Below are 120,837 nucleotides of genomic sequence, written 5' to 3'. Positions count from 1 at the left end.
GAACAGGAATTTCCTTCTTTGGGTGTGTCTGAAATTACTCCTTTGTTTATTTATTAACTGCTCTCTATTTAATAAACACTAAGTAGTTTACTCTGTAGTGAGCAGTAAACTGAGATTCCAGACACTAATGAATCATCACTGACAGGTGGTCTATCACATGACTGTAATTCTTCTTCATTCATCTATTAAATGTGACATATTGCATTGTGGGATTGTTACAGAAAGTGAAAACTACACATTTTTTAGGGATTCTACATAGACCACAAATTTTACACAAAAAAAAAATGGCGGACAGTAAATTTAGAGCACAATAAAGTAAATAGGGAATGACTGCAGATACTGCTATGGCTTTCAACCACCTCACAAAGTTAATATTATTTGGCTAGATGGGGAGCACTAAATCAGTTAGAAACTAAGGAGAAGAAGAAATAAGAAGCCTTCTGTTGTCTGCTTGCTGTTTCAATAATAAATATTACACCATTATCATTTTAAATTGCGTATATGTGCTGTGGTAGAACGCAAAATTTGGCAAGTGTAGCGACAGTAACAAAGTTGGGAGGACTTGGCAAACGGTTAATTAAGGAAGATTTCCTGTGGTTACAAGTTAAAATAGATAAAACAGGACACTTCAATGCACTAAATGTGGGTTAAGTATCAATCACAGTTACATTGGATATATATGTACTTCTTAAAAGTCCAGTCTGTATTGTTCTTATAAAACAAATTGACAGGACGTTCATTTTACATTCATATGCAACATACTATTGTGTTTTTTATTTCCCTCATTTCATTCTTGTGTAACACCTCATTAAATCGATATCAAATTAAATCAGACCTACTGGTTGACAGCTGTCAACACAGGAAATTCTTTCTTTGTCTATTCCACATAATAGTAAAGGTAGAGGTGTTTCCGTTGTTCCAGTAAAAGTAAAGAATGAGGATCTGACATTTTTAGAGGAATCCTTGCTGTAAATAAACCGGGAAGGGAAGGGGGTTAGACGGGAGGTGGTGAGCTGTGCGGGGAGGGGAGGGAGGCTCTTTTATTGCAACAGTTGATTGTTCTCAGAGTCAAAACAACGCACGCTCAAGCCACTGTGGACTGGCATTGTAATAACAAACAATCCTTATTTTCTGCCATCGAGGTTTACACAATCTGAATTGTCAGGCGGTGGAAAAGGCGAGAGCTCGGCTGCAGCCAAAGTGGGTGCAAGTATCTGCCTGCACAACGCGGGATCGCAATAACAGGAACCACAGAGTGGCTCCTGCAGCGCTGCAGATAAGAGCCACGCTGAATGAGGACCTGAGGCTGTTTAAGCTGCCTCATAAAAAGTTCCAGTAATGAATAATGCTGGTAATATTCTACTACTATTCAAGACAAAACATTGCTTGGAATCTGAGAGGACAAACCCAAAACGTTCCGTACATGACGCATCAAAACGTCAACCTCTGACAACCGTTCTGAGTGCATCATGGAATGACTTCTTTTTCTTAAACAGACAACGTCAGCGCTGATGGTGACATGTGTTTGTCTCAGTAATTGACAGCGATTTTCTCCCCTTTATGCCTTTCAGACAGCTCTGATGTCATGGAAAACATAGAATGACAACAACTTCAGGAATGCCGCTCGCTTTAAATCCTCATGTGTACTCCTCTATGCCCTCACAAACCATAAACTCAGCAGGACGTCGCCATTGAATGTAAAGGTGAAATAATAAACTCTGCCACGCCAGTTTCCATTTCCTGTGTCTGCACGCTGATTGACTGTGATTTTCTGTCCGATGTTTTGGACAAGATTCCCGGGCAACTACCAATTAATGTCAAACGTCTTGGCTGTTGGTCTCTTAAAGTGAAAATATTATGAAATTACTAACCAGTATCTCAAAAACAAACACGCTTATCTGCCTTTATCATCAGTGAACAGAGGTTGCCCGAGGAAAAGACCTTCCACCGTGTTATGTAATTCTAATTGAGACTTTTTTTGCAGTAAAACGAGGTCAGGTTGAATTTGTTTAATGTGTTGTTTAACCTATAATACAAGTTGGCATGTTGTGTGTGCGTGCTCCTGCTGACAAACTGCAGTGCTGAATGTAGACACCACACGCTGTGATTACAAAACGCTAAATGAATGTGCTCCTCCGAAGGGTATACTTGTCCATAAACAAACCTGTGGTTTGCACTGACTTGCATTTCAAGGTCTTGTAATCATTACAAACTTAGATTAATCATTTTAAATATAGATAACAGCTCTTGCATAAAAGCCTCCTCATGATGCAGGCTTACAAAAATAACACCAAAGAAGAGGAGGATACAGCAGGTATATCTGGCAAATGCTAAAATTGGAACGTAAACATAAATTAAAATATAATTTCAGCTGAATTTGAGATGTATGGCCTACATAAAATTGTGGAGATATGGATTAAATCCTAGAAATTACATTTATATGCTACTAAAGAGTTTTGCAACACACATTTTGAGGGAAATATAATTGCTCCCTGGATTATGTTCACTGGCAAAGTGTTTTCCAATATAGAAACGTTTATTTACCACACACAACTCATAGAGAGGCGGTCGAGGTGGAGAGTGGTTGCAAATGCATGAGGTGTTGTCAACAAAAGCACTCTTTGAGTTAGAAATCTACATAAACAGTCACTTTATTACACAATCCTCATCCTAGTAGTGTTCATCGCAGCAGAAGTTATTTGCATTTTTTCCTGAGGAAATCCAGTAATTATGTATTACCAGTATTATCTTAACACTGCAGCAGACCGTTGGTCACCCTGTAAAATCACCACTGGTCATTTTTAGATTTCTGTTTGTGGATTAAAATAGACTGCAACCTATGATTAATTTGTATTAATGATAATATGATTAATAAATGCCTGTTATTATTTCCCAGTCTTTAAATGTCAAAACAACAGTCCAAAACTCAAAGATATTCAGTTTCTATCATGTATGATGAAGAAAATAATTAAATCATCACATCTGAGAAGCTAAATATATTGGCATATTTGCTTAAAAAAATGACAATTATTCAATTATCAAAACAGTTGGCGATTGAGTTTCAGTCAGTTGACTAATTGATTAGTTGATTGACTAATCGTTACAGCACAAGATTAAAAAAAGCTTTAGAGGTGTTGGTGGGTCTTGAACTTTAGAGAGAGTCGGGGTCGCTGTTTAGTCCTTATGCCAATTTTTATGTTATGCTTGGCTAATTGCCTCCTGGCTTCAGCTACATATCCTTCTGCAGCGCACAGACATGAGAGCGGTATTGATCTTCTCATCTAACTCTCAGCAAGAAAATGTCCCAAAATGTCAAACTATTCCTTTAACATAACCATAAAAATGTTTGCAAAAATTCAAGAGATGCATACTTTTGTGCTAAACAATGTCAGTCGACAACTTAATTAATTTAATATTCAATTAATAAGTAATTCCAATTAATTTTGAGCATCGTGGCCTAGATTCTAAACCCATGGTGATATAAAAACACAGAAGTGTGGCAGAAATCTCTCTGAACTATGGATACCCCTGAGGCATACGAGCCAAAGCCACATTCTTACCACTCCTCATGAGGAGTTCCCAAACAGTCAAAACAACAAACGCGTTCAGGGGAAGTGAAAAGATGGTGGGCTTCAAATCAAGGGTTTCTTAAGAATTTCGGTAAAACATAACAAAGAGAGCGAGAGAGAGCTGCTCAGCAACGCGGTGATTCAGAGTAACACAGAGTTCAACAAACAACAATGACCATCTAAACTACTTTCCCCTTTGGCTGTGCTGGTGTTTGCTGTTTGCTTGTTATTCAGGTTAAACTGGAACACGCACATGTGTTCCTCCTCATCATGGACTCTGCATTAAGGACAAGGAAGTGCGCCAGGTTATTATGAAAGGCAGACAGGTTCAGTTATGTTGGAGGTTTGCAGTTATACTGACTTTGATCTGAGTTTTACTGTATTTCTCATTTGATAAAAAAATGTTGCTATGGGCGAAAAGGCTTTCACAACAAAACACTCCCTCTAAGTGTTGTAGCTGAGTCACCAAATCTTCAGTACAAGTTCAGTCTTTAATGTTCAAATCAAAGACACCAAGTCAAGTTTTAAAGGGAGAAATACACCAATTTTTACACATCAAAGTCTGTTTACGGATGTTGTGGAGTACTACTGCATATGTGAAAAAAGTATCCGCCTTTTGTGGCTCCTGAGGGAGCTGCGCAAAGTCTGATAAATTGCCTCAAGCAATGTCTTGAATCAGTGTCGGCTGGGGTTGATGACTACTGGTTGGTATGGAGCTAGAAAGAAGTGAAGTTACCAGACTTCTGTAGCCCGCTCTTCATCTCTGCTTGAAGCTAGCTGCTCGAGGCAACGTTAGCCACTACTAGCTTACCATACTTGAGTGTCCAACTGAACGGTCTGTGGTCCAGATGCATTGTGGGCATTGAATAAAAAAAGATAATATTCTCTGGTTCTGCGGCATCAATTGTCATCTTTTTTTAAACTGTCCATTGTGAATGCTAAATCAGTAGTGCTCCTTTAAGTCCACATAACTCAAGTTCACGTGTGATTGAACAGTTAGCTCAAACATTACTTGATTAAGTTAAACTTCAAAGCAATAATGTAGTTTTCATGGTGCATAACACAAATACAAACGGGGTAGAAAATCTAATGGAGAAGCACGACTAACGCATGTGCTTCCATACATGCCTGGATGCATGACTACAGAGAAGGTGTCCAGTGGTTGTGTTATGCATTGATGTGCATTGTGCACAACTATTCTGATGGTAGTGGTTTCTTCCGGGATTATATCGCCCCCCATAACTGGAGCACGAGTGATTACTGAGTGATTTGATGAGTCTGAGGAGTCTGTGTGCTACAGCTTTCAAAACATAATCACAACACATCAAAACCAAATGAAAGAATGATGGTTATTGGAAAAACGCCGTTCATCTCTCCAGTAGAGTTCAGAGACTTCATGTTGTTTTTTCCTTAAATTTGTCACTCATCTTTAGGTTAAAGGTGCACTGACTTGCTGCATTATTACATTATTATTATTATTCACTGCAATAATGCATGTATTGCATGCCACAGCTGGCACCCTTATGTGTGTCAGTTTGCTTTACAGTAAACATTCATGAAAACTTCTATGAGAGTAAAAAGTGATTTTATAAACTCATGTCGGACACTGTTGACAGAAACAGAAGTATATGTTCAGTGGAGAAACAAGCAAGTATGAAACTAAAACACAATAACAAGTTATGAGGACATGTGAGAAGAAGCCTTTTAATGACTTTGGATCCTCCTTCAAATTACTGGGTTATATAAGTAATTAGGGATGGGCTCTGATAGCTGGCTGCATTTAAGTGAAATAAATCTTTCATTTTCTATTATGGCAAAGACCAATGTGCTAAACACGCAAGTAGCCATTTACTGGAATAACAAATGTGTAATCTGTCTGCCACAATTAATGTTTTAGATCTCTGAGTGTCGATATTTTGACTTTGGTTATTTAAAAATGAATGAAAACTGAGCCTAAATATAACTGATAAATGATTTTAAATGACTCAAATTCAATAAAATGCCTCAAACCCAAAACGCATCTAAATAAATCTGTTAAATTGAAATGTGTTTTTTGATTAGTGTTGAGAATTTAGTTAATTACAGAGAATTAAATGTCTAATCTAATTTCTGATGGCAGATTACCTTTACCTTTTCATAGCCCTATTTAATTATACACTACATAATAGAAAAATATTAGTAAAAATAGTAAAAATTTATGAAACTGACTTAAAATGCCAACATGTCCTGGGTGATGAGTTCACTGTCCTGCTGCTCACTGATAAACCTTTCAGACCTTGATTAGAATTTGGAACCATGTGCATCCCTGTTCTCTTTGATCTGAGGGATGTTTACGAGCATGTTTGACATTTGGGACACAACGCACATATAGTTAATGTAAAATCAATTTGAACAAAGCTCACAATAAGTGGCAGAGCCATCTTCATCAAAGTTATCACCTGACAAGCAGCTGTTATCAGAAACAATCTCATCTGGTACTCTGTGTCAACACGTAATCTTGATGTTGGCCAAGAGACTATGCACACTTTCCAATTCAAAACACTGATAATATGTGTAGTCATGTGAATATTGATTGAGACTCAAGTGTAATTTCAAGCTCAGAGTCTGTAAGACTTAATGAGAAAAGTACTTCACTGAGGTTATATTAGCGTCCTGGTAAAGGGCTCAAGAACAGCTGGGAAGGTTTGCCCAAGATCCTTTGGTAATCAGAACAGTAACAACCTTTAAGGGGACATATTAGGTACATTTCCAGGTCCATATTTTTATTCTTGGGCTCTACTGGAATACCGTTGCATGACTTACAGTTAAAAAACTTCTTACTTAACATGATGTTTTACTCTCCGGGAAAGTAAAAAAACAAACAAAGCATCCAGAGCAGGCTGAAACCTGGGCTTTTGTCTTACAGGGAGCATTTTTACATACGTTCACCTCCAGTTTTGGACCTTCAACCATGTTTAACATGGACCTCGGACATCAACAGTGTATAAATGACAAAGCATAATATGTCTCTTTTAACACTGGTGTTTTATTTTGGTCAAATTTAACTCATTAAAAAAATATTATTGTTTGCGTGTTTTATAGAGTATAGTATATAGACCATACAGTCAGGGATGTCCACTTACAGCACACTGAGTTTAACAAGTGAAGATTTCATTAAGAGTTCCTACATATGCTTCTTAATCTTCACATCTGTACTTCTGATAAAATACCTTTGGGGGTTCTGATTAGACCAATCTGTCCCACGCAATGTCTGTTCCTCAGGTTTTCCCTGCAGACACACACACCCACACATACACATACACACACACTTCACACGCGCACAAGCACATCACACTATTAATAACATCGCGTGCCGGCAGTTTCTCTTTCCCGGCTCTCACGCCATGACATCACGGGGTTTAACATATTCGCAGTGTTACAGGGCGGCTCGCGTTAAGTCGGACTGACAGCGAGCTGACATTAAGCAGCATTCCATACATGCTGCCCTGTTGGGGAAAGCAGTTAGAAGATCATAACATATTTGAGTGAAGTTTGATGAGCGTGCAGAGCTGAGGGGACGAGGCTTAAAGAGGATTTCGTTGATCATGTTAGAAGCCAATAAACTGTGTCGCTCAGTTCAGAGTGGAGCACATTTAAAGAATGACGGCAGAATTGAAAACATTCATAGATTTCACGTGTTTCAACATGTCAAATGTTAAGATTCGCAGACTGGAACCTGGTGTTCAGATCTGTGTGTTCTTCTGACATAATACCATCTAATTTTACAGCTGTTTGAGTCATGTCTAATTGCTGAAACTGAAGGCAATTATACTTCTGACTACAATGGTTGCATGCCAGAAATGTCTTCCATTGTGGCTGGTATGCATAATGCTTCTAAGAAACGGTCCTGAAAATGAGCCTTAACTTTAACTTATAGGAAAAAATTTTTTTTAGTAAAAAGTAGGAATGAAGAAATGAAGATTAAAGTAACTTTTAGCATCTGATCCTTACAGTAAGTGCTGCAGTGACTTCTAAGTCTTAAAAAATAAGGACTACAGTTATGTCTGCCCAAAATGCCCTCCCTCAAGCATCTGATCAGCCAATAGCAAACCAGTTGTGAACAGGGATTTTTTTAAACGTAGCCTGTAACCCCACAAAGTTATATAGTTACTTTATTACAGGGGACCTATCATGCACGTTTCCAGGTCTACATTTATATTCTTATATCACTGGAATATCTTTGTATGATTTACGGTTTTAAAAAAAATCCTTATTTATCTTAAACTGGCACATTATGCAGCCCGTCAATTAAGCCTCCTTCTGAAACTCTTTTAGCTCCGGTCACTTTAAGGCCCTGCTCCTGATGAGCACGCTCTGTTCTGATTGGTTAGCTTCTGGAAGCTGCATCACAGCTGACTTCTGCTGGCTCCAGAGGCTACGTAACCAAACAATAGTAGTCAGATGTCACGTCCTTTTCTTGTTCTTTACTTAAAATGTTCTCAAATGCATCCGTGCAGGTTCAAGTCCGAATCTGATTTGAAATATATGAGCGGACAATGTGAACAACTCGTGGAACAACCTTAGCAACAAAAACTACGTAACGGACGGCTGTTTGTGGATGTGCGCAAACAACCAGATGTCAGTTCGATGAGGAAGTAGAAGTAACTTTGCAAACGAAACAGTCAGAGCAGGCTGAAGACCTGGCTTTTGACTTCAAGGGAACATTTTACATATATTCACCTCAAGCTTTGGAACTTTGACCATGTTTAACATAGACATCTGACATTGTAACAGTGTATAAACGACATAAAATCACAAAAAGCACATTATTGCCCCTTTAAATACTCCTCACTCTTGGAAGTAACACTCGGTTACAACTGTAGGCAGTAAGCTAGTTAGCCAGATATGCTAACAATTACAGCTTATGTAAATAAACAAGAAGGACAGCATCCTCCAGATTCTTTAGAGTACCACTCTTACCACAGTCTCATGCTTACCGCCTCAACGAGTAAAGAAATCCAAAGTTTGACCTGTTTTAACTCTCACAAATGTTTAAGCGTGGACTTTTATTCTTCATTCTAAAAATAAGAGCAAAATTACATCATACCTAAAATGATGAGCGGCTTCATACATACCTGCCCTGGACACAGTCTGAGAGACCGTCATAGTCAATATGATTGGGAGTGCCAAAGAGATTTCAGCACCATCTAAGATAAGAGATCACCTCCAATGATTGTCTACCTCCATAACTTTATATGATACTGATACATCATGATGACGTAGGTAAAGAGGAGGAAAGACAGGGTACCGTTTAAGTTTTTTTTTTTTAACCCAAGACCCTAAATATGTCCCATAAAGAAAATACATAACATCCGTACATTCCTGTTGCTGCATTAAAATGTTGTTTGTGTATGTTTGGGATCGGTTGTGTAGGGGTATCTCATGAAAACAACCTGATCTCAAGAATATCCTCAAGGTAACTGCATCCTTGTCGAGACGCATGCATCCGGTATGCCATCTGATACGCCTAATCCAAAAGGCGTGAAAACTCCTCAGCATGACATGATACGGGATGAATCGTGAGGAAAAGTGTACAGTCACGAATACCCTCATTACCTTCACGTTACTGCTTTGGCCACCGGATGTCAAAATCTCTTTGACTCAACTGTCAGCAGCATCGTGACACAATATAACAATTAACTGGATGATTTAGGAAAACATAGGGGAGGAAAATATTCCAACGCACTGTAAAAGGGAAAGTTTGAGCTCATTCCAGCCAGATCCTATCCCAGCTGTCTGGATGATAAAAACAAACCTAAACAGAGTCTGAACATTCCTGCACTAATACACAGAGAGGCGGTGTCAGCCACCATGTTTACCAGCAGCAGATGGAGGTGGGGTGTGCAGTCTGCTGGCAAACAGGTCGACTCCCTAACAGAGGCGAGGCGGTATCACCTTCCTGACGCATGATGTCATGGGCTGCCACCTCTCTGTCTGCCATCTCTGTCCATTCCAAGTGTCTGCTCATCCTTATCCCATCAGGGTATGAGGGTTTGTAACATCACTCCTCTGCTTACAAAGCTGGCGCTGAGTTACAGGTAGGTTGCAGGTGGGGTTCACGTGGTGTGACAGTTAAAAATAAGCCAAATAAGTTAAATCAGACTTTAAAAAACACTTATTCTCCATTGTGAAAAAACGTCCAAATCATTGGACCTCTTTAACATCTCTTTAAAACGGGCCTGCTGCCAGTCTGACTTCCTCTAGCTTGTGGACTCTTGGAAAGACGCAGCGGTGCAGGAAGCAGAATTGAATGCATCCCTCCAGGGTTAGTATATACCCAGGAGAGCCTGCTTGCTTTCCGTCTTTCACTCTCTGACAAAGCAGCATGAAAGTTTGGCCAGGACTGCCGTGCTGGAAGCTGACAAATGAACACCGAGCTGGCAGCAAGTATGTGGTTATGAAACAAACCAAACTTAATTTAGCACTCATCCAAAAAGCAAATATACAAGGTCAAAAAACAAGATTTAATGAAAATGAGCGAGCCATAGTATTTTATTTTTCCTCTCCCGAGTTCACTGCTTTCAGTTCAGCATCCAAACAAGGACTTTCTCGGTCGATGCACACTCTAGCCTGCACTGTTCGTTTCATAACCAAAGACTCTGCAGAAGGGATATACAGAGCCAGTGCACAAATAAAACTACAGAACGTGAGTCAACACATATATAGAAGTATACAGTATGCACAGTCACACTATACACATTTACGTGCTCAAGACTACTGAAAATTATACATTAAATTTTGAAAATCAGGCTGCACAGATCCTTTCTCAAACAGGATTTTGATATGACGCACATCGGAACACCTGCACCCATTGTTTTATATGTGACGCTGCACATCTGCAGCCTTTTTGTCACTGCAGGTCGACAAATGCCAACAGGTCAAAATATGTCAACTCTCAAGAGAAGCAGCAGTTTTATGACATTTGCTGCCTGAATCGCCACATCCCAGCTCCTGTACCATGACAGACTACTTCTTCTGTCTGTATGACGTGTCCGATGTTTGCTACAGGTGTCAAATGATGGATCCTGGCAAAATATGCATTATCGCATTTTTTGAATAAATGTGAATTCAAATGGAATTGTGGCTTCAGTGCATTAAAATGAAGTTGTGAGACCTGACTTTCATGTATTTATATGTACCACACTGTGACTTCCTGCTTCAGGCTGCCTGAATTTCCAGTTTACCATCTTAAACCCTGTTCACCTGCTGGTAGGAAGTCATTATAAACTCATGCTGTTCAGGGAAACACTGTAAAACTTAATTTAAAATTCTACTTCCCTAAAATACTTCCCTAAAATACTAAATATGTCCGGTTGGATTTTGGGGAAATGTGTATAAAATGATGCACACAACATCCAGAATATTTCCATTTGATGGAACTGTGCAGCTATAAAAACATGAAGTTTTGGGTTTGAATATTTCACTCAGTGTAAACATCACATATCCTAAATGAAGGCTGATACAGAATATATACATGATATTGTCAGACATTGTAGAATAAGATGATTTTCCAGCCTAAAAGAAAACAAAAACTGGATGCCAAGAGGCTGAAAACCAACCAGAACCACTATTAGTGCTCTGAAGCTTTGTTATCATGCCAATATGCACCTTACTTAGACTTTAGATGGAGGTTTTGAAAGTGCACAAACACAGCCAACTGATGCCAGCATTTCACTGTGAGACTCCAGCCAGATCTCTCACTCATCGCTCTACGATCATCCAAGCGTTTACCTGTTAGTGTGCCTATTAAGCATGAGCACAGTGTTTTCCAGTGGCCATGGCAACGAGGAAGACTGATTGAGCTGCATGAGCAGGAAGTGCTGCGAGGACAACAGGATGTGCCCTGGCTCCGCCGTCGAGGGTCTAAGAATTCTAGGAAGTTATTGTACTTTGTGGAATGGGCTGAGGAATGCAAGATGTCTGCCGTTTTTTTTTTTTTTTTTTTTTAGGTCTGAGTCGTATCACATGTTGGAGGCGACAGGCTTTGAAGATAATGTGACCCTGTTTGATGCATGTGTGGCACCGCTTTGGCACACGGATGTTTGCGGTCACCCACCTCTACATTCTCCTCTGACAGCCTGAAGGTCTCGCAGACATGAATAAAAACCGCCCTCAGCAGTTATTCAGCCCATGGGTGCAAACGTTTGGGCACATCAGCAAGGTGGATGGCAAAACATGTCACCTGAAAAAATAAGATGACAAATATGGAACTTATGACCACAATGGAAGGCAGCTATCAGCAAAAAACAGTGATAAATTCTCTGAGCCCTCAAAATCTGATGGATGACAAGTTCCAGATAAAATAAACAGCAAAATAGATGCAGGAACCTTGACCACTCAAACCACAATGTTCCCCTTAAGTTTCCCCTGAAGTAGGTTGAGCTTTGGATTAAACATTCTTTCCAAACTGTAAGACAATGTCCCATATAGGTTGTGCCACTGATGCTGAGTGTTTTTTTCATGCTGTGCTGAAAACAATGGTCACGTTGCTGTTAAAGTGAGGTGAAGTGATATGGAGTCTGTAGGCATGTGCTCAAAATAAACACTGAACCTGCAATGTTTCCTCAAAACAGTTGAAAAGGGCAGGACTCCGGTGCTATAAAAGTTAAAATAAGCATCTCTTGTCTTAGATATTGGACCACTGGTTGGCAAAAACAAGCAACATGAAGAAGTCACTTTGGGCTCTAGCAGAGTGTAATGAGCATGTCTGTATTTTCTGACATTATCAAGTTATTATCAACTAATTGCCAAAATAATTGATAGATAAATCATGAAAATAATGTTGCAGACCTAAAATATTACATCTGATACATTATTTTTATGGCTGTATCATAACTTCAAATGAGAAATTTTATATATATACTGTGCATGTTTTTATCTCCAGACATTTTGTGTATTCACTGATGCTACGTAAAACTGATGCTTATTATGTTGTTTCTCAGCTCTAAGTTGATTCAAGATTTTAGTGTAAAAATGAAGGATTGCTTTTCTGCAGTTGTAAACATTGAAAGGTTTTTGTATCCAGCCACTGACCCACTGATGTTTGAGTATCTTCACTACTAATAACACTGCAAGTTTAATCTGTCATTTAACTTGCTCACTGCACAAATCAGTTGGTCCAAGAAGCCAAGCTCTTAATCCGCACTCTCCTCTTCCGCCTGTGGCATCTATTCACACTTTTCCTGCAGACAGATTATGTATCCGGTAGCCTGACATTCTTAACTCGCGCGGTGTTTTTGATCTTGCGTTAGCCACACCGCTCTAATTGTCCCTGCCTCGCCATCGGCCCCTCCCCAGCAGTCCTCCCTGTGTGCTGGATGTTTCCGTTGTGACAGCCCTTCTCCCTGACGCGTGGATGGAGCTGTCCCCCTCAGGGTCAAGGGGCAGCAGGGTCATGGGTTAACACCACAGGCTGCGCTCCAACAACAAACAAGTTGTCCTGAAATCCCAAAACAGGGGCTGAAAGGCTTAATTTTCTGGTCCTATAAATCCCATCACACCCTAAATACACAGCTAATGTCTTACTCTTTTTCTACAATGAAGTCGCCACCGTGAATGTTTCTTTTGAAGCTGCTCGGTGATGGGTTATAGCTGTTTATACGTGTTGCCATCAGCTCTATTGCATCTGTTCAATCTGTAAACGGTAAAAAACAAGCAATGGAGTGAAACACGTCGAGCTAATGGGGGATGAGGGTTAGTGCGCTGATCCCCTGTCGGATCAAATGTTTGCTCGGTGATGAAAGCTACGTTCTGCCTGTGGGATCAGGGTGTCTGTTTGTGTGCCTAAAGGTGTAGCGAACAGCACATCGACCCCCCCTGATGATGTGTTCTTCAGTGGAAAGGTTAACAGGTTTGACCCCCCCGAGTCCCCACCAGGCATGATGGTCAACGACAGACAGGTTGGCCGACAAACTGACAAACATACAGGAAGACATGAGGTAGAGACTGGAGAAACTTTAGCTACAATGAAAGCCAAGCTAAAACTGAGCCTCTTCTATAGCTGCATGTTAGACCATGGACCCCCATTTGATCTCCTTTTATATAGTACAGTGTACTTTTTAGGGCTGCAACTAGCAATTATTTTCATTATCAATTAATTGTTGGGTGTATAAAATGTCAGAAAATGGTGAAAATTGTTAATTACTGTTTCCAAAAGCCCAATGTGATGTCCTCAAATGTCTTGTTTTGTCCTGACCAACCCAGAGATGTTCAATTTACTAAAGAAACCATAAAAAATTCATTTCAGAGACTGGAATCAGAGAATTTTCACTTTTTTTTTCTTAAAAAATTAAGAACAATGATTTGACTAATCGATCAATCAATCAATCTTTGCAGCTCTAGTATTTTTCATATCACAGATCATCCTAAAAACAATAAACAATGATTTCCATAAATGATAATCCTGTCAATCAATCAATAAATAAAAAGAAAAAAGAAATTGGTCAATAAAATGTCCATCACAGTTTCACAGAGCCCAAGGTAACAACTGCACCTTACCCAAAAATACTCAGTTTACAATTATTCAAAATAAAGAAAAGCAAACAATCCTCACTTCTGAGAAGCTGGAACAATGGATGTTTGACATTTGTGCTCAATAGATGACTTAAAAGGAGTAGTTACACTTTTTTGGGAAATACGTTGTTTTGCTTTCTTGCTGAGTTTGATGAGAAAATTGATACCACTTTCATGTTTGTATGGTAAATTAAGTCCAGCAGCCGGTTAGCTTAGCTTAGCACAAAGACTGCAAACAAATGGAAACAGCTAGCCTGGCTCTGTCCAAAAGGTAAAAATGCATCGACCAGCACCTCTTAAGTTCACTAATTATCATGTTATATCTCATTTCTTTAACCCAAAAACATAACATTGTGGTTTTAAGTGAGATTAGTTGCTGATTATTTCTTGTCATCTCCTTCTACTAATCTATTAACTGACTAATTGTTTGGGTTCTATTAAGGACTATCTGATAAAATTGATTATTTAATGTGAAATTATAAAACAGTTCACTCTAAGAGATAATAATGCAGCCAAACATGACTCAAATGTGTTTCTAAAAAATTCTTGTTAATCATTATAAGAATAAACTATTTGTCTTGTTGGTGGGGGGTCCTCATGAGTTCACCCAAAGGCCCCTCAAGCTTCCTGGATCCTAGTTTAGTTCCACTGCATTAACATAATAGTCACATCAGTCAATCATCTGCCAGGATTTGTGGTAATGTATGTACATGAACTTTGCCGGGGAGCATTTCTGATAGCAACAGTAATATGCAGGGTTGATAAAAGCAGAGAAGCTGGCAAAATAGGCCAACAATTAATTTGGGATAATGGATTACTGAGCCTTACTACTGCTGCCAAGCCCAGTGCTTCTATAAAAAGCATTCAGTGTCTTGCCAGTACAGGTTAGGTTAGTTCCAGGCTAAACTGGCACCGGAGGCTTTAAAAGATAGGTTCAAAAGTTTTCATGTCTGTCAACAGTGAGGTGTCCAAATCAACAGTCAAAAGTTGATCTGAAGCTTATGTGAGGCTTCAGCAGTCTGAGTCAGTCATATCAAGTGGATATCTGCCATATTTAAAGTCTTTTTAGCATCAAATTCCCTCTTTGTGTTCCCTCGGACACTGTTTTCCTGTTGAGCTGCGGAAGTATAGGAACAATAAGAGGGACTCTGGCACTAAAAAGACTGTAACGTTGAAAGATATCTACTTGATTTGACTCATTTGGACGGCTGAAGCTTCATATTAGCTTCAGATAAACTTTTAAATACATTTTTTCACAGAAGGAGGACTGTGGATTTTGGCACCCATCACTTACATTGTCAGTGCATTATGAAGGGATCCTCTAATGGTCAGTATGAACAGGAGGAATAATTACGGCAAGAAAAACATGTTTCAGTGTTCATTTGGGCACCTGACTATTGTTTTAAGAGAGACTTGAAGACAGAAATTGTGAACCAGTCCTTTAACACTAATCAATGTAAAGAGCAACAAATGCAAGCAGCCAGTAGAAGACAACATGACCACATGTATCTAGTGCCCTCTACTGGGAAGTTCTGTCAATTCAGATGCAACATACAAAGTGAGCATAGAGGCAAAACCAAGCACAACATTTCATAGTGCTTCAGCTTTATCAAGTCTTTCTGAATCTGAGCTGCTACCACTGAATTTCCCTGGTATGAAACCCATTTTACATAGTTTATTCATTTAAGTGTTAATTTATATTGTCTGTTACTTATTTCCAAACATGGAGGTCCAGATCTCTCTCCACAGAAATACAACTGTGCTGGGGAAAATACTAGAGCTACAACGACTAGTCGATTAATCGATTCGTTGCCAACTATTAAATTAATCGCCAACTATCTTAATAATTGGTTGATCCTTTTGAGACATTTTTCAAGAAAAAAAAGTCCCAATTCTCTGATTCCAGCATCTCAGATGTGAATATTTTCTGGTTTCTTTAGTCCTTTTTGACAGTGAACTGAATGTCTTTGGGTTGTGGACTGTAGGTCAGGACAAACAAGACATGTTGGGGTTGTGTCTTGTGTTTTGGGAAACACTGATCAACATTTTTCACAATTTTCTCACATTCTATAGACCAAACAACCAGTCGATTAATCAAGAAAATAATAGACAGATTAATGAAAATAATAGTTGCAGCCCTAGAAAATACATCCTCTATTTATTTATTAGCCTAAAAGTAGTAAAAAAATAAATAAATATATTGTGTCTAGAAAATATCTACCAAGTGTTGACTGAAATCCCCAAAGTAAAATAAAAAATGGAAATGGAAAAATAGGAGGACATGACCTCAGTTTCCTCGATTGTAGCCACAGCCCTGTTTGAGATATTTTATTATGAACAACACCCCAACAGAATGTTCCTATTAATATTTGGAAGATATCAACACATTTAAATGCAGTTTTGGTTATATAGGTGTACATTAATTTGATGTGAACTTGTGTACAGTGCCAGTACAGGTATATAAGCAAAAGACCTACAGCGCAGAGGTACAGTAACTAGTATAAGAGGTTCAGAGGTGCTGCACTACTGTTAACATCCCCAGCATCCCAACTACATCACAATGCCATGAATTAAATAGTGAATGATAGGAAACTGAGTTTGTAAAGGTGAATTTTGCATAAAGCACATTTGAAAGGTTCAAAAGTACTAATGAATACACACTTGCCACTGTGCCTGCACTCTGCAGTACTTTTCAAAAGGCTTTTTAGGAGTCATAACTGATATAAAGTGAAAATGAAACTGCATTGATTTGAGGAGCCAGCACTAAAAATAGTTTACCTAAACAAAAGCTAATGACGCTAGCAAACATGAAGTAGCTGAGGTTATTATCTTACCTGGTGGCTCTTCCTCCTGCTGGGAACAGGCGGATACTAGGAACATACAGCTAAATCTTGAAACTCTTCAGTCGTTTTAATCTGGGGTTATTTTGAATAATAAGTAGGCTAATTATTTTCACACCTGTGTGTTGCTTTGTTTGTTTGTTTAACAGTTAAGGCCGCACGTTAGCTTGAAATACGTCACAGGGCACGCCCATTCCCTTCTAGTTTAACGCATGATTTAACGGTCCATTTTAACGGTTTTTAACGGTTTTACTAAACGCCTTTTTCCCATCAAAATGCAACAAAATTCATCCAAACGTCATCAAATGTAATAAATAATGAGCCCAACAATTTACTGATTTGTTTTAGACAAGGATAAAATGTAAGTGGTTGCCAAATTATTTTAGGAAAACAAACCTCGTTATGCAGTAAGCGACCAAATTTAACATGTGTGCTGTAAATAAATGCGCTTTTAAAAATTAAAAAAAAACTTTTTATTTATTGTCTCCTTAGAGGGAAAGGTCACTGCAAATCAATATCCTGATGGGAGTACATGGTCTCTTCCAGGAAGACAATGCCCCAATTCACAGCCCTGTGACTGTGTCACTGGATGGTTTGATGGGTATGAAAATGATGTGAATCTTATGCTATGGCTTTCGCAGTCACCAGATCTCAACCCACTTGAACACCTATGGGAGATTTTGGACACTCCCATGGGGAGGTGGTGGTGTGTCTTCCTCAAGCTCAGGTCCTCTACCAGAGGCCTGGGAGTTTGAGGGTTCTGTGCAGTATCTTAGCTGTTCCTAGGACTGCGCTCTTCTGGACAGAGACTTCAGATGTTGTACCCGGGATCTGCTGGAGCCACTCTCCCAGTTTGTGAGTCACAGCCCCCAGTGCTCCAATTACTACTGGCACCATTGTTGCCTTCACTCCCCACATCCTTTCTAGCTCCTCCTGTTGTTTGTCGATCAACACGATGTCCAGTTGCTTAGCCATCACCAGCTTGTCAGTCTGGATCTGGAAGTCCCACAGGATCTTGGCTTGGTCATTCTCAACCACCTTAGGAGGTGTCTTCCATTGTGACCTTGGGTTCTCCAACCCATACTCAGTGCAGATGTTCCTGTACACTATGCCAGCCACTTGGTTATGGTGTTCCATGTACGCTGTTCCTGCCTTCATCTTACACCCTGCTATTATGTGCTGAACTGTCTCAGGAGCATCTTTGCACAGCCTGCACCTGGGGTCCTGTGTCTGGGTATATATATATATATATATATATATATATATATATATATATATATAGGAAACATATAGTGATGATGAAATTATGTCTGGTTTGATTGTTAAATGATGTCATTCATGTTCTGTGTGACATGTTCTCAATAAAATATGAAGAAAAAACATATGTCCTGTAAAATTTAAGTGCTTTCAGTTCAAATGGTGATAACTGCAGTGATGACCAGACTTACTTGAATTTTTGGATAATTAACACTTGTGCATTTTTTCTGGATATGGTTACCTATTCTAAAAATGATGCATCAAAATAGACATTGTGGTAGAGAATCAATGCTTATTGGCTAAAAGCATGAAACATTATTAACATGAACTAGATGTTTGCTCAGAGCTGTACAAAACCATACGTTTATGCATTTTGACAATGGTCACCACAGTTTAAAGTGCCTGTCATTACCTGTTAGTCAATAGAGCTTCATCACAGTTTAACAAATTAATTTGTAATTTGGACTTTTAGTGCTGAATAACTCCAATAAAACTAACTTCCTTAGCCCAAACTCTGGATCTGGGTCAGACAATATATTTCTGAAATTGACTTAAATTGTCCACTAGAGTGCAGTATTACGACATGTATGCAGAACATTGGCCCAGTTTCTGAAACCCTTTAATTCATTCAGCCAGTCATGTATACAATCCTATATCATTCATAAATGTGTGCTTGATTCAAGTTATAATCTTAGGTTTATAAGCTTGTACAGTTAAGGTTGTAGCCTACTTGTAAAAGAATGCATATTCCATCAAGTTTAATTGTGATGAAAACACATTTTCAAATGACTCCTTATTTAATGAACATTCCTGCATCTGAACTCACGAACAAAACTGTGATCAGAGAGAAATGCCACAAGTCTTTTTAATACATGTAATTTAGATTTGATTGTTTCCATGTTGAAAAAAATTACAGCTGCAAATGTCTGTTTCATCCAACAATCATGCACAATCAACAATCACTCTTTTAGATTGAGTGGTATGTTTGCAGGAGATACTTTCAGACACAAAAAAAACAAAAACACAGGCTGTGACCTCCAACATGTCAGCAGTGGACAATAGTAGGGCAGCACGGTGGCTCGGTGGCTGGCAGTGTTGCCTCACAGTAAAAAGGCACAGGGTTCAAATCCTGGCTGACCCAGGTTTGCATGCTTCCTCCCACCATCAAAGACATGTACATTAGGATTAGTACTCGAATCAGTGCCCTTGACTACTGGCACTGGCAAAAAGAACTGGAGTTAGTCCCTTGGTGCTGCACCGTGGCTGCCTGCTGCTCCTATAGGATGGGTGAAATGCAGAGGATGTTTAATAACATAACATAATAAGCGTGTCATGTCTTTTGTCTGTGCTGTCTGCTGCTCTGTGCAGGTCTTTAAGAGGGAGATTAGTGAGTCTGGTGAGTCAGACGGCCAGATGTGTCATCAGGTGAACCTGTCTGACTCCAACAGCCACCACAGCCGAGCTTATTGTCCCTCTCTGCCCGTCTGTGCCCTCGTTCTGCAGCACCCATTATTCTCTCTTCCCCCTTTTGTTCTCCTTTTCCTCATCATTTCTCTCCTCTCTGCATCTCACCCTGTTCCCTTCTGTCTGTGTCCTCTTTTTATGCCTCTTCACCCACTCCTTTCTGTGAAGTCACTGCCCTGGTTTCCTTTCATGTCTGATGTCTCCATCACTTCTGCTTTTTCTCTTGTTCTCATTTTGATGCTTTTCTTTCTTTTTCACGCTGTTCGTCATTTTGTTTTGATTGTGGCTTCCTTTGTTTCCTTCTTTCCAAGAGCTGTGAATGGGATAATTTTCCAGGTGACTGACTGAACCCAAATCACCTGAAAGTCAAAATGAAAAGAGACAACAGCACTCAGGCAAGCTATCAAGTGACAGAGTATTCAATTTAGGGAAAACAGAACAGATAAATAACACTTTAAGCTGTATTACATCAGCTTCTGTATAAGTAAAACAAGCCAGAAAGCCATAATTACACCAAAAACATGAAATAAGACAGCAGAGGTAACGGTAGCCCCTGTTGGTACAAAAAAACTAATTTTGGTTTCATTTCAGTGCATTCATGCTGCTACATTAAACAAAATGAAATCAGTGGGTGTGTGACAGAAAGGCGAGACGGATCCACTGTGCATTTGGATCTGGATGAAAGTGACTGAGATGAGACGAGAAAAATACAGCTGCTGGGCCTCATTTGTAACAGACGCCCTGGTGCAAAAAAAAAAAAAAGAAGAAGAAGAGGAAGAAAAAAGGAAAAAAAAAAGCAGGAAACACTTTGTTTTATCGGATGCAGCAGTCTTTTTCTCTTGCTGCAAAATGTGGGATATGACAGTGCAAATCAATTACACAATTACATAATCTAACTGGGTCAGACAGCAGCAAATGATATTAAAAAAGATTTCTAAGCCAAAATTAGGAATGTAAAAGAAGTACAAACCAGTGAAGCTTCATGGATAAACCACAATTTAAGAATATCTAGGGCAACTTTTTTTGAAAGATAACAATTATGAAAAGCTTTAATAGCAGTTTACTCAGAATAACAAATGGTTGGACATAGTTTCGTGCCATTCATCCACATTTAATCTCAGGATTTGAAACATAAAATGTCAAAAAGGGGGATTAGGATGGGAAGTCTGACACCAGCAACAGCCATCGCAAGTCTGTCCTCGTGTCTGTTAGTGCTGTAAAGTGGTGAAACGTGTGTGTTCTTCATCAGTGGACAACAACAGCTCTTTTCATGGCTGTCAGTGTATCCGGGTCAGCTGTGCAGGAGATGCTGAGAGTCCTGCAGCTGTTGGAGGGAGCGAGAGGGAAAGAACAGCAGAGAAAATGAGGATAGAGAGAGAAAAGAGCGTAGTGTGGTGTGTATTGAACGAGGAGACCTCCCCTATAGAGCTCAACTATGATCCAGTTCACAGTGACATAAAACCAGAGGAGAGAAAAAACAAAGATGGGTTTATGCCAGAAGAGGACTGCTTCTGATTGTTTTGTCTGCATCTCAGGAGTGAATGAGTCATTCTGTATTTTATTTGGGTTTCTACATGTGATTTCATGTCTCTTAAAGACATGTGCACAGTAGGGGAGTTTTGTCTTTGTGTGCAATGAAATTAAGGTTTCACTTATCTGGAGGATGACTCAGTGATAAATGCAGTGAACAGCTGCGAGTTTGACAGCTTATTTGAGATGCTGCCAAACAAGCTTTTAGACATATCCTGCAAGGTTATAAACTGATTTATGAGCAATCACATGAGTGGTTTTAAAGGATATGGCTGGTGATTTTCTATATTTTTCTTACTGTCAACAAATCTCATGTGCAGAGCCAAACCAACAATGAACTCATCATACTTACTTATGAGTATTGTGTGTGTATCCAAAGCCTGATATATCTTATTCCTCTGTGCCTCAGGCCTCTGTTGTTATCCAAAAAAAATATTAAAAACATGTCAGTTAGCCATACCATTGCACTGGGTGACATTTTCCCTCATTATGAAGATTGCGGTCACGTTAGTTTGTTTAGAAATGGCTCCAAGGACTAAAAGTGATCACGTTTTCAGTCTCCAGAGAGTAATTCTGTGTAAGGCAGACACGGCTGAGCATGTGCAGGAATGCAGTTCTGTTTACAGTTTCGGTAGCTTGTTGTGCTACATATCACATCCTCTTGATTTTGTACTACATTGCACATTGTAAATAAATTTAGTATAAAGTCAAGAGGTCGTGATATGTAGCACAACAAGATAGCCTCACACGGAACCACTCTCTGGAGACTGAAAACGTGATTGCTGTTATTCCTCTTTGGAGGCGTTTCTAAACAAATGACGATAACCATTGTCCTCAGGGATGAAGGATGTCATGTCACCCAGTACAACATTGTGACTTGCTGACCTGTCTTTAATCTTTTTTGGACATCAACAGGGGTATTTGACAGAGGAATTAAATATATCAGATTTTGGATACACACACAATACTTGTGCGTTGATTGATTCGTTGTCAGTTTGGCTCTGCACATGAGATTTGTTGACAATAAGAAAAAATATAGAAAATATCCAGCCTTATCCTTCAACCAACAAGCTTCAGATAGAGAAACTCTTGGGAGGTGTTTTGTTATGGTTTTCTTATTCACTGTTATGATTGTGTTGTATTAAGCTTAGGAAAAGATTAAGATTCCCATTTAGTCTTTTAGAGTTTACTAGTGTTTACTTTAAACCTGTTTCGAAGAAAGATCTGTATTATACCTGTATTAAAGTGTCACACTAATGCTCTATGACAGGTTTAAAGGTGTCATGGTGGTCTAAGGGTTTTTTTTTTTTGGTCCAGTGTCTTCTCAGAAAGGCTAATTACAAACCCAAGATTCTGCATGGAGCTTTAGCCTCAAGAGGGTATCTACAGTCGCACACTGGGGACTGACCTTTTGTATATACAGAGAGGCAGACTCCTATGTATTTGCACAGTGTTACATGCTTGGAGGGCTGTTGCCACTTTTAGAGGGATTATACCATGGTCTAAGGCTATTTTTATTGAAGTTGTTTATTTTTGGACCTAAGCACAGTGCGAAGAAAAGGCTTCTCTGTGTGCTGATTAACTTGCTTAAACAGATCAACAGTCGAGAGTCAATTGACCCAGAGTCAATGTTGGTTTATCTGCTTGTGGTCCAGATTAGGCTACAATAATTATTTTAAACACTTGGGATACTTCATACACTAGTGCCAGACAGTATGTTTTAATGTTTGATTCACTTTTTTGGTGTCTGAGTTGATTATGGTTGAGTACTCACAATAAAAGGGACTTTTTAAAATTCAGAAGAATCTCTCTCTTGTCTTTTCTTCTCTTCCTATAAATTCTGTCTATGCCTGCTTCTTGCTACTACCCTTCTTATCTCATCTGTCCACTATCATTTGTTTAGTCTTTTTTTCTCTGGCTTCCTACAAGTCCTCACTCCTAGGGAATCAAGTTTACATTTCCTCCTCATTTCCCAGACAGTCCTCAGCCATCCCTTGATGTCAAAGTGCCAAGGAGGGCCATGAAGCCTTCTCCATGAGGAGTTCACAAATTACTAAAACATTTTAATAATTGTTGACGCTGGAAACAGCAGATGACATAACAGTCTAACCACACCACATATCACATAGTTTTCCTCTTCAGATGGTTTAGTTAGCTGCTGTTTCCATGCTCAAGACAACGTGTACAAAAAGTCCTTAAACTACTCGGAAAAATCAACATTTGGTGAAGATGACACATTAAAAGCTGCAGAACTGCTACCATCACTTGTAGTGGGGTTGATTTTTCTCAATTTGAATTATTGAGCAAAAAAATAATTGCTTTGGTTTCACAACACATATGCTTATTGAGTACTGTAGAAGGCCAGGACCCTGAAAAGACTCTGCAGGATATAATACACAATATTGTCCAAACAAGTGAAATTCTAGTTTCGGTTCATCCCTTTCAGAATACGTATTATAAACAGATGCTGTAGTAGAAGCAATGATTAGTTCATTGATATTTTATTGCCCTTCCTTACGCACAATGTATCTGATCCTCTTATACTCGTCAGTTCAGACAGCTCCATGACCTACAATACAGGATGGACTCATGAAGACAGTTACATAATCAGACCTGACCATGTGAGGGAGGCTTATTCACTCTAACCGACAGTAAACCCACTCAGGTGTGTGTCACAACTACTTCCTGTCATCTCATTGTTATATGATATTTCACGTTCAATTAAACAAGCTTTATTTGGCCCCGAGGGGAGCAAATATTCAGCCAGCACGAGGACAGAGAGGAGAAGACATATGAGGATTATTACGACAACGAGGACTGACACAGAAGGGTTACAGCAGTAGCAAACACGATGTAAGCTTTCTCTAAAATGAAATAAAAAAAACTAACAGTGGCACAGTGACAGCACAACAATAATAAATATAAGATTTTAAGGAGGACACGAGCCGTTGCTGGCAGTTCAGAGTTTCATGGAGCCGAGGTGGAGTCAGTTCAATTCAAGTCAAGTCAATTTCATTTATCTCAGGGCACCCTTCACATAGAGCAGGTCTAGATTGTACTCTTTGATTTAAAGAGACCCAACATTCCCCCAAGCACTTGGAGACAGCGGCAAGGGAAATCTCCCCTTTTACAGGAAGAAACCTCAAGCAGGACCAGGTTCTAGGTGGGTGGACATCTGCCTTGACCAGTTGGGTTGAGAGAGAAGAGAGAGGGGGAGAGGGGAGAGAGACACAGAGACGCACAGCAACAACAACAATAATAGCAATAGCAATAACAACAATAATAATAATAATAGAGATATGAACAATAATAATAATAATGGTAGTAATAATAATAGCAGCAGCGGTGGGCGTCACGCTGGACATCCGTCGGTCCGCAGCCGAAGGTCACCTGCGAGATGAGAAAGCACAAAACTCTGGAGAAGATACCAAGTTAGTAACATGCATTAATGGTACATGAATGGATGGAGAGCAAGAGGAAGAGAGAGGAGCTCAGTGCATCATGGGAAGTCCCCCCGGCAGTCTACGCCTATAGCAGCATAACTAGGGGCTGGTCTATGGCAAGCCTTATTTAATGCACGGAGATTATTTAATGCAACATTTGTCAGTTAATGTTTCTATAAATCAATATGGAGCTATAATTTTACCTCCCTGTGTTTGACATTTATATCTACAGGCCTCTTAGGGACTATTGTATAACGTTCAAGTCATTACGCCTTTATTGGACTGCATGAATTCTGCACCATTTGCAGTTTATGTTGCAGAGTGTATTTATTGGACAACCTCATTCTTTAGCAAGTGAAGTGCTGCTTTGTGCAGAGCTGGTAAACAGATATGTACAAATTTTACTTGAACTAATGAAGGACAACTTTAAACAAACAAGTAGTACTGCTGCCACTGCACTACTACTACTACTGCTGTTAAATATAGCAATGCTGTGCTGTGTTACTGTTACTTTACTCATCTTGTTAATTATTCAGTATTATTCAGTCTTATTTAGTTTTCTCTCATTTTTCTCTCATCGCCATAACGTCTATTTAGTAGGTGATCTGCAGCTTTTGATCGTTTCATTTGATCTTCATCAGCAGACGAGAAAAGGAAAGTCCCATGAGAAGTCCTTAAAATGGTATTTAATAGTATTTATAGTATCTATGATTAAGTGGGAAAACTCCATCTGTACTAATGAAGCTCATGTGACATGACTGAAAAGATCTGGAAGAGCTACTACATGGACCCAATATTGTTTTCTCAAAAGTGTTATTTAATTCATAATTTAATTTAATTTTCTAGAACATTGTGGTAATTTTATTTAATTTGATATTAATTTTTTCATTTTTTATTTTATTTTTTTTATGTCATATTGTTGTATTATTAAGCTGTTATTTACTTTTTAAATTTAGTTTAGTACATTTAATACATTTTTCATTGGATTCAATTGAATTAGATGAATTATATTATTTTATTTTCCTAAAGTTAATTTAATAATATTTTCATTTATTTTTCTTAATTTTTATTTTTTTACATTATTTTATTTTATTTACCTTAAATAATCACATTTTTATTTTACTTTTTTTTTTTCTTAGTTTCTATATACATATAAGTTAATCTTATTATGGGCTCATCTCTAAAAATACAACTACCACTACTGACTACTAATAGCTGTACTACTAGCTGTACCTACTGCTACTGCTGTATGTTAATAGCATAAAATAGTAATTAACTGTGTTTGAAGATAATGATGATGAATGTAGTTTATGTGTGATCTGTTGGTTGTAGTTTACTGAGGTTGTGTGTGTGTGTGTGTGTGTGTGTGTGTGTGTGTGTGTGTGTGTGTGTATGTGTGTGCTCTGTAGCAGCTGAGCCCCCGTTAGGAGGAGTTTGTGTCGGTGGGAGGCGGTGCGTTGAGCCGCTCTGTGCGCTCACTGGCTGCTCAGCCTAATGTCTGAGAGCCCGTTCAGAGGTCGGACTGTCGGGACCGATGAGCGGTCAGTAGGCGTCTGAATCTCAGTGTGCGGACTTTGAGCAGCACCAGAGAACCGGACAGCACCCGGAGAAGAAGTCCAAAGGAGACTTTTACGCACGGATCGGTGTCGGTGAAGAGATGGAGTGCATTGAAAGGACTCAGACACTGTGAAACTTTTGCATTTCGCCTTCAAACATGGAGACACAAATGAAAAGACAATTAATCACACTAATGTCAAACATCAGTCTCGCCTGGGTTTGAGGTGCAGCGGAGGATGACACCTGCACCCCTTCCTTGGCGAGGACCGACGCGTTGTTCCAGACTTTGCATCTTTGAACAGTAGGTCAAAGCTTCTACAAGAGTGACTTTCTGCCTCTAATTCTGCATCCTGCTCGCTGTCATCGCCTGTTATCTCCTGCATAAACAGTGCATCCTTTATTGCGCTTCTTCGCACCATCGCTGACTGCGACAAAGAAAAACAATATTCGTCTCGTACCCTGACACCTCGTACACACAGGTGAGCATCAGAGCAGCTATGAGGAGGACAGCGAAGCAGATTAAATGTTGACATTTGTAGTGATGCCACTGTTGTAATCATTTTAAACTAACAGGATGTTTAAAATATAAATACTCTGTTTTTAACGAAGGGAATTCATGTGTAAACATCATAAAGTAGCCTGTTCTGTACACAGCGTTCAATACATTCAGCGTCTTGGCTCATGTTCATCTTCATTAAGTAAGAGATAGAAGGAGGTTCTTTTAATAGGGTAATATCCAGGAATCTTCACAGGGTTCACAGAATATAATCAGGCTGATAATTAACCTGTTTATATCTATTTTCCTCTCATATTTCTCATTTAAGGTCGGAAGATTTTATCTTATCTTTCTCCACAGTGTTTGATAGTATGGCATATACAGTATATTCTATATCAGTATGTTCCAGCTCTCCAATTAAGCTACATGATGTTTCCAATGAGTGAAATATTCAACCCTTAAGACCTCATGTTTTTAGGCTGCATCGTTCCGTCAAATGACATCAAACATTAGAGCCTTGTGTTTCATTTAATGCACATTTCTACAATATTCAGCCTGGCATATTTGGTATCTTTGGACAAGTTGGGGTCTTCACTAGAATTAAAGACAAAGGTTTTGTGGGTTTGAACGGGCAGTGTGGTGAAGAGGTTAATGTCAACCACAAGGTGCGGATTACAGTTTATAATCTGAACACATTTACAGTGAAATGTGGTTAGATGTCATTAACCGTTTTATTGTCCATTTAAACTGTCCATTTGTTTAAATTCTGTCTTCCTTTGTGTTTTGATGTTGCAGGTAATGTCTCTGCTGCCAGAGACGTTTAAATTGTGTCCACCGTTCAGCTCACCTTGACATGTCTGCACTGCTCATCTCTTCATGCTGTTTCTCTGTTGAGAGTTCACATCCTCTGGATATTAAGAAATAAAAGAGCAGAGGGAGCTCGGCTTCAAACGCCTCCACTCACTACAACACCAGTAAGGCTTTATAATCCTTGGAGCACTGACTCACCATGGGCACTGTACTATCACTGTCACCCGGCTCTCGCAAGTCAGGGTACTATGACAACCGGCCGGGCTCACTCAGCCACTACCCGAGCCTCAGCAGCCGCTCTCTCAACAGCCAGAAAGACCGCGGGCTGAAGAGGGGCCAGTCCATCTTCCTCCCGGCACTCACATGGAAGCGACTCGTGGCCTCCACCAAGAAGAAAGGCAACTCTAAAAAAGGCTCCAGTGGTCTGGCGGCCCTCAGTGACCCACTCAATAACAACAACAACATCAACATCTACCAAAAGGACCCCGTCCTGCACCTCAACCGTGAGAATGTGAAGAAGTCACTGTCATGTGCCAACCTGTCCAGCTATGAGGGCCCAGCAGGACTGGGTCTGGGGCTCGGCTATGGCCTGGGGATGGGCCAGGGGCACGGATACGGCTACAGCAAGTCCCAGCAGCTTTCCTCTGTGAAAAAAGTTCCCCAGGGGACAGTGACCTCATCCCCCAAGCGTGTCATCGTCCAGGCCTCCACCAGCGAGCTCCTCCGCTGCTTGGGGGAGTTCCTGTGTTGTCGCTGCTACCGCCTGAAGCATCTGTCTCCAGCCGACCCGGTGCTCTGGCTGCGAGCTGTGGACCGCTCGCTGCTGCTGCAGGGCTGGCAGGACCAGGCCTTCGTTACACCGGCCAACGTGGTCTTCGTCTACATGCTGTGCCGAGACGTTGTGGACGGCGATCTGGTGGCGTCGGAGCACGAGCTACAGGCCATCCTCCTCACCTGTCTCTACTTGTCCTACTCCTACATGGGCAACGAGATCTCCTATCCGCTCAAACCCTTCCTGGTTGAGGCAGGTAAAGAGGCCTTCTGGGACCGTTGCCTCGCCATCATCGACGCCACCAGCTCCAAGATGCTGCGCATCAACGCAGACCCGCACTTTTTCACACAAGTATTTGCTGAACTCAAGAGTGAAGGTGGCTGTGGTCCTCAGGACTATAGTCGGGTGCTGGATCGGTGAGAGGAGGTTTGAACCCAGCTGCTTGCTGACCGCATGCCTTTTTGTACGCTCATGCACACAGACACACGCATTTTGTCTCATACTGATTCTCCTCCACTTTGTCTGCTTTTGCTGCAGAGGCAATGACGGCCTATCTTGAGTTATTTAATCATTCCATCTGTGTTTGTTGCCATTGTCCCGTCCATCCACAGATAGAAAGTAGGAATTAAAACATTTGCCCCCAAAAGTTCTCTGCTAATTGGCTAACAGAGACACATTTGTTTTTGTTTTTTCTCCTGGAAAATCTGCCTGAGTTTACTTGAATGGAGAAACCATTTGTTCCACCTGTCCCATTTGACCTCCCACCCCATGTGTCCCAGTCATCCCAGCTGCCTCTCTGGATCTGCACAGCCAGGCATCCCAGCATCCTCACCCACCTATCTGAATGTGATCAATCAGTGTGCACGGGTCACAGAAGATGGCATCAGCACTCACAAAGCACCATATAGGATATTTCACCGGTCATGTTCTAAGCATTAAAGTGGATTAAAAAGACATTTTCATTTATGACTGAAGAGTAAAATGTGGCACAGACAATATAATCCACCTAAGTTATATTTTCCTGGACAACACAAGGAGACATCCTGACATCCATCCGCTGGCTAAGCCTCATGTATCAGCAGTGAAAAGTGACTCAGACTGATGGGAGCAGCTGAGAAGTCCATGTCAGGTCCTGCTGGTCCTGCTGTGCGCTGTGTAATCAGTAAAGCAAGACGAACAGGCAGTGTTTTCGCGGAGCCTTTTGAGGGTCATCCGGCCTGAGGGGACAGTTGCCAGTTTTTATCTTTACTCACTCAAACCTGCCAGTGGACTCCTTTGTGTTTCTATCTCATCTCATCTAAGGAGAGTTTCCTGGAGAAAGCTGAACACATCCTGATTTAGTGTGAGTGCATGTGAGTGTGTAGTGTGTGCATGACTGTGCGCGCCTGTGTGTGTTTATGTGTGCGAAGGCATTGTGCTGTGGACAGCAGCCAGGGTCATCAGCTGTTTACCCCGTCCTTTGTTCCCTGCGTCTTGTTGACAGGGCACCCACAGCCATGGTATTAATGAGATTAGCAGATTACTGCTGCCCCTCCCCTCTCTCAACCTCTGCCCCTTCTTGTCCACTCTGCAACCCTGCAGAGATCGGCGGCTAATCCAGACCGGGCTGGACCAGGTTGGACTGTAAACACACACACACACACATGCAACAATACACACGTTTAAATTCCTTGTCGTGTGCACTTTATTCTTCTCGGTGCATGAATAAAACCACTGTGTGGACACACGTGTGCAGCTCAGGGTGCAACATAGAGGCTCTCCAGGAGGTATCCAGGCAGGAATGACTGTTGTCGTTACTTCTGAATTTGTCCCACTTTCTCATCAGTCACCTGCGCATCCTCATCTGCCATCAAGAGGGACCAGGGACGGGGAGTTCTCCTGTCCCCTGTTAAATTATTCCCTCGAACGAACCGTGGCATTTGTGCTTCAGTGGCTTTAATCTCTATTTCCCCATGTGTTTAAATACGTGTTCATCATGCATGTCAGAGGTGGGTTACAGATTTTCACTGCAAAATATACAGATTTTTTGAAAGCGGATCAGTTTGAACATATTTCTAGCAGGATTTAATGTCCCCAGACATCCAAAAGTTTGATAGCTTCCTGCTTTAAGAGGTCACGGATCACTGCAGTTTACAAAGAAGTAGGTAATTTTGTAACGCTGGGGGAAAGCACAAATTAGCCATTTATCCATCAGAGTGGCTTTCAGTATATAAAAAAGGCAATAGTTAAACTACAAAGGTTATACATTGCAATTATATATTTATATGTTTTTGTATTATAGAGTATTTTTCTGTTTTGAATCAAAACCGATTATGTTTTTTGTGGGTGAGTTGGGGATAAAAAACAACAATAATGAGCCCTACCTGTGGTAAAGAACAGTGGTTTCCAACCTTTTTGACATGTGACCCCTTAAAAAACAAACAATATCTACCTTCGACCCCTCATTGTTGGTTTCATATGTCTACTAGTTGAGACCAGTTCAACCAAAGAGTGGTTTCTTCCTTGTTTATCTGAATTCCTCATAAAGAAGTAAAATTTTCCAGTGATTTTCAAGACAAATATGAAAGAAATCAGCATAACTTTGTGATGCAAAAATATTTTCCGCTTTTTCTGCTTTCCTCCTCTGTTAATCATCTCAAATTTATCTTGCAACCTCCTGTGTCAGGTTGGGACACACGGGTATAGCATACTGTTGGTTCAGGAAGCTGCTTCAAATTTAAACACATTTCCACCATGATGCAGAACCCACAACAGCATGTGGCAAATCCTTAATCTTATTGTGGTCAGGCATCTGGAGGTTTCTGTGAGGTTTCTGTGCGCCACCTCCCTCCTCCATGTGCTCTTGCACACTTTGCTGCGCCGCTATATACTCACCCACAAAGTCATATGATAAACGACATGACCTTTACACACATGTGGGTACACATACAAACAAACACACTCTCTGGTACGCATACCCTCCTTGGGTAATCCAGTCCTAATCCTCCCACCCAATCAAATAGAGAGAGGGGGTGAGGGATGAAAACATGGGGAAATAAGTAAACGGTTCAGAATCCGATGAGATTTGGTGTCACACTTCCCGTACAGTTTTGGCCCTTGGCTCAGCCTTCAAATCCTGCTCTAACAAACCGGAGGCTTCGGAGACCCACAGCTCAGTTCTGCTGCCTATTCCAGCTCACCCAGGCTTATTGGAGTCAAGCCTGCCTTCCTGCCCGCCTGGGGGATCTCGCATGAGCTCACACCAGTCAACCAGAGAGGAGCGGCAGCAGTGATTCACGCTCAGAGAGTAGAGCTGTCTCTTTTTCTGGAGCTTTAACTGGCAGCCATTTTGGTGCTCGTTGTTGCGGTCACTGCTGCTCTCTCTCTGGCCTGGACTCAGCTTTGACAAGGACACTTGTGTCTTGACTCAACCCTCTCCCTCCTCCTCCCCCCTCCAACCCCATTTCCACACACACTCAGCTGTTGTTCCCTGCCTGTTTCATTAGATTTGACACCCCACACCCGCCAGCCATTGTCAGGACGAGGAAGGGCAGAATGGAACTGTTTGTTGGCATTGGGTTCGTTGTGCTTGTGTGTGTTTGTCTTGGAGTGAATGTGGGTCAAAGTTAAGGGCAACATCTGCTTCCACCACTCATCTCCTGTAGACCTGGATGTTAATTAAATCAGAAGATACAGTGCAGCATGTTAGAGTGATGATGCTGATATTTACGTGCGGCCTGACATTAGTGACAAACAAGGAATAATCTGCTGCAGGTTTCTTTTAGCCGCACGTTGATAAAAACAACTCTTGCTAACATTTGGTTCTTTCTTCAAGCTCATCAATGGCTCAGACGCAGAGGAACCATGTTCATTTAAATCTAATTGAGCATTAACGCAATTTGTGACGCAATTTGGTCCTGATCAAAAAGGCAACTGTCCCCTCTTTCAGTACCTCTGTCCAATCAGTCGCCAAGCTGGATCACATAACTGCTCCTCGCAATCGTTTCACAGAGCAGAGCGGCTTCCAAGTCAATTAACTCACATCTTAACTGGAGCTCTAATTGTCTTCAACCAATCAAACCCCTCGGCATGACTCCTGAACTCGACACATGATGCCTGTGACATCTCTGTGGATAATTTATGACTCTTGTTACATAGATTGGTTTGAAATATTTAAAACAGGATTAAAAAACGTGACATTACAGTGCAAACTGGACCTTTTTCTGTGGATGGGACTTTGGCAACTCTGCTTTACAGAATATTTCAGAAGGGCCTGTGACCGGCTCTGTTTTGGACACATTTGTTTGTGTGAACAATGTGATAAAAGATTTAAAGAATAAGTCTGGTGTTACTTGATGTTTTTCTTACTGTTGTCAAATCCCACGAAAAGACCAAAACCAACAGTGTGTTAGTCTGAAATACTAAATACTGCTTAAGATGTAAATCCTTAAAAACTGGTCACAAACATAACAAGTTTAATTTTTAAAAAAGGCTCAGTAATTTCCTTAAACAGCTGAGCACTGTAGTTTTTAGGAAACACTACTCAAACATGAGGAAATAGTGCATTTGTTGGGAACTACTTTCAGCTGCGGATCAATACACATTTGGTGCTGTAGTGAGTATTTCTGGGAGCAGGATGGTGTTTGTGGGATTGACTCAAAATAAACTACAGTGCCCATGTTCACTGTAATGAAGGAATATGTTAGCCAGTGCAACAGTGTGGCTTATTGATGTTTTTAATTGTTTCTGGATTATTTTTGAGTATTCAAAGCTAATTTTGGATAGCTGTGGATGCACAGACAATACTTCTTAGTAGATAAATTAATTGTAGGTTTTGGTCTTTTCATGGGATTCGTTAGCAATAAGAAAAGTATATAATGGTGCCACATTTATCCTTTAAGTTGCCACAGCTCTGTGAGTTGTGTTAAGTTATTTCAGTGTGCTGCTGCTGCTGCTGCTGCTGCTGCTGTAGGTTGGTGTGAAATTTCAATGGCACACCTTAGACTGGTGAGTTTGATGTAAATAAGTTGGTGTGTTACAAAAGGAGCTGTCAAGAATGAAAAAAAAAAAGAACAAAAAGAAATTGTCTTGCTGTGTAGTAGCATGCATGCCAGCCGGGTAGTTTAGAAATGTTTCTTCGTTTTGTTTTTTTTGTTTTTTACCTTTTGCTTTTGTTTGATTCGCTTTTTATATGTGATGGTTTAAATGAAAGATTATGTCTTTGGTAACTTAAAACTGGATCTTATTGGAAACATGATGTCAACAGTATTAAAGTCTCTCATGACTGCAGGTGTAACTATCATCATTACGTTTCATGTTTAGAAACAATACAGACAAAAAAAAAAAAAGATCAACGCTCATTTTCTCACACTCTGTCCCGAAATAGCAAAGCATGTGAATTCATATGACAGAATTATAAATTAACATCTTTTTTTCATAGACTCAGCTATCTTACCACCATCTCACACATGACTTCAGTGGTCACTTTGCTAAGTTAGATGTGGTCAGTTTTTTAAAATCCTGAGCTGTTTTTTTTTTTAGCTAAAGTGTCATTTACAGCAACAAGAAGCCTGTTAAATCTCACTGGCCCGGTATACATATAGAAGTGATCAAGTTATCAAAAGCTTTTCTCATCAGTGCACCAGATAGCGACACAAAGGCGGCCATTGTGCATGTGGCGTTCGTCTCAGGCAGCTCCAGCTCGGCCTGCGTCCTCAGTGATTGTGGCTTTGATGCAAAAAAAAAAAAAAAAGGCTTCGGCTTTTTCCTCAGAGAGCTTTCTAAATTTCACAACTTCACATCCATCAACACCTCACCTGTGCCGTGTCAACACTGGACAGATGTTAATACAGAGATAAATATATAACTTGTCTAGTGCCCCCCACCCCCCACCCTTTCCTCCTCTGCCCGGGTTCCCTTGAGTTTCCATGGTTACCCTCCTCAGCCATCAATGTAACTGTCACACCAAAATGAAGCAGCACATCACCTTGAATGACTTTTGTAAAGCCACTACAAGCGTGTGTAGCTCTGAAAGTCAAATACTGTTGATGGGCAAAACTTGAAGAAAAACAAATGTGACTGTTTCATTTTTTCAATTTTTTTTTTTGTTTGTTGTTTTCCTTTTTTCATGATGATGACGATGTTTACTATGTTGATTATTTAATAAAGTATTTGAGCTGAAATACAACACTGGTGTCGATGCATCACATCCTGCACAGCTTTCACACTTTTGCATCTGCGAGGCTCACACACTTAACTAAAACTGCCTTTGTTCTCTCCACAGTACACATGGTATACTCTCTGCCTGCAATCCAGCTAACTTAAGGCTGGCAGTAAATTCATGTGGGACATAAAATAGCTTAATGCACCGCCACACAATAGCTCGGCAGTGCAGATGGCCTTTTGGCTTCCTGTCGGCTGTTGGAAGGAGGGAGGGGGGGGCTGCGCTCCATCTGAGCATGTCTCTGCAGTCAATCACCACCCTCTGCTCCAACCACAGGTGGAAATACTGTGATGCCGCCTCTGCAAGCTCACAGCGACAGCCTCCTCCCGCTATGATATGAAAAATTGTGCAGCTCAGAAAACATGAAAGAACAGAGGCAGTGCTGCAGAGTTCAGAGTGCTTTGTTCTGTGAGGGTTTAAAATGAAAACCGAAGAGAGGAAAGCAGGTTTTCTTTGCACATTTACTAGCAGTGGTCAGCAGTGCGTCTGCCTCAGGCTGCCCTCCTCTGTCACTGTGTGTTATCACTGATCTGCGCCGTTCACATTTATACACATACAAAGCTGGGTGTGTCAACTGTGCGCCTAAAATCTTTGCTTTGGCAAAATCCTCAAAACACTATGAAATTTTCAAATCCATTGTTTTTTTTCCTCACAACAGTTTATGTATTTCAAGCACAACAACAAAATATATCTTCAAATGATTCAGTGATGCATTGATTTAAGAGCTGCAGTGATTTAACAGAAAATTAATCAGTGCAACTATTTTGATAATTGATTTATAATTTAAGAAATTTTCCGAGCAAAAATTCAAAATATTCACTACTTCAAGGCTCTAAAATGTGCAAATTTGTTGCTTTTCTTGGTCTTACATGACAGTAAATGTAATACTTTGGAGTTCTGGACTGTTAGTTAGACAAGACAAGACGTTGAATAACATCATCTTTGACTGCATGATGTTGTGATGGACATTTTTCACTGTTTTCTGATTTTATAAACCAAATGATCAATAAAAAAAATAATTGGAAGGTTAATCCATAATGAAAATAATTGTTAGACAGCATTTCCTGTGAGTAGATATACAAGATAAACACTAATATAGAGATAGCTGTGAATGCCTTTAAAAAAAAAGAAAAGGCTTTGGTTTAATTTGCATCCTCTCATTTAGCATTTATAAGTATACAAACTACCTCAGTAAATATGAAGCTGGAGCCAGCACCCCTGTTAGCTTAGCTTAGCATAAAGACTGGACACAGTAGGAAACAGCTAGCTTGACTCTGTCCAAAAGTAACAACCTACCAGAACCTCACTACTTCACAATATATCTTGTTATTTTAATAAAAATATGGCCGGGCGCATTAACTGGAGTCTCTATTGGTTGCTTGGCAACCTCAAGGTGACAAAAAGACTCCAGGTCAATTTTACACTTTGGTCTTTGTTCAAACAAGATCTAACTTTTTTAAATTTGTGAGTGTTATAGGTGCAAAATACCACAATAAACCTAGAATCGAAATGGTTTTTCAGTTTTAACAAACACATTTAGCTTTTATCACATAGCAGATGTCTGCCGTAAAACTAAGACTCAAAAATGACTTTTCAGTCAAAGCAGCTTACTTAGTGAGGCGTGATGCTTCTGTCGGGTCTCTCTGTCTGATGGTATTGGAAAATGATTATTTAAATGCCATTTGTAATCTGTTCACAATGCCTGAGTGAGAGAGCAGTGGGGGAAAAACCATATGGTGCTGGTCAGAGATGGGGTCAGTGGCCGAGGCTGGGGACACCTCAGAGGGCAGATTGGTGAGGGAGGTGAGGCCAGGATGCTTTGATAAAACATTAAAAAAAAAAAAGAGGACAGATGAGATGAAGTGAAGAGGCATCGCTGCAGATGGCTGCCACAGCCTGAGTGAGCCCTTTCCAGCTTTCTCATGTCCTCCGAGGACACAAATCACCCAGCTCTCTGCCTCCCAGTGTCACACTTTTATAGTGTTTGTGTGTGTTCCCAGTGGCTTTTTGAAAGCCTCGGCTGCTGCTCGCTGGCTTTTATCAGCCCTCTGGGATCGAACATGTTCCAACAACCCCCCCGTCAATGCTTCCTATAGATGGTATCCAGAGACATTATGTATTCAAGCTGTGTTGTAAAACCAGTATCACTTTTCTAGTTCAGTCTCACCACAAATGATAGATATACATATAATTGTGGTAGAATTTATGGCAGAGCTATTGTATTGGATTGCATTCGATCGCACAGGTGTTCCAAATAAAGTGCTCAGTGAGTGTATATATATTTACATATATTCTTTTGAATAAATCTTTTCTTTTCTAATTTGCAACAATATTTTATGGCACAAGCAGGCACAACAATTGACTTTAATGAGCTCCCCACGAGGATTTGATTAACTGTAACTAGGAACAGTGAACAGCATGACAATGTGCATGCGGCTGTATAAAAACAATACACTACGTTGCTTTTTAAGAGTTTGGCAATCTGGATTTGTTTTATCTTCCCACAACCAAAAACATAAAAGCAACAGTGGAAGGAATGATTTAAACATTTTGTTTGCTGCTCTAATGTGAGCTGCAATCGTTAGCATGTCTGGCTAACTAGCTTACTTTTTTCCCAACTTTATTGGCCAAATATTAAAATACACAACACACACAGATAATATACGAATACAGAGAAACCATCAAACAAAACAGTCAAACAGTTTAAACTCCAGCAATCCTAAAGGGCATTTTTCTTTTAACGTTAAAAGTTAAAACCTATTTTTTGAAAATACAAGTTTGTAAGCTAATAGCAACCAAAGCCAAACTATGTTAGAAGTTATGTTAGAAGTATTTATAAAATAGCTCACTGCAATCCAAGAATAATGTTCTTTCTTTATTTCCCAATCTGATGGATCAACAATGGGAGTGAGATGCTGACTCGCTGACTTTTTATTCACCTTGAATAAAAGGTATTATTATTAATTTTTGCCTGGGACACACAGCTTTAACATCATTTAGCACAATATGCATCCATGATTAAGATCCCCTCTTGTGCAAGATTGAAAATGAGTCACCTGAAACATTAAAAAAGTCAACCTGATAGTGTTTTTAACCAACTAATGGAGCTAACATTGGCTAATGGAGCTTCAAGGCTAAAGAAACATTCTAAAACATCTAATCAACACTTAAGCTAGCTAGTTACAGCTAATAAAATCTGCTAGCAACAGCTGTCTTAGCCTACAAAATCAACGGTCTCCAACTGAAACTTCCAATATGTGAAATAAACGAGCCATTGTTTCAAAAACGACTCTGGATTTTGAGCAGTAAATCTGCCATGTTATCATTATAAACTGCATATGAAAACTTGAGGAGCAACATGTGGAGTGGGGCTTCATGAAGAGCCACTTCTCAAATTACAGTAACTACACTAGATGCCCTGTGATCCATAAATGCATATTTGAAATGTAAATTTAATCACTTAATCTGTGGTTCTGGCACAGCTCCAATCATCAAAACAAGTTAGGAAAAAAGCATTTCACCAAACCATAATGGGAGAAAAAAGATCACTGCACTGCAGCTTTAAAGAGAATAATATAATTTGATATCGGGGTCAGTCTCCACTGTGAGATTCTTTACAGATCGTGGTACAGTTTTGGGACCTTGGAGGGCAGCAGCCTGCTGGTACATCCTGACTGAGTGAACAGATTGTTCACTTAGCCATGCACCCATAAGTCGTGGGTGACGGACACCACCGGAGGGGATTGCAGAAGATTCTGCAGGGACGCCAAATTCATGAGTCATCAGAAAACCTTCATAAAGTGCTTAAAACTAAACAAACTGTTGCAGTGGTGGAAGTAACTAAGTTCATTTACATAAGTGGTGTTTTCTGTAGTATTTTTTAGCATGGTATGCTACTTTTACTCAAGTAAATAAACTTTATATGTCTTATATCACTACTAACTAACCACAGAAAATCGAATAGCCAAAGCATCATTTGACTGACATGCTGTAAAGTGGTTTTACATGCTGCAGTTTAGTTATATCAATGAAAAACTCAAGTTTGAGTGATCTTGTTTCTCAAATATTTCCTGATTAGGAAGCATTCAGGCTGATGGCATGTTGATTCAGAGCGAGCCAAGCAAAAACCAATCTCCCCCCTCATGTTACTGTAATCTCCCGCATGTGACCTCCCCTTGGGCTGATGACGGAGAGATGCTGGAAAACCTGCAGCGCTCACCAAACCAGTGGCCGGTCCGCCCTGAGAGGATTTGGAGAGAAAAACACAGCAGTTCTGGGACACATATTATATTCCCACTGGTAAATCCTCTCCAACTCATTACCAAATCCTCGCTGCAGGGCTGCTAATCTCTAAAAAGAGACGGACCAGGTGCCAGTCTTTCTGTAATGGAATTGCACGCTGCTTTAAGTGATTGCATCAACAATTGCCAGTCCTGATAAATTAGATTAGAACTAGAAGAATCCCATTTGTACAGCACGATGGGAAGAAACCAAGAAACGTCATCATAACCCAAAACAAACATCGGATGAAAACCTGTTAGAATTGATTTACATCTGCATCTGTTTACGTCCACAACCATGCATTATGGTTTTGTCTAGCCAGTCACTCTGCAAAATGGAACAGCAAGTCTGCTTTCCATTCACCAGGCGAGGATGGATGTGATTGGAGCTGTCAGAGAAGAAAATGATTGGAAAAATTATGCGGAAGAAAAGCTTGGCGGCAGCGGCTGTGAGTGTGATGAGGAAACAATTGGAGAAATAATTGTTGCACTTGTGCGGATGGAAAAGCTGCCATCAAACTAAACCTTTCACAGTTTGACAAAACCCAGAAAAACAAGAAGAATAAATCTTCTGCGTTTGTGAAAAAGATCCTGCTTTGGTGATTCCAAATGTCCTCGTTTGATCTGGTGATTAACTGTTCATCTGTTTAGGAAATGTCTATATGAGTATGTATCACACACACACACACACACACACACACATAAAATGCTCTTATTAATCAGTGATGAAGAAGATATGCTTGAATTTGCATTTTCAAAGGCTTTCACACTTAATTTATAAATCATGGCTTTTACATCAATGATTAAAGGATTACACCAAAAAAAAAAAACCCGACAATCTGTTTCTTATTGAATATGACGCACTAACACATAGGGTCAGTGAATGATTCATCTGATTGGTGGAGCTGTAACTGGGAGAAGAGCTGTGGTGTCCATTTTATCATCCAGCTAGCTGATGGTACTCTGCAGAGGAGTGACAACAGATTAACTCGCAGAATCTGGAGGACTTCATTTGGCCAGAAACACAGAGCCTCCGCAGCAACAGATATCAGTCCAAGGCGGAGGATGAGACGTTTGTGTCAATAAACAAATCTTGTTCATTTGCTTGAGCACGAGTTCAGCACACAGCTGTAGTGAGCTCTCAATGAGACGCTGGCTCATGAAAGATGCGAGCTGTCTGACCAAATCAGATTTTAAATTAGATTCACAATTAACTTTGTTTTGCCACTAAACTTAATCAAGTGTCAAAATAGGGCACGAGGGCAAAGGGATGAAATGTGTGGAGGACAGTTATTTCTGCCGTTTGTTTACTTGCTCTTTACTCTGACTAATGAGATCTCAAAATAACTAAGCACACCAAAAGAGCAGGAAAATAAATGTGTTGCTGCACAGCTGCTGACTCAGGTCACCTAGTTTATCAGACCTGAAGGCAAAGAGCATTGTGGGTAATGCTGGGCACTGTTCATAAGCATAAAGAGGTTCATAGCAGAAGAAACAAAGTCACATAATCACCTTGCATGCTACAATAATTCATAGTAAAATAATATAGTTGTTGTTGACACTGTTGAGAGTTGTCTCCACTGACATGACTGAATGCTAATAGTGTTTATATTAGATTTTACTAATGTAGCAACACACAGAACATCAATATTACAAGACATAGCGTATTAAACTGAAAGGGGACGTATCATGCACATTTCCAGGTCTATATTCATATTCTGGGGCTCTCTAATATCTTTGCATGGTTCAGAGTTCAGAAAACTCTGTATTTATCTCATACTGGCCCTTTATGCAGCAACTCAGTTCAGCCTTGGTCTGAAACAGGCCGTTTTAGCTCCTGTCTCTTTACGGCGGGTTTGATGAACCCAGTCTGCTCTGATTGGTTCCTTCGGTTCTGGAGGCTACGAAAACAAACATTATTAGTAGGATTTCACTTCTTTTTCTTGGTGCTTTACTTGAAACTTCTCACATACATCCATACGTATCTGAGCCTGAATCTGGCTACAGAACAGACGGCCGTTTGTGGGCATGTACAAACAATCTGATGTCATCACGAGGAGGAAGTAGAGGAAACTCTGCAAACTAAGTGTTCAGAGCAGGCTTAAGACCTGGCTTTTGACTTTCAGGGAGCATCTTACATACGTTCACCTCAAGGTTTGGACCTTTGACTGTGTTTAACATCTGATATCCAACATTATAACGGTATAAAAATAACAGAAAATCACAAAGAGCCTGGTCTATCCCCTTTAAATTAAAATTAGATACACAAGCTCTGTTTCACTGTAACTGATTGCCTTGTTGTCAACATGTGAGGAAAAGCCAAAGAACAACAGTTAGGGTAATGAAAATATTCCTTTATTTTCTATGCTATTGTTAACCACCAATACATGTGTTGATTATTGCAACAAATAGTGTCCATAGCAAAAACCAGGTACCCCTGTAAACCACTGTCCTCCTGCTTGATGTTATCAGAGAAACTACAGACTTAAGACTAAGATTTCCAATTCACAACAAGGTTTCCCAGTAGAAGAAAACATGTAGGTGGGGACTGGTGGATTATTTTCCACTGAGCGCATTCATTTCTTTTTTGGGACACCATAGAATATCTCAAAGTACATAAACACTAAAATAGCTAATTGTGAAAATGCCTGTATACACGCCCCGCTGTTGCAGTCCAGCCAAAAAAAAAGAAAAAATGATGCAATTTTAAATTTAGCCGGCTTAGTGTTGACGGCAGATCAAAGGCAAGCGGTTTTGCTGTTTTATTCTTGAAGACATTTCACTTATAAAACAAGAAGTGTTGTCCTGACAGGCAGAGAGTCTGAGGCGTTTTAACCTAACCAGGGTCGTTCACACATTGATGCCACCTGAGGGTCGTTAAGGTCACATGTGAGTCATCAGGTTACATCGCAGTCATGTGAGAGTCGTTGGAGCTACAAGAATCAAGGTGTGAATTGGTGTCAAAGTGTCTGAGAAGGGATGTCAGGATGGCATCGCAGGTAACTGATAAGTCGTGTCTCAGGCTTTGACCTGGATGACGTAAACGACACCATGAATGCGTTATTGTGCTCGTACTGTACCATGGCTACTTCAAAGGAGAAATGAGAGGCTGTGTTCAAATTGCCATCAATTAAAACTTTGGTTTTAGCCAGTTTGAAACTATTTTTAAATCAGTTAGGTTGCATTAATGAACTAATAAATATGAAGCATGAATTGTTGCTGCAGTAACTTCAGCTCAAAATAACGTTACATTTATTTTGCAGACACTTTTATCCAACAGTGAGTCAAAAATTGTAAGTTGTAACTTTTAAATTCATGCCTCAAGTCCATATTTAGAATGGATGAACCAATCAGAAACAAGTATTTTCTGTAGCGATGGTAAAAACATGAAAAATACAAGTAAGTGCAGCACAAAGACATGATAATATCCAGTTTTTGCACAGATGTATATTTACAGTCTAAATACCAAGATGCACATTTGTTTTTGCAGTCACAGTTATTTTAAGTTGAGTGTTGATTGAGGAGGTGCGAGTCTCCTCAGAAGTGTCAAATTGACTCTTACAGGTGTGAATGTACTGTACATAAACACGGCATAGTTCAGATTTTCACAGTCTCAGAGTTAAACTAACACAGAGGATGGTGTAAATTATACAGATACCGTACAGTTCATTCCACAGTATGCACAAATAAATACACAAACCAGCATACACAAACATCTACACACACACACACACATGCACTCACAGATTATTACGGAGCTGGATGACCGTGAGATTGGGGGAATCACAGCAGGAAGTACATCAGAGAGCGGTGAAAGCCAAGTCACAGTGAGGGCAGGCTGTCATTAAGTCATACTATCAGGTCACTGTGGTGAGAGACGGGATGAAAACTGGCAGCGGACGACAGATTTAAACTCTCACACTAAACTGTTAACTGAGATATGAAGAGTTTCACTCTAAACTGAAATAATCACCATCTGAAGAAACATGACATTAAAGCTGAATCGGTGATTGGCAGTTAACTATATTCAAAGCTTCTCCAATTAAAATAATTACATAACATTTATCATCTGTATTTAAGGTTGGTTAGGCAATCAGCAGCTCACTGTGCTCCATTTAAAATTGACCTTTTGCAATGAAACATTTAATTTAGCTATTAAGGGAGACTATGCGACAACACGTTTACACGGTTTATTTAGGAAAAACATATTTGTAACTCTTGTTTCATAACTCTAACACAACCTCTTGTAGAGCAGCTAATAAAGGGCTGAAGTTTAAGTGTCACCTCTGGCTTCTGTAAGTGAATGCAATCTCTCTCGAAATGCATTTTTTTTCTTTCCTATAGTCTTCCTTCCTTAAGTTAAAGTTTGTTTGTCAGTCAACTACACATGAATTCACACATACAGTCGAATGAAGCATCGTCTCTTCAGGGTTCAGTGTAAGTCAAACACACATAGCGGCAAAAATAACACACAATAAATACAATTCTAAAAAAAATGAATACAGAACTCTGTGTCCCTGAGTGGTATAATATTGTTTCTTGGGTTTAGGCATATGCATTTACTACAGTACCCACTGTTAGAAACCTTTAATTAGTCAGAGTTAAACAGGGATTTATACAAAAAAATGCATCTCCCATGAGAGTTTACCAGCATTTCAGCACAACGTGGTTTTGTCCATATTCATAATCTACACCGACTCTTCTTCTTAGTTGTTTTCTCTGCTGTCTAAAATGATCTAAACCATTCTGTCTTCTCTGTCCTGCTTTTTATTTGTATTTTTTTGCAAAGATACTTTAATCTGTCAGCGAATGTTTGTGGCAATAATTGAAATTAATTGATTTCACCATGAAACTTTGACATTTTAAATGCTGCTGTGGCTGGACCTCAACTCATTTTTATCAGAGAAATAGTCCAGATGACAACTGCTTATGTGAAGTTTATGGATTCAGTGAAGTAATGGGGACACTGTTTCTGGAAAAAAAAACAAAAAAACATTGCTTTTATCATTTTGTAAATAATTTCTCAATGCTGTGAGCACAACAACCGAAATATTATTCACTTCCATTGTATTGTGGTGGAGGCAGAAATCTTACAGAAAGATAACTCAAAACCTGGACATTACTGAAACATTTGGACTCTTTAAAACGTCTTTGACATTCTGTTGAACTGAAACTGCACTGCCACATCTTTGCACGTTATCTGCCCTGAAAGACAGACAGAGGTTTTGAAGTTCTTTCTCAGAAATCCTGTCCCGTAATGACTGCAGCATCCTTGTGTTTATCAAATCAGCTGATCTGACCCAGAGGACACCAAAGGGACAAGAAAGGAAATGGCTCTGGCGTCACTGAGTCCAGTTTTCTGTAGAAGGAAAGCTCGATTATGTCTGTTCAGCAGACAGTTTGGATTGAGCATCTTTCACTTCCTGCTCAAAGTTAAGCTGAAACTGTAAATTGAGTGTATTTATATGGGAAAACTGTCAATCAACAACACATCACACTGTATAATATCATGTAGATCTTCAGTGTATTTCTCAGGTGAAGGCGTACATGAGCAGTAAAAACAAAAATAGACTTTTTTAATTCATATTTTCATGTCTTCTGTCTTCTTCTTTCAGAACCACAAAACACATCGGAGAATAACGTTTTAATCACTGAATAATGTAGACTTTTTTTGGAGTCTACAGACACAGTGAAGCTTTGCTGTCTGTTCATGTGGCAAAGCATTAGGGAGAAATTAACACACACAGAATTCGTTCAAGTACATTTTTAATAATTTATTATCTTCCACTGTCTCGCTTTTCCTTTCCCTCTTTTTTTTTTAATCATTTCTACTATGAAATCATTTCCACAGTTTGCTTTCAACAGACAGCAGTTTGAGACAATGCACGAAAAAAGATCAAATTGCATAACATAATTCTACTGAATGTACAAAAATATATCTGAAATGAGTGGTATTCACTGCGATATACAATTCGTCATTAAAAAAGTGCATTTATTCATGTTTTTGTTCAATCCTGCCATAAAAAAAATGTCTTCTGATACTCAATGTATTAGCACAATATGAAGTAAAAGCAAACAACAGCATGTATGTATTGCGACTGGTCCAAGTCGTGAGTTTTTATACCAGCAAAACAGCCTCTTCATTTCTCCAATTCACTTCCAAAAACTTTCGTCATTGTCCAGTGAACTTTGTGTCCCTGCAGCTGAGGATTAAGAAAACAGATTCTGCCAGAAACTCAGCTCCGGGTTAATAGTTTAAAACCTTAATTTGTGAAAAAACAATTAAAAAATTCCAGCAAGTAAACACTTGCTTTAGGCAAAGTCCTGCCTGTTGCCTGAGACGGACACAGATTGTTGTATAAATTAAACTGCGGTTCCCCGAACACGCTGGTCCTGAGGTCAGGTTGTTGCTGGTTTGGATGGACGGACTTTCTCAGTTAGCAGGGACCAGCAGGATGAAACCATCTTTGCTCTTCTTGAAATCTGCGTTGGTCTGGCCCGGTTTGGTTTCCACGGTGACGCTCTTGGGTTTTCCCCGCATGTGTAACTGCACGGCTGAACGGCAAACCTTCACAGGAAAGTGGACTTTTCTTATGCTGCGTGACAAAAAGACAAACACATTTTGTATGAATATACTTGTGAGGTTTTTCACTGAGTATTCAGTCCCACATCCTCTAAACATGACTTTCTCCACTAAATGCACTTTATTTACCTCATCATAAACCAACATTATGGCCCCATTCACATGAGAATTTGTCATGTATGTTGATGACACAAACACATTATGATGGAGGACAACACAAAAATACTTTCCTACTTATTTTTTATTCACTAACACTAACACAGTTTCCCATTGGCTACATTGAAATAGAGGAAAGAGCCAGAGAAGATTTAATTTACATTCAAATTTGACTATTTTATGACAAAAACAAAAAAATATATTCATAAACAAAATAAGAAAAAGATTACAGATACAAGCCGGTCACATAAAACCAACAGACCAACAACACTTACATGGACTATGACAAGCACTTTTCTTTCCATGTTGTACTGTGTATGTATTTAATATGTAGAAATGGAGACAAAGAAAACAATATCTGAGTGCAGTGGCTACAAGCAGCGTCGCGAAAGTCCTGCCCTCATGGTAAAGTTTTCACCTTCAAACATGTTAAAACTCCAGTCTTTTCTCCTAAGCGAGGCTAAACGTGTCATGGAGTTACTGCTGAACTGAATGAAACTGACAATCTCATCTAATTTTTTGGTATAACAACACTGTCATTAGACAAGATTAACTGCAAAGGAAGAACTGCAACCCGAACCCAGCTGAAGCCCACTGGTACCGGTACATGTGCCAGGAAAGCACAGCGTGCAGCGTGTGTGTGTTTTGTTTCCAGAAAATAAGTCAAATGAGAAAAGAGACAGTGTGGAGAAAGCTGTCACTTCAGGCCTTTACACTAAATGTGAAATGGTGATAACTCCCACCATGACAGACGTACCTGTCCCTAAAACTGGCAGATATGTGGTGAACACCTGAATCTAAATAAGTGATAGCTCTAAACCTATGAAATGAAGAATTTGTCTCATTCCTCGTGAAGATATTTGTTCCTCTTGAGCATTTCTGAACCGGGTTGACAGAAAAATACAAAGCAAAATGATGAGTTTGTTATTGATCACCTAACACTTCACACTGCCTGATCTGATGACTCAGAGCGATCGCCGTGTCGCACACCCGATCCCTCTGCTGACAGCTGGGATGAGGAAGTGTGCTTTGCTTTGCTTTGCTGCACAGTCAGCTGAAGATGATCCGCTGTGAAGTCGCACAACTTCCTCTCAGCCGCAGCGACCCCACAGCTCCACCAAACACAAGCTGGCCCGGCACATGGCTCAGCCTCTGCAGCGTCCCTACAAAGAGCCTTGATACTGTATCCACCTACGTCATACTCAGACGCCCGCGGGGGGGGGGGAATCTGAGTCCATGGATGACTTTCTTGCTTGTGAGGATATTTCTCTCATGTATGTATTCAAATTAGCTTGTTGTTTTTCTGTCAGCACACGCACTTTGTATGAACCCCAAGGTGGAGGCTCTAAAAAGCAGATGCAAAACAATATTTGCCAAACGGCTATTTGTGGACGCCTTTGAATGTTGGTATTGTGACTGATGAGCAGGGCTGGCTCATGCATGTAGGCCAACTTGGCAACTGTTTTCCATACTTTGGCAAAAACAACCTAATGTATCGCTTCAAACTGTTCGTCTCCCGTTCTCCTGAGACTGACTGTCCCCTTCACAAACACAGCAGATGAAAGGTAAACTTTAAAAAAACCAAACAAACACGATTACATAATTTCTACCTGTTATGAAATAGAGTTCTGGTTTACAACAATAGATACAGACCACAGGTGAGTGCATTGGACCAACAAAAATCTGAGCAGACAACACTAAAATCTGATAATGACCATAATCTAAACTCTATAGATGTATTAAATAAACTGTGTATGATGATGCTGCCCGTTAATTAACAGTATATTAGTAGTGAAAGTCATGAGTGTGTGTGTGTGTGTGTGTTGTTGCCTGTGAAACTGCATCACTGTGACATTTGCATTTATTTTGTCTGAGTAAATAAATGCAGTACATGAGTATAAACTGTACTGTCTTTTTGGGATGATTATGCGGAAGTAACAGTAAAAAAAGCTTTTAAGAGTCTTTTTAAGTCACTTTTGACCGAGCTAAGCTAATATTTTCTTCCTGCTTTCAGTCTTTGTGTTAAGCTAGGTCAAACAGGTCACTAAACTACCTTTGTATTGTAACAGAGAGAGAAGTTATCTGACTCTAAACATAAAATACTGTAGGTGAATTTCCCTAAATCTGACAATCCATTTAACTGGTTTTGAAGTTTTTATCACCACCAGTTAAAAGACTGGAGGGCAGAGGGAAGTGGCAGTTTTCTTTCCACATTGTACTGGATGTATGTGTTTACTGTACTATAACGTGAGACAATAATGTTTAACGAGCAGCTCGTTAAACACATGCAAAACAGTCGGGTGAAGCAGCACGAGGCAGCGTCTCATACATACAAATCCTGAAGGACCAGAGATTAAACTGACATCTCATTGAAATTTTTGATTGAGTTGTTTTACCAAATTCCCAAAACCGACCTAAATCACATCAAAACTCCCTGAAGTCAATACTCTGTCAGCAGTCAGGAAGCAGAAGTTTACTCATGATACTGGAACTGTTGGTGGATTTGCGAGGTCGACAAAATCCAAGATGAGGCTCAAGTTTCCAGTCAATTTTCTTGTGAAATTATATGATAATCTGACACCAGTTCGTGCAGGAAGCGGAGATATTTCTCCAGCTTAACATTCAGAGCCGATCATGTTGTCACACTATTTGCTTTCCAGGTGCTAAAAAATTTGAACTCTGTGACTGCATATTTCCAAAGCTGTGTCTCTGCTCATCATAAGTCACTCCGACAGGTGCGGCCTTGCTCTCTGCTCTCCAAAGCCCGACTCGGCCCCTCGTCAAAATCAAAACCCTTTCCGCTGAACCCCCCAAAACCAGCTGTCCTTTTCTTGCTGGGGTCAGCGACCAACCCGACACAGAAACCCACTGACCTCCGGAGAAGTTCGATTCGTGTGTGTGATGCTGATCTCATCACGCTGGCTACCACAAGTGGAACCCAACACCAACGGAGCGTGTTGAGAAAAGCCTCTGGCTCTGCCTGAGGACAGTAGATAATAGGCTGTGAAGGTCTGTGGTGCAGCAATGTGCAGCTCTCTCTGAGACTGTCTATGGCTACTCTTAAACACAGCCGGCCAAATATGGTTGTCACTCCTCACAGCTGGGATATGAACAAGTATGATTATAATCTACAACTGGAACCACTGTGTATGTACAATTGGCAAACACTTTTTGGACTGTAATGAGTTCTTCAGAGTCTTCTCTCACCTCTCAGAACCAAAGCTGGAAGTGGTCTAACATTGTAGGTAGATACTGGAGGAGGTTGAGGTGGATTGTCTGGGGTTTGCATCTCATCTACAACCAACAATCAACATTTGTTTCTTTTAACTATGACTATAATATGTGTCCCAAAGTTTAACCAAGTGGTTTTAGTTGCCTTATCTTCAGGTGAATCCTTTTTGTACTGGTTCTTTTGGAAGGCACTTGCAAATTACTTGTTTTGTCATTTAGATATGAGAACTTGTTGGTTTTTCCATTTAGGAGATAAGTAACAATAAAGAGAGAAAGGGAAGAAATGTGTGATTTGACCTTCTGTCCCTCACAGGTGCTTCCACCATTTCTAAGGTTTAGGGCGACTTGTTTGGGTCAAACTATAATCAGCTCTGAGGTTTAATTCTTTTACTCCCGTTGGAGATTTAAAAACCTCATTATCAGATGTCTGTGTGTGACCCTTGTAAAAAGTTTTCTATTTGGTTTGTGATGAAAAAGAGATGTTGATGATTAAAGAATCTAGAAATGTCGTCTTGACACTGACGGCTTTGCTTACCAGCAACTTTTTTTGTTTTTGGTTGATCAGTCTGACATTAAATTTACACTTTTGGTTGTTATGAACAGTGAAAAAGCATTTTCTGAGGCTAAAACAGACATCTTTGTTGAACACTATCCGCATAGTTACAGGTGTTGCTCTCAGCATTCACTAGATGAGCTGACTTCACTCTGCGGTAGCATGTAACATAAGACACATTATAACCAATGGCTCAATAGGTCTTATTCCCATTTCAAACTCTGCGGTGCTGTTGTGTATTAAGATGCACTGATTTCACTAACAAGCAACTATACAAACTTCCCTGCAAAGCTCAAACTGTCACTGAGGTTTTTTCATGTGACAGCTTGTTTTATAGTTGTTTGTTGACTATTTAAAGTTCTCTTCTCGGGAGTAATGTAAGTTCAAAATGGCCTCCACAGGAACACTGTCAGTGTCACACAACCTGCTCATGTCTGACTTCTTGTTTGTGTGGTGTCTGTGCGTTTCTGTGAACGTAGCGGGATTCAGTATGTAAACATGGCCCACGGTCTGCTGTCTGCCAACCAGTCCTCATGCTGCAGTCGAATAATTTATCGCCGTGGAGACGACGCCGCAGACAGAACTGGGGCGCAGCAGCAGCAGCTCCTGGAGGAGCCCTTGGACCCCCTGCTTCCTTCCCTCCACCAGTGCTCCCCTCTTCATCTCATCTTCCTTTTTCAGCCTCCAAACAGTCCTCGTCTGTCTTTCTCCCTGTCACCCCCTCTATGATGCTGGATGCTGCTAATCCGATGTGAATACATGCCTCTGGTGTCTCCATTACGGAGAAGGACGGGCCATTTTATTTGCAGCTGAGCTGCTGTATGTGTGGTGAGGCGTAGCCGGTGAGTGAGTTCCTGATGCTGTTGGTCCCATTGTGGGAAAATCGGATCAACACCAGGTCTGTGCAGAGTGGCTCCGAGGGAAAAATGTGCCATCACAGATAAAAGATGTTTCAACTGACAACAGCTTTTTCCTACATTTTTTCTTATTTTCTTCTTTTTTTTCCTGCCGGAGGACTGTGCTCAGAATTATCCTGCAATAAACTGGAAATGGCCACATATTCCTCTGACTTACTACTTCAGGGTAATATCAACAGAAACAACACAAGGTTTCCTTTAGCATTAACCAAAAAAAAAGATGCCTTCGTGCAAAGTTGTGACACAATGAACATGTGCATCCTTATTTATAAAGTAACCCACCATGAGTTATATTGACTTTGGATTTGTGGCTGTTTTTTAATGTTTAACAGTGAAATTACTTATTATTTTAGAGATGCATCAAGGTTTGGCTAATTGCAACATTAATTTTACTGTGTTCCTATTTAGGGACGCGAATTAAATTATGGGAGATGGGAACGAAAATAAAAGCTGCTGAGCTTCATTTAACATCCTCCAATGCAGCAGAGAAAATTGCATCTTAAATTTAACATCTATTTAGGAACATCTGCTTACAGGAAACAGCTCATCTTACAGAGTTTTAAGAGCTACCAAAAAATCATCCATAATATTTTTGGATGACTCTTTAATTTAATCACTGGTATTTTTATTGACCTGACAAAATTATTTACAGTAATTAATATTTCCTCACATAAAAAAGTACATGATTGCAGTTCCAAAAGTGTTTTCTCTTCAGCCAATATTTTAAGTTAAGAAGGTCGAGAATCTTATTTAGTTGCCTCAATAGAAAAAAAAATGTGATAAAGCAAAATTTTGCAGCAGTAAGATTAGTTAATAACATCAAATGTGTTTGGATTTAACTTCATGAAGCTGCGAGAGACTCTTAAATCAAAGACAGACTCGCCGAACCACAACACAGGCACAGATTACCCATAAGGCATCTCTCTCTCTCTCTCTCTCAAAGGTGCAGGTGCAGCCTGAAACGTTAGCTTAGCTCGTAGGATGGAAGCAAAGGGAACGCTGACCTTGTTCAATCAATATCGGAAAATATAGCTTCCAATTATCTCGAAGCCGCCTTATTTCAGGGTTGACAACTCTCACGCTCTGTCTCGCACCCTCATGTCATCCAAACAAATACAGGTTATAACACACATGTGTGAATGATGAACTTGTCTCCACATTTACAAGATTCTGATGGTGTTTAAACAAAGCAACACTTCCCAGTAAATCTTTTGTTATTATTACTGAGGCTGATCAAAAAGCTTTAATCTCCTGGATCATCTCACTGTCACAATCGTGCAGTTTTGAGTTCATCCACAAATCTTTGAAATGGTTTTAACAACTCAAGAAGTCAGGGAATTCTCTCAAACCATAAAGACACACGTGTTACAACATCAAACGTGGACTTGCAAGATTTTTTTTTTCCAGTGTAATGTTGGCATGAAGGAGAAACATGAGTGAGCGTGAGTATCTGTTAACTCTCAGATGTGAACACTGTATCAGAGGGCTGTCAGATTGGTTAACAAAGCAAAGACGTGATGATGTTTTCTGCTAATGATCCCACAGACTGACGGGACAAATCTCACTTTCTGTTTTTACCACACAAACACACAACCTTCAGATAACACTTGTGTTGTCTCTGAAGGAACAAGAGAGAAAGGAAACAGCACCTTCTATCACACTCTGGTAATGAGAGTGAAAAGCACTTTGCACTGCGGGAAACGTCAGGGAGGTGGACCTTTTTTTATTCTCTATGATTCTTTGGCGCCTCCTACTTCGATCTCGCTCTTGCCTCCTTCCTGTCATCCGCCCTCCTTCTTCTCCACCGTTTCTCTCTCTCTGTGAGTGTCACAGGGTCCAGGTATAATTGGGTCTCAGGAGGGGGATAAAACGGCAGAGGTTGTCAAAAGCCTGACAGAGCAGAGCAACATCTGAGGCAGGTCAGGATCTCTGAGCAGACGCCGGACGCCAACATGAGGCGGAGCGACGAAACGAAGGAGTAGTTGAGAACATGTTCATTTTGGTACCAGATTTTAATGTAGTTTTAGAGAATGTACTGAATATTAGTTACTGTAACATTTTATTTATTTAAAACTAGTTTTCGGCAGCTGATCATTCAGATGCTGGAGTCACTCGTCTGTTCACTAAAATACTGTTCACCGTCTGGTTTTAGCTTCAGATGAGCAGCTGTGACGTCAGAATTACATTAACACAGCGATATTCCTTCAGCAAACATCTAGATGAAGATATAGATGGTTAACGTTAATCCTGCACTCGTGGCTACCAAGTGAAACGGCTCCTGATAATGTCACATTAACTCTTTTCTAAATGTTCAAGCTGTTTTGTTTAATTCTCAGTGGGTCTGTAGATTAATTTAGTCCATTAATCTGTTAATTTGTTCCCTCCGTGAACCGGTTACGTAAAGATAAAATTACTAGCAGAGACATAATGTTAATGAATGCAAGATGCTGCTTATTAGAGCAAAAGGTCAAGCGGCAAAATAAACTTCAGAAGAGGAGATGATTCAGGGAGGCGGAGGATACGGTTTTACTAGTCAGGAGGATAAAATGTGTGGTTTCACAGATGCATGTAGGTCACTGAATAAGACTTTGTATTAAAACTAAATAGTTAAAGTCCAGATGAATCAGCATTTCTAGAGTATCTAACTTCCGTATTGTGATGTATTTCCGAGTGAAACAGGATAGACAGGCGGGACGTAACGTGGTCGTGTCATAATGAATCTCAGCTCTGTGCTGCTAAAAGTTGAAGGTTGATTGATCGGTGGATTTCATGATATTATTGGTTGAAACTGGCTGGTTCAAGCCTACGTAAGCACACATCATGTTTTGTTTTACAGGAAGAAAACATGATAGGATTTTGATATAAGAATACAAAGAAATTGAATTTTTCTTTGTATTTTTTGGCATTATATTGTTAAATAGGTGCACGATATGACCGGGGATGTGATCTAAAGGGGGCAGTTAATTTGTCCTTTTGTCCATCTTTCACATTATCATTTAGTTTTTATTTGTTGACTAAAAATGTCATAAATTTCCTCATGATTCTCATTTACCAAGGATACTTTTATATTTAGCATTAGTCTTGTTTTCGTCATGAAAAAGGTCATTAACAAATATTGATCGATAGTTGAGATGATGGACAATTATTAGAAGAGTCTTTGTTAGACAGCTGACAGTCTAATGGTTATTAACTGGATCAGAGAATAAGTGGACAACAAGAAGTCATCGTCTCACCTGTAGTTTTTTATCTGTTGGAGCGCCTCCCCTCCTTCCAACAATCCCCCTTTCCTCCATCCCACCCGCTTCTCTCCAACCAAATTGACACCCCCTCATCGACACAAGCCTGCTATTTCCCCTTGCAAACTTAATTAGCACTCTCTCAGCTGCCAGGCAACCATCGCTGGGGCAACGGCAGCATCTGGGGCCCCGACAGCGGGGGTAACGTGGGCCGAGGCCCTCTCGAGCCCCTCGGGTGTGAGGCCGTCCGGGCGGGGGAGCAGACCGCCCCGCAGGGTTCATGTTGGCGTCATTGCACTGATCATCACCGATCATCATCTATTATAATTACCGTCACCGTCATCAGAAACAGTGGGCTTATCTCAACCAGCTGCACCCTGCGTCTTGAGTCTCCTCAGGGGGCATTCTGGGAGAAAAAAATGAGTCATACTACAACAACAGCGGAGCGAACACATGTAGAGTGTTTGTGCGTATTTCTATAAACGGTGGAAATATTATTTAAGATGCAAAACCAACACGCTGCGGTCTTATACACGCACTTGGCTTGAATCACAAACGTGTGTATCATCGAGTGTGATGTACTGAAATAGCACCGACTTCAATCATTTCCTTGGCGCTGATTAATCCTCAAGACCACCGACATGTTTCCGAGATAAGAGCAAATCAGTTTAGTAGTGGAACATGCAGAAGAAGAGCGGAGCGTCTCATCAAATCGATTATCAATAGGAAAGTCGGTCGAACGCTATCAGGGGTTTTTATGCAGCAGGATCATTTGTTCTGCCTCGGGGCAAGTCATCGGACAGGCAGCTGTTAGTAGTGATGTTATTGAACCGGTTCAAACATCTTCAGCTGTGTGACAAGAAGAAAAAAAACAGCCAAATGTGTGCATTGTTGAGATGAACACAAAATTTACTGTTTTTTTGTTTTTGTTTGTTTTTTTAACTGATGAACTGCTGCGTAGTACTCCGAAACACAGTGAGACTGTTGTGAAGGATGAAGATGCTGCTGAGGAATCCATTTGTTGCAGTCTGAGGTCGATTCGGAGGCAGCACGTGTGCGCCGTTCACATCCACAAAGAGGCCTTTTGATGCCAATGATGCAGTTTTGAGGTCAGTAGTCGAGTCTGAGAGTGCGCCCAGGAGGGTTTGAGATGCTCGAACAGAAAGTCCCTGAGATTTAACAACCGAGCAGGAGACACAGTCGGGGTGTCTTTATAAAAACCCTGCCCCTCCACAGCTGAGGTCTTTGATGTAAATGAGCGAGAATGAGCTCATCGTGAGAATATGATGTAGTATTCGCTGTCTCTGAGTCCTTCATAACATTCTCTCAATGTTTCCCACCGATCTCATCATCCTGTAAGATCCTACTTCACATCACATCTCTTGCACCGTTCTTATCTTTCAGAACTTTTTGGGGAAATTTGTTCCACCGAGGAAATGATTTCTTATTCGAGAGCATTAACATAATGAATGAATAAAATGCACATAGATAATGTACAAACAAATATTACACATACAGTGTAGTCAGAAGTTTTTTCTCATCTGTGAAGGGTTGGTGGATACAGGAGAAAATCCATGTAAGATTATTTATCAGTATCTTTTTTTGGCATGTTTTTTAAGATCATCCTACTTGTTTTCATTATATTTTATGTATAGAATCAGGTTGTGTGTTAACTGACTTTCTATAAATCTCAGTAAGAAGTACTTTGAGTCGTTATATTCTTCCAAAAAGGTTGAATTTGTCTTTAATCTTACTGTTTAAGCTTTCAAAAATACATTTCTCTCAACATTTGGCTTCTGCTAATTGATTGAATCACATATATACACGTCTTAGTTTATAAATACACTTACTTTTGGTGATCTACTGCAGGAATTTCAAATTATTTCACAATTGTAACTAAAATGTACATGAAAATGGACAAATTGAGCCTTGCACTAGTTCAGGTAAGCGTTTTATAGATACATGTTCAATATATCGTCCAATTATATTGTATATATGTCCTCGTTCTATCTTTAAAACTAACATTTGCTGCTCATTTTATCTGAATACACTATAATCAGTGTATATGCTATACCACTGCCTGCTTTCAATAATTTAACTCCCTCCACCTCTCCAGTCTCCTCATTTATTATCATTTCTATGTGAATGGTGTGTTTCTTTAAATACGTTCCTTAAATGTTGTGTATCTCAGGTCCTGATGGGGTTTCGTTAACTCAGAGATTCTGTGTCAGTTTGTTCTGGAGCGTCACATGAGCGGAGCCACGCTGCCAAACTAAATAGTTGTCGCAATAAATTTTAAAAACTCGAGTGTCCTCGCTGAACTTTCACAGAAAGAGTTTGCAGATCCCGCAGGATGAGTGAAATTAGGACCAATATACTTCTTCTACTTCATTAGAAGGTCCACATGGCGGAGAAGGAGGAACGTGTCTATAAAGTGCGGCGCTGAGTTAATTTAGTCAAGACTGACCTGAAGTTTTGACCTGAAAGAAGTGCTGCATTCACAATGAGGGGCAGTTTCCTACAATCCAGAGTTTCTACAATAGAGAGACTAAAAAATTGATCCGTACTGTATTTTTGTGACAATTCATTCATGTTTTTGTGCAGGACAAGATTTGATACATACTGTGACAGTATGACACGCAGGATAACTATAGAAGAGCTGCTGTGTTACTAAACATTGAATGGAGCTGAGTTAATATAAAGTCTTTCAGTTAAACACATTTCTATAATTACTAAATATATAAGTTCTTAAGTGTGTAAGATCTCACTATGTGACAGATTTGGTTCAAATTCAACTTGTTATTTATTTACACATGAAAAATGTGAACCGTGATGTTTTGATACGAGTAATCGGTCTTGCTATGAAAGACGGGACAGAAAAGCTCTGATATTTGATTCTTGCACGCTCATGCCTATACTGTACGCCATGAAAATGTGTGTTGGGATGAAGACTTTCTTTGCACAGAGGTTATATTATTCACACACATACACACATACACTGCTGATAGGAGTCAGTCACACGCTGCAGATGATAACAAGCCTGTCTGATACAAACTGACTGTAATCAACAGCTAGATTCAAGCTGGACTTTGTGGCTAAACGGGGAAAATCACTGAACCACATGACCTGCCGGCTCTCTGGGAACTGTGAAGGAAATAGGTCAGTGTTAATATACACTATTTACGTCCACCTGAGTGAAAAGCTGTTGCCCTAGTTACGCTCAATATGATCACAACTGCACTGCCGCTGACTCTGTGCCGTGTATCGAACCAAAACTAGACACCGGCGCAGAAACTGTGGGGTGAAAAAAAAAAAACATAAAAAAAAGACAAAGTCAGCAGAGGAGGCGAGCTGACCGACGAGAGCTCGCAGCACAAGCCGCCGCTTCTCCTGTTGCTCCATCGGACGAGGCCCCGGACCGACTGAGAGACGAACACATTGAGGACAGCCACTGAGGGAGAGAAAAGAGAGAGAGAGAGAGAGGAGGCAGAGAAACAGAGGAGGCTATTTCAGGCGTATGATGACGCCTTTCACGACCTAAAAAGTGAATTTAGAATAGAGAGAGCGATGATTTTGCCAACGCCTGCACTAACTGACTGCACATGGACTGTTGACGTCCAACGAGGTCAAACGACAAAGTCAACAAGTCTTCTGCCGACAGTAACGGGTCAATGTGTGGCTGCTTCTCTTTGGTCAATTAAAGCCGCATCACAAGATCACTCACAGATGCTCTGAGGTTAATGAAATAAAAAAAAAATAAAAAAAAAATTTATGCAACGCTGGAAGGGGAGGGGTGACCCAGAAGATTGCTATTAATGCAACATCGTCCCAGGTCTTTCCATATTCATAAACGAAAATGCTGATATAGAAGATTGGAGAAGATGCAGGAGAAGGAAAGAGGCTATAATGAAAACAAATAAAAGGCAGAAGAAGGGAGTAGAACTGAAAGAAAAGGTAGAACGTGAAAGAGAAAGTGAGACGTAATAAATTAAAAGACCATAAGAACCTGAGCGTATTGATCACACGCTCTCTTCGGGATATACAAAAACGTCAGACGGCGTTAGATTTAAGTTGTAGTTCGCCTGATAAACTGTTGTAAAAAGCAATAGGAAGTAGGACTGCTGCAAATGGTTTGTTTCACTATTGATTAATTGATCTATTTCTGTGATTAAGTTTAACAGTTTGATCTATAAACTGTCAGAAAATAAGAACAACTGCTGATTGCGGTTTCCTCGAGCCCCAGGTGTCTCAAGAGATTCACAGTAGAAGAGATGAAAATCCTCACACTGGAGAAGTTACAAATTATTAAGCATTTTTATTTGATAAATGATTAATCAAGCATCATAATTGTTGTTGATTAATTTCCTGTTGATTGACTACTCAGTTAATCAGCTAATTGTTTTGGAAATTGCATTTTTTTTATTTTTTTTTTTACATGTTTTCATTTTCAATTAATCTCCTGATTAATACACTTCTGTCTATAGAACTGTAAGCAATTAATTGAGTAATTATTTCAACTCTAATTACATGTCTTTTCTACTTTAGAGCATCATTAGCTTCTATAATGTGACGTATTTCTGTGAAGTGAAAGGAAATATGTGGGTGGGGTATAATTTTGAGAGGGATCTGACATCATCCACACGACTACATCATGATAACTGATATTCAGATTCAGATCCGTCCACTACAGCAGCAACTACGATCCATTAAACAAGTTTATGTTTTGTATCAGCTGGTTGAGACAAATCCCATTAGATTGAATATATTTATGTATACGGCCTTGAAATATTTTAATGCTTTACAGGAAGATAAAAGAGGAATTTTGATCTCTATCATAGAGCTTTCCCTTTTAACTACTGTTTGAACATGGCAAAAAATGATTTACTTCATCTGTAATGAACTACTGACAATGAAGAACTTTGTTTGTTCACTTGTACTTCAGCTCGGTTGCCCTCTCAGTAAACTGAAGAAATCTAGTGAGCTGTTCTGAACACTAAAATAATCTGAATCAACACCATAGATGGAAAAATCCTGAATACAGATAAGATAAGATACAATGTTGTTTTAATTACCAGAATTTGATTGTAATTTACTGTGTGTACATCGGGTGTCGCTGTGCTGGTGTCTAGTACTCAGGTATAAAGGTCACTGTTGTCGTCAGGTGTTTGACCTTGGAAGGTCGAAGGGTTTTTGACTGCTGTGGTGCTAAAAGTTTGTCATGCTGTAAGTTGTGTGTTTTGTTTATCGATGCAAACTGGAAAATTGACTGTTATGCATGGCGGAAACAATAAGAAGATTGTTATTCTGCAAGCGAGGAACAGCCTTGAAGATTCTGTGCTGAACGCAACACACAGCGAATGGTAACATACGGTAACGACAGACAACCGGGTCACTCCTGGGTTAGATATCTCAGTAGCTTACAGCAACAGACTGAGCTCTTATACCTGTATTCATCCCGTCATCCTCTTTTTCCATACAGTCATTTTACTATTTTGGTCTATTCTGTACACATATCTATTACATGTCTGTCCGTCCTGGAAGAGGGATCCTTCCTCTGTCGCTCTTCCCGAGGTTTCTTCCTCTTTTTTCCCCAGTTAAAGTCTTTTATTTTATTTTATTTGAATCAAGGGTCTCAGGACGGTGATGTTGTTTGCTGTACAGACTGTAAAGCCCCCTGAGGCAAATTTATGAAATAAAAATTGACTTGACTTGAGGGCTGTTTGCTGACTTTGTATAACTGCAGCTAACTCGTAGCAACATTAGCTTGTCCCTCCAACGAGGCAGCGGCACCATGAATGAATGAAACGTGAATTCTGCAACATGTTTTACTGCAGGATGAGTCTATATCGGCTGTATTCAAGCAAATTACAAACTTTATTGTTCGATAAAGTGACAGTCCTGACTCAAAATAAATACTCAAAAATACAATTTTAACTATATTTGTAGATCAGGAAACTGCAGAACATTGGATAAGAACTTAACTTACTATTTGTATTGTAAATGTGTTTCAGTGTGTCTTTAAAACTGCACAGACTGCTGCAAATTTGGATTAAGCAACACTGCTAGTACAGAAATGACTACTCTACTGTGAAAAGAGTCTTTGGTAGCGATCAATAAGATAATAAAATCCCCAAATTGCCTTTTAAGTAAAGAATCCTCCTCAATCTTTTAAGGCCGGAGCAGATCATACCCTAAATCCTGCCTTTAGCTCACTCATACTCCCCCAGCTGTCCCAGCAGATGGTCCGACGAGTCCAACCCCCCCAACACGCACTCACACGTACACACAACTTCTCTCTCAGTAAACACTCACATACCCAAAAACACACACAGACATACCAACACACACACACACACACACACACACACACGCCTCATTCATGCTGACAGCTAAGACCCAGGTGACAGGAAGAGAAAGCAGGAGAGAGAGACGGGGAGGAGAGGATGGAGGGGATGTTTGTGGGGGGGGGGGTTAGTGTGTGTGTGTACAGGAAAGAGCGACGGATGAAGAGGAGAGAGAGGAGGAACGCGTTCCGCCGAGGGAACAAGAGACGGATGTGACATGACAGCAAACCAGACAGCTTGTCTTCGCCGTCCTCACCAACAACACGAGAGCGGCTTTGAAGTCAGATTTTTTACCTTGTGCTGTTAACGCTGCCTTCGCTGACCCAGTTTTATACAACTCTTGTGTCGGCACCTCTGCCACCACACACACACACACACACACACACACACACACACACACACTCTCTCAACTGTAAACCCTCACAGATCCTCTCTCTCTCTCTCATGTTTGACTTGGAGAGATGAGAAAAAAACCCCAAAAAAAACCACACAGCAGCAGTCACAATCGCTCCATTGACTGATTCCTCCTCTGACCATTCTCCAAACCTCACAAACTTAAAATGACGTGCGCGTGACTCTCATAGTCTGGGATCTCATTTCCTGACATAAGGAAGCACAACAGAAGAGGAGTGTGTTCGTATGTTGTCATCCCCCCCCCCGCCTCCTCCTCCCTCGCACATGCTCACACACTTACACAGCTCACCCCTGACTTTGTCTCATAAGTCTCCTTTTGGTGAGCCGCCTAGTAGAGGTCACGACCCCCCTCCATTCACCCCAGATGGTGGCACAAAGACAGGCGGAGAGCTGAAACTGATTCCCCCCCGATGGATGGCTGCCTCTCCTCTGCGACGCCCGCCGCACCCCTGCCAGAGCCACGCAGCTGCTGCTGCAGGGACCCCGGTGACAGAGATATACCCCCCTTCCCCCTGCCCCCCCACCCAAAAGTCTAAGACTCGTAAAACCCACAAAAGCCTCACCGGGAATCTGGGATCAGCTAACTGAACATACACGCACAGAGAGACTCATAAAAGCGGGAACACACACCCTGGTGCGGCTGCCGTCTGCCCGGCCTCTGAGCTGCCCGCCAGGGGGGCCCGAACAAAATAAACAACGTAACACAACATTAATATGAGCGAGATGACAGCTGATCTGATGTTTTATCTGCCTATGATACCACAAGTCACATAAACACATGGAACCGGCTGTCGACTATGAGCAAGACCGTTTGTTTTTACAGATTTTCACTGAAATATACGAAAGATTTAATGAGTTTAAACCAATTTTCACTTAATCTACCCTGATATAATCAACAGAAATAGTATAAATACCTTTTATTTAACATAATACAATTCAACAGCAGCCTCCAAAATGACCATAGAGTTGTTTCAAAGTGCCTCAATGACACATTTTCAACAAAAACCTCATAGGATTTACTGCAGGACTGATGTATTAGCCTGCATTAGTTTTATCCAAGTGTAACTATTTAAGTGGAAACTGAGTCTTCTGTATGTTCCCAACAGTTAGGCTTCCTGTTGCAACAAGGAATTGATCACCAAAGTTTCCTCTAAAAACTTTAAAAGTGTAGAAAATACCTGCAGGAATAAAAAGTGATGAAAAAAATGAGGAGAAAAAAGCAAATGAGTGTTTACTAAAATCCATTTTCACAAGAACTTTTGTATATTAATATTGTTTCTGGATTTTAAATCATCTGAATAAACACTGTCGACTTCAGTTCAACAAGGCCCACTTAGTATGTGTTTCCGATGCTTTCAGCCACATCTCATGGCCTTCCTTAAACAGCTGAAGTCGCTCAGTCGTCATGTAATACTGTAGTCGTTATGTGTGCTTACTGTAAGCGTAGGTGTATATTTGTGCATACGCTGTTTATGTAACTAAATATGGTTATGTAATATTATGCATGTGTGCAGGTATTTATAATCACGTGTATATACAGTATGTGTATGCATGCGTAAGCTCATCTCTATCATGCTCAGTGGTTGAAAGTTTCGGAAAGTAAGCGAAGCTCGTGTTCAAGAACGAACCTTCAAGCTCACTGGTTAATTTTTTTTTTTTTAATTAAAAACCAAAAATAAAGAATTCTAACAATGAAGACACCACAGTATTTGTTGTGTTTTGACACAAGTATAATGAATTTCCAGCAGGGATGATGTTTTTTACATCATCCAGTTGTCCTGGTAGGATTCAGAGTAAACTTTAGTGTCCCTGAGGGGGAAATTTGTGTTGGAGGATTAATACTTTAGGAAACCAATCACTGCTGTCTCAGCGGGCAGTACTTACGACAACACACCCACACTTACACACACACACACACACACACACCACAACCAAAACAGTCTGTGAAAACCTGCGTGTTGCGCCATTCAACTCCAGTCTGGCGGAGATGAATGCAGGTGGATGTTGAATCAGATCTATAAACGGCATTGACAAATCAGGGTCCGAGTGATAAATGTGATAAAATGTCAGCGTGACTGATTCATTTCACAGCAGTTGTTCAGAGCAGGGCGCAGACACCGACAACTATGACAGTGATAAATGCCGGGAATATGATTTGCGTAATTGTTATGCTGCATTAATAGACTTGGTTTTAGTCGGGGTCTTTGACCGACAACAATGAGTCTAATTCTTTGCTGTTTATTCATGTGACACCGAGACCTGAAAGGCTGTTTTTATTTTAAAACAATCACCTGATCTCACTAATTGATTTCTCTTCTCTGTTGAAAGTATTATAATGAGTGAAATCAGCTGCTGTAGTGTTTTGTTCTAATGAAAACCTTTCTCCTCTTATAATAAACTAATACAAATCATCAGCACGAGCAAAAAACAACTTCAAACGAATCCATCTTTTATCTCTCTGTATGAAAAATCTTTGCATGTTTCAGTTGTGCTTCTGAATCTTGTTGGCTTGACATTAAAGGACGAATTCACACTTTTTCAACTCTTTCTAAAACAATAGCCGGTTGCCTATATGCACATGTCCATACTGGCCATTAAGAGATCCCTTTCTAATGTGCTCCCAGTGTAAGTAATGGGGGGAAAGTTACAGTCCTTTTTGTATGAAATTTCAGCTTTGTGTTTCTATCCCTTCACTGCAGCTCAGCATGGAAACATTTAAACAAAATAGGCAATTTTGTACTAAAAACACTGTAAATTTGGTAGATATCCACTTGATTTGTGTAACTCAGATTGCTGAAGCCTCATATGACCTTAAGATTAGAAAATATTTTGAATGGGATTAATGGACAGAAAGTCAAAGCAGTTTCAACATACACAGGGGCATGTGACTGTTATTTTAAGACAGACGTATGAACGTAACCTTTAATGAACTACTAAGACAGCATCAGATGGACTAAACAGACGAATCTAATATTTGTCTTCACTTAATGTAAGAACACTTGCTCTCTCAGACAGAGTTTTCCAACCTTTTGGTCTTGAGACCTCTTAAAATGAAACAATGTCCTTCTCCCCTGTTGCATAGGTCTTCTAGCTGTGACCAAAGAGTGATTTCTTATTTAAATAAGTGAGAACAGTTATCCAGGAATATTAAAAAGGTTAGAGGAAAGTCTGAAAAAATGTGGGTGTGGGTCCTGACCCCCAGGTTGGGAACCACTGCTCTAAAAGACGATCCCAAAGACTGGTTAAGATGTCTGAGTCTTTAGATGTAGTAGCACTAACTATAGCAGAAGTATTAGCTGTATTTTTAGCAGTTGTACTGTAGTATTAACGAAATTCTAGAGGGAATGAATTTAATATTAGCCTTAAACCTCATCGACAAGTATTTCTCTATAACAAGCTGTCAGCTTGAAAACTGTTCATACAACTTTGAGCAAACACAAACATCTCATTTCAAGCCCCGAATACATCAAAACACAGCAAACATGTCAAAAGAAAATCCTCCAAAACACCTGCACATGTTCGCTAAACAACACTATTTCACTCATTACACAATGTCTGATAAAAAATTACCAGTTGATATTATAATACAAACGTAATTGTAATGTCTCTATAACTACTACAATGTATAATAATTTATTGTATAGTTTCAATTAATTTCTATATAGATTTATAGATTTATGACAAATCAAAGTGTCACCACTACTTAATGAGATTGGAATTTTATCTTTGAAACAGAGCATGAAGACATTTATTAATTAGGTTATAAAAGTATCCAGATTGATTGAGCTTCACTGAAAAATGACTCAAAATAAATTTTATAGCTGTTATCTCTGAATGCATCTTGTATCAAAATGTTGAGAAAATTTATTGACGGTGTTGTCAAGGTCAAGCTCTTTAAAAACTGAACTTGCAGTTGGAAAAATGCCTGCTAGAGAAAGTCTTGGCGGCGTCTCTAAACCACATCATCACTGACGGGCAGCGCCGACCGTCTTATCTCAGAGGTCCTGAATCAAAATGTCTGATGTCTCTACAATTATTTAATATTTCTTTTCCACATTTAAGGCTGATCTTTTCATGTTTGCCTGGTGAGAAAAACAAGCGTTTGTTTGTGGTACTGCAGCTCACTGACCGTGTGAAATGGTCGACCAACGTTCCCACCAGCTCGCCCACTCGGTCCTGGTTGGGACACAGTTCCCCTCGCTGCAGGCACAGCAGGATGTCATCCTGGGCGGTCGTGTGCAGCGCCAGCATCTGGTCGACTCCAGTGGTCACGCTCAGTCCTGTGAACTGTGGAGAAAAACGTGATCATGACTATGTATGTGATGTGTGCGTGAATTAAATTTGTAGTGATGATTTATATAATTCAGCGTTCAGGAGAGTGTGGAAAGTATTCATGCAGTTAATACTAGCAGACAACATGCAATTTTCTGTATTTTTCTTTGTCTGTCAACAAATCTCATGTGCAGAACCAAATCAATAATAAACTGATTCTATTGATGCTACGATGCACAACAAGCTAGTGAAGCACTATAAACGTAACCGCATTCATGTGCATGTGTACACAGAACTACTCTACAGAGAGTGAAAACACGATTATTAGTCTTGGAGACATTTCTAAACAAACTATCGTGACCATAATCTTTGTGGCAAAGGAACATGTCACCCAGTGCAGCAGTGTGGCAACAATAGAGGTCTACAGTACGGAGGAATAAGATATATCAGGCTTTGGATACACACACAATACTTGTAAATAGGATCAATTCATTGTTGGTTTGGATCTGCACATGAGATTTGTTGACAGTAAGAAAAATATGACATCTAAGACCCATATCATTCATTTATAGCAAAAAAAAAACTGCCATAATTTAGATTTGTCAATGAAAGAAAGACACTCATATTTGTTCAAAAACTGGATAAAACCGACACTTATTTACATAAAATATTGTGGGTTATTTTTTAGATTTTCTGACCTTTTGGTGTTAATTTCTGTTTTGTTTCTGCACAATCAAACATTTAAAACTTTTAAGTTTCTGTTCATTTCTTTGTCTGTTCAGAAATGGCTCAGCTATCATCAAATGTTCCTCTTTTTTTTTTAAATCAAAAACAAACTTTTCTTTCTGTTTCCAATCACTCAAAACATTATTACCTCCTGCGTGCACTATAGGCTGAGTGACACAGATTAGAAGACGGGCAATTCATTTGTATAAAAAAAAAAAAAATGACCGGGATTATCACGTCAATGTATAATACCTGTGAATTTAATACAGTACGGCGGCACAGTATATCCTGGATCAAAAATCATGCCGTGAATGAAGTCAGAGGATTATTTCAGCTCAGAGTATGTAGGGTGAGAGAAATTCTGCCCGCGGTGCACGTGCGGAGGTGCAATGAAGGGAAAGTCATGTGCTGTGACCCAGTTGGAGTAATGTACAGATTTATTACCACTGAAGGAACAAGAGAAGGGTGACTGTACATGTGTGTGTGTGTTTGTGTGTGTGTGTGTGTGTGTGTGTGTATGTGTGTGTGTAAGTGAAGGAAACTGAGAGAAGGACACACAAGAAAGAAATATAGAAAGATACTATATAAAGAAGAGACAGGAGGCAGAGAAAGTGAGGTGCGTCACAGATTTTAGAAAGGGAATGGGAGACGGAGTGGACTAAGCCTCTTACGGCCCCCAGCACACACACACAAACACACACACATGCACACACACACACACACACACACACACACACACACACACACACACAAACACACAGGTTAATCCAGCAGAGTGTGGGATGTCCCGGCATCGTCGGGTCCAGAATCTGGTACAACCTGTCCCTTCAGCGGAGGGAACGCTGCAGAGGTTATTCAGCAGTGTTCAGTTATTGATTGTATTTCCCAAACAATATGAGGAACAGACATATTACTTGATCAATAATATTATATATTCCATAGTATTTCCGTGTGTGTAAGACCTTATGAATACATGGCGTTTAGGTTAAAGGACTTTAACTACCAATTATTCTCATTATCAATTAATCTCTTGATTATGTTTATGAATAATCAATCAGTTGTTTGTCTATGAAATGCAAGAAAATCTACAGTGTACATAAAGAGAAAAGAAGCTTTTCCTTGATAAATTACTTAAAAAAATCAAAACTGTTTTTTCTATCAACCCACTTATTAATTAAATGACTAAATATTTTAGTAATATTAGGTGTTATGTCAGTATTTGCTTATTTGTAAAGATGTTATGTAAAAAGGACTCAGAACTGCATTTTGTTGAGTCACTGAGTTCAGTTGTTTTGCATGACTTTGTTTTGAAGCTCAGCCTCAGTAAACACAAACAAGTCCGATCGATTGAGGAAAACCGTAAAAAAAAAAAAGCATCATGATAACGCACTGCGCTGTTTTGTCACGTTGTCCCATCGGTTTCTGTCCTCGTCCTGTGACCTTTGTGACCTCTGCGCTGATGGTCAGAGTCGATGAGTCTGATATCAAAGAGTCTGGTGATACGATGTGAGGACAGCGCTGCACTGCCTCTTTGGCGCTCTGTTCTCTGTTTCTGACCTGGATGACTCATACCCCTCAGTCTGAGCAGCAGAGCTTAATGGCATCAGCTATCTTTAGCCGCCCCGCTGCTGCATAATGATGGTTTTTAACCCTCTGGCATCTTTTGAGCTTTTTCTCGCTCTCTCTCTCTCACTTTCTTTGTCTCGCTTTCTAAAAACCACTGGTGGACATCCAGCTGTGCTGACTCATTATGAACAATGTAGGTGTTGTTGGTCGTTACACAAACCTTCGCTGAAATTACACACTGGAGAGTTTTACTGTGCCAGTGCAACATCTGATTACAGACCCTGTTTATCTACAGCTTTCCTTAGAATCTGTCTCCATCTTGTTGTTTCTTTTTGCTGCCTCACACAAAACTTCACAGTATAAACAAAGTATATGTTTGTTTTTTTAAAAAAGGGCAAGAAGAAAGACAGAAATGTAATTACATTAATATATGAATATGACAGAAATGCCAATAAATGGCATGGAAATGTCATTAAATAAAATTTTAATCCATACATTTCCCACAAACACTGTACAACTATCACCTTTCCATCTGTTTGATATAAAAGCTCCACTACTATACTCCATGTTGCACAGTACCAATAGTCCATAACAATAAAACAAAAATCCTCCCATCATAACAAAATGCATCTCTCTGTGTTTAAACCTGCAGTGCAGAACTTTTACATATAAATGAACATCAGTTACATTCAAGCTCTTCAAGCCAAATGAGTTTAAACAATGCTGATTAAGCCGATAACCGCCAGATAAATCTCTCTGTATTTCACAGCATACAGAGTTTTTAAATCTCATGTCGGGCTCGACATTTCTGTTTTGGCTGTTTAAATGTGCACCCAGAGACTTCCACCAGCCGAGTCGGCTAACTTCCTGTTAGCTCTCTGCTAACTTGAATGGGGATAAGATAATTTAATCATGCGGCTCTTCTGGACTTTCCAAATGTTATCAGACCGAATGGATCAAATTCTGATAGTGAAACAAGTCATTTCGCAGGAGCCGTGTGACGCTCAAAACAATTTATCCACCGTTATACAGCAACAGAGTAGGCTTCGGTGGAGCCTATGATATAAGCACATGTTGACAGTGTTTTTGTAATTACACTCACTGCCAGAAGGGGGAGACAAAAGTCTCATAAAGTGTATCTCCATAGAAAACTGTACTGTATGTTTTTATTCTATATATGTCAAATAAATTATATTTGACAAATCAATAAACTGACATCCTGCTTCAATGAATAATGTGTCAAATGTCAAAAATATGTAATTGACCATTCGTTAAACCCCCTTTAATCATAGCTAAGCAAACGTAACTGGGTAGGACAGGCCTGTCAAGCCTGCATGGGGCTGTAGTAAGATCGGTAAGGTGGTGTATGAATCCCAATGTTTAAAAAGTGATTAAGAGTTATTGCGACCGCTATCATTGTAAACTGCATGTCTGTGAACAAAGAGGTTATTACTAATGGGGCAGACAGACGATTTTAAAATTCCCCCTACTGTTGGTCCAGTGGCGGTTAAACTCTAAAATCAAGTTCCTGGTGTCTATTGGTTCCTCCCCAACACCCTGTTTCATTCAGAAACACATCAAACCATCGAACAAAACCATGGTCACAAAGCTGTTTCAATACAGTGACCAGATTTCCAGTTTCAAGCTGGGTGTCTCGAGTCCCGACAAATATCTGTAAAATAATAATTATAATATACTTGTTTTCAGCGCTTACATAGATGTTTATCATGTTCTGTCCCACGCATTATTACCTAACCCAATAAAAGAACATAAACAATGCACCACGTGTCTGAATTCATCAATTCTGTATGTGTGTCAATCAATCAATGTGTCGTTGTCAAGGCTGTTAAAAGCCTACGACACTTGTGGCTCTTTCTGACAAAATCTGTCAGTTATGCCAACAGTTAGCTGTCATGCTGAAGAGAGAGTTGGTCTTTTCTTAAGAGCTCCAGGAGGCTTACTCTCTCCTTCGTAAAGTACTTGGCAACGAAAATGTTGTATTCAGTACATTTTCGGTCGCGCACAGTGGAAATGCTGATATATTAATACAGCCAATCAGAAGCGGTGGTTTCCCTGAGAGCTGAAACTCAAAGTAACCCTCCTGTGGTCCTTGGGTCAAATTTGACCCGTTTTCAAATGTTTTTATATCAGCAATACGGATTTCTTTTTTGCCTGAAAATCACATGGATGGTTCCATACCACACACTTTGCAAGTAAAAGTAATGATCAATACTTTCATTGAATTTTGGGTATTTTATTAAAATTTATAGCATCTGTGGACTTTTGTCCTCCCTAGTCAAAATTGACCCGGGAGGACAAAAGTTGCATGGTCGATGAGAAGACAACAGGAGGGTTAAGAAGAAAAACTGCAAAGCATAAAGTACCCAGCAATCTTCTAAAAAGTAACTTTCTTTAAAGGCTCTTTCTTGTTTTTTGCTGTCAGGTGCAATGGTGATGTTTTTATTTATTTATTTTATTTTTTAATCTTTGCAAACTCACGACCAGCTCGTGGCATAGCGTTGTGAAGATGTAAGTTAAAGTTATTTTTATGTTACAGCCTACAAAAGGTATTTATAGGCCATAAAGAGATTTGTACCTTGTTTGGTTTTTAAAAAAAAATAGCAGGCAGAGAATGTGTCAAAGTCGGCCATTTAGCCGGCAGTCTGCGCTTGTGCACAATGATAAAACATAATCTTTCGTCCGCTGAGGCGCCGTCCATGGTAGGTGTGCAAAGCGCTGAAATAACTGTCCCCCATCCTGATGAAAACGCCTGTGGTGCATAAGCGCATGAATGTGCGGTACACTTGAGGTTCCCGGTTTGGGGGTTTGAAAATATGGTCACCCTATATTTCAAGGGACCTTGAAACATCAGATTAAATAAAGCCTTCATCTACGGTCTCTCTCTCGCTCGCTCTTCCCTTTTAGGCTCTCGTCCTTCAGAGCCGGCAGCCCTGTGAGATCACTGATCCAATTTCCCAGATCAGGCCATGAAATGAGCCAGGTTCGCCCCAGACGGCAGAACACTTAAAGCAAAGCCAGGCCGCCGCTGTCGTCGCACAACCAAGGTCTCACCTACCAACCTCAACACCTAACACACACACACACTAACAAAAACACACACACACACACACACACTGACTCGACCATCTCCACTCTCATATAGAGGTCACGAGCTCTCTCAGTCAAAAGGAGACACGGTGTTCTCACACCCTGAGTCCTCTTATTTCTCTTGTACTTATTGATTGATGGCAATGACCCAAATCAAACATGATGGAAGATGTGCGTGTGTGTATGTGTGTGTGACGTATACAACTGAGAGGACAGCGTACGATATAAAGTACATCTGGGATAAAGTAAAGTACGAGTGGTCTGACCTACATTTCCTGGTCGCTGTTAGGAAGTGGAGCCGCTACTTGGTGCTGTACAGCAGGTGTCAGTGACCTTATTTAGCTTCTAGTTTAAGGCTAGAATAAGGTTTTGGTTAAAGGGGAATTCCACCAATTTCACACATCAAATTCAGTTTATTTGTCATGAGGAGTACTACACAATTCAATAATGTCTTTTGTGGCTTTGGAGGAGTCTGAGAAAGATTTGGCTTGGACTGATGGCATTGAGTTTGAAAGAAGCAGGCGTTTACCATGCAGGCAGGGTCTCACTGCATTATGGGTAGTGTAGGATATAGTGTTTTTGGGGCTTGACCCACATTAGGGACAAAAAGTCGGGATATCTTGGCCTCTGCTGCGTTAATTTTGACTCTTCCTTTGTTTAATCTGCTTCTTGCAAATTCCCCAATTTACAAGAGGTGCAAAACAACATTTCTGGAGTTTCCCTTTAATTTTAAAGTGATGAGAAAGTGTAGGACGATATCCCCATAACAACCTGAAATTAGAACAGCAAACAGCAGGGATGTCACCTAACATTCACAGGCTTTATAAGTGTTTCGAATAGTTCAGGATGACAGTGGAGCTCTACGGCACCGAGGTGTAACGTTTATCAGCTTCCTGAACTTTTTTAGTCAGATAAATTCATTCTTGGTTTTAGTCTTTGGTCTTTTTTTTTCTTCTTCCTTTTAGATGAAAGCACATAGCTCTGAGGGTTAAGGTTAGAGAAAGATTGTGTTCACTGAAGAATCCCTACAAGGACGGCAAGACAGACTTGTGTGTGTCTATGTGTCGTCATGTGTGCGAGCGTGCGTTCACACTGTGCTCTCCCATGCGGGTACTTACAGCGTCTAAGGGAAGCCTCTTCAAAACCTTGTACTGCTTCTTCGGCTCTAATTTGTAGACGTACTTGTCTGTGACGAGCAGGCCACGGTCTGTGCTTTTGTTGAATCTATTCACCTGAGAGAGAGAGAGAGAGAGAAAAGAGAGAGAAAAGGATGAAGCTCCACATTTGTTTAGTTTGTTCATTTTCTTTGTTCTGTTCGGGGGTCTTTGTTGCCGCTCACAGGATCTTCTGGGTTGTCACCATCTTGCTGTTCAAAGACAGGTTTTCCCTACGAAGCAACACACACGAAACTAAACAAAACAAACGCTCTGGTGGGTCTGTCAGTGTTGGAGGTTGTTTTAATTCATGATATCAAAGCACGTATATCTTTAAATATATGTATAAATGTATATAACAAAGCTAAAGCCAGAATCAACAATCCCTGATAAGGATGTAAGGATATCCCTGATTATCATCCACCGGGAGTTGATAAGAGCGAGTTCAGCATGAGGTAAAATAGTAACCTCAGCTGACTCCACTCAGTTGATTCACAACAGACAGACTTAAAAAAAAAAAAAGGGGGGAAATGTTTAAACTCGAGAATAAATTAATAGTTCAGCTACTTTCATGATTAATCCTCTGACGAATTCTTATCTCCTGTCTTCGTATTCCTTTCTTGAGAGGGTTGTAGTCACTGTCAGAACATGAAATCTTACAAGACGAGCCGATACGAAAGTGCGAGGGGGTGGAATCAGGGGGGAAGAGAGAGCAACTGAGAAAAACATCCCAAAGCTAAAAGGAAACAACAAAAGAAAGAATCTCCTTGTGGCAACAAAACAAGACATTTCCATTTCACTGTGTTCTTTTTTTCCCCCACATACTGTACCTTCCTGCAGAAGCCGGAGAAGAGGACCTGACTGTACTCGTCTTTGTTCCTCAGCTCCTTGGTAACACGGGTGAAGCCCGAGCTGGTCTGAGGGCAGTCTCGCACCTGCGGATATCAAAGGCTTGTATTATTACAAGAAGCCAGCTGAAGCCCACCAGCCACAGTACAAATGGTATAGGAATGCATCTGGTCGTTAGTCACAAACTCTGTATGACCTCTCTCAGCCTCCTTTCAAGCCTTTTTTTTTTTTTGTTGCTTTAATTCCATAAGCAGCAGATCAGAGCTCGAGACCTCGGGCTGCTGTTACCAGACACGGCGTTTGACGTGAAGTTTAGAGAGGGAGCAGAGAGGCTGATACCGAAACCGCCTGACGAGAAATACAGCTGAGAAGGAAATCTAAAACCCTGTTATAGCCTCCCTCCTACAGAGCTGCCATCATGATGTGTTTCACTTTCATGTGTCTGTTTCTTTTTAGAATTATATTCATCTACAAATATTTTTGCATTAGCTGAATATGTTTTGGGTAAAACAGAAAGATTAATTTTCTACTGAATATCAACTATATGGCCAAAAGTATGCGGAAAGTATGCTTAGTTCTAGTTGAGGTGAAGCTTATTGCTACACCATATGATGACATTTTAGACAACAGTATTCTTCCAGCTTTGGTGCAACAGTTTGGGGGAAGACCTTCTCCTGTTTCAACATAGCAATGAGTTTGTGCACAAAGCCAGCTTCATAAAGAAATGGTTTTCTCCTGTTTGTTTGGTATGGAAGAACTTTGGCCTGCACAGATCCCTGAGCTCAACAACAACCAAGACCTTCAGGATGAACTGAAATGAGCCAGACCTTATCACCACCAAACATCAGATCTAAAATCTGGAGGAAAGTCCCAGAGTAGTAGAGGCTGTTATAGCAGCAGATGAGATGTTTAACAATCCCATATACTGTAGGTGTAATGTGTGTGTGTCTATATACTTTTATATATAGAATATGTGGTGTATATGCAAAGGGTCATGATGTATACTCATATGAACGTATCTGCAAAATATTCACTGTCAACATTTTTAATAAGTATTTGCTACAATATTTGCTACACCATGATTAAGCTCAGAAAGAAAAAATGTGGTCACTGCAAATGCAGTATGGCTAAGGTTCAACAACTACGAGCCCTGTTATGACATTAGACAATGATCATGGTCTCGGTTTAGTTTTGAAAGAGTCAACGTTGATTGAGGCATGATACTGGATAGAAAAACCTCAACAGTGTCCGTCTCAATATTCTACCTGCAACTTTCCTGTAATAGAAGCTCACAGTATTTAAGAACTAAATGTTCCCAATGGATATAAATGACTAAAGCAAATTAGACGCATGTGATGCAATTAATGGGAGGCACAGTTGCTTCGATAAACTGGAACGTTTTGTTCATCCTGCCCAAACTGGGGAGACGGACTTATTTATACACAGATGCCCAAATATCAATTTGAAAACTGTAGTTTTTTTGTTTGATGTCATCTTTTCTGATGAGTTCACACACAGAGACGTCCCTGCTCTGATTCTAAAGATCAGCTTCTCACCGTCGCTGTACTCAGAGGCTCGATGTAAAACAAGTTCAGCCACACAAGTTACAAGTCAGGCATGCCGCATTACATGCACTTATCTATAGGTCTTTGTGGAATTAACTACAATCACGTGAAGTTGTTGCCCCGAAGGAGGCCAGCAGCTCACGGGCCGTCTGACGAACTAACGAGGGCAATGACTCAGGACTCTGCGGCGGTCATGCTCACACTCCGTGAAGGCGTCTTTCAAGCCTCCGGGCCACCAAACAACCTCAGATTAGCTGGTAAATGAGCTGAGTGTGGGATTCATTAGAGAAGGGTTGTGTTCAGAGGCACCGTCCTCCTTTAGTCATGCTGTTTACCGTGAGGCTCGTCACATGCACCCTATACATTCACGACAACAGTCAATTTCTGTGATTCTATACACTGCAAGTCATTCAGGTCTTGTTTTGCATGCTAAAATCAAGCATAACAACATTCTGCCTTTGGGGTGAAATTCAATGTATTTTTACCAGTTAGTTTCATGAAAGGAATAAGCATCCTGTTGTGTGGAGTGTCACACTGACCAGTTTACAGTAAATGAGGTCCTCTTGTGGTGAGGGCAGCTCTGAAAATGCTTCCGATAAAAGAAAGTGAGGAGAAAAAGGAGGAGAAAACACAAAATTTCTGTTGGTTTTGCACCATTTCAGTTCATTAAAGTAAATATTATTAAAAATAAAAAGGTTAAACTGAAAAGTGTTTGTGCTGCACAGAGGATTTATATTATTGTATCTTCTTGTATATCAGCTTTTATCAGTTTTTTAGGAGTCTAATTGAGTCAAGACAACATTTTGCTGTAGCTTTGAAGCATAACAATTAGAAATTAAATCCTGAATGTCCTTTAAAATGTAAAAAAAAAAGCTGCCTTTACCACATTAACTCTCTCATGACCTTCTTCAGTAAATGCTACTTGCTCAAGTGTCCTCACATGACCATACAGAACTTAGGTCATGTGATAACAAGTGGTGACATCATTAACCTTGTCCTCCATCCTCAGTCACATGAAGACACATCATGAGTGGGCCATGGGGTACGATCAGAAGCCCCAGATTTGTTTTACACATTTGTTTGTTTGTTTACATTTTTTGTTGTTGTTTCTAAGTTGAGATGAAATTAAAAATGCCTTATTAATGCTTTTAGATCACATGTACCAATTTAGCAATATATGCTCTCCCAAAAAATCAATTTCTTTGTATTCTTATATCAAAATCCTATCATGTTTTCTTCCTGCTTACGTAGGCTCGAACCGACCAATTTCAACCAACAATATCGTGACATCCACCCATCAATCGGTTTTCAACTTTTAGCGGCACAGAGCTGAGATTCATTACGACACGACCACACGTTACATCTCACCTGTCTGTCCTGTTTCACTCAGAAATACGTCACAATACGGAAGTTATATATCGTTTCATCTGGACTTAAACTTGATTTTAAAAGTCTAAATGAACTTCAGCTAGATGACCTGTATACATAACCTCTTATATTAACAACATCTGTATTGTTCCTGTTAAATAAACTAACAAATAAATAAACCAAAAAGGCCTCAAGTGAACCTTGAGTTTTGAATATTTCACCAACTAGAATTTGTTTAAAGAACATATCAAGAGTAACCAAGTACTTCAATGACTATTTTTTACATGTGTGATAGATTAACGTGCAGATACATGTTGTTGGAATTGCTGGACTTTGCATTTTGTTCATTCTTACATTAGCCAGGTAGTCCCTCTCCCAGGCTCTCCTGCTGCCCCAGTCTTTCCTCTCTCCGTTCAGAGCGGTGAGAGCCGCCACTTTGGCCCGAACCTCCAGCATGTCAGACGGAGGGATGTTCTTTATGAGCTGCCTCGCCCACCACCTGACAACATTGGACGAGAACAAGACGGCGTGTCATGTGGGAAGAGTAACAGATCAAAGGTGCAACAGACGAGTACAGTAGGAGGAAGGCTGAGAGGCATACAAATAGACTTTATCTGTAGTGTCAAAACATATAATACAAAACTAAACCGAAGACTTTTTGAGATTATTAAACTGCAAAAATGAGTAAAAAAAAGATTTCACTTGTTTTCAATGCAACTTAATGCATTTTAGTGTCATGATCTCCTCCAGATGTAAGCCTGGAGGGGATCATGCGTTTGGTTGTGTGTGTGTGTCTGTCTGCAGCTACACTCACATACTACTGGACCCATCAGACTAATATTTTTTGTGCACATTTATGACTCAAGGATCTCTGGTTGTGGTGATATTTGGTAAAATCCTTATGAGACTATCGTTAAGCTTAGACTTTTGTCTTTCAGCAGTTCACGCCATTTTACGATATGCGTTACGACATAGCAAAAGGCATAGAAAAGTTTGGTCTCATCTTGAGCCGGAGCATTTGCAGGTTAATTCCATACCTGATAACATAAACAGGGTTTTGTTATCTTTGTCGCCATCTTGACTGTACACACCTGGCGGAGAACTCTTCTAGTTTTGTTTCTTTATTCTACCCTAAATCTTCTTTTCTGTACATGTGAATTTATTTCACTTTGCTGAAAGAGTGTAAGAAGACTGAAAATGTCTCTAAATGGTTTGAAATGGTTATTTTTATGGTGTATGAGTTTCATTTTATGGGATCTCACCTGCGATGCAGCGAGGATGTAATGTTGTGAAACTGGGACAGAGCGGCAGGTGGGGTCGGCCACTCCACGCTCTTTCCGTAGTCGGCCATATTTCGCACATTAGCAAACCTCCGCTCCACCTCCCAGAAGTGGGCCTTGACCTTGTAGCGCTTATAGCAGCCCATTATGGTGTAGATGGCCCTCATCCTCTGGCACCTCATACGAGCTAGAGCCCCACGCCACACCTGTGTGTTTTAGAAAAAGAGAGAGACATATTAGAGACAGATAGCAAGAGAGGAGAAAGGTGTCGCTGCACACAAGACGAGGAGAAAGTCCCGCTGAGCTGAAGACAAACTTGTGCTCCAGTTAAAGAGCCAGACTTCTCTACAGAGTCATCAAAGTAGGTCAGGGGAGAAAGAAAAGAGAAGGGTATTTCATTGAGCAAGTGAAGTAATTGACTTTAATGTAACTGTGTTCTGGATCTCATTAATTATCCCAATTATTGTTATAGGAAATTAGGATTCAAGCTGGCAGATGAATTTCAGTCAAACATAACCAGGAGCCACATATTCATGAGGCTGCAATCTTCACTTTGAAAACCCAGAAGCCGACGTTTGAGACTGGCGAAGATAACGTTGTGGGTGATTAACTGTAATCACATGATCCGAGCTGCCTGTGACATTAAATTAGATCCCTGTGTCAATTAATCAGATTGTCAGATCAATACATCCTCATTAAAATACAAGCATAGCTTCAGAAACAGCCGTAGAGCTCATGCTGAGGCTGTGGATGAATACTAAAAGGGATTATGATGATGCCATTGATGTCAAATTAACACAGTGATGCTGATGCTAATATGGCTGACCTTCTGCAGGAAAAGCACCAGGATGGGGATGAGGGCGGCTCTCTCCTGTTCCAGAGAGAAGAGAGACCGTGGCGTTCGCACAAACAGCTTGGTGTGACCGTACGCCACGTCGTCCTGGAAACCGTGCTGGGTGACGATGGCCTCCACGGCCTCCCTGTCCGAGGCCATCAGGTGGTTCGGCCAGGTGTACTCGCACGTCATTTTATACCTGCAGGACAACAAGGAAGTAGCTAATATTACAATTTTAAGCCTTTTAATTAAAGAGAAACAGCATTTTTAGTTAGCGTTTTTTGTTTTTGTTATGGAGCACTCGAAAATAAATCGATTTTATATGTCAAAGTCAATTTACTAGTCAAGAGGAAATAATGCTCAGGCTGGGAAAACAGGATCTGCAGTAGCTCTGTTAAGTCTGAGAACATTACTTAAGTGATATCATCCAGGTAGCTTTGCTTCAGTTTGGAGACAACACATTTTTTGACTGAGAACTTGTGTTACAAACTGTCACATGGAGATTATGTTGGCATTTAACAGGCAGGGAGGGGTAGATCAAAAGTTGCATTATGGGAAATGTAGGATCCAGTGTTTTGGGAGCTTGATCCATGTCAGGGACTAAAAAATGGGATATCTCAGCTTCTGTTGCATCAGTTTCGTCCTTCGAATTTGTCAAAATCACTAAAGTATTAAAGTTAAGAGTTTTCTTCAGTTGTCCATAAAGATAGCTTCAGTCTCAAAAAGCAATAAGAGAAAAACATTCTGGTTTTACTTTATTTTCTGTAACACAGTTTCTGTCCCATCTGATTTTTAAAGTCTAATGGAGGATTCATTCACATAATTTAATTAAGGGTACATATACATATTTAATATTCTATTCCTTATTTTAGATGGGAACTATATAACACTGTTCACCTTGCTTGTAGAAATAGTAACTGTTGGTGGAGTGATCTGCCGTAAGACAGTAATGTGCATGTGTCTTGTCATTGTTCTGTTATCCTACTGTTGTTGTGAACATTAAAGTAGTTCCCTGTACATTTACTTTACCCACGACTCAGCACTAAGAGAGACCAGCGTTGCACTTGTGGCAGCAGGTTTCTGGACTTCTCATCTTTGCAGTGTTTGACTTTTTTGTGACTTTCTTTCTCTCCTCTGCACAAGCCAAAGCTTAGCTAATAACTCAGTCTGTGTACTGTGGATAACACATGTAACACTGTGGTAGTAATTCAAAGTAACATTTGATCAGAGTAGCAACCACTGCTGGAACAGAATAGTTTGGTACATTTTACACCCCTGGTGTTACACTGAGCTGCTGATGTAGTGAAAACAGAAAGAACTTTGTCTCAACTTCCTCACAGGGAAATTTACCAAAGGAAGAGCTGAAACACCGAAGAAGTCTTGCTTAACAGAGTGAACATATCCTCTTACCGCTGCAGGAAGCGAGCGTAGGGCTGCCTGTAAGCGAAGCCGGCCCTGCGCACCATGACGTTCTCCAGCAGGCCGAGGTACGCCACCTGATGCTGGCAGCGCGCATCGTCGAACAACACCGACGACTTCATCTCGTTGGGCTTTATGCATCGCACGTAGTACGGCTCCTGGAAGACAAGACAAAGTTTGCTGATTTTATTTCAGAGTTGTTGGGCTGCAGGAGTCAGCGGCGGTCAGATCATATTTCAACCAGAGGCCACTGAATCTCTGTCACCTTCTCACATGACATGTTTTTATTTACTGTCAAATATTTTACCAGACTTCCCAGCAGGGATCAATGAAGTGTCATATCATCACATTACTGTACAAAAATATTGCACTTACGGTACAGAGCCGAAAGAAAACGAAAGTAAGGCAGCAATGATACATTTCCAGTAAAAGCACTGACGCTGTATTATGTATTTGCAACACTCAGGATGATTCAGTGTTTGTATGATTGAGGCAATATTTTTCATAACACTCTTGTTTTATCACCTGCACAAACTTGTATTTGTCTTTGATTTTTGTCATGTTTCTGTCATTGTTTTCACCACTGCTGCGTTCATCACTGTGCAAGTAAATAAACTAAACTCAGTCTGTAAACCGTCACTTGAGCCGCAGCCGAGCTGCAAAACTGACAAACTGAGTTCACTGACCTTAATCAGACTTGCAGAGTATTTCAACAGACGTTGCAGTGAGCAGATGAGCCTCATAACACATCCAGCACATCTATTTATTAACAGCACATTTAACTGCACATTTAAACTTTGAAAACAATAAAGCCTGGAGTGGAGTTATAGCAGGACGCCTGCACCTTGACAGGGATCTCTAAGGGACGTGATATCCTGTCAAAGGACGGACTGCCGTGTTTTTTATCACCGTCACTCTCTGTCCATGAAAGATAAACAAGGTGGAACAAAGTGAGCCCTTTCTGAGTGCTCCCTGGCATCACTGTCCGTAATATCAATGATGCATGTGCATGTGTGCCCCCAGATTTAAGAAAAGAGACAGTTAATGGGGTTTGGGAGCCAAAGAGATGGGCAGGATGGGCACAGGTGCTCCTGTATGACTGTTGAAGAAAGCTTTCACTCTTTTAATGTGACCTGAAGGGAAAAGGGAGGGGGGGAACAGTTGCCAGAAGAGTTTCCTTTCATTTTACCTCACACACTGAGATGAGATGCTACAACAGCCCAACAGCAGGCTGTCCCAAAATAACAGCAGGAAATGTCAGACTTCAGTCAGTGAGATGAGGCCAGAAAAGGTGAGCAGCACATTTTGTGGTTCGCCACCCCCCTCCCCCCCCACGCGCACCCTCCCACCTCCACTCACTGTCACACATGATGAGGACAAGCGACCCACAAAAACTGTTACTCTCTGACACCTAAAAGAGCAGACTGCTATGCATACATGTTCCTGCTGCACTTCCTCTCGCTCCATAGTTTGTCATGCACGGTGACTCCTTCCCAAAAGCGGCATCACAGACTCATTGGCAGCCTCAGAATAGCCCGTGACTCATACAAACATTACAGGAACCAGCATCTGCCGGATGACGACAGTTGAGTAAACTGGAGAGAAGATCTACATTGGTGCGAAACACTAACTCCGACATAAAAATATAAACGAAGTAGCAAGCCTTTAATGACTTAGATTTGACACCTATTCTTCCCTACGAAGCTAAAATGCAGTAACAACATATTCGGTCAAATCTGACTTTTTGGCACCTATTTTATCAGTTACAAAATCATTATGCCATAGAAACATATAACCTGTGTGAAAACAGAGCTAGAAAACCAAGACAAACTGCAGTAAATGCATAATCTGACCCTCAAAGCTGCTGTTGCATTTACTGTCCTGCAACACAGAAACAGGAAACTAGACGGCTGAAGCAAGAAGTGAAAAACTAGCAGATGAAATAGCCTCAGCTAGCCTTGAACCTAAATGTATTAACTGATTTTTCCTTGGCTGTTTTCCATAATTAATATCAATTTTGATGAAACCTGATATCCTGATAATTACATTGTTTCCCAAAACTAATGAAAAGTCCGATAATAATGGAGAAAAAACAGCTAAACTCCCGCTAAAGCTAACTAGCGCTTAGCTTTTGACTCTAGTGGTCTTAAATTACCTTTAAGTCACATAGCTGAATGTCTTAGATTGTATATTAATGTATTATATAACTTTTAATGTAAATATTAATAGTAGACAAAACAGCAAAGCAGAGATACAACTCATCTCTACAATCTTTCTCTCTGTTTCACAGTTTACCGACTAGCTTGCAACTTTTAAACCCTTTTCTTCTCAACTTCACTGCTTCTGTGGTTACTGCTCTCTGCAGCATTGCTTGGTTTTACTTTATACTTGTCAGAATTGAGTAATAATAAGCTTTAATCAGTCATCCGCAGCTTCTTCCGGGGGTTAAAGGGAAAAGAACAGGATGTCAGTCGTGCGCAGAAACTACTGACCTTGCAGGCCAGTTTATCCACCAAGGCTATGATGGAGTTCTTGAAGAGGGTGGCCGCAGTCAGAGGTCGCTTTGTGACCTCTGTGATGCTCAGCTGACCATCTGGCCACATCTCCTTCAGGACTGGGTTGGCACTTAAAGAGAGAAAGGAGCAAGAAAAGGGGGCAAAAGTCAAGAAAGGACACGATTAACTAGGCTAGCAGAGGAGTGATGTACAAACAGCATAAAGAAGAAATTTATTTATACACTTAACCCAGTTGCTGAACTGTCAAGAGCATGATGGTGTCAGAAAAAAATGTCAGTGAAGACTGTATTTGGCACCTGTTGTACATGAGGCGCTTGAAATCTTGGAAAAGCAGGTCCTTGTTTTTGTCCAAAAAGCCCTCGACGGAATATCTGTAATAGACGTAGAGGGAGAAAGTGACAGTAATTGAGAGTTATTGGCTAAAATAAGTAGTTCAAAAGAAGGAGGGAGGCCCCACTCAAGAGGGGACTTTGACTGAAGTGGTGTGTCAGGAAAAGAGTCAAGATGCTAAAATTATAGAGGAAGCCAGACAGACAGCAACACAGTTTATACAGCAAGTGTCTGTAAACGCAGGGGTCACTATTACAACCCGGTAACGGACTCCACTTTGCTCCAAATGATTCACAATCCTCAGGCTAGAGGATTAGAACAAGAGTCACGCCGCTTAGTCGATTTACAAATTAGGAACATGGTCGAATCCCCCCCCCCCACTCCCCCCCATCCGAGGCTCACGTTTGGAAAAAAAAAAAACTGAACCGTCTACAAACTAATCTGTCTGCCTCACTTCAAACTGCTCAGTTGGTTTTGGTGAGGCATCAGTGGGAGGTCACGGGCGCACTGTAAGGCACAGTTACATAAGCCGAGCAGCCGCAGGGCAAGAGCCTGCTGTAGTGTAAGCTCTGCCTCAAATAAAACCTTCCCCTCTCTTTGCTCATTCACAAAGCGACAATATCTTGTACAGTGAGGATGCTTTGCAATTTAAAAAATGCATCCTTTTTTTTTTTTTTAGAGGGCGGAAAAAAAATTGCACATATGTACGTAAGCAGAAGCTCCCACTCTCTTCCACATGTACGTTTTAAAATTCATCTACATATCATCTCCTCACGCCTTCTTCTCTAACAGACACACACACAAAAAAGAAAAAAAACAAAACAAACAAGACACACAGTGTGTCACATGTGGTCTGCATGGCCCTGTGACTGTGTCCTAGGCTGTCACATCTGGAGGCAAAAGAAGCGGAGGCTGGCTATGACAGATGTGTCCCCTTGGCTCACGAGCACTGAAAACCACCTGACCAGATTCTGGGAAGCTCGCCGAAGAGAGACACAGTGTGAAAGGAGAAGAGGAGAGAGCAGTCAGAACACACAATAACAAGGCACAACACTCATTTACAAGGACAGGACAGGACAGGACAGGACAAACAGGAGAGGACACGCCAGAGATGAAGGCAGTGGCCCTCTCCTGAGACGGGATGATGATTTAGAGGGAAGTATATTTAAGCATGAAGGTCAGAGTTGGTGCAAGGAGAGGGCCGTTAAACAAGGTGAAAAGGTAGCACGCTACCGAGAGAACCAAGCGACAACTTCCTGCGATATAAAGTTGTGCAGTGAGGGGATTTGATCGATCTTATGGCTGCTCAAAGTGCTGCATGTGCAGGCTGAAATACTGCAGGGAATTCCTGTGTGGATGGCGAAGAGAAGCCAGGTGAGGGTTGCAGTACAGACGGAGGAGGAAAGGAGGAAACAGCATGAGGAAAGAGAAGGAGGAGGAGGAGGAGGAGAGAGCGAAGTAGGTCAAAGCTTGTGACAGTGCTGGTTTGGTGGAGGGTGGAAGGGTGGAGGGGGGGGGGCGTGTAGGCAACGGGTGGCGAGGACGAGGGTATATTTAGCCAGGGTAAGGATAGACTCAGATGGGATGGGATGGGACAGGGGATGATGGGGGGGCCAGTGCCACCGGGAAGCATATACGAGGGGTGACAGCTCAGCTGGAGCGACCCCGACGTGGCCCTGAGACGAGGCGAGGCTTGCTGACGGGGACACGCAGTGACAGGGACGGCCATCTGTCATTATCACTGCAGGTCTGTCACACGCGCTCTTATCCAGCCCGTCATTAACACGGGCAGCGGTGGAAGATAAGTAGTACATTTACTCAAGTACTCTGCACTTAAGTGAAACATTAGAGTGTTTCCAATCTCTGCTACTTAATACTTCCACTCCAAAACCTTTCAGAAGGCATTATTGTACTTTTTACACCATTACCTTTATAGTTACTGGTTACTTTACAGATTTTACATACAAAACATATCAAGAAAATGAACCTGCAACTCTTTTGATAACGGATTGATTGTCACAATCAGTTATCAGCTTCTCAAACATTAAGATTTGCTGTTTTTCTTTGTCTTAAAATACAGTCAACTGAATAATTTTGGGCTCTGGGTAACTGCGATGAGCATTTCTCTGTATTTTCTGATGTTTCACACGCCAAACAGTGAACGGATTGCTCAAGAAAATAATCAGCAAATTAATCTATAACATGAATCATCAGTAATAATAATGTAATGAACACAAACAGAGGCCATTTTCCTGATAATTTACCAATGAGTTATTAGTACTTTTACTTGAGTAAAGGATCTGAATACTTCTTTCATCACTGACCGCTGGCATGAAGGAGGGCTCACAGCGAGGGGGGGGGGGGGTTATTGGGGGAAAAAACACAGTGCAGTAATTGTCTGTGAGATCCGTCCTTAGCTTCAGAGACGGATGAAATTGCTCCGTATTTCGGTGTGTGTTCAACATCGTGTTAGCCTGGATTTCCCCGAGTCAAAGAACCCTCAATAAAACCCTACTCCACTTCTTTCTGATTACTGCTGCCGCTACATCCGAGAGCCAAAATTGTCTCATCAGCTGGCTCCATCCCTCCCTGTCCTCCACCTCCTCCTCCTCCTCCCCCCTTTCGTGTTCCCTTGACATATTAATGTCCTTCCCCTCTCTAGATTGAGGGCAGTACACGTGAGCAGAGGGATTCTTCTGAAACCAAAGCCATGACGGGTGACTGCTGGCCAGGGGCTTCATCTGGCCACTGTGATGTTTAAATCCAGTGAGCACATTAAGGATGTAGAGCAGTGATGGAGCGGGAAATTGAACAAAGTGTTTCATCTCTAGTCTGTGATCATCATAAGCCAAACAACCACTAACATAAACAAAATTGTGCTTTCACATAAGGATAAAACATTAAAAGCCCCCTAATGCTCACAGTATATCAGCTTTCTAGCGCTTCATGTGATTTATGATCTATTTTGTCCTGTGAAGTCCTGGTGGCTCAAAACATCTTGTGTTTGAATCTGATCAAGGACCTTTTTGCAAGTCGCCTCACCAAATCTTTATTTACAACTAGACAAAAACAAGATTAGACAAAAATTACCAAAAAAATCTATCAAATTTCATATTAAGAGTTGGACAGAGTTTATCCTCTATAATTATCATGTACTGTTCTCTAAAGGGATGATTTTATTATTTAATAATACAGCCTTATTTAGTGACAAAAACACACGGTCTTGCTATTTTTGGAAAGATAAATGTCTTATCTTTTATTTAAACTCACATTTACATCTCAGTAGAAATCTTCCCTGTAATGTTATCCTCAAACTATGAGCTATCTGAGCTTCCTGCAGTCTCTGGGAATATATTTCCACATGCAAGATACCTGTAAGATCACAGCTGTGGTCATAGGCCCAGACAAAAATTATCCAAGAAGCCGTCATACATTATATACAAAATAGGTTCTGGTAAATATTAACCAAAATCCTTTCAGGGCGTTAATAATAATCATTAAAATTGAACTTACAACATTACCTGGTCAGCACAGTTGTCATTTTGAGCACAAACACCAATAACGCCACTGGAATGTCTCTATGAATAAACCCGCTGCTGTCATAAACTGACCTCCTTTAATAGGATTATAAGGCTTACACTCCTGAACTCTGCATTACATCCTGTCACTTTTTCTGGCACAGACCGGTCCAGGCCAAAGCAAACCACTACAAAAAAAGTGTATGAATGTATGAGCAACTCACGTGACGTCTCCAGCATAGTGGCGAATACGAAAGTGTTTCTGGAAGTCCATGCTTTTGTCAGTGGGGGTGAGCTAGAAACGGGGAGACGACAGACAGTGTGAGAGCAGAGTCGACAGTCATGAAAAACAACTTACTTATTAAGTGTGAATTACCGAAGGTCAGCTTTTTAAAAGAAGGGAATGATGGCTGCATTTTGGAGCCACTGCTGTTTGAAAAGCATCTTATGTTACATGAAACCCTGAAGCCAAAACTTTGGAGAAACTCTGCTCTCTACTGACAGAAACTCAAAACTGCAAGTTTTAAAGTCACACTGGTGTAAAGAGTGACTTTTTACTCTTGCTTATCAATTTTAAGTCTGAATCAAATGAAAACACACAACTTTATGAGAAAAAAATGTATTTTTTAAAAATTATATATTTGTTTATTTGCATTGTATTTCTAGTTGGTAATGCAAACAAGTAAAACCCTCATTGCTTTTTGAACAAGCCTTTTGTCCCTTTGTGACACTCGAGACAACATCCTACAGGTGTGTTTCTATTCATTCACCTCTGAAAACTGCTTTTTCCTTGAACAGATTGAAATGAATGTATTTTTGAAGTGACTGAATTTGTGAGAGCTCATGGAAAATCATGCACAAATGATTTCACAGTTATGATGTTGTAATGTTTCATCATTCAACCTGATGACTATTACAATTGCAAAACATAATGTCCTTGAAAAGAAAGGTTAGCAACAGCAATTTCAGAGAAAAAAAAAAACCAACCAACAAACTAAGATTTCTTAATTTTTGTTTTACACAGTAAACTCAGAAGAGGATATGTCAACAAAAAATCACTTCCTACTAACTCAATGAAGTTATAACCACATATTCCAAGATCCCTTTTCATACTTTAACACCCTTTTCTCACAGTTTCATGTTTAGCAGCAGAATGATCATGTGAGTTGGGAGTTTTTTAAAAAAAAGACCTTCTGAAAAATCCTTGACAAGTGCTAAATTTGCTGTTGACGTGATTTACGGAGATAACCTGAAAGTTGGGAACAACAGAATCATGTGAGGAGGAGAGAAAAAGACACTGTAACTTGTCTCTCACCTTGCGGGAGGTGTAGTGGGGATGCTGGGCCAGTTTGGTGTCCATGCTGTCCAGGCAGACGGTGTCGGTGACTTTACCGACGGTGAGGCAAGCTTCGTCTAAAATGGAGATGATTCCTTTATGCGGCTGCTCCACCAGGTCTACGATGATCTGGTTGTTGAAGTAGTTGATCTGTGTGTGAACAACACCGTCGTTATGTGAAAGAAAACAAGACGGATATTTATGAATGAAGTCATGCTAGTGTGTGTGGATTTTTTGGCATGTGTGTGTGTTTGCTTGTACTGTTTGCACGTGGTTTTGTGCATGTTTGTGCAATCACAATGAGTATCAGTGAATGTCCAAGTGGTGAATCACTTACAAACTTGCCCTTATGTGTCACGTATGCGTCACACTCATAAATTTTTATTCTAACATTAGCATTTCACTTTTTGATGGAAGCATAACGTGGCTTGGATTCCATTTTTCTGTATTTATCTTATGCAAACATTGGTAAACTTCATTATGTTACAATACAAATATCCGTAATCCAAACCTTCACATGCTAACTTGTCTCTACAGTGTGTGAACAGACTGATCTGATGGTGTCACTGATATACAGTTGCAAATGCAGAACAGCTTTGTATCTGCAGCTTTGTATTTGCACGTCAGTGTATTTGTGTACATGTGTTATTGTTTGGGTGTGTTTCTCACATGTTGCCAGGTGATGCCTTCTCTCTGATATTCGCCTTGTTCCTGTCGCAGGATCAGCTCAATGAAAAGCTGCTGCAGCTTCTCATTGCAGTAGTTGATGCAGAATTGTTCGAAACTGTCCGACAACAGAGGAACAAACACTTGAGCAACATCATCATCGATCATGACTAATTTCCTTCCATTTAAATAAACAAACACAGTCGACTTAGCAACACAAAGGGAGCCGACCTGTTGTTGTCGAAGATCTCAAAGCCGTAGATATCCAGCACACCGATGACTGTGTTTTTCCCATGAAGCACTGGGTTGTAGTCTTTAACTTCAATGACGCTGTTGATGCGGGACACGATCCAGCCAAAAAGTCTCTCATAGAGAGCCTGCAGCCAGCGAGGAAATAATTTAACAGAGCCGGAGATTAAAATAAAGTGACAAGTGTGAAAATCTAATATAAGAGGTGTGTTACACTGATTATGTTAACACAATTTCCTCGTCCTTGTAAAGCTATAAAACAGCTAATCTGTATAAAGTGGAAATCTCATTCTGATTAGTTTAGAGCTGTATGATTGGAAAATAAACACTCATGAGAGAATATTTTAGCACCTTGCAGAAAGCGTCCCGTCCAAAGCAGGCGTCTTCCGCTGTGTGGCCCTTCTCTATCACCTCGCCGCCCCCGGTGGCCACAGTGCGGTAAAGAAGGCTCTTACTGACGCTTTCCGAGTCTGTGGCTGTTAACTCAGAGATGTGGTTCACAACTTCGACGCCCTGGATCAGGACGTCTTCACCATCGCTCTCAAACTGCAGATTACCCTGAAAAATTTATCATTACATTTGATTATAAGAACCAAGACCTCTTCTCTTCTGGATGTTTAGTGTTACTGTATCTAAATAATCATCTCTCTCCTTATCAATATCCGTTTTACAGTTTCACATCATTTTAATCTTGGAGCACAAGTATTAATCTTTTGGAAATATTCACAAACACTGCCATAACTTACCAGAAGCAGAATGGAGGCCAGAATCTGATAAATTGAGTTAATCTCTTCTTTGGAGAAGCCGATCACTTCCAGCGCGCTCATCACTGCTTTGTGGCTGGTGCGATCGTTGTTGGAGGTCTAAAGAAAGAGAGGAGAAGACTTTAATCGACAGAGAAATATTTAAAAAGTCAATTCTTTTTGTTTTTTCTTTAACTAACTCTGAAACAAAAAAAAGTTAAAGGTGGCAAACTCACGGTGGTTGCAGCTCCTTCTTTGGTATAGATATAAACAGCCGGATCGTTCTGCAGGTGAAATGACTCCAGCATTTGATCGGAGCCTCCACGCAGTAACTGTGAAAACACAACAAATATTCCAATTTATAATCAGATATTATTGTGTATGAGTTACTGAGCAGTAACCCATTTGATACTCAGTAATTAATTTGGATAAGAGTTCAATGAGCAGTGAACGCATTCAGTGTAAGTTTTGCAGCAGCATTGCAGGTCAGACTTTACCTGGTAAAATGAGTGGAAGTTCCTCTCCCCGTTTTGCTGCTGGACCACTCTGGACTTGAACAGGAAAACAGATAATGGTAGTAAACCAAACGTCCACCTTCAGACACTCTTATGATGTTAAATGACATTAAATTCATCAACCTGCCTCATCTGAATTAACCTAAGTAAGTGTTTTCTTTTTTTAAATTTGCTTTGGACAACCCAAAGCATTTGTTTCTCTCAAACTTCTAGGTTGTGTACAGCAGGAAGAATAAGTGATGTAAATGATAATTAACACCAGTGATTGTGTGAACACTGATTTCTCAGCTATGAAGTCAGCAGTCAGATGTCTTAGTTTTCACAACCGACAACATAAGGACTAATTATAGTCGCACAGAGGTCAAAGTAGTCGAAAAAGAAAAAGCTAAAGTAACGCTGCGAGCTGAAAGTGCAGAAAAGTGCTCAAAAAGCATTTGTGGCTGTACTTGGTAATGAGTCAACAGTCAGTTTCATGTGTTAATGACAGATTTTTTTCCCTTGATAGCTGCTGAACATTGGTGACAAACGGCAGGTCTAAAAATAAGGTCTTTGCTCTTTGATTCTAAGCGATCAACACCAAAACCTGACGTTTAACACTTGTGTTTCAGACAGTTGAAAATGTTTCCCATCTCTGCTCTAGCTGTGCTCAAAATACCTAAAAGTAACATCATGCAGTCAAAACCACTTAGTTTTCTGTAGGAATAAGAAAAATCTACCACCAAGCAACAAAATCACCACCGGAGGTTTTTTTTCTTTAAGGCCGACACTTGCCTTAAAGAACAAACCAATTACCAATAATGTGACTCCAGCAGCACCACTTTGACTGCCGACAGAGAAACAAGGCGGCCCAGAAACAAGACTGTGGTTATTTCTGCCCTCTGAGAATGAATCACGCCGTCATCATTCACACCGACTCTGAGTGCCAGACGGTTCTTTAACAGAGCGGATAAATGCGGCGGCATCAAGTAGCCCCAGGTGAGCCATTCATTAACACCGGCTTCACAGATACATCTATTCATGGATGTTCCCTCACACCTCTTCATCACCTCATGAAACATTCATGCTCAGAAGAAAAGATGTAATTAAACAGTAGAAATGAAGAACTTTTCAGTACTTTTCTGATGAGTCGGGGTCACTATTTCCCAAAAGAACATCTTTTGTTTCTATGTTATTTAGACCCTTGAAAGTTTCCTGTCTGCAGCCTGATGCCCCTCTATCATCCCGCCCACTTCCTCTCACCTTCTCCAGCAGGTAGTTGTTGATGTGTCCTCCCGTGGGATCGCCGTTGAAGTTGAAGTTGATGTCCATGTACTTGCCGAAGCGGCTGGAGTTGTCGTTGCGATTCGTCTTGGCGTTCCCAAAGGCCTCCAGCACGCAGTTGGACTTGAGCAGCACATTTTTCACGCTGATTTATTACACGGCGGTAATCGTTGATGGAAACACGTGAGGAGAAGCCATGAGGGAGGTGAAAATGGGAGTCAAAAGTGAGATGATTTATGGTGACATCAAATTCTCGTGATCCAATTATTGATTTGAATTGGGTCTACATTTCACTTTATAACACTACTTTAATGAATCCGATCGTTAAGTTACTGTAATATTGCCTTTTAACTTCAACCACCACTCACCTCTCGACCTCCGCTCTCTGGCTTGGGTTTGTGATGGCTGCAATGTACTGCATGATGTATTTACTGGCTTCTGTTTTTCCTGCCCCACTTTCACCTGACACACAAAAAAAAGATTTCACAACACTGATAAACAAACCGTAACTTCTGCATATCAAAATATCTCTGCAGTGTTGCTTGTTTCGTATAGAGAAATTGAAGCTGGTATCTGATCTACCAGTACATGGCGCCGATCAACATATTGCTGATTTCTAAGGTTTTTAACCACAATGTGAGATAAACGCAGACATGCATATTGTACTGTATTATCATTGACAAGCTGCATCAACACAGGCATCACTGGTGTCTTTAACTATTTTAATTCATTTTCATGTAAAAGTATTTAGTGTACGTCCATGAGATTTATTCCTGGCACTCTGAATATGCCAAACGTCTTCATATTAAATGTAGCTCAGTGTTACTGAGGCTCATGAAGTGACAACACCAGAAGCTGATTAATGCCTTTATTGATCGAAGTCTTTTAAGTAGCTGAAGTCTTGACAACAGTGTTGCTAGGAGACCAACTATTAGGCTAACTGCCTTGTTGGCAAATGCTATTTTTGCATTTTAATGTCCTTTTTATTCATTTGTTTGCTTAATATTTTTAAGAATGCATGTAAATGTAATAAAAAAGAAATATAAACAATGTCGCTTTAACAATGAGAATCAAAGCTAAACCACAGAAATATAATAATAACAGTATAATCGAAGTACTCATCTCAGGGGATCAAAAGAATAACAAGCCGTACTTTCTGCCTTTTTAAAGGCGTTTTTATACTATTCAAAACTCAAGCCCACAGAAACAAAAGAAAAGAAAATGAAAGACAAACACACACACAAAAAAGAATTTAAAAAAAAAATTGCTCCAGAAAAGGAGATCCGTAACCTACTCACTTGTATGGGAAAGAGAAGGGACAAAAAGGAAAAGTAAATAAAACAATAAACAATAATACAGTAATAAAACAAACAAACAAAAAGGAAAGGGAAAGAAAAAGCGGGGGCGACAATCAGGGGACAGAAACTGAAGAGAGTTGAAGAACGGTAAAAAAGATGACACTTCATGTAGAACTCATCAGAATAACCTCTCACTGAATATTTAATCTTCTCCAGCTTTAGAAAGGACACAATAAAACTCCTGTGAACTTACAGCGATCAGAGACTTACTAGGATGTGAGACTCTTCTCAGTAGCTATAAATAGCCTAAAACACTAGTCACTCGAAGACGACGACTGTTACAACTTACTGCTGGTCGTTTAGTCGACTTACTGAAAATTACTCTGCGACAATTTTGTCTTCTGTGATTCTAAACTGAATATCTTAAGTTTTATACAAGTTTAAGACATTAAAATATGTCACCCAGAACTCTGGAAAAAGAGATTTTTCTCTATTTTCTGATATTTTAGACCATTTAGAGAATAGTCATTAGTTTCAGCCCTAGACTGAAGATCATTGAGCCAATAAGTCTGACAATGTAAAGACTTACAAGTCGAGCCTGAGATGTCTTAAATAGCCTGTACAGAGGACAATCTTTTTGATTTAGGTAACAACAACCTTTTTATCTGGTGTCACACCGTACATTTATGGTCCCATTAGCAAAATGGTCTTTATATTTTCCTTCCATCCAACTATTTCTGTTTTTCAGTGTGTTTCAACTGGGAACTTGTGTGGAGACATTCAGTCTGTGGTATTGATTTTATCAAAGTAAACGTAAAGCATTCGTTCCATTAAGAAGGGAACTGAGAACGTGTTGTTTGTTTGCTTGAACTTGGTAGGTGTCCAACAAACATCAGGTGATACGCAGCAGAAAGTTCACACTTAGCAGGACTGTGGTTAACAGAGTTTAAGAGTGTGAAAGAGTCAAACCTGATATGACAATGCAGGTGTCTTTGGCCCGTCTCTTCATGGCTTTATAGGCAGCATCGGACACTGCATACAGGTGAGGCGGGTTTTCATACAGCTCCCGGCCCCGATACGCATCAATGGTATCTTTCCCGTAAATGTCCATCTGTCTGTATGGATTAACGGAGACGACCACTTCTCCGATGAAGGTGTAGATACGGCCCTTCTCGAACCTGTCCACACAAAAGACAATGATACTGGTGTAAATTATAAATGCATGTACAGGTAGCACTATATGCTGTATATATTATAAATTAATTACTGTAAATAGACTGAGGGTTTTATTCATTTAAGGGGGTAGAAAGCAGTTTCCAATGACGTTTTTACACCATCTCTGGCTGGGCTAAGAGTTACAGATAATGCACCTTTATGTCATACAGAGCTGACAGGAAGTGACACAAGTGTACTCTGAGAGCAGGAAATGAAACTTGCGGTCCATGGGCGTTTCATCCTTGGGTAAGATTTTTGTGGGTTAGTTTAGCTATGAGGGTTGAAACTGGCGTGTCACAGTGGTTAATTGAGCTTCTAAATTACACACCACTTAACGTTTTTTATTGCATGTCTAGCTTGACAAATGAGACAGATAGATAAATAGACAAATGAGTTGGTGACTACGCGTTAGTCAGTACAAGATAGAGCCTTGGACCCATCAGCAGTGTCCCAGTTCAGGGGCTGGGTCCTCCAAGGTCTGCGTTTATAGACCTAATAAATCATATAATGAGACAAGGCAGGAACAAGGCGGACTGATTTCAAAGGCTCCTACAAATGTGGCCTTTTTATCCCCAAATTTGGAGGACACAGCCAGTGTGATGTTAGTGGGCTGGTCATGTTTTATTTAAGTGAGACTTGTGAACTCATGAACCACATTGTGTTCACCAGGTTAACTGTAGATTAATGATAAAGCTACTGTAGGATGTTAATAATGGAAACCAGGCATTAACTCCATGTTAGCAGCCTGGATAGGTTGTTGAACACGAATCACTTGTCCATCATGTCTTATAACAATGTCCAGAGGAAGTAAATGACAAAGGACATTCACTCAAGCATCATTACCTGACTACAAATTTCAGCTTTTGTAGTTTACTTGAGTGTTTTGAGTTTGTGCATCCTCATACATTCACTGCACTACATTTCAGAGGGAAATATTGTACTTTTTGCTCAATTAAATGAGTAAAAGTCACATTTTTGATAAAGATTTAAGACGTGAAACATACCGGCATGTTAAGATCATGAAATGTGATATATTGTGCTGTAGTTCAAAGGTGCAATAAATGACATTGAGCCTCACTGGATGTCAGCAAACAACTATTTGCTATGTAAAGATATACTGGAGTAACGCTGACCTGAGCAGAGAATGAAGTCACACTCCCTCTGTGTGTGTTGTTATCAGAGCTTCTCTGTTCTATGTTTTGGTAGCCGCACCGGCCACACGAGCATGTGAGTCCCATGTATGTATAAAGAGAACTGGATACAGCGTCGGAGCCGAGGCCCCATTCATTCCTATGAAAGTTGCTCAGTGGTACGTCAAGCCAAAAAAGTTCAACTTCTTCCGCATTGCTTCCGCATCTGTGCGGCCCATAGAGCAAGCGCACTAGTGGCTTTTGCCGGGTGAGTCGGCTATTTCCGGTTTAGCCCACCGGCTAGCTTGAATGGGATAAAACAACTCAATCGTGCGGCTCTTCTAGGCTTTTGAAATGTGATCTGACCGAATGGATCAAATTCTGATAGTTAGACAAGTCGAGTTGTGATGCTCAAAAATATGTATCTGCTGATTTACAGACGTCTCTTTCACAATGTAAGTCTATGGAAAAAAGTCTTTTTAGGCCAGTGAGCGTCACGTGACGTTGTAATTACACGGTTTGGCCGCTATGTCAAATTTGCTTCAAAGCCCGGCGCTCTTCCTGTATCTAGTTCTCTTTATACATCCATGGTGAGTCCCTCCGTGTCCTCCACATCCGTTTCCAAGATGGGCGGCCGCGTCACAAACGTTCTCAAATTACAGCTAAACAGTAAACTAAAATATGTTTCTGAAGACATTTGAGAAACAGGCAATGCACTAACAGAATCTTTATCCATATTTGATCAGCACTGCCTAGTTTAACAGTTTGATATGAGTTTTGTGAGCTGTCGGCTTTCTTTTTATTTATTTTTTTGCCAACTTTATTGAGTAAACGACACATTTGTTTAGGTCTGTTGGTGCTGTAGTGTGACATCTAGTGGCTGAATATCATGTATTGCAACTTTAAACAAAACACAAAAGACCTGGCACCACTTTGTCATGTTATTAAACATTACAGTTTACATTACGACTCTGTAAGACGCCATTCTTCATAATGAGTACTTTTACTTATATCACTTCTGTAAAGATACTTAAGTGAAATTTTGAATGTGGGACTTTTCTTTGAACACAAATATCACAATTCATACTGTAAACTTAAAATCCACATTTACACTTTTTTTAGCCATTTACAGAAAAGGCACCTTCCTCATTTATAAACTCGTGTGGGCGGTGTCTAGGAAGATCTGTCAATGACAAGGATGTTTTTTTTAAATAGTGTAAATCACCCTTAAAAGCAGGAATTTTTCTCTAGCTCTGTCATAACAAATTTGAGGTTTCCACTGAGTAATTTTGGTGTCAAAAAATAGAGAAGTTACCCCAGCCTCCTTCCTGCTTCCCATGAAAAGCACAACAACCAATATCAAATCTGTTGTTCTTTGCCCCAAAATCTTTATATCCACCAAACGTTGTGGGAATTTGTTCATAATTTTTGGAGATAGTGGTAGTGGTGATTACAAGCCTAATACTAGCAAATAAAGGAAAATATTTCAATTTTCAAGCAAAAACAAAAACACTGAACTCACAGGTGCTGTAAAAAAGTAAATCATTAAAGCAAGGCAGATAACATCTCAAACTTTGTTTTAGCACCTTCTTGCTTTGCTACCAGGCAAGTCTGATCAAGCTGTGTGATGAAACTCTACATAAAAACCAATGATGTCACACATCCGCTGAGCCGAAGTGACTATGTGAAAAATGTTAATTTACAGCCCCAACACGTCAGCTTTGAAAGTGTGAATCATTTTCTAATAAAAATCTGCAACTTTTGTTTTTTTAATACTTTTTGTCATGTTGGTGTTTGTCCTGCCTCTGTTGACCTCTCACGTTACCGCCATGTGAAAGATGCCAAGGAAGTGAGAATGGTCAAGAAAAAAAAAAAAAAAAAAAAGATGTCTGGACTCAGAGAAGTATAATAGAGAAGTGTAGAAGTTACATGCAAAAGAGCAGAAAGCTCACAAGATAAGATAAAAAAGCAAGTTACATTCACATTTAGAGTTGGGAAAGTTTGGTGAGACTTTCCGTGGTATTGTGGCACCTTTTATTTGCTTTGCATGACAGCGAGCGTGTTTTATCAACCGCAAGTTCAACCCCTATGGTGAGCGGGAAAGTCATGGTACATGTGAGTCATGCTTACATCTCTCTTTTCTACTTTATGATTCATCTTTATGTCCTGTCTTAACCGCTTACTTACGGGGGACTAGTCAAGGTAAGGTGGTAATCCAATAATACTATTATGAATTAATACGTTTTATAAGTTTGTGAGTGTCAGAAACAGTTAAGTATACCCGAATCTTACTTATTTTATACTAATTTTAACTTATTTTTCAGCCAACTAAACAAAAATTTGAAGGAATATAAAGCTTCACATATCAGGCATGTATGAAGCGTTACCGGTGGCATCTCTGACACCCAGCTGCTTCCACCCTCCTCCCCCTCCCTTCCTCCTCTCTAAACAGCGTCTCAGGCCTTACCTCAACTTCAGATTCTCCATAAACTGCTCCATCGTCACCTCATCCAGCAGTACAAAGTCCGACTTCCCAAATTCCAGGCCCTCAAGCTCCGCCATCCCTGCCTCTATTCACCAAACACACAAAAATAGAAGACAGACAAAACGCGGAGGAACAGAAAGCAGCTCAAGGAAGAAGAAACAGAAGTATGATCCGTCTTCTGGGGCCCGGTAGTGTTGTAGACAAGTGTGTGTGGTGCGTTGTGGGCGTGTTCTGGGTGTGCTCAGTAAAGTAACAGCAGTCTGCATGCTACAGCACGTCATCCTGTCAGCCCATGCCCTCATGCTCTATATAAATACCAGTAGGCTATCTTTAAAAGCTCATACCACTTCTGCATCCTCCTCTATCTCTCTCTTCCTGCCACAAAGCATCTGAGTTTCAAACCGTCACTGTACAGAATGTGACTTCCACTTCAAGCCTTTACGCTGTTGGTTTTTAGGCTCGTCTTTTGAGTCTTTTTCCTCTCAGAGACAGGAATCTACATCTGACATACTGCCAGAGGAGAGCAGTTAACCTTGCAAATTTGGGGGTAGAAAATGGCCTTTATCTCCTGGGAAGGATCATGGCATTTCCTTTCTTAACTTGGCACTGGCATTACAATGTGTCCCCCAGGGTTTTCTCTAAACCAGAGGTTCCCAACTCGCAGTAGAGTCAGGCTGGAGCTTGGGAAACTTGGTTTTTAGATGTCGGAGACAGAGACTCACAGTACAGTTAGTTTGCTATATAAGACAAACACACAGTGCTGTGCAAAGGTTTTAGGCACTTTAGATGTTTGGATTCTTATTCATCATACAATACCATCAGGGAAGCGTCTGATCAATCCCAGATTTATTCTGCAGTGTGACAACAACCTCAAACATCCAGCCAGAGTCATAAAGAACCATCTTCAGCATCAAAAAGAACAAGGAGTCCTGCAACAGATGGTTTAGCCCCCACAGGGCCCTGATCTCAACATCATGGAGTCAGTCTGGGATTACATGAAGAGACAGAAGCAGCTGAGACGCTGAAATCCACAGAAGAACTGTGGCAACTTCTCCAAGATGCTTGAAACAACCTGCCTGCCGAGAAGTACCTTGAAAAACTGCGCACAAGTGTACCGAGGAGTACTGGTGCTGTTTTAAAGGCAAAGTGTGTTCACACCAAATAAAACATTTGCACAGTGCTGTTTGTTAGGAAACAATGGTGTGTGTAGGTGTGTGTGATGAAGCTCAGCTATGGGAATGCTGACTAAGACAGAGACGGTTGATTTCCAAATTGTCTTCCCCACCATTTGACCTTTATCTGAAAGTCAAGACCCTGTTCTGAACTTTTTAAGAAACTTGATCTCTTATCTGAAGAACATGGTTCATATTTGGGGTTTCTGAGCTCCTACCCAACCAAATAAAGTCTCCATGAATGAGGGTTCATGAGACGATAACTATGATGAGATAATAGCTAATAATAACAATAATAATAATGATAACTTTATTTGTATAGCACATGTCATACAAGGATTGCACCACAAAGTGCTTTATGTGCAAATGACAAAGTCAGAACACCAGGATAAAGTCAAAAGTCAATAAAAACAGATAAGAAGAAAGAAACAAACAATGAAACTGGGATATGTGGGTAAAACAATAAAGGTCATTAAAGTAAAGAACGGAGCTGATAAAATACCAGGTTGTACAAATGTGTTTTTAGCTGTTTTTTAAGACTAGCTACTGAGTTAGCCTCTCTGATATGTCTCAGTAGAAAATTTCATAATTTTGTAGCAGAGTTAAGCTACCTGTCGCAAGTAGAAATTGCTTCATATGATGGGATCACACAAGCAAAAAAAAAATATTAGGAATCACTAGTGTACAAGTTGCAGTTTTCTCTGCCATAGCGAACTCTACCAGCACAGTTCCAGTTAAGAGTTTAACTGTTGATGTTAATGCAGTCAAGCAAATATTGACAGGAAACGTTTATCTAATCACTAAATGCACTTGTTAGAGCATTATCTGTAGGTTTTTTTTTATCACAGCTGTTTATTTAATTTTTCTACAATCAGTTTACTGATTGTTTACTGATTACAAGCTACTAGCTTTCTGAGGCTAATGTGTTGCTAATACGACATTCTGTTACTAACTGTTATATATTTTACTCTATTACTATTTTTTTACTTTTATGCTACATGTGTGATTTAATGTTGATCTTTGTATGTAAAACATTTTACAGCTAGTTTATACTTTTGTGAATCCAGTGTTCTTGTTATTTTTTAACATTTTCTGTCACTTTCCTCCTGGTTTCACTCAATTTTGCCTCATTTCTCACAGTTTACGAGGTATAGTGGAATAGAAGACACATGAACATGCTAAAAGCCTTCTTCTCATTCAGTCCTACACATAAACACGTGTTAAGTTTCAGTTCCAGATGTTAACTCTGCCTCGACATATGTAGCTATGCCTCTCAGCACTGGTCAGAATAAAGGGGGGGGGGCAACATGCACCGAAATAATCAGCCTCTGACCTTTAGTTCCTCATCTTCAGCTGCTGACTGCTCTCCAGCATGTTTCAGCATTGTACTCTTATCTTTCCAGGCACAGACCCAATGACACAGCTCAGTTCATGACTCAGATGGGTTTTTCCATGACGAGCAAAATCCACGCCTGTATTCGCCTGTTTCATAAATAGAGTCTGTGATAAGGATGAGCAGTATGAAAACCTCAAAAGAGTTTAAGTCCCGGGCAAATGGGGACAAGACGGAGCCATTAAGGACTGACTAATACTAGATGATCCTCCCACTTGTCTGTCATCCCTTTCACGTTATGGTTCAACAAATTTGTTTCACATGTCTTTACTGGTATCTATCAATGCAGATAGTTTTGCAATATGTCAATGAGATTTCTGTCTCTACTCTAATACAACTGGAGTGAATGGTTTTTTTTTTTTTAGTGGTGCTTAAAGCTTTGAAAATAGACATTAAAAAGAATTACAGCAACATTTCTGTACAGAAAAAAAAGTCTCCACTACTCAGGAAAACCCACAGACTTCACTGTGAACAGCTTTTTTTGGAACTTCCTTCTACTGACGAAATATTCACAATATGTCCTTTGCCTGATGAAGATAGAACTGAAACATCGGCAATAAAGTCAGTGCAAGTGATGAAAAGAGTGCGGGATTCTTTGTTTTCTTTAAGAAACGTAATTCAAACCTCCATTGTGTTGGGGTGGCATACCTGGGCATTAAATCCAAATTAATCTAGATACTAGACTGCTTCAATGCAGTCTAGATACAGTAGAAAGCTCTGGAAAGCTTTTAAGTGGACCTCGAGTCGGGAAAATTTCCACATTTAAGAATGAACATTGACGCAAACACGGACAAAAGGTGCTTAAAATGCTAAGGATGAAATCATAACAGCTACCGAGCTTGCGCGTCAACAGATCAGTCTCCATGACAACTTAGCGAGCTCCATCCACTAATAAGGATCATGTAATACAGATAAAAGCTCCAGAAAGTGGACCTTGAGTTGTGATTGTTTTGCCTTTTTAAGGTTAAGAATTAAATTTGCTGCTAGATGTTTTTTTTTTTGTAATCTGCATGAACTCAGACAGACTCTTAGGACCGTAATCTTCATGTCTCCTGATCCCTGATCATTTATTATCAGATTGCCTGAAAAGTTTCTGTCCAATCAGATTCATGTTAAGTTTTGAAATAACAGAAACTCACAAAACCAGGCTTAAAAAGGGGAAAACCATTACAATAAGCTCTGTGGTGGAGGACAGTCTCGGTTTCTCGTCATGCTGATTTGTTTTTTTAGTAATTACTGTTAAAAGAAAAGCTTCTAAGTCACAATCATAGTTATCAGTGTTTTTAAGTGGTCTCTTTGATTTACACTTCATACAAACATTGATTGGAAAATTAAATGAGTTAAGGGACTTTACCACCAGACTGGAACATATTTATAGGTGAGAAATACACAACACCTACCTAAGAGTGTTTGTTTCCTGACCACCTGTTCTTTTCTTAATGATATTTATTGTATAATGGCGACAGTATCCAGTCAAACATCAACTTTCAGTTCGTCTGTTAGATTCTTGTCAGCCATCGGTACTTCCTCTCTCTGCATGATGTCAGGCTACAGTGAGCGGCTGTTTCACTTCCTGCTCATGCTTCCTCTCATGTGCTTCTGTCTCCACCTATATGTTGCGTTCAGGTGTCACAGGAAACAATATTAACGGAAACACACACTGACAACAGCAGCCGTGTAATTATGGTGGAGCACAAACCTGGAGATAAAAGAGACATACACGTCATCGTCACATTTAATTAACATCCAAAGATCCTCTTCAAATCACCAATGGAAGTTTATTATTAATGTTCGTGTTTTTTTAACGGCCTAAACGTATCTGGGGAGCCATTTGTGTAATTAATTGCCATCTTTACTACAATTTCCCCCCATTTACATAATTGACATGTATTACATTATCCAGAATACAGGTGTATAATGATTCCCAGATCACCAATATACAGTGCAGGCAGCTGGTAATAATGAAAAAAACAAATATGTGAGAGATGTCAGTCAAAGGTGGTAAAAAAACATACTCAGGACAGAAGAAGATGAGTGTAATCTGTAATATTCATTGTATAATAATAGCCCTTTGTTTCATAAATTGCATCATATACAGATTGTAATTGTGCAAGTGTAATAAATAATTGACATCAGTAGAGTAAAACACAACAACAAAACACATCAATCTGACTTCATTTCAATTTTACACTTCAAAAATAATCATTTAAAAGAGCCAAACTGTGGACATTAAACAATATTATCGGGGAATTTTAGCTTATCACAGATATGTAGATATCGGTGTATATATTGGCTGATAAGGAAAATGAAATTGCAGAACAGAAATACAAAAGGTGTCATTTGGAAAGTAAATTTAAAGGATCCTTCCCACGAATATCAGCCAATATATATTGTTATCTAATCTTTTTAAAGGGATAGTACCATATTTTGAGAAATTATACAGTATTTGCTTTCCTGCTGAAGAAAGCAATTTAGTGTGATTCCCAAAATGTTGAACAGTTCCTTTAACTCTCATCTATTGACTGAACTGGCTGTTCATGAGGAGTTCTGTCCTTTGACTCATCTATTGGTATTATTATAGCCTCAAAAATCCAGTATCAGTCAGGCTCTATTAATACATCAACATCATGTAACTGCACATACAAACCTATTACTCAGTAGGACAGATAATAAATATTTATACACATAATGTGGTTAAAAAAAACCAAAAATGTAAATTGAGTCAAAAAAGGAAAGTTTCAGTGTTGTCTGTCTACTTTAATGAACATAGATTGGCTGTTCATATTCTCCATCTTTTTAGTTTTTGCTTTATTTCTTTTCCAGTTAGCTTTAACAAGGGTTTTCTCAAAGTATTAGAAGGAGGTTTTTCAGTTTTTGTCTCTTGTGTGTAGTAATTAGCCTTCTCTGCCCGGGCTTTCTCACGGGACTCAGATTGGCTTCTTCCCAAAGCAGCTCCACCAAAACGAGCAGCAGCTCCCCGCTTGGGCGCAGCAACTTCCTCTTTAACGTCCTGGTACTTTGAGGGAGAATAACCTCGGGCTCCGACGGGAGATGGATTAGCGACGGCATCCCTTTCTCTTCCTGCGGTCTTTCGAGTGAGTGGCGGCAGAGAGCTGCTCCTGTTCCTAGAGTTTCTGTCGAATGTTCTCCCTGTACGTCCCGAGGCGTAAACCGGCCTCCCAGACAGCCTCTGCTTCAACTCGTAGCTCTCGTCAGACGGTCCTATGAGGTGAAGTCTGTCTTTCATCTGACAGACGAGCACTGACTTATAAATGTCTTTCTCCTTCCGAATTCTCTCTAAAAGAGTCTGGCTGTCACGATCAATGTCCTTCAGAGGAACTTCCTGAGTGCGAAGGGATTTGCTGAGATCATTCAAAAGGCTCTGTAGTTTACCGACAGCCATCTTCACACTCTTCCCTTGTAAAGTTATGTTAAAGCTATCGCCAACCTGAAGCTCTTCTAGTCTAACGTCATGGCTGTCCAGGATGACGTTGATATCTTTTTTCCTGAAGCGTAGAGCATACTTAAACACATCTGCGTCAATGAGAAAAGACTCTGTCCCTCGCTTGAGTGACGTACGCTGGTCTGGTCTTGGAGACAAAGAAGCTCTGTGCTCCGCAGAGGTGGGACGGTTGTGGGAAGAGCCAGATGCCCAAGATGAGGAAGTGGTGGGTGAAGATGGTGAAGATGGTGAAGCATGCGGAGGCTTGTCTCTGTATCCTGAGTGTTTTCTTCTACTATCTGACACATCTGAGCTGATGTTGGTGTAGTTTTTGGGTATTGCACCAGAGGAAACCCTCTGGAGCGGCGAAGAGTACGGTGTTATCCTGGTCTGGGTTTGTGAGTGAGGACGCTGCTCCAAACAGGCCTTGACAACTCCGAGCTTCAAAAATGAACCCTTGACACGTACCTGATCGCTGCTCAGATTCGTCAATGCAAAGCCATGTGACTTGAGGATTTCTCGAACCACTTTCTTATCTGGGAAATCTTTCAAATGTACCGTTGCCTCCACTGGGAAGTCCATCTAAGAGAAGTAGGAGGAAAAAAACATCATCAGAATGACGCACAAAGAGCTCACAGACAATCAGTTCTGAACAAGTTAAAGTAAAAGGATGTTGTTAATGTTCGGTTACCTGAGGACAGTCCGCTGCTTTCACTGTTAAACTATACTGTTGATGATCCACCTCCAACACGTGAGGGCTCTTTCTCAAGACACGAGCAGCAACTTTGGGAAGAAACACAAGATTTGACTCGTTGACTAAACGATTGATTGACCTCAACCAGACATGTAATCGAAGATAAACCTACCTAGTGAGTTTAACCACTTTTAATTTGCAAACCATGATGTAGACTCACAGAACAGTAGTGTCAAACTGATACAGTTTAAAATAAAATCTATAAACTATAAGTCAGCAGTAGTATTTTGACTTTTGACTTTCCAAACTAATTTTATAGGAACTAACATATAATTTGATCTGGAGATCACCCTCTGTCACACACATACAGATAAACATTTGGGTATTTTCCACTTCTCAGCAATAGAGGATGAAAAAGTGAGTACTGCAAACATTCCACGTCAGTCATCCAACTCATGTGAAAAAGATTATTATGCGGATGTAAAATATGTGCAGCATTGATTTTTGTCAACCTTATCACTCCCTACAAGGAAGTTAAACACAGCATTGAGTGACAGTAATAAAACCCCTCAACAACCACATTAGATATAAACATCAGCCATAATGAGGAAGCCTCTATGTGAGAGTCGTCATTCCCCTGGAAGGTACCACAATAGGATGTATTATCCAGTGAACACCTTATGTTTGTGGGTTAAGTTCAACATTCCCCTACAGGCACCTCAGACCAGTAGGGGGAATATCCTATTGCTTATGAAAAGCTACATTAACAGCAGCAGGCAGGGCAGCAAAAGAGTGAACAGAGGACTAACAACTTAATCACACTGCCATGATTAAATGGGTGACACGAGTGCGCCATGTGAGAATATCGGTTTATTCGAGTTGACATCCTGAGGTACGCTGCATGCTTCATTTATTACAAATAAGCTTAACTGTCATGAATAAAATGTTTGGTGTAAATGAAATAATTGTGGTCAAAACTAACTGCAGTCACAGTTATTTTTATTATTAATTAATCGTTTGGTCAATAAAACATCAGAAAATGTTTTGCTTTTTTTTTTTAAACCCATCAGAACATCATTGCTTCTAAAGTCTTATTTGTCCTTATTTTGTCCAACCAACAGTCCCAAACCCCAAAATCTTAAATATACAGTAATGTAAGACCAAGAGTAGCAACAAATTCTCACACTGGAGAGCTTTGAACCAGCAAATGTGCCACTTTTGATTAAAAACTTACTTAAACCTGTATTAACTGATTTTGAAGAAACAAGGTTAAAACACAACACTGACATATCATCTCCTTTTAAGTTGATATGTTGAACCTGTGAGCAAACATTTGCTTGTTTACACATCCAGCAGTTACGGAGCAACATTATCATTCATTTGGAGTCGTGTTTCTGTCAACCTGGAGAATATAAGTTCAATATTCACTCTCCTTTAGCTGTTTTTTCTCTCTATCAACTCCTGAGGGAAATATCTGCCTCTTTAGCTGCTAAATGCTCCTCTATGTTCACCAGCTAACTGTGTCTATTTGTTGTTTAGTGATGAGCAGGTAGCGCACAGTTAGAGCTTTTTCTCTGAGAGTGGACGAAAATAACACTATGAAAACAGTAAAGTTGCAATCGGACAGCTAAACAATGAGCTGAAACTCGCTATAAAGCTCCGTAAAGCTGAGGAGAGCTGCAGAATCACTTATACTTGTCTGTAGGTTCATCACTACGAGCAACATTACACATCGTCGTTATGTAAAATATCAATTACAGCTGCTTTAAATGATTATTTGATTATCAAAACAGCTGCCAATTAATTTTCTGTTGATCAACTAATCAATTAATCGCTGCAGCTCTAGTCAAAATAACAGGTGCATAAACAACATAAATCTGTTTGTCCTTGATTGGGTCCTTTTTTTGTCCTTGTGTGGAAACATGAAGAACATGAAGAATTTTCTTACAAAGCTGCTAAATAACTGGAGTCTTCAGTTGATGCATGAAGAAGCCTTTACACAGTTTTATAATTACACACAGTACAGTATCAGTCAAAAGTTTAGACACCTTTTCTCTTTCGAGTGTACGGGAAGGTGTGTCCAAACGTTTGGCTGATGCTGTACATGATCAGTTCAGTTGAAGTGCTTTCCTGGGTGGGGGCAACTACTGAAATGATCAAACTCCACAGGAAATAGACTTAGACCTACGGTATGTTTATGTGTTAAAATGCTGCAAGACACCATCACTCAAAAGCAATGAGACATGCACTCACTGGCCACTTTATTTGGAACACCAGTGCAAACCAATACAACAGCTCCGCCATAAATCCTACATTGACAAAGCTTCTACTTTTTCAGTTTTTGTTGATATTGTCAGAAAGGTGATAATTCTACTTTATATTTATTATTGAGATCGTAGTGGGTGGTGGCGGTGATGTACTGGAGGGCGTTATATGGAAAAATGTTCCTAATATTTTGCCCCCTTCATGTATTTTAATGGAGTGGAGACAATATTAGGAACACTTTTCAATATAATGCCCTACAGTACACCAACACCACCCACTACGACCGCATTAATAAACATAAAGTAGAATTCTCACGTTTCTGACAATGCCAACAAAAACTGAAAATGTAGAAGCTTCATAAAAGTAGAATTTATGGCAGAGCTGTTGTATTAGATTGCACAGATGTACCTATTTAAGTGGCTGCTCAGTGTATTGTTGTTGTACTTCCCACCAACGGACAGTAGAGGGCGCCAAAAATCACAAATTAGTAAATACATTTTAATGAGAAAAGTGATTAAAACTTTCCAGGAAACATCCAAAGTTAACTTTTTCTTTACTCTGGTGTCTTTTAACCCACTTTTACCGAGTTCACCACACACTAACTAATCATGTTTTATGAGGATGTTGTGCTTCGTGCTGACTCACCCTCCCGCTTCTCAAACATGATGAAGGCCTGTCCGGGCCGATAACAAGGGTACAACACCTTCAGCACCTCTCCTCCTCCGTGTTTGGCTTTGAGGAAATGAACCTGCAGTTTATCAATTATCCTCGCAGCTGGTAAAACATCTGGAACCCCCAAAACCTCCACCATGTTTCTCCTGTTCTCCATCCGCACGTCGCTGCTGGAAACACTGAGACAGCAAAGGGGAAAAGGGAAAACAAGACTCATTTTGTGCTTCATGTTTGTCCAGATTTCATAAGACGAGTAAAAGATATTAAAATGATTGTGGCATCTTTAAAATGTTCATCTTAGCTACATGAAACTTAAAGTCAAAGACGTTTCGTCGAAAGTGAAACTAAGTCAATTTTTCAAGTTGTGACTCAAAGGTAAATTAATTATTGCACATGAAAACTTAAAATTAACTAATTTACCAATCAGAACAATCTTAGTAATTAAGGCAAACACTGATGGAACAAATCTACTGGATAAAAACATATTTCTCTAAATGTAACCGAGTCAACTTATTTCCATTACATGCACACAGATATTTACTGCTGACTGAATCTACGCACTATATATATACACTGTAAACATCTCAGTCATGTTGGTTACATACTTTACTGCTCACTTCTGTTCACTTCTCGTCTTTCGTGCAGAGTTACGGTGAATGGAGGAAACGAAAGTAATGACGTCACGTCCGCTCCAGTTTTAAAGATTGTTCACACGATCAACTATAAATAAAATGAAATATAAAACTAAATTTCATGTTGACATTTTGATTTCAATGAAAAAAACAAAAAAAAACCCAACAAAAACAATGAAGAATAAGAAACGTTTATTTATACAGCACCTGTACAGAGTTAAAGGTGTTTAGAACAATAAAATAAAAACACTAATGAAATAACTAAACACAGTGTCTTAAAACCGCCACACAAGTCGCGGGGAAAAGTTTATAAGTTTGGGACACACAACCCAAACAAAAGGAGTACATTTTTATTCTATATATTTTATGTTTTATAATAATTCATTCCGGATTTATACGAAGGTGTGTCTGAGTTTTGTTTCCGTGGATAAATATAGGTTAGCATACTTGTTTTAAGGATCAATCATTAAGGATCTGACAGTATCAGTGCATCACATCTGTCAATAAGCCACAAACTGTCAGCAGGTAGCTAAAGAACTGAGTCTTGTATTGGGGACGTTAATGATCTGACTCAAATAAAAGCTTATTGATTGATTGATTAGATTTTTGTATTAATGGTATTTAATTTCCTTTTAACCCAGATATATTAGTCCTGCTGTGTGTTTTCTTTAGAGGTTGTGACTGTTAAAAACATAATTTTAAGGCAGACATTTGTTTTATTAGTCAAAATATGTCAGTCAAATTTCTAATTTGCATTAACTGGTTATGAAAACTATAAATCCACATTTGAATCATCATCACTGTCAGTCTCTTTGTAGCAACAGTCGTATTTAAATTAATCCCTGGAAATTCGTTTCTTAAACAAGTATTTCATGTTTCAATTCACTTTACTCATAAAAATGTGGTGCAACGTCGCCCTCAGAAGGATCTTCACCAGCATCACATCTTTGTTACAGAATAAAAATAAAGGATGAGCAGTAGGACGTTTATTTCCTTTGAAACATTAAAACATCAGTTTTCTTGAGAACAAACTTCAGATACATCCAACCGCACAGTCTAATCTTGTTTTATGATAATCCAACAACAACATTAGTGTTGAGTTTTTTGAACACCTGTAAAGCAGCCGATCAAATTACAACCACAGCATGTTTGTTTAGGATGAAGTTTATTTCATGTCTTTTCAAGTCACTTTCCACAAATGTTAGAAAATATCTTTAATTACAATTTCACCAGTAACATAAATCTTAATGTGATCACAAAAACTTCACAATTATAGAAGACACACTTTGTGACACATTTAATATGCACGTATATCACATGAAAACATTTCCTCTTCCTTTTAAACCTCAAACACAGACACAGGGGTGCAATCTTATCTGCAGAGTTATCTGACTTTCAGATCAACTCTGCGGAGAACAAAGAAAAAGGCGAAACTTCAAGTAGCTTCTTATTAAAAAAATATGAAGCGCCATCAGAACCTCGGAGACGTATCTTCACCTGCATCGTACTCAAACATCGATCCACACGGTTACTGGAGAACTTTCATCAAGACCAGCTGGAAGTTCTGAGGATTCAATTAAATAAGTAGAGTTTAATTCAAACAAATATATCACACAGAGGGAGCCAGTAAATTCTAACTGAGTAACAAAGTGAATGTTGACATATTGAAACTAGCAGTTCAGTTAAAGATTCAGGTTTTATCAATAATCTATAATTTGTGGAATATTTAATAATTAAAGTTGTGTTAGTAAACGTACCTGCTTCATGTGAGACTTTGTCATCATCAGGCTTCTGCACACGACAGAAAACACCTCAGAAAGCATCGAGATGTCTCTCCACTCCTGAAATGTGGAAAAAAAAAAGAAGGTTTGAGTCAATGAGTTACGGATCAGTTCATGAACCATCTTGTCTGGTTTCAGACCTAAGAAGATTGTTGGAGGTTTACCTATAACCCTGCCGTGAAGAATCACAGCAGGGCCTCAAACAGCCTCACATCTCTCTAGCAGACACAACAGGAAAGGTCAGAACCACCACAGGCTGAGCCTCGCTGGAAAGGTCTGCACATACCTGACAGTTTACTGTTCGACAAGACGGATTTAAATACAGCAGGACCTAAGATTATGAGATTATTTTTCTGTCACCACAATGAGGCTGCAACTGGTTTCTTAGTCTGACAGCAGCCCAAAAAACCCCTCAAAATTCATTCTGTAAAGATATGAAACTGACAAATTGACCATATGCAGAATTCCATTAATTTTCTATATATTATTAATACTTTAAGCACATCTGACAGCTAAAAACTTCTATGTTTCAAGTGTCAGAAGCAGGAAACAACAAGGAATTTACTTCTAAACACTAAAATTTCACCAGTCTTTTACAAATTTGTTGTTTTGGTTATTTTTGCTTCATATATTCAAGGTCAGATATTAAAATAGTGAATTATGTATTGGTGTTGCAATTTGACTTAATCCAAACTAAATACAACTAATGATTCAATCTAAAATTATTTTTAAAAAAAAGAGATAAGTCCAAGTCCAGTCAGGTCAAAGCCAATGCTGAGGAATTTTAAATAAACATGCAGTAGTTTCCAGACTCACACAGTCATATGTTGTCATAACATTCAGTCTTTACAAATACAAACCTGGATTTTACAGCATTTTGTCAAAACTCCTACACGAGCATCAGATGTCAGTCAGGCGGTCTGAGCAGGGCAGGGTTTGACTTCATCTCTTCAGTCCTGTAAAACATATTATTTTGTTAGTGTCATGTGATTTTACTAAATTTACCAAGTTTACCTCAGAAGAATGATGAGCCATCAAGAGATGAGACTGTGAAAGCTTATATAGAAACATGAAACAATGTTGTAATCATTAACAGCATGAAGCAGTTACTCAAGACAAACTTGTGTAACCCTGCAGGTGAAAATAAAGCTAATTTATCAAATTGCAAACATTTTGCCACCATGAACGTACTCCTGTTACAACGATGTGTTAAAATATGCCCATAAGGCAACAGAGTATACATACTATCAAACATGTATGTATTTTAGTAATACTAATTTAACGCTAAGGTCAATATGGGAGTTTTTTTGTGATACAGATTTTACGTTTTATCATGATGCTGTAGGTGGTTTTGTTGGTTCTCTTTGTTGTGCTCTGGTCTCTTGCAAAAAAAAAAAAAAAGAGATCTTGATCTCAATGAGATTACCTGATTAAATAAAAATATTATACATCATACTTTATCGCTACTATTTAGTGCAACTTCCCTTAAATCAAATCAAGTAGACAGCCTAACATGAAAACAAAAACAATCTTCTGAAATTTGGGATATTTAGTTTTCCCCATATCGCCCAGTACAAACTGAAACTGGAGCTGCAACGACTAATCGATTAATCAATTAACAGAAAATCAGCTATTTTGATAATCAAACAATGGTTCTTGTGTTTCAGTCATACATGACAGTAAACTCAATAATTTAGACTTTAGACTGTTGATCAGACGAGACATTTGAAGATGTCGCCATGAACTTAAAGGAATTATTGCACATTTCTCTATTAGGATATTTTATAGACAAAACTTTTAAAGACGTAGCTTCAAACTGTAAGAAATTACAATGTGCAATTTTCTCTATTTTCTGAGATTTTATGGACAGACATCGAATCAAGAAAACAATCTGCAGATTAAGCGGTTGTTACTTGCAGCCCTAGTTGAAATTAAACAGATGAGCAGTGAGATCAGCTGTTTTCATCTTTTTAGGGGATGAAAAAAAACATGCAGACTCATCCCTTAATGGCACATGGTCATGAGGTAAGTAGCTTCTTGGCTCAAAAAAAAAAATCCCAGAATGTTTTTAGAGATTATGAAACAGCACATACACAATGAAATCAGTTTTAAAAATGAGATACTGATATATATTTAACTTAGTTAAACACAGTCTGTCTGAGGTTTACCTATAACCCTGCCATGAAGAGTCACAGCAGGGCCTCAAACAGCCTCACATCTCTCTAGCAGACACAACAGGAAAGGTCAGAACCACCACAGGCTGAGCCTCGCTGGAAAGGTCTGCACATTTCATAATAATCATAATAATGTCAACAAATAGGACACTTTAGAGTTTATAGTGGAAGTTTAACTTGACGTCTCCAACTTTTTTCCCCAACCCACTGATTCACATGAGCTGGGAAATAATTTTCACAAAAAAAAGAAAAACAGGTGAGCAGTCTTACCTTTCCATTTTGTTGCTGAAGGTCAGACACATTACTTCAGTTTGCAGAGTCTGTAACACAGAAAACGAAAATTAACGACTGTTTAAAAAAAAACTCAGCAAGCATGTTTCAGCTACCAGCAGCGCAGCTCTCACATTTCTCCAACTTACATCACTTAAAAAACGACATTTCTCTCTAAGACCCGCCATTTTAACTCAATATTTCACTAATAAAACATTTGATAAAGTTAAACAATTTCTAAATTTAATACTTTTGCGTCGATGGAAGCGGATTAGATGCACGTACCTCATCGATCAACCGCTGTGTCTCAACTTAACTGCCGGATGTGACGTTGTTTAAATGTATGCACGGGGTCGCCCGGCAGGGGGCAGTGACGTACCGCAAATGGCGGCAGGTTGTTTGAACTGAATATTACATCTCCTGATGAATTCATCACATAATTATGTGATTTTTGGATGAACGTCCTGCTATATCTTCATAAGCAGTGGCAGGGGCACAATATAAAAGACAAATTACGGTTAAGATTTTTTTTTTAAAGCAAATAAAATGACTACAGTAGCAAGAAAGCTAATTTTATTGCACTTTTAAGTTCAGTACAGAACGACGAAGAGACAAGGCAGTGTATAATATGACGGAGATTAACCACAAAATACAACGTTATAAGATAAGGAAAAGGCAAAACAAAACAAGTGGGTAGTGAATACCTACATGTATACTTAACAATAAAAATGAAATGAGCAATATACATTTTTTTAAATCTACATATTTTTCTTTCCTTTTTTAATGTTTTTAAAAAATATATTATTTATTTTGTATTATTTTGGCCCATCAGTGTGGATGGTGGGGTAAGTGGGAGGGTTATGGGGATGAATAGGATGGGGAGAAACAGTCTGCAGTTGTGGTAGAGCATGATTAAATACAGTCCTTAAATACGCATATTTGTGATATACTTGTTATGCAGCTACCTTTGGATATACTCATGGAAAAACTCAATAAAGAAATAATATGCAAAAATATGTATAGTAAATACACAAAAAAAACCAGCAGGAAATAATTCAAAAATAGCCTGCTTCACTTCCTCATCTTGAAAATTTCAGTGGTTGCTAATGAAAATGGTAGTCCAAAATAAGACAGAATGGAAATTTCTGGTCACACACTTTAAAAATTACTTCTCATTTGTCCATGTAGGCTGCTGGCTTGAAAGTTCAGTCCTATAGTAGCCTAATTCATGAGACAAAATACTTTTTTCAATAGGACAAAGTTATTGTGTTTGTGGCAATATTCAATCAGTGACCTTTTTTCAAAACAGCCTTTTTGAATGAAGCGGTCCCCCATTTTGAAAAGTGCTTTTATGGCCATGACAGACCATTTTTATGTTGGAGAGCTTTTATAACCCAGCGGACAGCCGTTGCTGGTGGGTGTTGAGCGTCCTCCTCTCGGATCCTCGTGGTCGATGACTCAGACTGCATTGCCGTACAACAATACAGGCCATAGAGGAGCAGACTTCTCTTCGGCCGTCTGTCGCGGCCTGCGCCATCAGCAGACGTCCAGGATGAATTTCAGCTTTGTTTGCCCGCAGTGATGCCGACCACTTGCCCAGCTGACATGATTTGCATACAGATGAACACCAAAAACTGACAATCTGAGTCTGTGTTTAGACTAAAACATAGGCTGCTCTACTCTTATCTGCATGCCTGGGAGACGTGGAGACTTAAAGGAAGTTTGTTTATTTTCTGCAAACAAAATTAGAGCCGGGGAGAGATTTTAGCATCACTGCTCTGTTGAAGATATAAATAAGAAAAAGCTGTTTTATCTTTTACCCACTATCTCAGAAGTCTCCTCCAAACAATATACTGCAGATTTATCATAATGTGATCTGTTTGAATAATCCTATTTCGACCATGCCACTCGGATTACATCTGACAGAGTCTGTTTTGCTGCATGAACCTGTCTGTACAGTACCAACAACGGCGTAAACAGTTCTACCAGGCGAAGCTTGAAAAGATTTACCAGGCTTGAACAAACAGATAATCACATTTCAACTTCAGGGCAGAGATCTTAAAATAGCTCAGTGACACAAAAAGCTTTCCCAAAAATTTGTTTTGCTTTCATTGTTAGATATGATCTCTCAATAACACAGGGCAGTAGGCGCCGCTGCCGCCACTGAGGTCACATTTTCAGTGTTTCTACACTCAACATCTTTAAAAGCAAAATTAAAGCTGCACTAATTTATATTTTTATATAAACAATGGATTAGATGACTGTGAAAGTGGTCAATCTGCAGTTCCCCTTCAGCTCCATGAAGTTGTTTTAGTATCTTTCAGCTCTTTGTTTTGGTTTTATGACCCGTGACTTTATGGTTTTGGTTCAGTCTCACTGTTTTCAGCATAAAAGCTCTAATAAACACACTGTGCGCTACCTGCTCAGCACCGAACAGCAGACAGACAAAGTCAGCGACGAGCTAACGAACATAGTGGAGCATTTAGCAACTAAAGAGCCAGATATTTCCCTCAGGAGTTGTTGGATACCAGAACAGAGACAAAGGAAAGTGAATATTGGAGTTACATTCGTCAGGTGACCAGAAACACAAATCCAAATGAATGATAACGTTGCTCTGTGACCGGTGGATGTGTAAATAGGCCACAAACAACTTCAAAAGTCGATAGTATCTCAATGTTGTGGTTTCATCTTCTTCCGCTGCCCCAAATTGTTCAAAGAAATTGATTATTACTGCTCTAAATAAAAATTGAAACGGTAGTTGAGCTGAGGGTTTAATCATGACCTTGGAAACAGTAATTTGACAAAAAAAAGAGGTCAGTTTACTAGCTTTTTCAGAGATTTTAACTGCATTTTATGGTCTTCATCAGCAGGTGGCGTTTCAACAAACTCATCCAACGATGAAGACCATGAAATGTGGTTCAATCTCTAGAAAATGCAAGTAAGTGGATCTAATGTTAATGCTATTTGCTCACAACAAAAATGCAGTATTTCCATACCAAAAGGTCTCAGTTTTTCAGGTCTGTTCTAAAACAACAGTCAGGAGCCCAAATGAACACTGAATAGATTTTCTTGCTGTAATCGTTCCTCCTGTCAACACTGACCAAATGCGCTTACAGTGTCAATGATGGGGGACAAAATCCTCAGTTCTTGTTTTAAAAAATGTATTTAAAAGTTTACCTAAAGCTGATATGAGTCAAATAAAAAGAATATCTTCCACAGTTACAGTCTTTTTTTAATATAAAAGTCTTTTGTTCTTCTTTGTTTGCTCAACAATGTGTTTCCTTGTTGAGCTTCAGTGTAAATATAGTTACAAAAAGAGGAACTTTGGCACTAAAAAGACTGTAACGTTGAAAGATATCTACTGGATTTGACTAACTAGACAGCTGAAGCTTCATATTAGCTTTAAATAATGTTTTAATTACATTTTTGCACAGGAGAACTTCTTCTGATGGTTGGTATGAACAGGAGGTTCATACTGATTATAGCAAGCAGAACCTGACAGACTTGCAGAATTGCAAACCTATCCTTTAATAAGAAAACAATTACACACTACTTTCATACTGGGTAAAACATTTTTTTCAATGGGAAACAAGGAATCCTGGCTAGGGCCCTGCTGTAAAGGTGTGTGTCAAATTTGGAGGTTAAAGTCTTTACTACTACAACTGAGACAGGGCCGTTGTGAATCTAAATCAAGGTGAACGGCCAGAGAGGTAAGACTGTTGAATCACAGTCATGAATGAGACAGATATCAGAGGATTAGCCCCATCTCAGAAACCACTCTACGACCGAACAAGAGTTGTAATCCACCTAAAGGCGTTGTGGCGACCAGACAGTACAGTGAACGTTGCCCCAATTGTCGTCACTGCTCTCTGACTTGTTCAAAAGGTGACGCTCTGAGGATCACCTCCGGCTAAGAGTCACACGTAACAGTTTCACATATAGAGAACCTTCTCAGAATCACTTCGAGGTCACATAATTACTTTCATTCTAGGTGTTGAGTGTGTTTATATCCACCGTTTGTTTAGCTGCTGCACAATATACACGCAGTATATAACAAGCAGGTGGACGGGTTTGTTTCTCTTTAAAACTTAAGACTTAAGTGAAAGTTATGTAACTGAGAATTAGACCATACTGGGTCGGCATGTGAATAACACCTTTGTGTAAATGTGACCATTAGTAAGTGTGTTGTATCCTCCCGTCAGCTGATTTCCATCGCAGAGCTGCAGGAGACGCCCTCCCCCGGTCTGATTATAGAGACAGTCATAGTTAATAGTAAATAGGGCTACAACTAACAATCATTTCATTATTTATTAATCTGTGTATTGTTTCAAATAGTCCAGGTTAGAGTTAGGGTCAATAAAATGTCAGAAAATGGTGAAAAACGCCAATCACAAGTTCCCAGACCCCAAGGAGACATCCTGAAACTGCTTGTTTTGTTCAATGAGTGGTCAAAAACCTCAAAATATTCCATTTATAGTGATATAAAACAGAAAAAAGTAAGAAATCATCACATTTGAGAGGCTGGAACATGCAAATGCTGTTATTTTTGCTGGATAAATGACATAATTGATTACCAAGCATATAAAAATTGATATTATGTTTCATTAAAATTTGTATTTGGCTCCTTTTTTTGGTTTGATTTGTCAAATGGTGAAAAATATGGTATGAAAAGTTGAACTGTTCCCTTAAACATTAACAATAAATAGATGCCATGATGACCACTAATCTAATAATCTGCTAGATCTGTCTCCATTTTGACTCTACTGAATTTAATTTTAACTGGCAGGGCCCCTTCTGTTTAAGCCTGTGTGTCGGGACACTTCAACGTGGACCCAAAGTTCAGTTTGATCTGGATGCTGCATCGGTGACAGAGACACAAGAGAGGCGAGGTGCAGCTGAGGCTCCAGCTGGTTTCCCCCCGTACAGTAGCTCTTAACAACTCTTACGAAACCATGCGGTGATTTGAGCGGCTTTGTAAGGTTGCCGTTCGAGGATAATTGAGGTTTGATTCAGACTTTCGGTTTAATGAGCACATAATCCTTTTCACCTGATCCCTGCCCGCCAGAATGAGGTGAAATTCTTCATTCCTCGTGGTCATGGGCCTCAGAGTCATTATGATTCTCTCTTCACTCTGCGTCAGTCGCAGCTTTCTCTGGCGTTGTTAGTGATCGTGTTTTCAATCAAAAGTACCAATACAGCAATGTATTAACGCTCCATTACAAGTAAAAGTCCTGCATGAAAAATCCTAAATTAAAAGTACATAAATATTAGCAGCAAAATGTACTTAAAGTATTAAAGTAAAAGTACTCGTTTCATTCCTCTGACTGATATATTATTATATATGACATCATTAGATTATTAATACTGAGGCATTAGTGTTAGAGCAGCATGTTACTGTTGTAGCTGCTGGAGGTGGAGCTAGTTTCAACTACTTTATATACACTTAGCTAATTTAGTCTAATGGTTTCCAACCTAGGGGTCAGGGCCCCTCCAAAGGGTCACCAGATAAACCCGCGGGGTCGTGAGATGATTAATGGGAGAGGAAAGAAGAAAATCTGCTTTCGGGTTTTCAGGAATTTTCTCTAATCTTTGATTTTTGGTGAAATATTGGATCATTTGAACATTTATTGAAATGAAATCATGTGAGAAGTTTAGAGGGAAAAATCACTATTTGGTGGAGCTGTTAACAACTCATAGACATCTGAAATGTGACCCCGACTACACACTGCTTTTTGTAAGACGTCAAAAGCCAAAAAGGTTGGAAACCGCTGGTTTCATCTTTAACAATGTGTTGTATTTTAAAAGCTTGTTATATTATCCATTGTGTCAAATCTTAATCTGAAAAGTAACTAAAGTTGTCAAATAAATGTAGTGGAGTAGAAGTATAAAGTAGCATAAAATGGAAATACTCAAGTAAAGTACAAGTCCCTCAAAACTGCACTTATGTACAGTACTTGAGTAAATGCACTTAGTTACTTTCCAACACTGGAACACTGTCAACATGAAAGAGTTTGCATGCTGACATTAGCATTTAGCTCAAAGAACAGAAGAGTCTCAGAGCTGCCAACATGGCTTTAGACTGTTGTTGTTGAATAATACAAACAACCTATTTAATTCGAGCTGTGTGTGGAGAACTTGAAACCGAATAAGCTCTGGTGAAACGAAACGTTGGTGGAAAAATGTCATTCATGTGCCTCGTAGAAATACAATAGTCGTACTATGAGAATACAATAGTCATGAATAAGAAAACATCCCTCCCTCCTTTAACTCAGTGAAACTTAAGATGCCAGGTTTTCTTAAGGGTGCATAGATGAAAATATTCTGCATGTCTTTAATACAAAAAAACTCCCACAAGAATTAAAAATAATGTTCTGTGCATTCAAACAACTGCAACGTGAGTGAGTGTTTACACATACGGACACTTGGATACTTGAGCAGGGTGCAGCCGCTGCATGTGCGTCTGTGGTTGTAATTCAGGAGATGGATCATACACTAAGAAGTTTTCCAGAACATGATTTTCCCACCATGCACTGTGAGTCAGCCTATTAGTGCTGCACAGCGCTCGACGCAGGATGTTCTCTCCCTGTGACTCTGAGTCAGCCTTTCAGTTTATTTCTTCATCTCCCACCCCTCCTCCTCCTCCTCCTCCTGCTTACCATCATACCTCCACCCATCACCCAAACCACACCACTACATCTTTCACCACCTTGCCTGCTTTTCCTGTCTCTTTTTCTCTCAGTGGCACCATGCAAGGCTTAAATCCAGGTTATTTAAGGAGGCCAGATCCTTCTCTAATAGCCTTATCACATGACACAGTGTCCCGGCTTCATGACTCTGCAGATACTCTCACCCCGGCTCACATCTTGGCGTCATATCTGTCATAACATGCAGCCAGTGTCCTTTTTGTAGGAGTCAGGATGCTTAAAGGACTCTTATCTTGGAGTAACGTGTCTTGCACATGCGAGTCTTTGTGCATTACTCAGCAGGGACGCCTCACTTTGGCTCCTGCATGCTGTGTTTGGATTTCACAACCTACAGTTACTCATGAGTGCTTGCAGTACAAGAAGAACGAAATGTTTTGTTCCCGAGCTAGCAAAACAAGAACATGTTGGTATTTCACAACGTAAAGCATTAAGCATGATAAGAGTGTTTTTATGATCAGCAACGGGAGTTTTATTGTAGCCTACTCAAACATTTTTCACAATGGTTAACCAGATTTCTTCCCCTTAACAGGAGGTGATGATTGTTTTATTCTCACATTTTATTGCAATTCCGGTTCGCCCTGTGAAATACAGGCCATAAAAATGCCAAGCAAACACATCATGGATGTACAGTGAGGAATGAGGTTGTTTTTTTCCACTTTATGAGCCAAACACCAATTTGTGTGTTTCAGTCTTTGGGACGAATACGATTTATGAGTTTTGGTTCTGTGTCACATGAACAGGAACATGGGGCGCAGCTGACAGAACAGTGACTGATACGTCTGAGCATGTGGAAATATCCTGAGGTCACAGCGGGGCTTTTATCCACATGCAGTTGACACACTTAATCTGATCCATCTTGTGTTCTCACACACATGCTCAGCTGATGGAAAAACACTCAAATACAAGTTGGAGAAAAAAAAAAGAGCTTGTTCTCCTCTCACATTTAATTTAGATATAATCATGTAGGAAGAATATTGCTTGTGAATGCTGCTTAATATAATTATAATGTGATGAGAGAAGGCTGCATAAAACCTAATTCTTCCTTTGGTTCATATATTCAGTCATCTTTATGAATTATGCTGATTGAGCACTAATTTAAAAGCCAAAATATTAAATACATGTGACACCTCAGGCACCACAATTTGACAAATCTGCGGAAATAACACGATTAACTACAATTTAAACACATACAAATCTACCCGGTGGAGGTATAAATGTCATAATTGTGATATTTTGCATATTCCTTATATAGGAACTTTAGCTTGTGTGTGTGCGTATGTGTGTTATTTCCAGGTATTACAAAGTCTCTATACTATGATTATGCCACATTCACGTCATCATACTGTGTGGGATAAATAGTGGTGATGGGAAATACTCCCGTGTTAATGACTTACCAGCATTCACGCCATCAAGACGGTTGTATGATTACAGAGCTTGTCATATAAAGATTAAATTACCGTCCATTTTCAGAAGTTTAACTTAAGTTATTTGTGCGTTATTATAAATGTCAGCAGGATTTTGCTTCTTCTGGCAAAGAACATGGAAGGCTCCTTATTAGCTGTTAACATGTTTACTGTTTTTGTTCAAGATTTAAAACAGGAAAATGTGAATTTAATTCGTGTTATCACAGTCATATCAGCTGCTACCTTCATGTTTTGTGAAATCTGCTTGGAAGAGACCACTGATGATAACTGGCCACGGTTTACTCTTGAATCTCCTCTGCCTCTCATCAGAGCAGCAGCCTACAAGAAACAAGAGCCACTGCAGAAACACAAGAGCAGATCTGAAGCCTGATTTGATTGCCGCGGTGATTATCATCCCATCAGACAAGCGGTAATTGTGAAGTAGATGTGAGGAGGCAGACAGAGGCAGGGGGCTGAGCACGAGCAGCTTGACAACAGGCCAGGTTAGAGGGAGGAGGTCCAGGACAGAACATGCTGAGCTGCCGCTGCGGCTCATAATTGGTCGTCTGTTTCTCGTCCTACCTGTGGGTGTTGTTCAAACCGAGGCCGCGGTGACACTTCATCTCCTGCCAGGAGTCAAGCTATCCGGGGTTTAATGGTGCCTGTGCAGGAACATTTTTTTTTTTGATCTACACAAGGGCTTCACCGGGAAAATCAATTAATAGTGACTAATGGCAACAGAGATGTTTTTTCCTCTCATGGATTTAATCCTTTTACACAAGTTTTAGGGACAGTTGTAGGGCGGGAGGGTGGATGTTTTCACCAACTCTTTACATGTCTGAATGCACCAATGACTTTATCAGATTATCATACTTAGTTTATCCCTCTCTGCCCAAAGCAATGTTAGAGTACTGTAAGGACAGTTATGTGCCTTGTTTGTTATGTTCTTATTATACAAGAGTTGCTGAAGAGTTGCTGGTTTTGCTAATATAATAGTGTCCTCGTTTTTGGACTCTCTATCTCTCTAATATCTATACATACAAGATAGATTCAAAGGCTTCGATGGAATACATGAGTCCTGCTCTTTTTGCATGTGCTGAAATCCTGCGAGATGCTTTGGTTTCTAAATGCAATTTGGTTTATGGACTGCATTATGAAAATATAACATTAACAGCTTTTGTCAGGAATAGAACAATAAGGTCATGGACTCATTTCCGTCTTTGTCTACAATAAGTCTTACAATCAGTCCATTTAGCCTTGATTTCCTGGTTTTCTGGCTCCAGACTTCAGTCTTTAAAGCAGGAAACAGAAACTTCAATTTTCCTTTATGAAGAAATTTGTCATTTGGAATGTGAATTGCGTAATTTCGTGTGTTGGAATGTTTTGCATGTTCATATAATCTACAATTTTGTGTTTTAATGAAGACAAGTAAGTAAAAAAATAATGTGCAACCTCTCTTTCAACTGTGCTAGGCCATCTTTAATGTCATATAATGACATGAATCAGAATGAATTGATAAAACTACTCTAATCATTATTTCTTTGAGGGATTTAAACTCACAATTTATTTCAATGCAATCTGTTAAAACTTATTCTGTAGTTAGTATCTGACAGAGAACCGGCCTTTACTCTTCTGTGTATCAGCGGGTCAAACCCTTCAACCTGTGAGTGCAGGTTATTCTCGACTTTTAAGCAAAGAGCAAAGCAGTATAAATGAAAAGCCAAGTGAGGAGCTTGTAACCATGGAAACACATTGTCAAAAAGTGGCAGTGTGTGGCCTCCCTCCCTCCTACTGATGCTGGTGTTCATATGCATTTTTTTAGCCACATTACTGCTATGAGGACAAGAATGGAAACAAACCTCTGATGATGTTTTTAGTCATGCTTAAACTAATTTACAGTTATGAAATGTTTTAAGTATGATATAATATAATAAAATCTGACGGAGCTCAAATTGAGAACATTGCATTTTCACTTGGAAAACACTCATAAGGTTAATTTAATATGTTTTTTAAAGTGGTTCATATGATTAGACCCCATGTCAGCGACTGCACAGGTTGTATTTCAAACTGCAGTGAAGAAACACGGGTGGAATTTTCCACAACAGGCTAATCAGCTGACTGCGGTCGATCAATGCGACCATCACAGTCCAGCACTCCCAGAAGCTCTGATCCTCTGGCAACTTTCCACATCAGCGGGCTCAACGATTAGAGCTCTCATTGAGAAAAGAGGGGCGATGCTGCAGGGATCTGTCTTTAAGTCCATTATCTGTAGCCCAAATCCCACTGGATCCTCTGTTAGTCTGAATTGACCTGTATCCCCCCCTCCTCCCTCCTGCTCCCAGATCAGGTTCATTTAGACAGTAGAAACAAAATTCTGCTGTAATTATTTCAGTTTTTGTGTTTTTTAATCTTCTGGCTTGGAGCTTTTGGTTTTTTTTTGTTGTTGTTGTTGTCTTTGTCCCTGAAGGCTCTGACCAAACACTAACTTGTTGCTTTTTATCTGGAAATTTAAGTTTATTCCTCTGTTTGACTAATTTAATTTGCTCCAGAATATTCACAAACATCAGCTAAATGCTGTAAATGCAGAGAATACACTGTAAGAAACTTACTGTGATTTTTACAGTAAT

At 39.9% G+C, this 120,837-nt stretch overlaps 3 protein-coding genes, 1 long non-coding RNA gene and 2 other non-coding genes across 10 annotated transcripts; 1 reads left to right on the top strand and 5 right to left on the bottom strand.

Moving 5' to 3' along the window:
* The first annotated feature begins 25,840 nt into the window (after window positions 1-25,840).
* On the top strand, window positions 25,841-34,544 carry si:dkeyp-92c9.2 (uncharacterized protein LOC571482 homolog). 2 transcript variants are annotated; one of them, XM_067612418.1, is made up of 2 exons: window positions 25,841-26,512; window positions 27,503-34,544. In XM_067612418.1, exon 2 carries the CDS (start codon window positions 27,717-27,719, stop codon window positions 28,707-28,709), a length of 993 nt encoding a protein of 330 aa, XP_067468519.1. In that variant the 5' UTR covers window positions 25,841-26,512; window positions 27,503-27,716; the 3' UTR covers window positions 28,710-34,544. The 2 variants fall into 2 exon arrangements, with proteins under 2 accessions (XP_067468519.1, XP_067468518.1); XM_067612417.1 differs by having other exon boundaries at window positions 25,841-26,690.
* A 9,986-nt stretch (window positions 34,545-44,530) lies between these two features.
* On the bottom strand, window positions 44,531-97,081 carry myo1g (myosin IG). Of its 2 annotated transcripts, XM_067612416.1 has the most exons (22): window positions 95,591-97,023; window positions 91,748-91,956; window positions 89,849-89,942; window positions 89,460-89,625; window positions 88,203-88,256; window positions 87,942-88,037; window positions 87,709-87,825; window positions 87,314-87,520; window positions 86,945-87,090; window positions 86,717-86,831; window positions 86,027-86,197; window positions 84,936-85,006; window positions 81,160-81,234; window positions 80,840-80,972; window positions 78,339-78,505; window positions 76,920-77,127; window positions 76,076-76,299; window positions 75,168-75,312; window positions 71,862-71,966; window positions 70,996-71,109; window positions 64,335-64,492; window positions 44,531-45,367 (listed from the first exon to the last, which is right to left on the bottom strand). In XM_067612416.1, exons 1-22 carry the CDS (start codon window positions 95,683-95,685, stop codon window positions 45,205-45,207), a joined length of 3,033 nt encoding a protein of 1,010 aa, XP_067468517.1. In that variant the 5' UTR covers window positions 95,686-97,023; the 3' UTR covers window positions 44,531-45,204. The 2 variants fall into 2 exon arrangements, 1 of the variants encoding a protein (XP_067468517.1); XR_010931652.1 differs by lacking the exons at window positions 44,531-45,367; window positions 64,335-64,492 and adding an exon at window positions 73,985-74,034 and having other exon boundaries at window positions 95,591-97,081.
* A 2,850-nt stretch (window positions 97,082-99,931) lies between these two features.
* si:dkey-154b15.1 (uncharacterized) lies at window positions 99,932-105,956 on the bottom strand. Its single transcript, XM_067612414.1, has 4 exons — window positions 105,852-105,956; window positions 105,220-105,425; window positions 102,307-102,398; window positions 99,932-102,197 (listed from the first exon to the last, which is right to left on the bottom strand). Exons 2-4 carry the CDS (start codon window positions 105,401-105,403, stop codon window positions 100,953-100,955), a joined length of 1,521 nt encoding a protein of 506 aa, XP_067468515.1. The 5' UTR covers window positions 105,404-105,425; window positions 105,852-105,956; the 3' UTR covers window positions 99,932-100,952.
* Window positions 105,957-107,024: 1,068 nt separating this feature from the next.
* LOC137198530 (uncharacterized) lies at window positions 107,025-110,447 on the bottom strand. 3 transcript variants are annotated; one of them, XR_010931649.1, is made up of 5 exons: window positions 110,389-110,447; window positions 110,104-110,153; window positions 108,520-108,615; window positions 107,636-107,719; window positions 107,025-107,442 (listed from the first exon to the last, which is right to left on the bottom strand). It is a non-coding gene; the product is annotated as an uncharacterized lncRNA (long non-coding RNA). The 3 variants fall into 3 exon arrangements; XR_010931651.1 differs by lacking the exon at window positions 110,389-110,447 and adding an exon at window positions 110,354-110,377; XR_010931650.1 differs by lacking the exon at window positions 110,389-110,447 and adding an exon at window positions 110,253-110,353.
* Window positions 107,807-107,941, bottom strand: LOC137199119 (small nucleolar RNA SNORA9). Its single transcript, XR_010931735.1, has one exon. It is a non-coding gene; the product is annotated as a small nucleolar RNA SNORA9 (small nucleolar RNA).
* LOC137199118 (small nucleolar RNA SNORA9) lies at window positions 109,811-109,945 on the bottom strand. Its single transcript, XR_010931734.1, has one exon. It is a non-coding gene; the product is annotated as a small nucleolar RNA SNORA9 (small nucleolar RNA).
* Window positions 110,448-120,837: the final 10,390 nt, after the last annotated feature.

Source organism: Thunnus thynnus, chromosome 15, assembly GCF_963924715.1.
Source record: "Thunnus thynnus chromosome 15, fThuThy2.1, whole genome shotgun sequence".
In the NCBI taxonomy this organism is placed as follows: domain Eukaryota; kingdom Metazoa; phylum Chordata; class Actinopteri; order Scombriformes; family Scombridae; genus Thunnus; species Thunnus thynnus.
Note: the sequence above shows the minus strand (reverse complement) of the source record. Positions and strands in the feature narration are given on the sequence as shown.

Bases quoted from the DNA above. Each gene is read 5' to 3' on its own strand.
- si:dkeyp-92c9.2 (XM_067612418.1), top strand. From the start codon at position 27,717: ATGGGCACTGTACTATCACTGTCACCCGGCTCTCGCAAGTCAGGGTAC.
- myo1g (XM_067612416.1), bottom strand. From the start codon at position 95,685: ATGGCGGAGCTTGAGGGCCTGGAATTTGGGAAGTCGGACTTTGTACTG. The intron at 87,521-87,708 runs GTAAGTTATGGC...TAAATTTTTCAG, and splicing joins TGGCCTCCATTCTGCTTCTG to GGTAATCTGCAGTTTGAGAG. The intron at 75,313-76,075 runs GTGAGATCCCAT...CAATGTTGTCAG, and splicing joins ACATCCTCGCTGCATCGCAG to GTGGTGGGCGAGGCAGCTCA.
- si:dkey-154b15.1 (XM_067612414.1), bottom strand. From the start codon at position 105,403: ATGGAGAACAGGAGAAACATGGTGGAGGTTTTGGGGGTTCCAGATGTT. The intron at 102,399-105,219 runs GTGAGTCAGCAC...TTCTTCCCAAAG, and splicing joins CATGTTTGAGAAGCGGGAGG to TTGCTGCTCGTGTCTTGAGA. The intron at 102,198-102,306 runs GTAACCGAACAT...TACTTCTCTTAG, and splicing joins AAGCAGCGGACTGTCCTCAG to ATGGACTTCCCAGTGGAGGC.